The sequence below is a fragment of the Ciconia boyciana genome, chromosome 7 (assembly GCF_034638445.1).
Source record: "Ciconia boyciana chromosome 7, ASM3463844v1, whole genome shotgun sequence".
In the NCBI taxonomy this organism is placed as follows: domain Eukaryota; kingdom Metazoa; phylum Chordata; class Aves; order Ciconiiformes; family Ciconiidae; genus Ciconia; species Ciconia boyciana.
This window is the reverse complement of record NC_132940.1, coordinates 548,589-687,500: the sequence shown is the minus strand read 5'-3', so window position 1 is coordinate 687,500 and position 138,912 is coordinate 548,589. Positions and strand designations below refer to the sequence as shown.

The following is a 138,912-nucleotide window of genomic DNA, read 5'->3' as shown; positions in this document are numbered from 1 at the left end:
TTCATTGATACATCGGATAACTAGAAAAATTTGTGAGCAAGCATTATGTGTCTCCACTCATTACAAAGAAAGATGATTGAGATACATGACCACTGTAAAGCAAAAAAGGATGCTTATAGAAGCGCCAAAACCGCTCCTGGAACATTCATGCTACTTAATTTTAGAAACCTCACCAAGGGATCAGCAATGAGACGCCAGCCTCGCGGGGCTGGCGGGTTGTTGGTTTGGAGACGGAGAAGGCTCCTTCGCAAAGGAATTTCAGAGCCCTGGGCAAGGTGCCGGTTCATACATTTTATTCGGTTTTCATTCTAAAGCAAAATTACAACAAAGTCCAAAACCTTGAAAGTTTTAGCAGAACAAAACTGTTATTTCTTGCAGCTTCGTGCAATGCAGATGAATACATGTTGAAAGTGTCTTTCAGCTGCTGAAGTTTCCCGCTTTCAATCTCTTAACCTGAACAGCGTATTCATTTCAGGTTTCCATTCAGCACTAAAATCTGAAGATATTTTTTTTCCCCAGCCTTTCCTTGCGTGTTAATAAACTACCTCAAGGTCCCAGTTGCAATGAGAGAAAAAGATGACATTTGATGTCAAACCCAAAAGTCAAATTTTCTTATGTAATTTTAAATAAAAGGCGCCTGCACCCTGGTTGCATCTTCTGAATGCTGGGGAGGTCTGCCACGAAAGCAAACCTGTGCCGTGATGCCAGCACGTGGCGGTGCAGGATGCAAGCGGTGCTGCCGCGACGCTGCTCGGCACCGGGGCTGCCCTTCCATGCGGAGCGTGCAACAGCTGATTTCTGGGGTGGAATCCACGCCTTGGTGTCGTCACGGAAAACACAACCATCAGCTTCTGTTTCTTCAAAATGTGGAAACAGGAAAATACAATTTGGATGCCCTTCATCCTCCAATTTACACATGATGAGTGAAAAAAAAATGAAGGCTGGAGCCTTCTGGAGCGTTAGCCGTACTGTACTCATAGCAGATGTCTTGTTTATTTTATCACGTGTTACTTGGACAAACAATGAAAGCCGTAGTAGCAAAGTCCACTGACAGCAGTGAGACCATGGAGGCTGGGCAGGACAACACATCATAAAATTTATAATTCTATAAATGGGGCTGACATTTAAAAAAATAAATCAAGACATAAAGTATGGTTTTAGCCTGTAAATTCCCCAAAATAAGGATGAAGTCATACCGTAGCTCATACAATAGAGACCAATTTCTGCTTGGGACTTTTGAACTAGCAGCAGCAGAAATTGCAAATAAGAATAATTAGGAGCGCAATTAGTTGCATTAGTGCAGTTAAGATCAGAATTTTGCTCCAGACCCCTGTCTAAAATCATTTGGACTTGCAGACCGTCACAGCGCACTGCTGTGCGGGTCATTCAGCGCCAACGTTCATCGCTTCACCGAACACACGGTCTCACCAGGCTCACGACCAACCTGACATGAGTTAGATGTGGAACTGCAGGTGAGCATCGTGAGTGTGGGACGTAGGACAGATTCCCAGGGCGTATTGCTTGGAGCCCCAGAACCCCGCAGCGGGACCAGCCCCGGGGGCCGGTCGGACGGACGCAGCCAGCAGCAGCCTGGCACCTCACGCCCCGCACCAGCAGCAGAAGGCAGCAGGCTTTCCTGAAACCCTTGTAGGCTGCACAAGACCGTGGATGAGGAAACTCTTTATATTGACGATACATAAAAGCACAAGGGCGCTTTCCTATCAGACACTTCCCATATCGTCCCGGAAAACCGCTCAAGGTCTGACGAAGACCGGCAGCCGGCGCAGCTGATGCGGTGGCTGCCCAGGAGGTGCAGCCCAGGAGGGGAGCACTGAGGAGGTGCAGGAGCATCCTCCGAGCTGCGAGAGGGCAGCGAGAGCAGAAAGCAGCTTGCCCCAGACCAGAGAGGAGAGACCTGAGAAATGGGTGCAGGGACCTGGTCTGTGCGGATGGCCCCCACAGAATATAAACCGTACTGTGGCATTAATAAAAAAATATAAATTATATCAGGTATATGCAAATTCTATAAATCACATACATATGCACGTGGCTGCCTGAGAGTAAGGCCCCATTAATTGCTTAGATATCCTCAAAACATGTCTCAGATCCAGTATACACCTTTCATATACATCGCTTGCCTCTGCAGCAGTAAAAAAATACATAAAATAAAAACCAGAGCAAAATGTAAGGAGAAAGAACAAGCCAACATCTTCTCTGAGGAAGGGCATAGACCATCGTACCACCTGAAGTACTGGTCATAAAGATTATTTAAAGAAATCTTCCAGTTACCCAGCATATAATGGGGAAAACCTGATTTTTATGAGGCAATGGCCTCCAAGGTTGGCTGACTTCTCCAAAGCTTTTCTGAAAAATCAAAACACCCCCATGGTCAAATCTGTGCATTGCTGCCAAATTTTATTTGTTTCTCCCCCTGAAAGGATCCTTTAAACCGCAGCTAGGCGGGAAGTGAAGAGAAAGGCACCACACTGACATCTAAAGACATCAATATACATACAGCACAGTACATAAAATCCCCGAATGAAACGAATCTGTGCATCAGCCCGTGCATCTAAAGCCAGTCCCTTCCTGCTCCACCAGTGAGAGCAGCAGTGGGTTACCTCAGCAGTGGGTTACCGCAGCAGTGGGTTACCCCAGCAGTGGGTTACCCCAGCAGTGGGTTACCCCAGCAGTGGGTTATCCCAGCAGTGGGTTATCCCAGCAGTGGGTTACCCCAGCAGTGGGTTATCCCAGCAGTGGGTTACCGCAGCAGTGGGTTACCCCAGCAGTGGGTTACCGCAGCAGTGGGTTATCCCAGCAGTGGGTTACCCCAGCAGTGGGTTACCCCAGCAGTGGGTTACCGCAGCAGTGGGTTATCCCAGCAGTGGGTTACCCCAGCAGTGGGTTACCGCAGCAGTGGGTTACCCCAGCAGTGGGTTATCCCAGCAGTGGGTTACCCCAGCAGTGGGTTATCCCAGCAGTGGGTTACCGCAGCAGTGGGTTATCCCAGCAGTGGGTTACCCCAGCAGTGGGTTACCCCAGCAGTGGGTTATCCCAGCAGTGGGTTACCCCAGCAGTGGGTTATCCCAGCAGTGGGTTATCCCAGCAGTGGGTTACCCCAGCAGTGGGTTACCGCAGCAGTGGGTTATCCCAGCAGTGGGTTACCCCAGCAGTGGGTTACCGCAGCAGTGGGTTACCCCAGCAGTGGGTTATCCCAGCAGTGGGTTACCCCAGCAGTGGGTTACCGCAGCAGTGGGTTATCCCACCAGTGGGTTACCGCAGCAGTGGGTTACCCCAGCAGTGGGTTATCCCAGCAGTGGGTTACCCCAGCAGTGGGTTATCCCAGCAGTGGGTTATCCCAGCAGCCGCTGCACCCTGTGGCACCCCGAAGCGCACCCCAAGCTGCCGGCGTCGCTGCAGGGAGGGGAGCCCGCTCCCAGGGCCTCCCCAGGCAGGGGCTTTGGGTGCTGGGACAGGGATGGGCACAGCAAAGCCTGGCACAGCAAAGCCTGAACTTGGCTGCAGACCATACCCTGCAAGAGAGTCACCGCAGTGGTATGGCCGTGGTGCTGCTGGTGATCGATCCTGCAGTTATGTCCTTTATCTCACTTCTCCAGAGGTCAAAGGCTTCTAAAATGGCATTTTGGGCTTCAGTGTCTCACTGTGGTCGCAGCTCAACTTCTTTTTATCTCCAGTTTCAAAAAAGAAAATGAAACAAATATTGGTTTTTAATCCATCAGATTTTGCACATTGCTCATCCACACATCTTGGCCGTGACGATCCCTACGAGTGGCACCGGCAGCACCCAGCTGGCGCGAAGGCGGAGGGGACAGGGAAGGAGGGTTCCCCGCGTGTGCTCCGCTTTCTCTGGGGCCAGACACGCTCCCCCGGGTGCCAGAGGCTGGCGGTCCTGGGCCCTGCCACTGCGGTCCCCGTCCCTGAGGGCAGGCACTGCTGCGGGGGTCCCCGAGCTCCCCGAGGCAGGGACCCCCCAGGAGGCTGCAGGAGGGCAGGCTCGCGCCCAAAATTCTAACAGGGAAGGGGCTTCAGCTGGCAGATTTCACCTTGGTCTCCTCTGAAAGCGCAGACAGAACCTGGCCGGGAAAAAGTCCAAAATCAATGCAGCTCAGGTGCTACCCATGTCTGCCCAAACCTGACAGGCAAGCTCAAACCAGAAGCAAAAAATGACCCAAATTTGCAAGAGTTTCAGGGAAAGTGATTATAAACAACACTAAAACCCCAGATACTTTGAGTACGACATCCTGCGGGAACTGCTGAGGCAGCTGGATTCTGCATAAAGATTATTTTATGATAATGCCACGAGGTCAGGGAGCTTAGCACAATTCACAGCTCTGTCTGAGCACTGATAATTTCAAGAGCAAAGCTCACAATATCCTCACTTGTCCCGCTGTGAAGGCTGAGCACTGAAGAGGATATGTTAGGCATAAAACGGGCAGCAGCAGAGACAAGCACGATGCCGCGGGCTGCTACAAACCCGGGACTCCGGTTTTCCTCCCCTCTCCCATTTTCAGGGCAGAGGTCCAGGCTGCAGAGGGGCTATTTGTAAAACCAACCCCCGCTTCTGGAAATGTCAATATTACAACCAGACTTAAGACATTTATTTTTAACATTCTAGATTTAAAATTTTTGCATCTTACTTTGTTATACTCCAAATAGGCTGCGGGGTGTAAAACCAACAGTGCATCATGTTTTACAGTCTCACTGAGGAAAATATGACTATCTGGTAGGCGCCGGAGACCGAGGAAGACCCTTCTCCCGGCAGCGTACTTTGCACACAGATCTCAGCGGTTGCCCTGAGACCGCAGGGGGAGGAAGCAAAAAGCCCTCAGAGGCGCTTTGCGAAGCTCCGCTTTGTCGCAATCGCACCCACAGCCGTGAGCAGCAAACGCAGCCGTGCCACAGGAGGTATAAATTATAGTTATGCACTAATTACACCCTGGTGTTAAAGCCCCACAACAAATGGTCGCTGCGGCTCCTCTGCGAGGCAGAGCATCACCCTGCACTCACCACGACATGGGGAGGGAGCCAGCCCAAACTGTGTTTCCAAGCCAGCTATTATTTATTACCTACCAAATCCGAAATGTAAACACAGGCTTATTTTTATTGCACCTTGCAGCTCACCACGTGTCTTCTTCCTAGCAGTTCAGCACTCCTAAGTTTGAAGAGCCAATGTCAAAAGCCTTTTGAGCTGGTCTATATCTATGACAGGTGTTTGTGTATGAGTACAGAAATACATATAATGCTTTACAGTAGTATCTGCCACTGCCCTCTAGTTCGGGATCTGTGGAAAACTGTGTTACAAACCTGCGTTTTTTAAGGTTTATGGCTTAACTTCTACAATTTGCCTGGATGAGACCTGACAGTGTGTTATCAGCCTGGAACTGGTATTATACAGCCCCTCCCCATCCTCAAAACAAACAATGCAGACTGCGTGCACAGGGGTGTACAGAACGTGATGCAAACATCTCTTGTTATGCAAATTCAAACAGGTGGGTATCGCAGCACGGTGACACCATGGATCGCAACAGCCGCAAGGAGCCGGAGCGATCTGCCGTGCCAATACCCGCTGCTCCTATTGCTCGTTGGCAAACAGACCTTGGCAACGGGAACTGCACGTCAGTCAGCAGCGAGAGCGTGCACCGTTCGTCCTAGGAAGTCTGTGCATCACTGTAGCAGAGGCAGCAGCGAGTAGCTTTAGGGACGTGGTGTAGTGGTGGGCTTGGCAGTGTTAGGTTTACGGTTGGACTCGATGATCTTAAAGGTCTTTTCCAACCCATACGATTCTGTGATTCTGTGCTTTCCTGTTTAAGAAATTAAACAAAAAGGAGTTCAGATTTAAAAGAAGGAAAAGCAGGGTCTGGGTTGAGAAGGGAGGGACGTTACCTCCTGTGCCACTGAAAGAGAAACAGCCAGTTTTACTATAAACAAATACATAAAAGTGACCATTTTCTTCTGTGTCTTGGGCCCCAATTCTGGCATTAGATATGCGATCTCTTATCACCATCTTGCCCATAAAATCATTTTAATAATTACTTTCGCACTTGATCACACCCTCCTATCATTGATAACACTGGCCCTGTGCAAATATAGCAAATATTAAATGCTGGAGATTATTTAAGCACATTACTTTCAAGGTTGAACATATTACCTTCAAGCTGAACTGCCACTTACCTATTGGGGTGCATTTTCCTGAAAAAAAACCCCTATACCGTTTTGTTTACAGAACATAAACTGGAACGATAACATTGAGAAAGAAAAAATGAACCATAAAATGCTGTTCACTTTGCTAGCCCTTTATTTCCTTCCTAGGGTAACTAACACTTCTTGCTGTTTATTGTATGCATCATATCGTATTGGATTTGTCATAAAGGGGCTCTCTACACGTCCCCCTGCTCTGGAGCTCCTTCCCCTCCGGGGCTTGGCTGTGCAACAGGCGTGGAAGCCAGCTGTGAGTGCCCTGAGATTCTCCAGACACACACGGGATTTCACAATAGGGCTGTATTTATTTAAACAGGACTCCCATACACCTGCACCGAGTCATTTATGCCATGCTCATGTATTTGGCTTTGTGCACTTAGTACGAGCTGCAGTTTCAGGTTCCTGACAAAGAGTTTCTGGAAAAGTCTCTTTATCTTTACGTGGAGGTCCCAGCACAGCTCGTGTAAGACCCACTAAAAGCAAAATTGCACTGGAGGAGAAAGCCCTCCGCAGAAATAACGACAACATGTAAAAGTGAAGAATGAAGTGACAGAAGCAGCAAAAATTTTATCACACCCAGCCAGTATGGGCCCAGGGAAATTTATAGAATAAGGTTAATAAAAACAGGATGCAAAATAAATAGTGGAAGGAAAGAAAGGCACAAATCAGCATGCATTTATTTATTTATTTATGTTGAGTATCTCATTCACTGCTCACCTACTAAAGAGATATCCAAAGAAATGCCAAAACTGCGTGGTGCTTATCCAGTGAAAACCGTGCCGCGATACGGCACGTGCCAGATGCAAAGGCACAGCTGACGTAAGCGCATCGTCTGTCCGTATTTTAAAGTCAACTGGTGCAACTAACCTCATCTAAATGCTCACATTTTCCAAGTCCTCAGAAGAATCCCTTTGCAAATACTATTCTTATCAAAAATTATTCTTACATTAATGGCTTTTGCTTGGCAGTTTCAGATGACTAATGAGCTGGCTAACAATGTTCTTATGCCATCTTTTTGCTCAGAATATGTTTAAATGATGTGGTTGTAAAAACCATGGTAGTTAACATGAGTTCATGGTTATTGCTACGTTTTCTAAATGCATTGTCAAGGTTCCTGAGACTGTGTGCTTTCAAGTTTACCACAAATTAAAAGCTATTTTGGCTTGCTGTTCAAAAGTCACACTACAATCACACTATATGCAGTAAATCAACCCTCGAAACGTATTGACACAGCAGACAACATGTGGACAAATACTTCCCACCAGCACCACCGCCTGATGCACGTCCTCCCAGAAATGTCCGCCTTGGCCAGCAGCTGCCTTTCAAACCCCAGGTGGGTGCACTGTAGCAGGACTGGCTAAAGAGCAAGGGTGAAAGTAAGAGATTTCCTATCAGACTCTTCCAGAAACTCATTTTTGTTACTCAATAAGCAAAAGCTTTCAAGAACTGAAGGAAGAAATACATCCCACTCATGCCAAAATAAAAATAAAGATGACTCTCAAATGCTAGAATCTCAGGTCAAAAAAAAATTACCCTTCAGGCAAAGTATTGTACAAGCTTGCTATGGAGAAGGCATTAATCCAAACTCATTCTACATGCACTGGCTCCTGCCCTTTTTCCTTCTACCACCTCTCATCATCTCACGCACTCACTGTGCTCAGCCAGAGAGGTCTTTAAGGTGCGTTCATGCCCAGTCTGCATGAGTTAAAGAAGCAGTAACTGAAGGAAAATAGCGAATTAAAAGGGGTGAGGTTACTGTAAGTTACTTCTTCCTCTGACTCCTCAGTTGGCAATTTAACCATCGTGGATGTCAGCAGAGTTCAGGCAAGCTCTCCCTGGGAACCCAGCAGCAGCCAGTCCATGCATTACCTCCGAATGTAGCTCCCCGTGCACCAGCAGAAGCGGGTAACTTCGGGTAGGCTGCAGGAAGCTGCATTTCAGCGGACGAGGGATTCAGTTGCCTTCACAGAAGTATTTAGTGCTGGTTTGGTCACCCGAGGATCTTTCTCCAGGTCTCCAGGCACTGCTGGAGCATGGGTTTACCTGTCAGCCCCCCTCAATGTCTCAAGCACCCTAGGATGGGAGAAATGTCCCCAGATGCCTACGTTTAGGTAGGTGAGTCACACACCAGGTAGCACCAACAGTGACACCTCTTAGTCTTGCTAAGACTCATATCAGTATTTTGCCCTTTCTCTGTCATTACAGAAAACCAGAGTACTGCCCTTAGCAGGGCTTTAGGAAAGCAGTTTTCAGAAAGATAAGCTAGGGAACCATTTATGCAGCATATTTTAAAATGAAACAGTGTCTTCCACCATGAAAGAATCTCTTCTGCTCATTTTAAGTCTCATAACATGATTGATAGTCAAACAATTTTTTAGCTCCAGCTCTCATGTATGTGTTAACTTGCAATTATGCTCACAGGGTGTAGGGGCATAGTACGGTATTGACAAGAACTGAAATATCTTTCTAACTCTACTGAAATATTTGCCCCCTTCCTGCTTGTTTCCTCTTCTTAAACTTGCTGAAATATACGTTTCATCTTTAAAATGATGCAAATGTCGTTAAACAAAAATCTGTACAAGACAGTGAAAAGTTTTTCTTTAACAAGTTGACATAAAAAGCAACTAACCACATGCCAAAATTCCTGCTCCCATAAGGTAGTCTCCAAACCTCAGGACCTTCCAGCGTCTAAGTAATGAATCTGCAACATTAGACAACAGTATTTTCCTCAAATTCTCCTTTCTTTTCTGTTTTTATTTATTTCAGTGCTCTGCTGAGCAGCCTTGAGCATCCTGAAAAACCCAAGCAGAATCCACTGTGCTGCCCTATTTTTGAACTTTGGTTTGAAAATCGACTTTAATTATCCTTGCATTGGCTTCCAAGGCCGGATAGCCTACAGCTGTCCTGGCTGCAGTGGTCAGCATCACCAGGAGAGAAATCACCGGGCTGCAGGCAGAAAAAACACACTCAGACTCTCTCTTGGCTGCAGCACTGCATCATCATCTTGCTGAGCAGCTTCGGACTGTGTTAATGTGCTGGGCAAATTAGTCAGCTGATCCATTGGTGTCACCGAGGGTCTTTCCATTAGTTTTAATGGGCTTTGGGTCAGACCCTGGCATAGGAGTAGTTAGCAAATGACCCATCATAAAAACACCTTCTGGTGACATGTTAAATATTCTCAACTGTTTATGACAAATAGCAGTCATACCTCACAACACTGTGCTTGCACAAAGGCTCACGATACACAGATACAGCCACAAGATTTTCATATCGTTCTGGGAAGTGTTCTGTGTGGAGAGTGTACAGCAGTCATTTCAGAAGCTCACTCAGACGTACCGTTGGTGGAAACGGGTTTGCACTGAGAGGGAACCCTGGCATGCTTTCAGTAACAAACCCCCAAATATCCCCACATTAAAATGAACCAGTGGACAGCAGCTGAACAGCCAGGTAACAGCTTGGCTGCTGTCTCTCACGCAACGTCTGTGGCTTTAGACGAGGAAATTAGAGCTGTTGATGGATGAAGCGCCTCAAATGACAATACTGTCTATTGAGACAGGGTTAAGTCTGTGTGAGAGACTTTCTGCTCGCTGGGCTCAAGCTGCTGCGTGGAGAGCAGCCACGGCGGCTGCATCTCGCCGGGAGCAGTCAGGGACCCAAGACTGCATTATCCCCGCAAGGCAGATACCGCAAATGGTGCTACTGGAAGCGGGGCAGACAGGGACAGCGCATAAGGACAGTGATACCGTCTGGAAAAAGCCCCTGCCTGTTGGTACTAAAGCGAGTCCTTTGGGCTGCCCCAGCGCTACCTGGGGAGGGAGATTTCTGCAGACCAGAGGCAGCATCGCTGGCTAAGAGAGAAACGCTGGGTCTCCCTCTGCTGAGACCAGGAGATGTCAATCTGGAGCCGGAACCCCGAGACCAGAGATTTATTTCTCCTTTCTTGTCCTCCTCTTTGTGCATGTATGTAATTGACTTTAATTAAGCTCACATAGCTTCTAAACCGTGAAACCTAAATGTCTCTGGGATCAAATGACAGCATCAGGAGAGAAATTACTGCAGCATAACATATAAGTATTACTTCACAAATTAAAAAGTCTTATATTGTTTTTCTTTTCCCTAGATCATTTTCTTAAACTTTTTGCCTGCTCGCTCTTTTGCTTCTCCTTTGGTAAGACATCACCAGCAACAGATAAATAGTACCCAAGAGAGAGCTGAAGTCAAAGTTTTAGAGGAAGCCGGGCTGCAGACAATATAAATATTGTATTAGTCCATTTCAGTAAAAGGTCTTCCCAGCTGCTGAAACTGAGTCACACCACCAGGAATCCAGAAAGCGCCATGCCGTGCTGAATCAGTGCTGGGATTCCGCAAGCAAACAAACCATATTTAACACATTTAACCAACGAAAACCGGAGACCCTGGGATTTGCCTGGCTCTCCCAGCCTTGTACAGATCTGCACCTTGTTACTGACAGCAGCAGTGCTGCTTCTGAACGGTTCCTCTTCCTTGTCTCAGTTGGACACACAGCCTTTACCAGAGGCACTGTCTCATTTAAATCATCCAGGAGCTGTTCCTGGAGGAGCAAGGCAGACCCGTGTGCTGTTATTAAATGTATTTTCTGATGCAATAAGTAGTACTTTGAATCTTCTGGTTCAGAGTAAAGCCTCATCCCCTCCCCAGCCTGCTGTCCTTCCTCCTCTGCAGGAATTCTCTCCCCTGCCCGGCACGTCGTCACCCACACCAGACCCTGCTGCTGCCCTGCACTTCTGCAGCGTGGGGACAACCCGGATGTCAAAAGTCTGCACGGGGAAGCACACGGAGAAGAAATCCGTTCAGTGTTACCAGGTTCTGCCTCTCTGGCTGGTTCTGCCTCTCCATCCTTTTTTGCCTCCCCGGCTGGCAGCCACCGGGGCAGGGTGGCCAGAGCACCAGGGCAGCGGCCACCTCTCCTGCCCCGGCACCCGCCGGGTCTCGAGGCACCGCGCGTTGCTGACCCTGTGGCACGGGAGCAATGCAGACCTGGATCCTGGTGCATCCCAGGTGGATCGTTTTGAAGCCAAGACAAAGAAGCAAAAGAGGCAACAGCTTCCCACGGGACACATGCTTTGACTAAACGTTCTATACTCTGGCAAAAGCAAAAAACAACCCAATGCTTTGATAAATGAGGCTTTTTCCCAGAGTTACCGGCTACCTAGAATTGCACCAACCCCAAAACCAGTAGTCCACCTTACTGCGTGGCTGCTGCAGCAAGCAGACGCTAAACTTGTCACGTTTTCTTTCCTTAACTACAGAACCGCTGCTGCAATCACCAGCTTCGGAGTGGTCAGGACCAATACTCAGCTCCTCCCTCTTTAATCCCACACTCGTGATCCTCCTTCTCCCCCACGACGAGCTCCCCCTGTTATCAGAAACCTGATTAGCAAATGAGTATCAACTGTTCGTGGAAGAGGAGCCCTAACCATCAATTAGTGATTTAATTTCTTCCATTTTTTATCGATTCCTTACTGTAGCTCAGATCCCTCATTTCTAGCTCCGACCAGGCTCCCACCGACCTTGGGCTCGTGATCAGTAATTACCTGAAGTTCACAAATATTTCAGACAGCAAAAACTATGGAGTTCAATTCACATCTCTTTTATGTTACTGAAATACTAAGCAATTCCACCAATTTCAGCAGTTACCCTAGTTTACTTCCAGTGCAGCGGTGATCAGAAGTCAGCTGGTAATGAATTTAGTCTAACTGCATGCTCACTATGTGTGTGTGCACTTCTTTAAAGATCCAGATATTTATCTGTTTCTGCCAAAACCCTGAAAATATTTAGTACAAGGTAGACACTGAGAACATTTCAAACTGAATGGTTAAAATTTGTCATAACTACGACAAATTCAAAGAGAGGAGTTATAATTATTTGCTCGGTTCAGCTATGGGAGTCATTATATGCATGTACAGGAGAACTGGATGCCAAAGAAAATTACTATTTTGCTATATTTTGGCCTTACTCTGTGCAAAAAAGTCCTCAGAAGCTCTGGGTAGAGGATATTAACAAGGATCAGCACTTCATTTCACCATGAGGAATAATTTGCTGTGGAGCTAGTGCAGTAGAAACCCAGCGAGAAACTCAGGTTTCTTTTAGGTGGCTTTTTCCCCCCGGAAGATGACATCGATGCATGCAGCTGTAAGCCCGAGGAACGCAAACAACTGAAGTACTGGTGTGATAGCTTCACTTCGAGTCAATGTAAATAACTAAATAATTAATTGATTGAAATATTAATGTTGATGCCTGACGGTTTTTCATGTCTAGGTATTGCTGCTTGTAAGATCAGGGGGTATGTTTAAATTTAAAGGAAACATTATGTTTGGCATCAGCTTGTTGCTGGTTAGAAAGAAACGGTACCTGGAGGTAATTGCTTCAAGAAGTAGCACTAATTTTGTTTTCACATCCGGCTTACAGAATAAAGACTTATTCCAATCTGTATGTTTTACAAAGGCATAAGGTCTAATGCTGTAATCCTCATTGTATTTTGACATGGGCCATTAGGATAAACAGCAGAACTTACATGCTGCAAATGCAATAAACAACCCCAAATGCATCTTACTCGACTACGTCTTTTAAAATTATATTTAATTTTTGGAATATGAACAATAAAAAGGACAGAATAGAGGGGAAATGGAAAGGAATATGCATACCATGTGACATCTTTAGTATTCCAGGGTGAGAAAGCAGCAAACAGATAGTTTACCATGTGCCCTTTCATTCGAAAGGCCACCTGCCAACTCATTCCCATTTTCCCTTCACTGGGTTATCAGATGCATATAAATGAAAGTATTCCTGGGATACGCAGAAATGCTCATCTGTAGTAAGAGCGCACTGCCTTTTGTGAATGAGCCTGGCTGCGGTGGCTGTTCTTTGATACATGCTAAACAGAGCATCTTTCACAGCAAAACTTTTAACATATATTGTCTGCGTACTCTCAATCAAACAGCCCTTGAATTAAAAAAGTCTTTCCATTCTGACAGCAACTGCTGTCCAAATATCTCAGCGGCCTTTGATATAGTCCTGAGTTTAACTTCTGAATCGTCCTTTGGCAGTAAGCGTTGCTCTCGTTACTTTGCAGGCATGCAGAGTGAGTCACAGCAAGGAGAAAGGATTTTGCTTTACTCAAGGGAAAGCAAAAAAGGCTGCTGCAGTTTTGGCATGGGAGCCTTAACCTCTGGTGCCAGCCTGGGGCTTTTGCAGAGAGGGCAGCTTGCCACCCAGATTTTCACTGGCAAATTTGCAGAAAAGGCTTTCGCTTCCTGTCACACTACAACTAGCCAGAAATCAGATTATTAATCATTGGCAATTCAGTTCAAAACAGGCAATGATAGAGTTCATGGCACAGAAATATAGCAGGGCTCCGAGAAATCCCATAGAAGCCACTGAGTCGCCTGACACGCACTCGCACACACACGTGCACACACACGCACATGCGCACGCACACGTGCAAGCACCCGATGCACATCCCTTGATTCAGAAAGGCTCTGGAAGAGTCTCTGGGGTAAGAACAAACCACCCATCTGTCTTTGTCTTCCTGACCATTTTCTTTCTCTGGTTTTGTAAAGGAGACGCAATAGATGTGTTCCAGTTTTTGATGATGTTAAGTTACTGTTCTTGTTTCTGTTGAGAAAATATCCTTGTTACGCCTCGAGGGTATATCTTCTTAATCTACTTGCTTTATCCTGCAAGATAATCCTGAAAAACTTAAGGAGGTATTTGAGGAGGAGAAATTAGAGGTAAATGGTCATTAACTGTATAATGACTATTTTTATTTTGTGCGAATGTTCTTCCTCTTACTTTTGTTGTTTTCTCTTGCTCTTCAATCCCCTCACTTCCTCAGTAAATGAATGATTAATTGCATTAGGCAACTGCTGACCCTATCATAAGTGGTATTGAAATGTTGGCTTTATTAAACATGGTTTTAACGTTACTAGACTCACTTAGCAGCGTCTAGTGATGGATGATATCGCACAGAACAAGAAATGGATCATTTATAATTGTTGACGCAGCCACTCTCCATGCAAACTGCATGAAGCATCATCCCGGGAAGCAGCAGCCCCGGCTGGCCGGTACTGTTCTCGTGTACTGCCAGCTCGTGTAGCAAGGACAGGGTGCTGTGGGGAACTGCATGCTTACCAGCTGTGCTGACCCCCGCACGCGATGGCCATGCGGGCAGCTGAGCCCCCGGTGAAGCCGGAGTTGCTCCTCCGCATGCACATTGCATGAACCAGCCGCGGCCGCTCTGTGCGCCGCTCGCCGAAAGCTGAGCCAGGGTGCTCCTTTACCAAGTTGAAAATACCAACCACGGGATCCATTTTTGGTGGCCTCAGTTACTGTTGGTCTTTGTTTCAGTCTGCTGTCACTTCATTGCCGGCTGTCCTGAATCATGGGAGCACGGGGGCAATGCCCATCACCCGTGGCCGGCGGACGCACTCCCTTCCCATTGATCTCACTGGGATCCGAGAGCACTCAGAGACGTACTGTGAAGGTCCTCAAGTTCACGCCAGCTGAGAGGGGCTTCTCAGACTGAACACCAAATCCAGGGAAAGGACAATAGCATCTCTGACCGCCAGTCCCCTGAGAACCCCAGCAGTGTTTAAATAATCAGAAGGATTAAGCTCTATATTGACATCAGCCTCAGCAATGCCGACAGCAGCACACATCGCCGTATGGTCTGCAGCACGTCATCACAGCCACGAACGACACAACCAACTCGGGTTCCTAGAAGGGAAATGAAGTCAGAGGCACTGGTCATGCATAAAGCATCGCCAGACTGTGGTTTGTCACAACTTAGATGTGCAGCATGGGAAGAAAAGAAAGCCTACCTAAAATCAGACATCAGTTTCAAAATTGCATCATCAGAAAGACTGTCTTGGCTGGTTTTGAATTAAAATGTAAATGTAATGGCACTGGGGGCTGCCCTTTATCAAAAGTAGTCTGCTTGGGTTTCAGTGTGCTGTTCTTAGATGAAAATTTCTGTATGTTCTCAATGGACACCAAAATTAAGCCAGGGTTGAGCTACTCTGGAAAAACTAAAACAACTCCTAAAGGCAGATACAAGTTTCTCACAGGGTATTATAAAAATATCCATATATTAAGGGTGTACTACTGCAGAGTATCAGGCAGACAATTAATTGACAACAAAAGCCATCCAAAACGGACAAACACCGTGTAACCAAGTAACTATTAAAAAGAGCACTAGATATTTTTCATACAGAATTCCCCAAAACTCACCTAACTTCCCTGAAGTTTATTTACATTAAGTTCCATATACAAGAAAACAAGAAAGTTTGGTACTTTAACTCTTGACAAAATCACAACGTATCACCTGTGAAAGGAAGTATGACAGACATAGGAATGCTAAATGGATTCTTGTATCAGTGCTAACAGAGTGATTACCAAATAAATTTATAATTACGAGACACTTAAAGTATTATGAGAAATAAAAGATCAAACATACCTCATTATCAGGGAATATGAGCTGAAATGACAGACTATATCAACATGCCATGCTGAGAAGATAAAGATCGTGTTACCACTGAATTTTTCATATCCTCCAAAGGTCAAAATCACTTCACCATAAAATTTTCAGTGTCACAAAGCTTATAAGTTGTAAATGTGTTTTTGTTCTAGTCTAGTCATGCACACAAATTATTGGAACCCTTAAATTGCTAGAACATCAAATAAAAAAATCAGGACGTGATAGTTGTCATCATGACATTAGAGTGAATATTTCTGAAAATCTAATCCGTTGGAGATGGTCATAATTACTGTAAAATTGCTTCTGAAACTAATTTGTTCATGCACACGCAAATGAAAGAGAATTACATTTCCCTTTTCTCTTTCTCTTTTTTTGTACAAAGGAGAGAAAAGACACCAGCCTCCTTTAAATATTAGGGTTTTACTCAGGTTTTGACGCCTCTTTGAAATTTGCTAATGAAGGACCTTGTTAAGGAGGCAGACTTCATGCGTGAGATCCTACGGAGCTGTAGTCAAGACGTTCATTTTAACCATAGGTTCAGAGCAGCCCTGCTTTTCTGTGCCGATTCCAGTGACGTAGCCTGCCGACGTGCCCTGCGATCACACCTAAACAGGCAAGGCGCAGAGCAGAGGGGCATGCGGCGGTCTTGCAGTGGCTCTTTCCTGCTCAGTGATCGGATGCTGGAGGAGAGGTCATTGGCTTGGAATGATGAGCTGTTACAACTGCCTGCACCATACCTGGTCAGCCTCTTGTCAATGAAGGAGTTGACACATGTTGTTTTCTAAGAATAACCAGAGGCTTTGCATGTCCTGTTAGTGCCTGCGCTGGCTTTGTTGATCTGACGCTTTTGCACGCGGCAGCAGACCCTTGGGATAAGGCTCAGAGGAGCACTTCGGGGTATCAGCGAAGAAAGATTGATTATTGGCTTTCTTTGCTCTTCCCTTGCTTCATGCAGATAGCCTGGACTTACATATTTTTGCATTTTGTGCACCTTGCTTCTGCCAAGAACTGTCAGGAACGGCTTTTATTCAGTTTCAAAGTCATGGTGCAAAGTCAAGCCAATCAATTCCTCAGAAAGCCAATACAATATATTGAGAATGATCCCCTGGTAGCTCTTAATCCTGGCACTGTTTGGCTACAGCAGGGAGACTTCGCAAGCGAGTGAGCCTGCTGGCTTTCACGTCATGCGCTTCACGCTCACCCCCAGCCCACGCTGCAGGCAGCCGCAGCCGGGTGGGCAGCCCGGGTGCGGGGGGCCGGGGGCTCGGCTCTGCGGGGTGGTGGGCAGCCGCGGGCTGGGACGCAAATCTTCCAGACAGATTTCTGCAAGGCTGGTATTTCTGCCACCTTGGAATAGAAGATGAAACCACAGATCTCACCGTACGGAGAGATTTGTAGATTGCCCTCTCTTTTCGTAAGGTCTTCCTCACGAGCTAACCCTCAATTAGCAAGCCTCTCTGGTTATCTCATGTTGTTTAAGACTTTCTGGTTCCATTTTGTGGGCCACAGCTTCACCCCAGCTATTTGCAACAGAAAGAAAAACACATTCAGTGTCTAGGCCTGAGGTGCGATTTAAAAGCAATTCTGAGACATGTAACGAGTCACTATACTAAGGAAAATGGTTTTTTCTCTCAGAGGTATGGGTTTGTGCATGCATATCTTAAATATTTATCCCATGTTTATTTGATAAACTCCTGACTCCACAAGTTACAGATAAGGGAGTTGATTCTGTTGCAATTTGTTCTTTAATCATTACAAATTTTGCTTCTTTATTAATAATATTATCATTCCCTTGTCATTATTTCAATGTCTTCTTTCTCTGCTGCTGATAAATGAAACTTAATTGAATTTAATATTGTAAACCAAAGGAGCAAGCCCATTAGCTAGCCTGAGCTACTTGAATTGTACTCGTTGGTATAAATTAACTAAGCAGACAACAAGGGAGTTTACAACTTAGTTGCTGACTCAGTAGACAGAGACTAAGATCTCCTCCTCAGTTTTTTACCAGTCCCAGGACACAAAATCTTCAGCATTGGCATATTATTTATGAAATTAATGAAGCCTTGTCACTGTAAGACAAGACAGAAATTTTTGGTACCCACTGTTAATGAGATTTTGCTTCACGTTGTCGAGCACAAAGGTGCCACGAAGGTTACTGTGGACTAATTAATAGATATGGAGCAAAAGGGATGAGTTTGGATTTTCTGCAATTGCTGGGACTTAAAACTTCTGTTTCAGCTGCATGGTACCTTCACGTGGGAGACCAGGCTGTCACGAAGGGGAGAGGGAGGTGAGGGACCTACTTCCAAGATTTGCCCACAGTGCCTGTAGCCTGCAATATTTTCATTGCCTCCACTAAAAAGGTGCAGTGGTTTATGATACACAGAAAGACTGCTAAAATTTTTTTTAGACTGGGAGTATTTTTTGAAACATTATCTTGAATGGAATCAGCTCATGCTTGAAAACAAGGCTTTTGATATCTTCCCTTACCCGTGGGTTGGATAGTGGTTAGCACATGACGGGGTCCTTCACAGTAAAATCTGACAGAAAGAACACAGTTTCTTGAAAGTCATGCTCAGTCCCAAGGAGAACGACATTTGGGCAGGGTGTTTGGATTGGAAATTTTAAGGGTGAAAAAAGGACGTTAAAATACCGAGCTAAAGTGTGTTTAGTCTCCCAGCATAAATTACAGAGTTGCTTAATATTATTTAGTAGTGTAAAAAATGTGCTTATAATATACAGGCAAATATAGCAAACATCCAAACGCACATATTTGATAGATCTCTCAAAGAAAACAAGGTATGTACTGGTATCCATGACAACAAAGTCACTAAGATCCATGGGTATGTGAGCAAGATACTGTTTAGCATTATGTAAATTTTTAAAAACGGTACTGTTAAGGGCAGAGTTTTTCATGCATACGTATTAAGTTTACTACCTACCCCCAATTAGATGTCTTGATGGCCGGTGGCCACGATGCCGGGGTTTATCAAGAGGTAGGGGCACCTCGGCGGGGCATCCCCCGGCCCCGCAGCGGCGCGTGGCAGCCGGGCGGGAGCGGAGCGGGGCGGCACGCCGCGGGCATCGGGCTGTCCGCCGAGCCGGGGCCGCGGGAGGCCGTGCACGAGGCTGGCCACGCGTGAAGGCAGGCCCAGCCCCGAGCGACCTGCCAGTCCTGGCCGTCCCCGTGCTGCAGCCTTCCTCCCCGCGAGGCCGCACGCCGCTCCCGCAGCCTTCCTCCCCGCGGAGGCCGCACGCCGCTCCCGCAGCCTTCCTCCCCGCGGAGGCCGCACGCCGCTCCCGCGGCTGCCTCCCCCGCCGCCACCTGGCCCCGCACAGAGGCAGCGTTCGCCCCCAAGCACCGCCACGTGTTATGTGAAGGAAGCAGCAGGCAGACCCTGGGTGAACAGGTTATGGGGGGGTTCTAGGCACGGATCTAGGCCCGAGAGGTGACGTTCATGTCAGAAATTAAACCCTGTGATGTGCTAAGAAGGGAAGGGTGCCAGGGGAAAATCAAAGGCGCTCCTCTGTCCCATTCCCCTGCCTCGCTTCAGATGTCATCTTTTTGGTCTGTGGATACCTGCCGTATAAAGAAGCACCAGCTCAGAGCTACCTTAAACTGATGTTGAAGCAAAAATAAACTTGAAAATTCAGGGTAGCCCACCACAAGAGCCGCAGCTCTCAAAGACTGAGGAAAGGAATGAGGTTACCTGTGAAATCGGTGTCAGCCGGTCCCGTGAGCGAGGGGGCTGGTTGGTAAACCATCCTTAGATGGTTCTCACCAAACCCAGCTCCTTTCCGGCCCATCAGTGCTTGCCAACAAACAAAAGCAGTTAGTCACCGCTGGATTAACGCAGCCTCAGCAGTCCCTCAGCAATCCTTCAATTTTAGATCCCGTAAGCCTGAAAACTCACATGGAGCTCTATCTGCAAGAATCAGGGAAAAAGAACAAAGACGACTGAAACATTGGCCACATGTTGCTTCACTTGGGTTTCCATTGTGGTTCCGTTGCGCTTTTTTCCCTTCTAATGTGTTCGTATTCATGAGTGCTAAGGGACCTCTTCAGGCATAACAGTGACGATAAAAATCTTTACACACTGCTGGAAGTTATGGGTCTTCCCATTAAGTCTCCCCTCACAAACAGTGGCTCTCAAAAAAACCATCACGGGTGTTCTTTGCTTGCCACTCGATGGGAGGACGGCTGCTAGCCAGGCGAGCGGCAGCCAGGGGACAGCCGCTGTGCTCTGGTGCAGCAGGAAGGATTGACAGGAAAGGTGGCCTTGCCAGGGAGATACACATGGTGCCTGGCAGGCGGAGCCCTGTTCAGTGCCGGGGGGATAAAAAGATCTGATAGCCTGTTTAAGGCCTGGGCCTGGGCCCTGCAAGAAAAAAATGGGTCTAAGTTTGTCCCCTCTTCTACAGGTACAAGCCGGGTGGATTCGGAAGAGTCACATTTGGCATAAATCCAACCTCATTATGCCCGATCCTGTCCTACCGATCTGCCAGGCCAACACCTGATATAACTGCTTGAGGAAAAGTAAATTCAGATTTCCCTCAATGATTTCAAGAGACAGAATGCAAATGTGCGCGGATGTGGAGGACAGCAGTAACGCCAGGTCCTGCCCGTGGTGCCCGGAGAACGTCAGCACATCTCACCCGGCGTCCTGACGAGCTCCTGAACAGAGAGCAGTCACGGCAGTGTCTCCGACACCAAAGGGACCAAGCAGAGCTGTCGGCACAGCTCTGCGGCACTCAGGGCCACCTGCCCCACCATGGATGTTTTTTTTCTGGACGTGCTTTGAACCATGAAGTCACACACACCGCTGTCTTCAAAGTCTGGTCTTGACGATAGATTGAAGGTCAGCCTTAGCCAACAGCTTGGACATGCTCTATATCAGCGTGGAAACGACTCAACAAGCAGAATACATGCCGTCTGTTAGTCAAGCAAGAAACTTTAGATACTGCCGAAGCTATTTTTAGGGTAAATAGTTCATTCTATTGCCTCAGTTTCATAACTCTCTATTTCTGACATAGCAAATTCTCAAGAGCAAAAGTGAGTAGAAAATGGGTAACTTTGGGACAGAAATTATGATGTCCTTTGAAATGAGGGTCACTGGATAATGCACATGAGTCCAGTTTCTCTCTGAAAGGTTTTTTGGGTTTTGGTGGGGATTTTTTTCCACAAATAGCTTTTTTATTTCCCGAGAAAAAGGCCGTGTGAACCCAGAGTGCTCACTGAAAAATCTGTTGTTATGTTTATGAACTGTACAACGGGCCAGATTTTGTGACATGAGTAGCAATTTAGCAAAGGAACAAAAACAAAACAATTTATGCCTGGGTGAAAACCATGTATGCAAAATGTCAGCTCAGGGCAACTTTTTACAGTTAAAATATAGTAATTATAACTCCTGAGAGCAAGTTCATAATGGAATCGTTGGCATGACCTTAACTACAGTAATAGGAACAAGATGCCGTTAGGTGTTGACGAGGGTGAATTAAGGAACACAAGGCTCTGTGCGACACCACCAGCTCTCTGGCGTCCGAGAGATGAGGGCATTAACGCCAGCTGCCCAGCAATAGCCGGCAGAGTGGAAGAGCCGGCTCTCGGAGCGTGGGGACCGCGCTCCCCGTGGGCAGGGCTGGGCCGGGACCCCCAGACCCCCCCGGGGAGGGGAGCAGCTCCCCGGCACAGCCCCGCGGGGCGAGGGGAGGCAGAGATGCGGCTGTTTGCTCAGGCCGTAGGCGGGGAGCCGGTCGCTCGGTTATCCTCCTCCTCACCGCTGTTCTTGTGTCTTCACACTGCGGGACTGATACGGGGCCACTGGGGGATGCGGCCGTGAGTACCGTACCTCCGGGCCAAGCGGCAGCACCTTGGACTGTGGGCAGACCCATTAATACTTGTGTGCGTATGTCACCTCGCTTTTGTGCTGCTACAGGAAAAAAACGCTTAGGGAAATTGTGGGCTGATAGGGATGCCCTGGTTACCTGCCCACTCCCTTCTGCCACAGGATCAGCGGAGACTTACTGAATACCCAGAATCACAGAATCACAGAATGGTTTAGGTTGGAAAAGACCTTTAAGATCATCGAGTCCAACCGTAAACCTAACACTGCCAAGCCCACCACTACACCATGTCCATAAGCACCTCGTCCAAACGGCTTTTCAATACCTCCGGGGATGGTGATGCTACCCACAACCACCTTTTCGATCGAGCTGATTGCCTCCAGGATTTTTCTCCTGGCTCGCGCCCAGTGCCGTGATAAACACGAGCTCCAGCGCGGCCCCGCTCAAACACGCCCGTCTGCAGGACGGGATGCTTCGGGTCGCTCCCAGCCGCACCAGCGTGAGCCCCGGCCCCGGCCCCGCTCGTCCCTGGCATCGCCCTCCTCCCCACGCAGCAGCCTGCAGCTCTTCCGCACGCTTACTCCGTTCAGCCCTTATGCAGTGGGAAGGGACAGAACTGCTTCGCAGCCTGCTTCGCTGCCTGGACTGGCACACCCTGTCCTTTTGTATCCAGTGGGGCTGAAAATTTTCAGCCCAGCATAAATTAATTTAGCCTGCAGTAGTAAAGTGCATTATAGAGATGATTATATACCTGTACTAAAGTGTACGCACCTTAATAAAAGCCCAGCTAAACTACATATGGAAAAGGTAACACTGCAGATTTATCTTTTTTTTTCTGTATTCTTTTATAGCCTCCATTTGCTTTTGTTCTCTTTTTTTATCCTTTTTGCTTTTATGTTTGCAAGTGATAAATTTTTCCATGTTTTACATTTTATATGTAGTTTATCTCTTTATTTTGTACTCATTTTGCATTGAAAATGGAATGAGTCTTTAGAATAATACAGCTGATATTGAATTTTTTAAATTGCTATTGGGTATAGACGGCATAAGGTGGTTATCTGATCTCTAACTTAATCATGTGAAAATATTGCTATGGGGAAAGCTGGCTTGGTAACAATGAGACCCCTATGCTTTCATAAAATTTATTTAACTATAAACCCATTATAAAGCATTAATATAGATTTCTCTTACTTTCTGATGCATTCAGGTCAGATTTATTGTATACCATTACTGAATTCACACCAAAAATGAATTTGTAAATGTACAGCCTCTATGCAGGATGCTTATTTAAGCTTATCAAGATATACTACTGCACTCAGGATTTCCTAACTACCAAAGTCAGTAAAAATAAACAAAATGGTGGTTTTGTTGTAGTTCAGAAGTTGAGATTCAGGGGCGAGATAGAACATTATGTATTTGTTCTACTAGAAATAATGGTTGTCTAAAGCAGAAGGAAAGCCAGTAGATTAAAACCCTAAAGATTTCCAGTACCTTGGACAACCCTTCCCACAGCACTGGGATTTCAAACGCCACAGCCACAACTCACTCGTGTCTACTATAGCTGTAAAAATAAGCACAGCATTTTTTCACAATAATCATCTATTGCCAGTATACTATTAGTATTGTTTTAATGCTTTGTGTAAATATTTGTCTCGTGTTCTTTAATGGCAGTTCTGCAATGTTAACCGACACAGCACTATGCAGTGCACGGTCTTACTTGGCAAAACAAGCAGCAATCCTGTTGATGGAAATCCTCCACTCAGGGTCAGTCTGGATAGACCAGCCATTGCACAGCGGAAGTGCAACCATACATCTACTAAATGCTCGTCTGCCAACAGCCTTCATTACTGCCACAGCCCACCAAATTACTTCTCGGTGCTGGACTTGAAATCCAAGTGCATCACGGTGACTGTAACGAGGAAAATCCAGAGTCGCTCCGCTGGCAGTAACGCGTCCATCTCCACTCACACCAGGGAGACTGGGCACAAAACTCTGCCCTATGGGCTGGACTCGTGATCCCCGAAATTGTGCCGCCTCAAAGCAGAGGTGCCTCATCTGGCTGCAGGAAGAGCAGGTTGGACGAGCGGCTCCCGTGAGTTGATCCAGAGCCGAGGCTCTGCTCGGTCCCAGTCGTGTCGGAGCTGTGCTACGTAAACACCAACAGCAACTCGGGCACGAGGCATCACGCCTGTGCTGGCTTGGGCACCCATTACCCGTCGAGACAAGCTGCTGTTGAAGAGGGTTTCCTGCTGGACATGTTTCTGATTTTCGCTGGACTGGATTTACCTACACAGCATTCAGCCCGCAGGACGTTTTGGTACCGATGGCAAGTCATGACAAGGCACGTCGCCCTGGCTTAACGCCTGCAGGCGAGGGTGTTTCCCGGGAAGCTTGGAAGTGGCAGTCTTGTAAAGTTCCTTGTGTCACAACTGGTTCTTTATTACTACATTAATTCAGTCTGTTAAGGGGTTCTAAATGAAATAATTTCTTCCAGAATTTTTACTCAATGCAGCATTGATCACAATGCAGAACGATCGCAACGTTACATTGTGATCTCCGCCATAACCGACCCTCAGATCACACCATCTGCAGAGAACCCTGGCAAAACCAGGTGGCTTTGGCCCCGTCTGACTCCAGTGGAAGTGAAGGAGAGGCAACAGCTTCCACTGGTAAGCGCCCAGATGGACAAATCCAAACACATACGGACACGGGGGAAAGGAGAGAGCTTGAAAGTAAACTGTCCCTTTTGAGATATTTTTATGCTGATTTCTCTTCACATTGCTCAATGTGACATATTTTACCTTAAGGATGCTATATATGAAGTTAGAGAATTACATTTAAATAATGTGAATCTATAAAGTGCATTTTCCCATTCTTAACTCACCCTAAAATGAATTTTGGAGGCATTTATGTCAGGCTGTAGAGGGAAGCGGAGAATCTTTATTTTCCATGTAACCTGATCGCTCCATTTTTCATTCGTTGCCTCTATAGGACCATCAGAATTTCCCTGCTGTGTAGGCATATCCAATGCGCCTGCTCCAGAGCCCATTCCTCAAGTGTCCAGCGTCAGAGGTTTTACAGGGAAGGTGATAAACGCCCTCAGCTGATAGTTAACAAATACAGGATGCACAACAAAGCCGCTGTCATACAATGATAATTTATGCTCTCAAGCTTCTAGCTAATCATATTAAATATTATTAAATATTTTCTATATTTTCCACAGTTACAGTATGTGGAAATTCTTAGTATTTATTATGACTATTGGATGCTGATAACAACTCAGATGACAGCTTTCAGCAGCGAATTCAATAGATATTCATTCCTGACGTAAAGTAAGAGCGGTTTTAAGTTCGTTGCCACCTCTTTTATGAGACATAAACTTGTGCCTGACCCTCCCTGGATCTTTGCATTTACTACTCTACCAAGAGAAAAGATTAATACTTTTCTTCCTTTTGATTTTGGGGGTCATTCCAATTACCAGTGCAAGTTGTTAAACCTCTAAAACCAAAATCAACCACAGCATAAATCAATGGCTGGATCTGGTCCGCTAGCTTCTTTATGTATCAAGGGGAAGTAGATACCACGTTTGATTTTTCAGGCAGTTACCTGCCTTTGATTTCAAATGTGTTTCTCTGGTATAAAACCAAGAGAACAGAGCAGAGAACTAGTCTCCCTGAATATAACGTCACTTTCCAGGGGACGCAGGGGTACAGCTGTTTCAGCAGAGAGTGAAGGGTTAAAAAGGGAAGATGCTGAAGAAAGTGCAGTGAATAATTGCACAAATAAAAAGCAAGTATAGCAGAAGGCTTTGAATGTTAACTTTCCTTTGAGTGTAATTTTTCTTCCATTATGGAAATGGTTAATATAAAAGCATTTCATATTTGTTTTTCCAGAAATTTTTGCTCGAGTACATTGCACATTCCCAATAGAGAAAAGCAATATCATACAATTGATGAAAGCACTGCGCAGAGCCATGCTCATTCCAGTCTCTGCAGTTGTGGTATACACTAGGATCTTCTGCATCTCATTTCCCTGTGCGAGGTGAGATCTGCAGCTGAAGTTACCTCCCGAATTCCTAGTTGGAAATGTACTGATTTGAGTGAGTCGTACTGATTATAGCTGGTATAGCCAGCCCTACTTTGGAATGTATTAGATCTTAAGTCTTGCATATTCAGCTGTACCCAATGAAGCTGATTTCCCTCACCACCGTGAAGGGAGGATTTGGCCCTTCATATTAATTCTAATTTGGTTGTTCCCAGCTGAGTCCAAAGGATCACCGAGTCCTTCTGAGAGGGGTACAGTGATGTGAAATCCCAAACCTCGCGATCAGGAATCTCACCATCAGAGCTGTAGGAAAGCCTGCCCAACACCTTGCATACCTGACCTTTAAAGGAATACATATTTTGACTGATTCTCCAATTCAACTAATCTCCAGGGTTTATTGGGATTTCAAGCAGTGAGCAGAAGTAACCATCGAATCAAATTATAGGACATTCAGCACAGGGTACTTTTAATATCACCCATCAGAAAGAAACACAATTCCTCAAAATCCGAACTATCCTTTCGGGGTTGCTGAGAAAGGGTGCTGAGCAAAGTTTACAAGGAGCTCTGCAGCAATGGATGGGAGGTGAAGCGCTCTTCGCCACTGTCACTCTGATGACCTTCTCAGGACGTTGGGACCTCAGAAGGTTTAATGCAGATTTCCTTATTCCGTACCCGTTAAGGAATATCAGATAAGGCTACGGGTGTCTGTAGACTGACACACAGGCACCAGGAATCACTGCGGACGGGACATGCTTTCTGGCAACATTGGCAAATTCAGACTGCAGAGAGGCCCGATGGAGAGACGTGGTGTGTGTCCAACACACTGACCATGAGCCAGCTACATGACCTCATGGCAAAGGAGGCCACGGGCACTACCAGTACCTTTTATTCCAGGTGATCTTTCCAACAAGGCCTTTTTGGCCTTCTATATCTTGATTCTATTAATTGGAGTCTAACTACTCAGTTTAAGAAAAGCAGCTAAAATTGTAAATCAGTTTTTCTTGACATCCCAGACCTACAAGTCACTGGGCGTTGCCTGTACCTAGAGGCTAGGGATAAAATTAATAGAAATGTTCTGACAATGATTTAAGGGGGAAAAAAAATCACAAGTTAAAAACTTTAAAGGCAATGGAAGTTTTGCCGTTTTGTTTAGCAGGATGAGGAGTTTGCCCTTGGTATTTCTCAGCTCGTTCAGCTAGGACTGAGCAGAATCTTGCTGAAAACCTTTACCGCTAATGCCACATCAAAGACGGTTGCTGAGGAGCCTGCCCCGTCCAACCCCGTGTTTACCTTCCCCTCGATCGGGTTGCGATGGCTCTGGTACCCGTACGGTGGGCATCACTGCCCCGCTCGGACAGTCAGCCCCGACTGCCAAACAGGGACCCTCCCCAGGGCAGGGCCACTCTCCCCCGGGGAACGCCAGGCTCCGTGCGGGGAATGCGACAGCTCTGCTCTGCGCAGCAAAAACTGACATTTCAGTGGGTGCCTCGGACGGGGCTTTGGAAATCACGCTTATTCGCCTCCATAACAGCAGTCTGAATTTCAGATGCACCAACCATCAATAGCTCCCACTGACAGCTGAAATGCTGCCTGTCTGTACAGTTTCTTAAAAATCAAGAAGTTGTTTTTTTGTTTTGTTTTGGTTTTTTTTAAAATCAAACTGCTTGTTAACTGGGGGTGGGGTAGAAAGGAAAGAACTTTCCTAGCTTTCAATCAACTTAAAAGCTGGTGACGATACTGACCTAGATCCTCTGGCCCTGCTAAGCCCACCTTGGCATAGATGCAGAATTCACCAAGGGCTACTGATCCATGGACCAGTCTTAGTTAGAACAGTCTAAGTGTTACCTACCTTAAGATAAGAGACTGCTCCATCTCCTGCCTGCGCTCTCTGCCCTCGCTTGCCTTTGAGGGGCTGCCCCGAGAGCGGAGCTGGACACCAGACCAAAGCCCTTCCTGCATTTCCGTCCCTTCAGCTCCTGAACGCCCTTCAGGAAGTCTGGATATTTTCAGTCGCTTTTTGTTCAACATGTAGATTTTGCCAGGCTGTATGTAAATAAAGTCATTTCTAACACGCTGGTTTTGGTTGTGGGTAGAGACTGGAACTCCGTTTACCTGTGCAACCGTGCGGTGTGCCTGGCATTAATGGCAGTCACCTGTCTGCGCTGGGAAGGGGTATTCTCAAAGCCTACGATCAGATATTTCCCAAGTAAATCACACAAGACCAGAATTATGTATTGTATGTCAATGAATCAAGTGAGATGCAAATTGAAACATAAGATTTTTCTCTGTAATGTACAATAAAAATTCAATGGTTAGCAGTTGATACAAAGCATATAAATATGTTTTCAAATAAGTACAACAGCTATGAAATCAGGAATCAGTAAGTCATAATGCATTGCAGCACAACACTGATGAACTCATTTTTCTGGCACATATGAAATAACTAGCTCATTTTAATTCTTTATAAATAACAGATAACAGCTTGAGAGGCATGCTCCATGCAATTCATTTTTATGACTGTCTCCTCCACACTTGATGCTCCCATGACATTGGGGTCGGGAGGAGAGGGTGTATTATGCATTCTTTCTTGCTTTCCTCCTCTTTGCTGCTTTATAATGTGGCTATCACTTAAAAAAAAAAAAAAAAAAAGCAGCGATTTAGTGCATCAGAGCACCAGTTGACTGATGTGGCCAGAGATCATGTCATCAGTAACTTCCCTGCAATTTATTTCATTTATCCATGCTTCGTATCTCTGCTGCTGTTTTCTAATCATCACTCCCACTAGGCATTGTTTTCCTATTGAGGCAGCAACTAAATGAGCTGAGAATTAGAGCTATATTACAGCAGCAGTGGGCATTGCAGATATTACCAACACATTAAAAGAGAAATTCAAATGAAACAAACAAGAACATGTTCTTTCCTATTCCAGAAATTGGTCCTGATTCCACAGTTTAGTGGCTGAACAGTGTTCAGGAGAAAGAGATGAGTTTTGTCACAAACAAGCTATTATATGAGATCATTAACTGAAATAAGATTCCTGTTACTCTATAATTTCATTTTTCTTTGTTCTTAGAAGATTGACTAAGCTGGAAAAGGATGGATACTTCGTTGTGGCAACACCTTAAGGCTCTAAAATGTAGAAGTCGTGGTTGTCAAGGGATTGTACTTTTGCATATAAGGAAGGCCAGCAAAAATAAACACTGGCCCACTGCTGATGGAGGTAGTGCATGTTTCTCCTGGAGACACAGTGTCGTGCGTGCCCCCATCCATTCAAGAGGTAGCACCACTGTAACGTGGGAAGAAGCCATTCCTCCCTCTGCTCCCGAAAGGCACAAGACGAAGGAGATGTCAGAGCGGCCGCAGCCCCGGCAGCACCCACTGGTGCTTCTGCCCTTTCTGCAACGCAAGTGAAAAAGCACGTTCCGCACCTCCGGAATCGCGTGGCTGTTTCGGGGGGGGTCTGATCAGCGGTGCCTCCGAGCAGCCTAACGTGGGTCTGATGGGGGTCTAAAGGAAGGTGCTGAGCTGCACAGCTGAAAGCAGCAGCCAAGTTTCTTTTTTCCCACAAGGAAACTGGTATAGTAATGATTAAATCAGGTCTCCATTCAGAGAGAGCTGTCAGGTGTCTCATCTCACCTGAACGGGCATCTCCTTCACCAGCAGCGACCGCCCTGAGCGGCACGGCTGGGCAGCCCGCAGCCCCCGGCCGCAGCCCTCTCGCGGGCGGCACTGCCACATCCTCCTCCCGGCCAGCGGCCAGGCCGGCGGCAGCATCCTCCCGGGGGCCGGTCCTCCCGCCCGGCACGGCTGCGGCACAGCTCTCCCGGAGCACCTCCACGGGGCCCAGTGGGCTCTTCCCACGCTCACCGGTTGTCTCCGTCCTCCATCCCGTGCCCCTGCCAAAGCATCGTGCTCCTCAGTGTTTTTCTCTGCTGCTGCATCTCCTCTCACCCTTGGCATATATCATTCCTTTCCATCCACTCTGCGGTGTAATCGCATCTTTCAGAAAGGTCATATTCCTGCAAACACCTCTTCCCTCATCTCTCCATAACCCGAGGAGCAGAAATACACGGCTACACTTAAAACCCGGACTGCAGCGAGCAGCACGTGGGACAAACGCAAGCAAAGCTACAGCGGTAAGCCGTGCAGCGCCGTGCCCCTCACCCTGGTGCCACGGGGGCAGAGCCGGCTGCCCCCGAGGCTGCGGGGCTGGCACTGGCCCTGGACCCGTCCTGCAGCCACACGGCCGACACCACCGGCCCCAGACGGTGCCACGCAGCTGCAGGGATGGGATGAAGATGGGCTGGGCTGCTGGTGAGATGCAGGACAACGTAGGGACGAACAGCTCCTGTGAGGGCAGAAAGGCGGTCAGAGCATCAGTGCCGGCGGCCCGAGCCCTGCCTCTCCATCGCGTCTGTCTCACGGGCTTGGGGAGGTCTGGATCTGGTGTTTGCTGAGGCTCTGTATGCACCTGCTTATTAAGCTTGAAAACAATTAGCTTCCCCCTGTTTCTTAGAGTCTTTAGCATGAGGGGAACGCCTTGTCATTTGATACGTGCTGCAACAGCAAAATAAATGCAAAATGACAGCAACCCACTGAAAACAAGGTATGTGTACATTAAAAATCACAGTGTCATAGGAGATGTAAGTTTGTTGTGGGGTGGTTCTGTGTAGCGGCTGGACGGGTAATGAATGATGAGTGAATACATATTAAAAAATTGAGTGACATGGCAGAAGTAAGACACATAAGAGTCTCCTTTTTCACACTTGGGCATTGTTTGCTCTGTGACAAAGGCCACCTTGCAATGCTGAGACTGATCTCTTGTAATGCCAGGATTGATCCTCCAGCCTTATATCGCGGTAGAGAGATAAATGGTGTGCAGTACCGGGGCTTAACTTTCCTTAAGGCCTCTACCGCAGCAGTTACAGTTGTTCACCCTAATTTGGCAGAGCTGGTGCAAAAAAATGGACAATCGCACCAAAGTACCTCTGCACCACCAGGACTGCTCTTTGAACACGGAGAGAGACACAGCAAAACCAGGAGATCGTCAAATGGATTTTCACAGCCTCGGGTCGTGGCTGATCCTTCTGGAGAGAAGCAGAAAGAGGAGCCCCGAGCTGCGGTCCTGACGTGCAGATCCTCTGGAGAGCGGCCCGAGGGGGCCACTGCCCTGCTGGGCATCAGGCTCTGCTGGGTCTGCAAAGTGCCCGTTAAACCGGCATGCTTTGGATTTGCCTTGCTAACCAAACAGAATTTACGGTAAAATTTACAGACAGTAAAATAAAGAAGATTGCATTTGGCAAGTGTAAATAAAATTATTGAAAATATGATTAGAAGTTAAAAATTAAGAAAAAGTGCAAATGAAAGCCTGAACAGCTTTACCTGTTTCTGCAGTATTCAGGGAGGAAATGTTAACATCCAGGTGGTGCTGTAGCTATCCTCCCAACAGACTTGGGCCACTTACGTGTTTAAGAATCCTATTTAGAAAATTGTCAATGACTGTTCAACCAGACCTAACTCTAAAGCAGCAAATGATAAAGCTGAATGGTTGTTCAACTCCTGCAATGTCAGTTCCATCTAAAAATGCTTTCCAAGGTAAAGATAATTTATATCCATGACTTTCCTTTCGTACATTTACATACAAATATTGCACAATAACCTCTAGTAAGCAGTCAAAGAACAGCTTCCGATTTCCTTTGCACTTCACCAGTCAAGTGTTAACAACGGCTATTGGTAACCCTATCTGCAGCTTATTGCATGCTTTAAAGTTACTTTAATCAAATGTTAAAACAGTAGTAAATGCTTTACCTTACCACTTATAACTCATTAACTCAAGCTTCTCTCTGCTCACTGAAGGCTGGGTTTCGAGGTAACGCTAAAGATAGTGGAATATGACGGCCTTTGCCTTGTTGGTATTTTGGTCAATCATGGTATGATGCTTTTATTTCCCCATGTGCTACGTATTCAAAGATTTTGGGACAATCTGAATATTCCTGCAAATACTTTCAAATCCAACGGTTAGGAGCTGAGGGAAAACACAGCAAAACTGTTTGGGATAATGTTGGCCACCATTCTTCTGTTTCAGAAGTTTCAGTCCTTCCACCAGAGCAGAAACAATATCATCTGACCAGCTGCTGCCTGAAGTAATGGATGGCGGCTGACTACCAGTTGATCCAACACGTGAACGTTAGACAATTAAATTTATACATATCTGTGTACTTTTCAGCAGAGTTTTGTCCATGTCCACGTTTTCTCTTAACTTCTTTCCCTTTACCGTTCCACTTGCTCTCTCTTGGCTCTCCCCATCCACCGTCTCTCTCTGCCCCGGAGAGGAGAGGGGAGCCAGGACCACCTCCCACTCCGGAGCCTCAGCATGCCTTACCCTGCCCGTCAGAGCTGCTTCGTTTATTCCTGCACCAGACAGCTCATTGTTCCAAGCTTCAATATGTGAATTTCTGTGTTGTAAATTGCTCCTGGTCTACTCCAACGGACGGTCTCCCGTTTGCCGTGAACAAGAAGAGGAGGGCTAAGGAGCAGCGACACATCGCTAGAGGTCTGTCCCCGGGGAGGAGCAGGACAACCCGTCTGTAGTGGCCTGAGGAGCCACCGCCTGCCACCCTCCTCTGTCCCTTCGGCGCTCCTGCTGGTTTTCTTCGTCTTGCCATTGCCAGCTGAACACGTGCCCATGTTCCATTACTATAATTCTGGAAATGTGTAAAGGCTGCAAACCAAAATCCCTGCAAATATTTGCTTTAATGTTTAATGAATTTGCTTCAGCTGTGTTTACCCTGCTTTTGTGTTCACTTTCTCCAAACACTCATGCATGAAAGCCTCGCAAATACGATTCAAGGCTGAAGCAGTATTCAGAACAAGAATTTCCTCCCCAGTTTCACGCGCAGCACCGCCCCAGCAATGCCGACCCCTCCGGTCACAGCAGGACTCGTTATTCAGACTTCAGAGGAGTGCCCATTCCTGCTGGGGAGGGAAGGGGAAGGGATACAGCCCCCTCGCCCGTTGGCACAACAGGTGTAAATGCAAGGTACGTGACGTGGTGGCTCAGGGGGGCTGCCTGCACCCCAGCCAAAAACTTCCCGTCCTGGGTTTTTCAGTAGCTAGCCGAGGAGCGCTTTGCCGCGCACACTTCCCCAGAGTGAGGAGAAGCGGAGCTGCGTGCAGCTGGTGTTCACGGCATCGCGCATGGCACAGTGGGCACTGCCGGGACCCCGCGGAGGAGCGGGGGCTGCAGCGGTCGGTCGGTCCTCCGCACCGCAGCTAACCTGGGCAGGAGCCCCACCGTGTCTCATACTCGCGTCTTACTGAGGGGCTGCGGGAGTAATTAGTGTTTGCAGAGCACTTTGGAAAAGGTGAATTCCTCTGTATCGTTAGTATCTTCCACTGGAGGAAACCAGCGGTCATGGGAGACTTCACCTCCCCCTCGAGCTGGGCTCCTCTGCTCGTTTGTACTCGTCGCTAAGGGTCACAGCATCTTCCCAGCACGGACTAACCCACAAGGGCACTTAATTATATAGATAACATAGTTTGTGTCACAACTAATCAGACTTCATGTTACGAAAGAATCTCTTCTGAAGTGAGAGGTTAAACGCATCTTTTTTTGTGAATGACAATATGCGCAGCTACTGAGAGTAACATTGTCTGAAGTGGGTGTTACGCGCACTCCAGAAATCTTTTTTTAAAGGAGAGAATTAAATTGAACCACTGACATTCTCAACTCTAGAAATGCAAAAAATGTATTTTTGTGTGGATTTGTAAGTAAGGACAAAATAGAATTCATTGAACTTCAGTATATTTGAGAGTGATTAAAATCCATATCTCATCACAAAAAGGGAGTCCGCTATTTTTTCTAGCAAGAGGCAATTGTAATTCCATTGTTGTGTTACTGAGAGTGATGGTGGCACATTGTATATTACTTTTATTCACACTGACTTCCACCTCACCCCACTATAATCAATGTGAAAATTCAAATCAATAGGCCTATGTATATGCCTTAAGTTAAGTGCATGCGTGAAGGTCACCCATGAATCAGGGTCTAACAGTGTAATCATAAATCTTCAAAAAGAAAATAAATGTTAAAGCATAACCATTTGACCTAACGTGCTTTTTATAGCAAGCAATACCCATTCTCCATAAATACCATGAAACCAAAAATAAAGTCTCTCCACAATGGGGTATTTGTTACCCCAGGTGGTAACAAATTTGTTACCCCGGGCAGGTATTTATTGTGCAGCTGGATCAAGATAAAATAATTGTTGGTTTCTGCAGCCCAGAGGAACATGTGCATGGCACTCGCCTTTCCTTTAGTTACTTGTGCTTGGATTTCTTTGTGCTAGACGTGATACTAAAAAGTTCGATCCACACTTTCCCGTAGTGTTTATACATCATTTCCTTTAATAGAGGAAATAAAATGTGAGTGGGTAGTATGTCTTAAGACAGATTCATTGCCAAGTTAACATTAGAAGTTATTTTAAAAACTCATAAAATTGACAAGTGGCATAGCTTGATAAGTTGTAATAAAGAAATTTTGTTTGCTCTGAACACCAGTCAGAAATAATGGTTATGTCTTCAGACTTACAACAAGAAAATGGTTTTGATATATTTTATAATTTGTATAAAGAGAAAGAGAGAGAGCAGTAGTACACAGCAAGGCCAGATGCCTGGAGATTGAAGTCTGAACGAAGCCATTCAGATCAGGTCTGGCTGTTTCAGCGAGCGTTTCTTGAGAATGGGTAAGAGTGAAAACATACTGGGAAAAAAGGGTAAAACTCTCTTGCGAGACAGACTTGCTGATGCTGAATAAAAATAAAAAATACAATTACGAGCACAACGCTACATGGGAAAGCTCTCTGCTGTTGGGCTCAAAGCATGTTGGTATTTTATTTAACCCAGGAAAAAAAGCAAGCGGGATACAGAGTGGCAGCATTAAAAAGTCATGTTCCCTTTGACTGCATTCACCTGGACCACTCAGCTGAAATACAGTAGTTTCCAGAAACTGGCTTTCTTCCCCAGCTGCATCATAAGATCAGGGAATTTGCCTTATAGAGATTTGCCAGCCCTAGGCGGAGAAGTGAACAAAATAACCACGCACAGAAGGGCAAATCCCCCGGGGCCGGGGGCCGGGAGGGCGGCCGAGGTGCCGGGGCACCGACACGCTCCAGCTCCGCACCGCGAGGGAGAGGCAGAGCCCGGAGCCGCGGCAGCAGCTCCCGGTGCGGTGCTTAGGAAGGCTGCTTTGGGCATTTCGGCAAAACCAGTCGCTGCAGGACGTCGTACTTCCAAGGCTGTTGAAACCCGTGCCAATGCCCGGCCGGCGCAGGGCCGGCGCACGACGACGCGCAGCGGGAGGGGGACGTGCCTGCAGCCCCCGGTTTTGCATTGGCTGACGCAGACAAGGGCCCGGGCACACGCCGCGGTGGGGACAGCCGGGTCACTTCTGTTGTCGCTGCTGTTAAGCCAGAGCTCTGCCCTTCCAACAGCTACGGCTGTCGAGAGTCCTGCGGTTTCCACATTTACTCCGTGGCTGCTCTGCGAGCAGTGTTTTGGGAGCTTCCAACCACGGGATGCTAAAGGAGATGCTGCTTGCGAGGATGCTGCTGCTCTGCTAGTCCTTGTGCCTTCCCAGGCGTGTCTGAGAGCCTCTCCCCTCAGTGCCGGGCGGTGCGCAGGCAGAACTGAAACAAAGATGAAGTTTCACTGCTAACACTCAGAAAAATTTTCTCTGTTTCATAAAGGTGAAGAAATAATACTAACACAACAACCATTAAGGCTGTGACAAGAAATATTCATCTCCAAATATTTTTATTTCATTTAAAGTTAGGACAACACACAATGGATATTACCTGGTACTTCACGATGGACAAGTTTCTCGGATCTCTGTGCTCCTACTGACGAGGTCAGAGACAGGCAAGTGTGGCAGAATAAGTTTTCGTCAGACATTATGCTTCCTGGAGTCTGCAGGATGGAAATACATTGCACATGAATCTTCTTCAGGGTTGAAATAAACAATGCGTTTGTTTTCTTTAGAGAAAGAAAATATCCTTTAAGTGCATTATAATAAGGGAAATCAGTTCAATCTTTGGAGGTCTCTAAAGACCACAGTAATAGATGCCTGCGTTCCCCCGTGGGGACAAGGCAGGGGCAGAGCCCGTGGAGCAGGGATCCTCCCGGGCACCCTGCCCCGTCCCTGGCACCAGGGGACCACAACCTGCACTTTCTTCTTACAATAACATCACCACCCACACCGTTCTTCTGCTCATGAGAGCTGTAGCCTGATGAAAGACAGAATAGCAATCTTGGTTTATCATAAAATACTGTATTTTTAAATTGGTAGATGCTGAGCCTCTTACTTCCAGCTCTCCCTGCAAACCAGGGCTTTCACGCTGCTGAACACATATGTAAATATTTGCATATGTGTGTGTATAGGTAGATATATGCAACTTTGAGTGTGACTGGCATGATGAAACTATAGAATAAAATGGAAATGCAGTGGGGAAAACCATGGCTGAGCCCTGGATCGTGGCATGTACGTCCCAGCTACAGCAGAAAGAATAAATTGGAAGGCATGTGAAGCTGAAAGCTGCTTTTGTAGCTCCTGTGCTGTATTTCAAGTGAAGTGCAGGGAGCCCGCACGCCAGCACTTGAAGAAAAAATAATTCCTGCTTGTGAGAGGAGGGAAGGCAGCATTTACATTGGCAAGGGACATTTTTAGCATGGAACAAGCCGGTTGTTGAAGCAGCAGTCTTGCAATGAGCTCTCAGCCGTCAGTCTCCCTCGGTCACACAGGTGAAAGCGATGGGTGACACGGAGGGAACTCCTGTGGCACCTGGAGAGCCCTGCCACACAAGGACAGCAGCAGCTTCTGGGCTGTGAAGCAGGGGAGCCTTAGCTGGTACCTGGCGGTGTACGGCACGCACCGAACAAGGGGCTTGAGGAGGGTCCTGCCCTTTCCAGGAGCTCAGCGTGCTGAAGAGGACCGATTTTTCAGCCAGTTTACCTTCTACGTGAGCATTGAACAGCCAGATCTCATGGGGATCACCCAATGTGCTGACCGCTTTTAAAAATCTGTTACTCCGTTTGGGTGCCCAAATGGAGAAGGAGCGCACGTGGAAGTCTAGACCTTGCGCAGACAGAGGGCTGCGCCTGCGTCGATATGCAGGGTGGGAGAAGAGGCTTCCAGGGGAAACGTTCACAGTGCGCAGCTCTAATGGTTAAATAAAATAGATTCAGAGAAACGCTGACACATTTTATAAAGTGTGTATTTCTGTGCCAGACATGACAGAGTATTCAGGAGCATGCTATAGATATTTAAATATATTCTCCCCTTCACATGGGTAATGTTTACAATATTCAAGGCTTAAAAAATTGTGATTTAGGGGGAAAGGGAGGGCTGCAAAAATGTCTTCGTTGCCACCTGTGTCTTCGTGGCATCGCAGCTCAGGGGTCTTGCCGGGTGCAAACAACCCCGCCAGCGGCACGGCTCGTTTGGTGCTGTGCTCACCCCACACGTGGCCAGGACTCTGCAGGTGCCGCACGCCGGTCCTGCACAGCCACTGGCTGACTTTCCTGCCGACTTTTGGGAAAAAAAGGACTTTTTTTCTGAGTTATCAGCCCCAGTAAAAGCCTCAGTCCTGTTATAAACTATGTCTCCAAACAGGTGAATAATCTGCTGGGGAAGTATCTCCAGGCTTGGGTCAGAGGCTTCTGGCTGAACACAGCCCCCTGACTGCAGTTTGGCCTGTTCCCATCCAAGGAGCTATTTTTTTTTCAAAATATACATTAAATTTGTACCTCGGTACTTGTAAAAACAGGAATGGTAAGAAATGTACCGCTTAGCTTGCTTGTGGAGTAGTAACTTTACAACGCTGAGTTGAGAGGGCATTGCTCACAGAGGGCGATGGCAGGCAAGCGCGTGGGGCACGATGGCGGATCTCAGTTCTCCGACCGAGATGGCGCTGCCAGCCCCGGGTCAGCGCGCCCGCGGCAGGGAGCCCTCGCAGCCCCCACGGCCGGCGGAGGGGACCGCCCTGGCCTCTCCTCCGTGCTTTTGGGGAAGGGCGCGCCGTGCCCGAGGCAGCTGGTGAGGTCCCCACACCAGGGTCCCGCAGGAGCCCACGCCGCAGACCGGGCTCGGTGCCCACCAAGTCTGCTTTCCAGCCGAACGCGTTCCAGTCCTCCTCTTAATTTTATCTCCAACCAACTACAACTGTGCAAAACCACGCTGCTAATCTCATATTTTTCAGATTAATTTCAGCAGCATCGGCATATTGGCAATTCAATTAACTAATTATTTAATGTGTTTGGTTTTTTTTAAAGTATCTCCAGTAATAATTGTTGGCTCTGTTGTTATAAAAGATGCCAGAATCTATTTCAATTATTATTACTTTTAAAGCACAAATGACATTTTTAATATCCTCCTGGATGCTTATTACCAGAGGAAATTGCCACAGGAGTCCAGTAACATCTCTTTCTATAACTGATATTTATATTCTTCTCAGTACTTCCTTGGCCTCACCGAGCGCTTATCCAGCAGCAATCACATATGATCAGGGACGTTGTCCTGTACCCGTTTACTACGTTACAAGAGCAAGATTTTTCTGCAAGACTAAATTTGGGACAAACTGTGAAAAAAACATCAAAAATAATTTATGAAGGCAGACAACAATCCAGTTGTACAATAATGTCAGATGGGCATCTGGAGCTGATCCCTGCCTTCCCTGGGCTAAGAGACAAAGCGGTTTGGCTGTGAGCTACCCCTGTGACCCTGCTTCCCGTGTCACCTGGCAGGACACAAGCTGGGTGAGCTTGCCTAGGTATGCATCAGCAGGAACCGCTATAAAGGGTATCAGGCGATCGTGAAGTCCAGGAACTGGCATTCACAAACATCTGAGAACATGCTGCAGAGGCAGAAATTATTTTACACGTGCAGAAGCACAGGGCTTGCAAGACGAGGGCCTTCAGCATCATGGGGTTTGAACCACTGCACGGGGCCAAGGATGTGTAGGACTTCTGACCCCTCCGCATGAGGGGAGAGACCTGCAAAGCAGCAGTGCAACGGGACCGCTGGGTCCAAGTACACGTCTGCAGAGCAGCACCCAGCGCAGCCTCGACCCTTCCTATGCCCCAGAGCAATGGGTGTGACCCTGGGACACCAAGGCCAGCAGAGAAAGGCTGCTCCCTCTGAAAGACTCCGGCTCCAGCTCCTAGGTTTGTAGGACCGTGTGCCTCACCCCCACCCTCAGAGAGGCAGAGAAGTTGGGGTTGTCCATCCTGAGCATCCTTCTGTTGGATGGAAAGAAATAGAAAAATGCGCCTTCAGACACCAATTGAAACTACCTTCTTGAAATTTCTTCCTTTCTTCCTTTCTTAGGACAGAGAGACTGTGAGGGGCTTGGTCTCTGGAAAGTTGGTGGTATGAATCCCTGTCTAATTGCCTGTTTATTTACCTAAATCCAGACATGGTCCTTCACAGTGCACTGAACGAGCAGCAGAGAGAAGCATCCCCCCTCTCTTTGCTCTTTCAGGGCTAATGCTGAATGCACGTTTTGGTGCTTTTGCCCAAAATCCCATTTTACCCAATTGACATTTCGTAGGCAAACCATGCCAACATGTGAGGCGTGAAGATATTGATGTCACCAGTAAGACATGTGCCTCCGCCTCAAATAAGCACTGTTGCTCAAAATGTGCTGCTGTTTATGTGGATGGGCTCAGAATGAAGATGCTTGGCTTCAGCCAATGCCTCTGCCCGCGCCCTCCCCATCCCGCCATGCGGCAGCACAGCCGCGAGACACGGGTTTGCCGTGCCGGCAGAAGGAGGCTCATCGGTGGTGCCCATCAGGAAGGGGCACTGCTGCTGTAAAAAGTCATCGCCATCCAGTGTTTTCTCCATGGATGCTGAGCTTGAGAAATAAATATTGCAAGGAGAAAAGGAACTTGGATTGTATGGAAACAGGAGCCTTTCCTAAAGTTACTGGGACAAATCCGCGTTGCTCCACTGGCTTCTCCCAGCAAACACAAGATTGGGTCAGTGGAGTAGAAAGTGCCCACCCTCCTCTCATCTAAACCACATTAAAATTTGAGTCTAACAGGTGTTGGTACAGTCAGATCATCACCTTAGGACAGTAACTAAAACCAGAATCCGTGACCAAATTAAGAATAAATGTACAAAAATAACACACTAGAGATATGCATTAAAAAGACCCATTTACAAATGTACCTTTTAGTATCTGCATCTGCCTTGGCAACATGTGGAAGATGGGCTGCTTAGCATTTGGATTGGAATTTATTCTGTGAACTGAAGTGAAGAGTGGAGCTCAATGTTCGTGTTATTGATATGCTGGTCATCCCAAATTTCTCACCTCACTACCCAAATTGCTTTCTAAGGACCTGATCCAAAGCCTACTGAAATAGATAGGAGTTTTTCCATTAACTGCAGTGGGCTTTGGATGGAGCCCTGTCTCTTGCAAGGACTGTTGCTGAAAGCCATCGCGGTGTAGGAGCTGGGTCATGTGTTTAGGAACTGGTTCAATAACATTCTCAGGCTGAGCCCTCAAAGTGCAATGCATGAAAGAGATTGTTTTTATACAGTTTTAATCATAAACCCTAGTATCTATAAACAGAGAAATATATTCTCCTTCCCCCATATCTGAAAGGTCAGATATTCATCACGTACCCATCGCTGCAGCACAAGCTCATATAAGCCTCGGTTTCCTGGGCTCACTCCTGATTTATCGCTCCTCCAGCTGCCCGGGTTACGTTTACAGTATGCTGTCCACACAGGCTATGATATAGATCCAGAAGGACAAATATTGAGGTTCCCATATGGCTGCTCCGTATCCGGGACTTCTGAAGCAGTGAATGATGTTCCCATCACTCCCGAATCGCTCCAGCCGACTGTGCAACACAAACTCATGCACGGCGCATTGCAGCAGCGTACTCAATCACGGATGACACTCCATACACAGCAGTTCTGTTATTGTCTACGGGAAATAACTGATGTTTTATCCATTTTCCACCAGCATTTTCCTTAGCCTGATTTTCAAATACAGTCCTGCTCGCAGAGTCCACGACCAGCTGCTGCACATCAAAAAGAGTCAAACCATTGTAGAGTTGAGCTCAATAACTAAACAAGTGAGACAGCATAAAAAAAAAGAAAGAACTTTAAGCGAAGCTGGCCTAGATTCAGCATCAGAATATCAATTTGAAAGCACAAGGCCAAAACCTGCATCCGACAAGGCCTTACAGCTATCAAGATGCATCTCTGAATTCCTGCGGAGGGGATCAGCTTTCTACTTAAACTTTGTCACATCCTCCTCACAGGAGATCCGCTTTTAACTTGGAGATGTCTCTGACTTCCACTGTAAATTACTGCAACTGCATAGCGTAAGAGTCGTAATCGCAATGCCAGACTTTGGCGCTTTAAAAGAGCTGCGTCAAATGCTAACAAATAGCTCACTCTTATTCCTGCATAAGCTAAGGGTGTTCAGTAGTCGAAATTAATTGTGCAGATAAAAAGACACCAGGACTCCTGTCTGTCCATGGGATATATTGGCAGACTTGTATCCTGTAATCAGTTTCACAGACTGCAGTCTGACCTCCTCTTCCTCCCTTGCCCTCCCCTACAAAGCAAGGCTTGCACAGCACTTGTTGGCAGTAACAGGCATCTCTCTGAGCTCCAAAGTTACGCATACACAAAATCGAATCTACTGATCCCAGGCCAATCGGCTTTAATAACTCTCTTCGTCGACATCACTAGATATAAGATTGCACCTGCCCCAAGTAGTACTTCAGCTGCTTCCAAAAGAGAAAGTGATGGTGCAGGGAGCCCAGAGATGTGTTTGTCAGGACATTGGTTCCTCGGAAGGAAACGCCCAAATTTACCAGTTCCAGGTTTGGGGAATTTTCCCCCGTCTGTGAGGAACACAGGTGACACACAGCTGGGAGAAAGGCCATGGAGGAGAGAAAAATCAAAGACTGATGAATCCTACGGGGAATCACTGAAATCCACAGCACAACTGTCAAGGGCCTGAAGTTACTCGCCAAGACCTGAACACCTGCTTCATCTCCAGGGAAATTAGTATTTCAACCAAGCCTTCGCAACTTACGCTAATAGCAATCCCCAATTTCCTCTCGTGAACGTGTTGCAGTATGTGCTTCCCGGGGTGCCCAAAATGGTCTGATAGCATCAGGTTTTCAGCATGAGACATTTTAGCAGCAATGGGAAAAGGCTACCTCTCCTGGTAACCCCTCATGACTGGCTGGTTTGTCGTTCAGGCTTCACTTCTTCTTCTCTTTTTTTTGAGTCGTCCCCTCCTCTTCCCCCAGAGAGCACTCGTGGAGGTTTGTCTGCTGCATTCTCTGTTCCCGTAATTATTCCCATCCACAGGACAGAAGAGATTGCACTGTACATCGGTTCCTAACTTTGCAGTTAGGAGCAGGTGCTGTTGTAAATGGCCTAATATCCAGCACGACGTAGTACTTGCCGAGCATCCCTGGGTCACACACGTGTCTGCAGTCCCCTCAGCAAACCCGAGCACTGTCAGCCAACGGCACACAGCTCTTCCCTTCTGTGCCATCCTCGTATATAAAATGCCTCAGTCTCACCTCTTTTCATCCCTCCATTACACTTGCGATATTTCCTTGTGGGAGAGTTACTGTGATTCCCCTCGGCTCACCCCATAACTGCTTCAGACCTGATTTCATGTCTGCTGCCCCTCAAAGAGAGAGCGGGGAAGAGTGCAAACAAACTGGCTGCAGCGGGGTGTTTCTAGTGCCTTTATTCTGTTAATAACTGCTCTATTTTATGCCTCATGAATCCTCTTGTTCTGCATCACCTCCTCGGAAGACAACTCCGGGCACTGGGCAGCAGAAGAGCCACAAATGAAAACAACCACCGCTGCCGACGCTCTGCCCCGACGGACGACGGATGACCACCGCCCAGCCCCCTCGACCCTCCCTCACGTGCCTGTTCCATGGTCTTTTCCCCAGGCAAATTTTCTGGTGCTTTGAAATCTCCCAAAGAGCACGCTACTTCATCTTTCCCCTAAAACTATAATCGAATGATAAATGATACCTTTTCTGAAAGGGTCTGCTTAACCTACTCTGTCACAGCCTTCTCTCGTGAGAAGATGCCTGTGACTGAGCAGTGCCGTGGGGATAAAGTGATTGGAAGACCTCGGCTTTATCAACCCAGCCTGCCAGGCACCTTTCCCGGGTCTCCTGCAAGAGCCGCAGGGCTGGGCACAGGCAGCCGGACCCCCAGCCTCTCCCGGGTGGGACGCGTGCCCGCCGCTGCTCACCGAGCTGCAGCTCTGTCGGGGCAGCCTTGCCTTCCTCTTACAGAGGAGTTTCTTTTTATTCTTATACATGACGCTACCTGAAGTAATCTGGTACACTAATGTTCGTGATGAAAGATGTTTCTAAGTCAAACAACTTCCCCAGCACAGGATCTGCCAGCCTTTAAAAATGTGATCGTTCTCATTTGTAACCATGTCTGCATAAGAGGTGGCAAAAAATTTAAGTGGGGAAATGATAAACGTATTAACATCCTCTCTCAAGGATTTTCTGTGTCTAATTTAATAGTTTTTAGCTTTTTAAAGCATTTGCCAGCACAGTTTTCTCACTTCAGCTGGGCACAGCTTGTGACCTCCATCTGAGTAATGTCAAATCATAATGTGATACACTCATGAGTGTACAAATAAAAGCCTGTTTTCTCTTTCCCAGCTTTCTGGACACCATTTGCAAATGCAGTCTTGGCATGAGAACGAGCCTGGTGGGAGATGTCGCTGACCCGGACCCTGCAGCTGCAGCTGACCCAGCATTTCCCACCTCATTTCCGTCTGGGGTGAAACAGCAGCTTGGGAGCATCTGCCCAACCCAGGGGAGAGCCCGTCCTGGCCGGGGCAGGCGCCCGCCGCCGCAGGGGCCGCAAGCGCAGGCAGCCGCGGGCCCCGTGCCGGGGCTCCCCGCGAGTCCCCCGCGGCAGCAGGGAGCGTGCGGGCAGCAGGGAGCTTCGCAAACGATCTTGCAGTTATCCCGGCGTCTAGGAACAACCTAGGCATGATATATGCCAGGTCGATATAACCCGGGATGGCATGGACACATGGAAAAACTTCCTGTCATGTAAAAATGACAAGGTGGGAGCAAGAGAGGAAGAAGAGAAATATCACCCCCCCCCAAATTAAGTAAATTACAAGAGAGACAATAAATCCCAGATTATCCATATTTAAACAGGAGCTAGACACCTAACTGAAGAGTAATTTCACTTGCTGAGATTAGATACACAGACAAGTAGACAGAAAACGGCTTTTTACATTTTATCTTTATTAGGCCAGAAAATTAGCCCCAAATTTAGCTATCCGTACAAGGGACTGCTGTGCTGAACTGTGAAACTCTTCTCATATTGTTATGCCTTGACTCAGTATTTTGAATAATTCAAGTATTTTACCACCATGCATGTATCTGCTGCGAGAGGTACCAGCATTTCCCCACCACGCCTGGGAAATACCTTACATGTGTCATGTGGATGCAGGGGGGGTTTCCCTGCAAGGGTTAAAGAAGAGGGAACTGTTGAGATATCTGGTTTTTATTTCCATCACTTTGACAGGTTTGCATCATCAGCGTCCCGTTTCCAGAGTTAAGTGTAAGCGCTGCGGGTCGAGTCAATCCGCAGCATGAGCCGCATCGGAAGCTGAGAGCTGTCCTGTGAAATCGGGGAACGGGTTTTCAGCATCCTTTGTGCTGACAGTGTCTCTAATTCTGCATTGGCCTAGCAGAGAGATTAAAACAACCAAAAACCATTACAAGCCCTGAATTGTCACTTTCTCCAGAAAACAGATGTTTGTACACGAGTCATAATAGTCACCATTCATTACGGTGGTGTTCTTGTGCTACTAACTTTAAATAAACAGCAATGTTTTGATAAAGTTTGCGAAAGCATCATTCGTCCTATAGGCATAATATTTTCAGATTTCAAATGCTTGTTCTCCAGCTGTACTTTATAGATTTATAATTTCAAAAGCAGCTGATCGCAGTCTCCACTGAAGCTCAAGATCTGGGGGGGGCTGCGGGTTTCATGGCATTGAAAACCTTATTAAAACATACGCACACGGAGAGATGCAGTACACGTTTCTCTATTTTCTTTGTTATATGCATCTGTCACAATCTAAAGAAGTGAGAAAGAAAGAAAAATCTAATGTAAACACAGACTTTAACATTAATTCTGTTGGGACTCCATGGCATGTAATCTTTTTTTCATGCAGTTCTTTATTTCTTTAACGGACCAAAACACACTGAGGTAAGAGAGTCACTCTTTCGGAGCAGCTGAAAAGGAAATATTGCAGTAAAGGACGACAAGGCGAGACGAGAGGAGAAAACCACAATAGGGGTGTCTTGCTAAACAGGTCCCGTCTGCAAGGGGGACAGGAGAGATTTCACGCAGTGCTGGCGGGACGTGGGGCCACAAGGGCCGACGCAGTTCAGTGCTACGAGGATTGCAAACTCCTTGAAAGCGGAGCTTTTGTGGCTGTAAGGCTCCGTGATGTCAGTTATAATCAACCTCCTCTTGGAGAAATAGACTGCTACAGCGTGCTTGTTTTCAAACAAATTCAATATTTTGCAGGTTAGCTTGACTTTTAGCTTTATTTCCCAATTGACTAACTCGTAAGAGCTTTCCCTGTATACGGTGACTGCTATTCTTAGGCTTTAGGAGCAGTGCAGGTTCTGCTCGGGCTATAGTGAAACAGTGAGTAATTTTTTATTTATTTTACTCTCTTAAAATGTCAGGATTTAATACTGCTTCAACCTTAGCTCAGCTGCTTCAGTGCAAGAGCTCCGTAGCTGTTTGTCAAAGGTGGACTTCTGACAGCCCCAGCATAAATCTAACCACAGGGAGACGAGGTCTTTCCCCAGCCGGGAAAAATTCCCACGGCACCAGTACGGGCGTTCAGTGAAGCTATTTGTCCCCTTAGGGTCCAAACTAAACTTATTTCAGAGCTGAAAAACAGCATTTTTCCAAGGGTGGTGGGATGGCACCTTTCAAGAGGCACAACTGCCTTTCTTTGCCACTCTGCTCAATCCGGTTTTGGAACAAGGCACAATCTTTGCATTCCAAGAGACAAAACAACAGAGTAAACGAAGTAAATTTAACCATAACTGTCTGCATTTTTTAAACTGCTGCTGGAATTGCAGGTGCAGTTTCCTCCCGCAGGGCTGGCACAGCAGCTCAGGCTCTCGCATCTGCTGCCTGTGCCTGCGGGAGCTGCGGAGCCCACCCGCCCCGGCGCCTGGTGCAGCCCAATGAGCTGGGCAGGAGCCGAGCGTGGCCCAGCCGGGGCCCAGCAAGTGTTTCCTTCCCCAGAGGCGACTCAGGAGAATTGGCTCTGGCTTTATCGCGGTCTCAGTGGCATTGCTTTTATGGCCTTTCTCGCCCTGCAGAGCATCAGGGCGGTACTCCTCACTGTTCCAGAACACCATTCTGACACCTGGTGATACCAGAGCAGCAACATCTGCAGTGTCCGTATTCTGCATCGGCGGTTATGTTCTGTCTGCAAAAGGAGCCGCTGCCTCTGCTGAGACGCGCAGGCTGTGGCCACAGCAGGTTACACGGAGGGTTTGCGCGTGCCCCCGGACAGGGCAGAGATTCCTGCGGTTTAAAGTCCTCCCTGAGAAAACACATTTTCTGTTGGGCTTCTGCACTTTAAATGGCAGCATCCTGCAACGCCTTGCCTGCAGCACCTGGCACTGAACGTCCAGTACGTCGATGGCAGTCCAATTCCTAACGTGCCGCACTGGAAGCTCCCTTAGTTTTGATTTAACATCAGTTTTAGAGTTTGTTATCTCAATTGAATCTGAACAGACATTTCTGTATACATTCACCAGCTTATTTCTTTCTACAAAATTATAGCAGTTTGGGTTATAGTCATTTACTGTGTTTCATATTGGGAATTCTCTGTATCTTTCAGACAGCAAGCTCTGGGTTTATCTATGCCTATGGTTTTTGCTTTTTTAATTCAACCAGTGACCATTAACCCTAGCTGGTCCTTAGTTCATGCAAGCTGCATCTTCCAGAGCAAATAACAGAATGTGTTCTTTAGTGTTTGACCAGATTTATTTCCTGCGCTAGCTAAAGTAAATAGCAATTACCATTGAAAACCACATATTTGCTTGTATTTACATTCGTATTTGAAACCTATGGCTATTTTCTTTGTACCTGCCCCAGGACAGTTCTCCTGGAAGGGCAGTGCTCTTGGGAAGGCTGAGCTCCAGTTTTCAGGCAGCCCAGGGCCTCCGTGCTGCTTCTGGGGCTTAGCGCAGGTTGGGCTGCAAAGCTGCACGGAAGACTAACAGAAAAAGCGTGCGCGTAGCGAAGGTGCGAACAGCATCAGCGTGGAGGTGCATTCAAACCAACAAAAGCTTGGAGAAAGCAGAGACCTCAAGAGATGTTACCCTAAACCAGAAGTGTAACATCTTCCAGCTCGCATAACCCATGCTTTCTCTCCTCTCGCTTTGATCCATCTTTAACCTAAAAAATAAAATGAAATAAAACATTGAAATTGCTCCACAATTGCATTAATGTACTAATGTGCTAGCGAGGATGACAAAGAAGATTTACTCATCATTGCTTTAAGGTTTTGTAGATCATACCTAGCTTCTATCACCATTTCTATACTATAAATTCCAATAATTTGAGAGCAGTTTAGCAAGCTGCAGCAGAAACGGAGAAAATGAGTGCCTCGGAACAAAAGAGCCTTAACAAACCACACAGATTTTCAAAGCAGGCTGTGTTAGAGGTTAGTTATGCTCCTTCATTTGCTATAGCAACGGACACTTTAGCTGGAATGTGTACGATGTCACACCATTTTCTGCCTTTTTTTTTTTCTGTAACCTCTCAGATGGCCTGGAAGTCTGTAAGCATCTCTTAATAGACTCTTGTTATGAAAATTCCTTCCTGGGAAGCATCTAGAGATAAAGATCTTCCACTCAGGGAAAAAAAAATGGAATGGGCTTTCTCTGGTGCAATTGTAAAGCAATTTGGTATGCAATTAGTCAGAAAGAGAGAAAATGTTCTGTTCTTATTTATTTTTTAAACTAACAAAGGAGAATCTGGTGCATGCTTTTTGTAGTCCAAGCACTTCAAACAGCAAAAATATCCAAATATTTTAGCAGACATGACAGAAAAAGCAAAGGTCACCAAAAAGACTTTTTTGTTTCCATAGCAGAGAGTTGTCCTCAAAAATGAGACTCGTTTATTTTCGGTTTCTTTTCTTATTCAGACCGTTTTGTTGGGGTTTTCTGACCCTCTCAGTCAGGGCAGCTGCGTTTGCAATGAAGGCAGTGAATGTGTGCCGTCGGTCTCCGTGTGTGCCGGGCCGAGGCGCTCCCTGCGCACCGAGGCGCGGCAGCACCGAGGCTCCATCAGGAGGTGCCTCTTGGACCTTTCCTGGACCTTTCGGGTTGCAGGTTTCATAGCGAGGAACTCACGCTTTCTGGCGCTGATCCGTGATGTTGCTGAGAAGTAAAATCATGACCGGCTCTCCAACAGCCCGGCGCAGAGCTTTTCAATTCGTAACACTGAAAATGACAGGGAGAGGGAGGTTAATAAAAACTGCAGCGCCTACGGCAGAGGGGCCGGGTTCTCAGCTGCCGTAAACACGCTGTGCCCCAAAGTTTGTAACTGCAGAGATCTGGCCGTTATTTTTTATGAAAATTACTTTCTAAATGGCGGCTTATTGAGATATTTATTGGCAGTAATTATTCAAATGAAGAAATAAAGCAAGTAAATTTGGTTCTTCAGAAAATTTGTACTGCTTTGCAACATTAATAAATACAAAAACCAAATAGTTACTCAAGTGCAATCTGAAACCCCTTTATTCCATTTTTCATTGTTCATAGGTTTGCCAGACTTCAAAAACCTAATCTGCAATATTGTGGTAAATCACTTTTTCACTTACGTCTGCCTGATATCCATTTTATAAAAACATACATGGTTTAGACATAAAGGCTTGTCATCATCTCCCAAACCAAGGGAAAGGAAGATAAAAAATACAGTTCTTAAAAACTGATTTTCAGAAGATCAAATGAGCTGGCTGAATTGAAAAATAACTTCAAAAATGGTTAAGGTTGGCTTGGAACAAAGTATTCGCTATTGCCACCAAAGTAAAAATAACAGGGGATACGCTTTCTGTAACATAAACATGGCAAATGTCTAAAGACAACATGTTTGAAAAAAGAAAGAATCACCTGAAGAAAAGTTCTGAGATTGTCTTGATTTGTGAACAGCACACTTGATAGACAATTTGACAAAGCACACATTAATTTGGTTTTAACTTTTTATTCTTTTAACGCAGAAAAAATACAGGTTGAAAAACTTTATCCACCTCCACTGTGAGATTTGCAGTGAAATACTGAACCTTGTGCTGTCATCAGCACATCAAAATTGTGCTGAAACTTTAGAAGCAGCACAGAAAAGACTTAGAAGAACAATTTGCATCTGGAAGCCTCCTTGCAGTAACAGATTTGAGAAGATCAACGATTCGTTTTAGTCTGAAGTGTTCAGAAGGTGACTTAAGCTGATAGTAGAGGACTCCATCTTAGCACACCGTCTTCACATTATGCAGAAATAAAACAATTGTGAATAAATCAAAATGGTTTGGTTTTTTTCTAAAGAAGAAAAAGGAAAAGGGCTTCAGGAAGGATTTGCAGGTTTAATTTTAAAGTGTCTGCTATTGAAGAGGTCACACGAGGTGACTATAACAGACATTTTGGCCACATACACATCCACACATCCAAATATCTCATGCCAAGAGAGAGATATTTAACCTGTTGCCTACCATTCATATTTAAAAACATTATATGTTATTAAAATCAATGTTTTAACTGGACAAAGTTTAAGGTGTTCTTAAATTCAAAACTGGCAATAAACACCAAGAAGTACTGCGATAAATCATTCAGCCTCAAGGAGGGTATTTAGCAACTGTTACTGCATATTGCTGAGGAATCAGCCACCTCCGGCGTTACCAGCAAAGATCCACCCCGAGCAATGCTTTGGTAGTCGTCCAGCACCAAAATTCAGAGTTCTGCACTGCAGCCAACGTGCACTAAAACAGAAAAATCTTCCAGGAATCAATCGGAAAAGACTGTGATCTGAATTACACTGCGTAAATCCCATGCATTTCACCAGCTTTGGGCAAATTAACACAGGTCTGTGACAGGCTCAGTGACCCGAAGCTGGTCCTTGATATCAAGTGAGGCGGCAAACGCTGTGAGCTGATGCTTACAGCGAGCCACGCTGGTCATGGCCACACTGGTACCGGTTGTGGATGGGGATTGGAGACACGTACGGGGGCACGGCGGCAGCAGCGCACACCCTGCCGGAGGGTAATGGGAGCTGCCCGACGCCCTGAGATGCTCGGAGACGGAGCCGCCTGGAGCAGGAGAAGTCCTTGCTCCGCCATGGCCGGGAGCAGGGGCTGGTCATAGCGGGGCCTCCCAAGGGGACCTCCCAGCCGTAACGTCCCTTCAGCTCCCGCTCCGACAGCGGGGGACGAGCCCGGCACCCTCCCAAACTGCTGCTCGGCGTGCTGCGGGCGGGCAGCGGGAACCACAGCACGATGCCAGCCCCTCCTCGGCATCGGTGCCACCATCCGTCGCAGGGACGTCGCTAACGGTCGGTACCACGCCACGGGGGAAGGCAGAGGACGGCAGAAACCACCGGTTTCACAGCTCTGTGTTTACTCAGTAAAATTGCCCAGCCCTGAAAGCCTTGGTTTCCTCGCTCGCTTTTTGCAAGCAGAGATTCGCAAATGCATATGTGATGCAAAGGTACAGCAAACACTTATTCTATGTTAATGAACATATAATAAAAGTTATCGAATGATATTTTTTTCTGTAAATATGTGATTGTAATACTTACCTTAAGCTCACATGCAAAAGGGGAACTAGTAAATAACAGTATCTATCATCTCATGCCTTTTCTCACAACCGGCAGGGACACTCAGCTCCTTTCAGAAATAATCCTTGCCACACCGAACGCTCTGGCCCCGCCACCAGCGTGGCTGCTCGGAAAGGGACCGCAAGGGCCCATACGGATCGTTAATGGGAGCACCACACATTTCACACCTCAGTAATAAAACAGTGTAGAAAGGACCTGAACTCTTCAGTTTCACAGGCACTTAAGGAGCTTAGAGGAAATTAAAGGATATTATAGAAATATGAATTATAAAGAAGGAAACACTAAAGGATTTTTCCTCCATTATGTCCCACAATTACTTTAATTCCTCTCCAAAGGCAAGAGGCTTAGCGTGATCCCAGTAAATCACCGAGGAGTGTTTGCAGGGAGCACCAAAGCAGGGCCTGGTCCAAGCCCTCAGAAACCAGACCCCAGCCGGCGTCGGCTCCCGCTGCCCTCGGACGGGCGGCTGTGCCGTCAGAGGGTGGTTCACCGGCACCGGCTCAGCACCTGCGTGCCTGAGGCACCAGCGCCAGAAACGCAAACTCACACTGGTAAGAAGCTCTCTTCTCAATCCACGTAACACCGTCGTGGGACAAAAGCCCAAAACTAAAGGCGTCCCTCCTCCATTTCACGGCCTCTCGTTTCCTACACGTTTCAGACCGTCTTTTAATTACGTACACAAGAGAAATGCAGCATCTAAAAGGACAGGGTTGAAGAGAAACAGATGCAAAAGGGAAGGTCTTGAATCTATTAACTAAAATATCAATATGGTCTACATCTATAAATATCTTCTTTTAAAAAGAACAGTTACCAGGGCTTCTAAGCAGGAGTGATACTCAGAGAATATACGTTATGGGAGTGCCATACTCTTACCAAATAGCTTGCTCGTATCAATGATAAAAATGCAAGGCACTGGCCCCGGTGGGATCTGGGATGGTTCCCCGAGTCCCTGCCGGACCCAGGATGCTCCCAGCCTCGGCGGCACCGAGCAGCCCTGGCTGCCCGGGCAGGGCACAGGCACGTGCCGCACTCGGCGTAAAACAAAGTATTGCCTCCAGTGACTAACAGCAGAAATAAGCCCATCATGTAGACTTCCAGCTGGAAATTTATTCCTGAGTAAATGGTAAGTAAAAATTTTGACTTTGGACTCATCAGTATGTGATGATCTAGCAGCCTTAATAATGAAGATACATTTCTGAGCACGTCAAAACATTTATGGAGAAGAGTCAAAGAATTAAAAAATGCACAGTGATTCCTTAGACACTCAGACTGAAGTTCAAGCTAGTATCCCATCTGTAAGATTTAGTTTCATTTCAGTTTCAATTATAAGATTTTATTCTTGCCATTAATTTCCACTGTCATCTGAAATCTAAGGATGTGATGTAGTCAGACTCAATTGTGGTGGGAAATAGAAGCTTCTCTACCATTTGCTGTGTTCAGTCAAGAAGGGCATATTTTTAGTACTAAAACAATTTTAAAATTAGCATATATTATGCAAAGATTACTAGAAATTGTAAAAATACTTCTTTATATAAATAATGCAATGAGTTTGCTTTAGATGAACTAGTGTTCGCCATCGATGATTATTTTCTAGCTTTAAATTCCTTTTCCACTGCTGATGTTGATTTGCCCTTGCTGAGACACTGGATTTCTGCCCAGCCCCACCGTGCTGTTCATCTCCACTTCCCTGGGCCTGTTTTGGGAAGGGCACGGAGCGGCTGCCGCCTCTGCTCCCGGGACTTTCCGGTCACTTGCGGGCATCTGTTTCTTCGTGCTCCCTTCCCTGAAAAATTGTAAATCTTCTACCGTGCATGGGAATTTCGTGCCAACTGTGGCCTATTGGGCCAATCGGAGAGTAAGGACTGCACAGATCAAAAGGCGCCTGAAGAGAGCTGCTTAATGATCTGCCTGCACTCGCTCTCATCCTCCTCTCTAGGCTCCTGAAGTCGTTGCCGATGCGGAGCTAAATGAAACCAAACTCCTCAGAAGCTAAAAAATAAGAGAAGAAATCAGAAAGCGGAGCTCTTTTCAAGTGCAGACGTCAATGAAAGATAACTCCAAACTCAGCTCTCTGCAGGAAACTTTGAGTTAAGATCCATCTTTCCCTCTACTCCCCGACCAGCACCAAAATATACATTTCATTTTTCATGTCACCTCCAACAAGCATGCAGAATCAGCTGCTGGATAATGCTTTACAAAGATAAATTCATGCAAGAGAGAGACGAGCGCCAGGCTGCAAATGTTTTATCGGGACGGAAGCATCAAAGCAGGGGCAGATCCTTGCGCCAAGCTGGGCTCGTGCCCTCCATCGATCGTCCGTCAGTAGCTTTGTTGGAAAGCCCCCTTGCTCGCCGTCGCAGCAGGCTGTCGGTGTGCGGTACACGGTGGTCCACTATGGAGAAGTCAGCAGAAAGCAACAGCCCCCCACGGTGTTTCTAGGGGACACCTGAGCTGCCCGGCCCCGAAGGGGACCGGAGAGGATGGGGGGGGACCGCAGCGGGGCTGGTGGTGACGAATTCACGGGGCTCACGGCAGCTGGCGGTTCCCAGCCTCTTGCTGCCCAGCGTCAGGGCCCTGGCAGAGGGGGGATAGCCCCCCGGGACGGTCACCCCGCCTGGGGTTGCTCGGGGACAGGAGCGGCGCGGGGAAGCCCCGGGAGAGGGGAGGTTGGGGCGTTCCCACAGCACTCGAGGCTGAGGATCTGCACCCTGCCCACCGTCTGCAGCCGGCAGGTCTGCCTGCTGAACGCAGGGAGGAATAAACACATACCGGCGACTGGAGAAACACAACATCTGAAGCTGAGGTTCTACTATTTATTAGAGTAATTATTTTCTGAAGGCAGATGGAAAATCTAGACAACCAATATCAAATGCACTTCTGCATTTTGACAGTTTTCCCATTATGCCACAAGGTCATCTCTAACTGACTTTAAAATCCATCTTAAAGGAGGCTTTGCAAAGAGCCAAGAGCCCGTCCCACCGGTGCTGAAGGTGCTTGTGCCTCCTGTGGCCCCGTCTCGCTGCCGCCCCATGGGGACACCCGCCTGGTGGCAGGGACCCCCGGAGCCAGTGCCTCTTCCCGGTGCGGAAGGGGCCCCCGTTTCGTCAGCCCGGGAGGACACCAGAGCTGGAGGGAAAGCAGAGCAACGTCGCGTGTCGTGGGGCCGCGATGGGGTTTTAGCATTTCCCAGACATGACTCCAGGCGTGGCCGGTCGGAGGCAGAGGTCTCCAGCTTGGATGTGCAGGTTACACAACTAACAGGGGCATACGGCTATATGTCTTTGACATTGCCAAGTGAATTTGAGAATCTCTGTTTTTTCACCTTCTGCCGACGAACACTGAATTTCTTCCATTGTTGTGTGATTACCTTTGGGGTTATTATCACTTAACTGCACTGCGGTCGCATTTAGGAATCCCTTCTATCAACCAGGACCTTCTTTGCACAAACTTAACAAAAAAAGACATTCCTCCCTGAATTCACAATCTGAACCTATTGTATTAATTCCTGTGAGGGCTCAGGGAGTTTTAGTGGTGTCTTTTACGAGGTTAATCTGCAGCTGAGAATGGATTTCCACCTGGGCACAGTAAGAGCTGACACTACCTATTTTCAGCGGCCAGAGTCAACGCTCTGGGGACGGACAGGCTGTGCGTTCAGAAGTGCTCGTGGCTGTACCCCCACGGCTGTAAGGACCGTACCGCATCCGTACCAGCATCTCGCCAAAACCTCTCCTGGCTGAGGCTCGCCACGTCATGAACGGCACGAGCGACTGACCGCAGCCGGTGTCCCCCGGCTTGCTTCCCCTGGAGAAGGGCCTGTTTCCCAGTGACGGAACGGGACCTGCCCTTGGCTGCTCTGCCTCACATCCTCGCTGCAAGTCCTGTCCCGCAGAACGAGACCGGCTGTCAGACTACTTTCACACAGGAAACTTGGGCAATTACGTCAATAGTTTTAATCCAACAAAGATCAAATGCAGGCATACACAGAGCCAGGTTTTCCTGCTCAGCTCTGCAGCTGTTGAAGCGCATCTCTTCCCTTTCCGGGGAAGACGCCACCACCTCGAGGTGCCTCCTGCCAGGAAGGCGTTGGGTGCCCGTGCCGGCAGGGCTGGGGCTGGACGCCGTCTCCCCGGCAGTGAAGCAACATCTCACTCCCAGGGCAGACACCTCCGCCTCTCCCCGGCTCGCAGTGGAAGAGGTTTCCTCTGCGTGCCCATACTCTGCCTTCGTGACCCCTTCGCTGCACACCGCCGGTGAAGAAACCGACCCAGGGTGATGCTCCCATACCCAAAGATCTCCGTGGACCCAGAGCTGTAACTCTCACACACGCGGAAACAGCCCCACGTGCTGCCACATCAAAAAACCCTGCTATTAAACTTGTGGACTCAAACGCTAAGTCTTAAACTTTTGAAGTATTTTCAGCACGATAGAGCTCTTCTGCAAATGTAAGACTTCATGCATTTTTTTCCCGTTGTATTGGGGATTCTGTTTCACCAGAAAAAAATTAATCCAGCAGAATGCACCCCATTTAGTCACTAGTGGCAAAGTAAAATCTAGGGGTTTTTTTCAGTTTATGCCACAGGGCATTCATTTTTAAAAAGCAATTTCAGGTTTTAAAACACTTGCCAGTTTGCTTTCTGTACTGTCACACCAACCCAGTTTCGCCGCTGTCCCCTGGGGCATCCCACGCCCTGTGGGGACCCTGTGTGAGCATCCCCTCCTCTTCCCTGTGAGCATCCCCTCCGCTCCCTGTGTGAGCATCCCCTCCGCTCTCCCGTGAGCATCCCCTCCGCTCTCCTGTGAGCATCCCCTCCGCTCTCCCGTGAGCATCCCCTCCGCTCCCTGTGTGAGCATCCCCTCCGCTCCCCTGTGAGCATCCCCCTCGCTCCCTGTGTGAGCATCCCCTCTGCTCCCCTGTGAGCATCCCCCTCGCTCCCTGCCTGCCTCCCGCTCGCTGAGCTGGGCTCCCTGCTGGCGCGACGGCTCAGACGGGAAAGCTGGCTGCAACCCTGCAACGTTCAGCTGCACGAACCCTTCCCGCTTACGCCACTCACCATGAATGAATCACATTCACCGTGAGCACGGAAATTATTTTTTATACCCTGGAAGGGAGCGTGACTAGACGGGTCCTATTTCATTTTTAGGTGGCAGTTCCCATACAACGCTGGAACGCCGTGGCACATCTCCAGGGCCTGGGCCACTGAGCACAGCCCACACGAGTGGGGTGCGGGGGGAGGCAGGGCAGAGGGGCAGCCTGACAGCAGAGACTGTCTCTAATGGGGATTTTAACAAAGTTATCAGTTTTGTGTTTAAGCCACTAAAGACGTGATACTGACAACAGCACAAATAAATTGGAAGTCTGTTACACAAACACTCCTGAAAATTTTATATTTACATGGCAACCAGCTTATTATATTTACATGAACATCTGCTGCAGGTTCACTAAAATCTTTAAAACAGATGGACACGAAGAAAAAGCTAGTAATTAACAAAGCTATATGTTGATTAAATCAGCGTGTGGTTAATTTTAATGATTACTGATCTTTATTAGGGTCCATAAGACTTCTCAAAATCAAATCCACTTTAGCTGACGTGTTGATTAGCTGCAGAGCCACACCAGTGCTGCTCACCAGCGCGCCACAGCACGGCGACAGCCATCGCCCGGGCGGCACTCTGCGCTCCTCCACGGGGTGCGGGTCTGATCCCGCTTCCCGTGAAATTAACTGGAGCAAGTAATTGTGGGTCTGTAGCCAGGAAGGGCTGTTGAGAGCATCCATTGTGGCTTGGACATAAAACTTCCCAGGATTAATTCCTTTCCAAGTGGAGCACCCTTTCAGAAAATCACAAACCAATCTCCATTAAGACATTCTGGCAATGAGGAGTTGGCCATCAGCTCTGGTAGAATGCTCCAGTTACCAAATTACGCCCACCGTACGCAAGATGTGCTTTTATCTCCGCTTCCAGCTTTAGACCTCCTTATATCCCTCTCCACTAAATTGAAAAGCTGTCTGTTATCAAACTTCTGCTCCCTGTGCTCATACTCACAGGCTGAGATCAGATCATGCTTTGCCCACCTCATTCCTGAATTCAGCAGACTGACCCCTTCGAGCCGCTCGCTGCCCGGCTTCTGCTGGCCCTCACCGCTCCGCTGCCCGTGCCCTCGCCGGCTCCCGCTGCGTGGTCCCTCGCTCCCCCGCGCACACCCGTGCAGCCCAGCAGAGGTTTCCGCAGCAGCCGGACCCTCGCCGGGTACGGCCACCCGCACCCTCGCCGAGCCCCATCCCTGCGGGCGCGGAGGGAGCCGGCCGAGCCCCGCGCAGAGGCGACCCTCAGCTGCCGCCGCGCTGCAGGGCTGCCCGGCGGCACCCCAGCCCCTCCCAGACGTCACGCCGGTGTCGAAGCAAATGCCATGCAGACGGCTGGCGTATTAATACTCTCCTCATCTGCCACATTTGTCACCTCATTAAAAAAAAAAAGTCAATCTTATCTACTGGTCTTATTTTCCATACCCGCAAGTTGATTGACACTAATTAGAATACATCCGAATTAATTATTCATTAATCCAGTCTCATATCAGCTATTCTGTTATTGTGCCTGGGACCAGTGATGTGCTAGCAGGCCTGGACTTACCCGCCTCGTACCGATCGCTCCTGCAGCACCGGCACGAGGCGGGCAGAGCCCGCCCGTGCTGCCCAGGCCGCCGGCGCTCGGAGCCCGCGCTGCAGCTCGGGCTGGCAGGGACGCAGGCTGCAGCCTCACCCACGGCTCTTCCACCTTTTCCTGGCCAGTTCTACTAGCGAGGAGAAGACCACAAGAAGATGTTACTTTTAGAAGAGCTTTGAATTCGTATCATTCAAAACTAACATGCAGGCAACAAGTACCAATACAACTTCACGGCACCCACCAGGGAAGAAGTGGCCACAGTTTAATGGTCTGAGGCAAAGCGCTACCCAGTTATTTAGGGCGCCGCTTAAACACCTCTGTAACCAAGAAAACCGACTGCGTTAGCGCCAGCTGCTTATGGCACAGGAGAGAATATGACTACCTGGGTGGACTTATCCCAGACAAAAGAGATGGCTCAGCCACCCTGAATTATCTTACCTGCAAAAATTAAGGTAACTAATGAACACAAATAACTCGGTTTCTGGTGATATCCAGAAAAATATGGCAATTCAGCAGTACAAATCCCCTGGCCAGTACCAGGTGCCAACACTGACTCGGAGCTACCAGTCAAGCCACCCTACTTCTCTAAAAATACATGTAGGGGACAGGACAGTTTCATCTATCTTCTTATCACTATTTTCGGTGAACTAGGGCAAAAATTACTTCTGGAGGGAAAAAAAAGGATAATTTTAACAGGGAACTTAGACCAGGATTGCAAAAAAAAAAAATCTCTTCATGCTATCTGACCATGATTTCAAATGAACAAACTGCAAAAAAGGAAAGCCAGTGTCATAGGGTTAATTCATATCGAGGCAATTACAATTTTTCCGTGGAAAACAAAACAAAATGCCACTCCCACACTGTCTGGATCTTCTTCAGGGCAGCGATCTGCTTTACCCCAGCAAATCTGCCGGTAGGTCTGTTCATCACGTCACATTCACAGGACGCCACACGAGCACAAGCTTCTTTTAATAATTGGTGGAAGAGTGCTGAACAGCCACATAAGCATTTTGGGATAAAGCATAAAAGAAAACTCTCTTGAGGCAATTTCTGCCACACAATGTCTCCAGATAGCATTGTAGGGCTTTCTGCACGTCCCAGAGAAGAGATGTAGACTAAAACTGGCCATTCCGTGGGGAAAAAAAATTGTATTAAAAATACGCGGACTGATTCTCTGTTTCGCAAGTGAAAAATAAATCAACTGGGAGTAAATTTTTGACGGGTTCTTTTGTCACTAACATAAACAACTACCCCAGGCTCAGGATAACGGGAAGGCAAAGCCACTAGTCTGCAGTTACAGCAGGACATACTGCAACGGCGACAATGCAGATTTCCATTACAGTGTGAGAAGCACAGTATATTGCACTACTGGCTGCTGGGGCTCAGTGGACAATTGCTACCATCCCTTCGTATCAGCAGGGCCAGGGAAGTCATCGATTCGGAGGCAAAGGGGTCCGTCCCGGGCTCCGCGCGGGACGCAGCCCGGCCCTTGGTCCACAGGTCTAAGGAAGGACCGGGACCTGTGTCAACCAACCGCTGAGTTACTCACCGTTACCTCAGCAGAGCTGGAAGAACACATGAAATGATCCAAACAAAATCAATGTTTGTATTGTAGATGTTTTAAAGTTTGATACACTTGAAGTTATCAAACTTGATACTTCTGTTTAAGCCAAAGAATGGCTTAAACAGACTTGCAAATCCAGCCTGGTGTTACACTAATTACTCCAAACGAATTCACCAAACTGTGCAAACTGCTGAGTCTGTACCATAAAAACCTTCCATAAATACCAGGCACTGGGATCCAAAATGCTTCAGTGCATCCTTGGAAGACAGGGTTATCATCGCAACTCTCAACTCAGTGGCAGTTTATAAGTAAAGAAACATTACCCATATAAAATTACTGTTGGTATAACCACTGAGGGCCTGAAACTGTAACATTGCCATTACTGGGAGTAGTCCTGGATTAATCTAGCCATGTACTTATTTAAAAAACATTGTTCTTTCTGCAAACATTTAAAAATAAATGACAAATTTTAATACTTAAAAAAAAAGCCTGTGCACCACACCACTTCCGTGCATTTCACTGTAGCAATGCCCTGTGCTTTCGTGTACGAAGTTTGCTCCTGCAAAAGTCTGTGGGAACACAATAGGATTTTACAGAACACTAAAAAGCATAGTTTTATCAATGAGGAAGCACACAAAAATGGCCTGATCTCTAAGCAAACAGACAACTCTGATTAAAAGAAAAAGGATTAAAAAACTCTAAAATGCTGAACTTAGCTATCGCAGATAAGAAATACTGCCATATGCTGCCACATAGCTTCACTCTCATTCAGCAATCACAGGGATCAACAAAACATTGTCAGGAATTATTTCAGTTAGCATGGATGATACTGCGGAGATTAGATTAATTAAACCGATAAATCCCAAGCACGGATCAAAAGCATCCAATACGGAGAAAGCAAGCTGAGTGAAAGGCGGGAAGTGCTGCCAAGAAGATTTGCAAAGGTCCCACCAGTCCGGCGCGGCTGGCAAGCCTTGAGCGCTAAAATAAAGAAATAAATCGAGGGAAACAGAGCAAGTGCCAGGTAACTACGGGCGTGGGGTCTGACTCGGCCGCGAGGCTGGCGCTGAACCACCAGCGCCGTCGGCCCAAAGCGGGGCTCACGCAGCTCGTCTGGCCCGGGTCTCCCATCCCTCGCCGCCGCGGGGACTGGCCGCCTGCGGCACTCAACAGCGCCCGTGCCGGGGCGAAGGGGCCGGCGGTGCGGGGGACCTCGCCCCCCATCATGCCCACCCCAGCAAGGAGCCACCTGAGCTCTGCCTCCTCCTCCCTCACCTGCAATGTGGTATTGTCAGTCTGCCATTTTCAGAAAAATGGTGCAATCGTCAGGAAGAGTGAATTAAAGAAATGTCATCAGGAGTATTCAGAGGTAATGGAAAAATGAAAGAGAAACATGCAGAGAGATTTCTTATGCGGATATTTTCCCTTTGCGAGGCAGCTACTTACCAAAAGATGGCAATGCAAAAGAGCTGCCAGAAAGAAAGAGGTCGGTAATTCCAGCCACAGACTTCAGAGAAAAGCCTTTACAATATACTTTAAAATATACTTTATACAAATGTACTTTAAAAATTAGAGGGAGAATGTGTATTGTAACTCATTTTATATAGCACCCTCCTTGCCACTCGAAAGGAGGTGACATTTAGCATATCAATGACAATCCCAAGTGACACTACTTTGGAAAATTAGCAAACCAGCAAAAAAGATAAATAATACCAGTGTCATCAGAGGAAACACAAATGTAGGCAGAAACAACCAATAAACCTCAGAAGAAACCTGTGGAACTCATTGCCGATGGATATTACTGAGAGTGAACAGCTAATAGAATTCAGAAAAATATAGCTATGTATATGGGTGTTGAGATGAAACACTTATTTCAGCTGGGTATTATGGAAGAGGATATAAACCCTCTATGTTAGCACAGACATACACTATGGATTTTTCCTATGGACAAAGGTTTCCATAATGATCCATTTCTGTGTTTTTTCTATGCCTTCTGAAGTATCTGAACCTGCTAAATTATAGAAGAAAGAATAACAAAATGGATGGATTGTCGGTTTCATCTCAGATATCAGCCCCTACATTTTTGAGTAATAAGATGAGACTTAACTGGGAAAAAATGAAGACTATTAAGCAAGGGGGAAAAGCACATATTGAATAGGAAATGGAAACCTAGAAAGTAGTAAAAGCTAGAGACCTTGGGGCTGGATTGGACAGTAAATTAGAAATGAAAATGTAATAGAATTTGGCAGCAAAAAAGGTCAGTGCAATTTGGAACTGTATGTGCCAAGACTTTCCGTCACAGAGCAGGGAGGGTAGAGCCTATTACCAGATTTAAGCAGCTTGAACAAGTTACAAACAAATATCCAAACATTTGGATGCTTAACCAAATCAAGCCTCAAAACCCTTTTGGATTTTCACTTTGATTTCTAACATCTTTATGTTTGGCTCCTTTTCTGAGAATTCAATCTGTTGTAGAAATGAATCTTTCAAGATAAGCATCTGCAGTTGCCAAGAGACTATTGTGTTAAGCCCGAGGATGATTTAGCATCCTCGCAAACTGGGATTTTGGAATTAGAAAAAATTGCTTTCCTTTTAGTAGCACATACATTTCAGATGCCTGAGAACACGGCCGTTGCTTCTCGGAACTTCCGATTTAGTTATTCTCCCCCAAACCACAGCTATTTGACTTAAACAACACTTTCTTCTGAGGCCCATTACCCCAGCCACTGGATAACACACACCAATAAATAAAGAGAAGTCTCTAAAGGAGACACAAAATAGGCCTTTCATTTCCAAAGGCCCTGCAGCGACCTTCCCATTGCCAGAGCTCCATTTACTGCCATTTACTGATCTGTAACGCAATAAAAAGCGTGACTGAAGAACTAGATTTCCTGCATAGTTTTTCCTCTGAAACTCAAGAATCTGACAGACTGAGTGGGGACTAAGCTCCAGAGCCATCAGCTGCCTCTAAAAATAAGTCTCACTAGTATTTAATGCCATAAGTATTTAAATATTATGGTGCAGTGAATAGTAAGAATTATTTTGTCTTTGAATGTGTAGTTGCTGCACTCTTTTTATAACCAAAATTACATCTTTCAGCTGTTCATTATTGTTCGATGTAACTAAATCTTCAATGTCAGGGAAGTTAAAATCACTTCAGCCTCAACATTCACTAGTAATTCTCTTTGAAGAAGATAGAAATTTATTTGGCTTGACCTAATGATTGAACTAAGGAGGTTTTCTTCAAGCGTTCTGCCAAGCTAGACACATTTACTTTGTGTGCTCTAAAGTTGCATTACAAACGTTCCTTGTAAGTACAAACAGCTCCGGAAGCTTTTCAACGACCGTGCATTGTCGAGATAAATCCAGTGCTAAAACCTGGGTGGTTTTTTGAGAGCGGTCTTGAACCGGGAGGGAGGGACTTCCCATTATTTCCCTTGAAGGCTACAGAAACACATTTTTCCAGGCATTTCACTTAAAGGCTAAGAAGCAAACGCAGTCATTTAGAAAACGTAATCACCTGTAAACAGCATATTTCCTAACAGCATGGAGAAAACATTAAAAGTAAAATCTACTGAAGAGACCATTTATCAAATTTCAACTTAGACAGGGCCAGAAAATGCCATTTTCACCTCACAGGTAATATGCACTTTGAAATACGTAGCAGTGAGAAAGCCCGGGCAGGTCAGGGGAGCGAAGGCGTGCGATTCCGGGGCTCGTGCCCTGCACCTCCCTCCTCGCCGCGTGGCAGCAGAGGCCGGCGGTGCCCGCTGCCAGCGTCGCCCAGCGGCAGGGTCTCGCCCAGCGCCTCCCACAGCCCTTCCGCACTGCTGGGTTTCACCGCTTCGTGCTGACTCCGAGCTGGGGTTTGCGGGCGCCTGGCTCTGAGGCGAGGTCTCTGTCCTGCCCAGCGCCGTCCGAGAGCAGGGTCCGCACCGCCGCCCAGCTACCTCACTGCTGCTCTGAAATAAACCAGCATTGCGCTGCGCAAACTTGCACAAGGGAGTTCAAGACAGGAATGGGTTTGTCAGGAGAGGTCTGAGCACGACGGAGAGCTGGGACTGCCCTAAACATAGGTGGGACGGGCACTACAGCTCCTCGTGTGTGGCAAGCCCGTGAAAGCTGCAGGAGTAACGTGGGGTTCCCTTGGCGACCCAGCAGGCTTTGAATGTGTGAGGTTCACAGTCTCCAGAGTCCTTCAGAGCCTCCACAGTCTGACTCCACAGCTGCAGTCCTTGCTCTCTTTCATCCACTTTGTAAGAAACTCACAATAATTTCTTGCTGGTCAAACTCTTTTAATTTTCCTGTTGTTCCTTTCGACCTAAAGCGCGCGTTAACTGAGACCCAAATTATGTCTGTTGGATACAGCAAAGCACGTAGCAAGTAACCTTAAAAATGGGAGACTTTTTAAAGATCAAAAAGGCTTGACGTTGCTAGTTATCCTCAGTCTTTAATTCTCGGTCATTACACCAACAAATTATAGGTTCAGATAAATGTACTCTTTTCTGGGTTCTTGGAAGATAGCAACAAAAATCTGAGAAATGCATTATCCTGCTCAGTACAATAATAAAGGGAAATTCGTATTTGGCATCAAACTACTGGAAAAGAAAATGATGCTGAAGGAACTCTTGCTCAGAATTGCCCCAAAGTGTTCACCTTCACTCCACGCCAGCTGCGGAGACAGCTAATGATGATGCTAGAATGGTTTGCTGACTGTTACAGAACAGTCTGAAGTACCTTAAATTGTCCCAAATGGCAACGGTTGCGCTATGATGCGGACAGAAAGGTCAGAAACAATGGAACGCTGCCGCTAAGCCGCTCGCAAAAACGCTTAGCAAACTCGGGGGCAGCTCCCTCTGTTTCACTGGGAACACAAAGCTTTGCTTCATTCCCTGACTCCGCACCTCTGGCGACTACAGAGGTTCCTGCTCCCTGCATCGCACGCGGGCGAGTCTAATTACCGGTAGCTGCAAAATTTGTGTTAGAGGTCTGCCCATTAAAAACTCCACAGGAGTCACAATACTGAGCATTCAGTGGAAATCAAAATGAAGATGCATTACGAGGACGTCAATCTAAAAGCCAAAAATTAAATTTAAAAAAGTTATCTTTCGGTAGGAAGTTAATTTTTAAAACAACTACAGTGAAATAATGCCGGTTGCTATACAGATCGGAGTGAGACAGGCAGGAAATTAGAAACTAAGGTTTGTACCTGAACTCATCTCATACCCATGAAATGTCTATTCATTACAGTGTTAAACAAATGGGAACTTGTCAGGCCTTCAGGGGGTGTAAATTAACAGTCCCTCCATTTGTTTCAGTGTAATGATACCTGTTTACGCCAACAGAGAAAACGTGGCTCGAAGTCCTCCTCCTTGTGTTTAATCTTCTGGCTTTTGCTAAGCTATCAAAAGACATTTTTACAAAAAATTACTCCTGCTAATTTTATCAGGCTGCCTTCAGAGGCTAGAAGCACTGAGTCCGATTTTTATCTTGGCTAAGTTGGTATAAAATCGGAGGCGCACGCTGCTCTGGTGGCAATACCCTGAACTTCTGCAGAGCAGCGGAGATAATCCTCTGCCAGCCCTCCAGGGCTTCTTTTCTAGTTGAGAGCCCACATTCAAATACCGATGAAGGGCAAGTGCTGCCTGGCTTCCTTCGTGCTGAAAATCCACCTAGTTCTGGTGGATCTAGCCCCCCTCACTATTCCCAGACCCTAAAATAATAGCTTTTTCCCTGCAAAACTTCACACTAGGGATCAATCTGTAAATTGCAGACATAACCAAATATATACCCTTTAGATAAACCTTCAAATAAGACTTTCTAAATCCCACATTTATGACAGAGGGAACTTGGTTCTTTTTTTGCATTTAAAGCTCAAATCCACCAGTCATCCATTTATTCATTCCATTATTTCTCCTATGTAAGCCCCTGCGCAGACGTGTAGCTCTTTAAAAATAATTTGAATCACCCTATTTTAATGCTTGAGCACAATTATTTCAGAATCAAATAAACCAGGAAATGACAGGGTGAAAGAAAATGGTCTGCACGTACCTGGGTGTAAGCGGTGATGGAAACACTGGCCGGGAGGAGGAGCAGCAAAACCAGGAGCGTGGGGCTGGGGCAGGGCAGGGGAGGGGAAGGGAGGGCAGGGCAGGGCAGGGCAGGCGAGGGCAGGGGAGGTGATGGCAGGGCAGGGGAGGTGATGGCAGGGCAGGGCAGGGCAGGGCAGAGCAGGGCAGGGGAGGGGAGGGCAGGGCAGGGCAGGGCAGGGCAGGGCAGGGCAGGGGAGGGCCGGGCAGGGCAGGGCAGGGCAGGGCAGGGCAGGGGAGGTGAGGGCCGGGCAGAGCAGGGCAGGGCAGGGCAGGGCAGGGGAGGGCAGGGGGAGCTGGCTGCAGGCAGCAGAACTGAGAGCTCAGCGCCGCAATGCTTCTTCTCGCAGGGTCGTAGGTACTTCACTTACAATGGCATTTCGACGCCCTGCCGCAGCTCGCGGGCTTGTCCCACGGTCTCGGTGCCACCTCCCCGGGCAGGAGCCGTGTTCAGTTCTCCCACGAAAGGCAGAGCAGCCTTGCCAAGCCTTCAGCGAGGGAGCGGGGCCCTGGGCAGCGAGGGCCAGCTCACAGGCCTCAGGGATTAACTCCTGTTTATTGTAATGAGAAATGCGATATCTGTGTAATTCCAAATGACTTGCCCAACATTATGCAGGCAGTCTATAGCAGAGCAGGACGTTGAACCGACAGGATACGAAGTAGGCTGGTGACTGGCTCGCCTGTGACTGCTGTGCTGCTGCTTCGTTTAGCTGATGATCAAGCACACAATGGACGGTTTGTAGAACGTCTGTCTAGACTGGGCTGGAAGACCTCCGTAATGCAGCAGCAGTGACACAGCCAATGATGGCACCACTGGGAGCAAAAAGAGTGACAATATGAAACTGGAGAGCCAGTGAGCGGTGGGCACGCAACTGGGATTTGAGAAGAGCGATTAATTGGAATTTATATTAGTTAGGGGAATCACAAACCTATTTAAAACATGCTTATCATACCCAAACGTGAAGCGCCATCTACTCCATGGTTACACACCGGCATTCGTAGTGGTGCCACAGAGACAGTTCTGCCATGCTGGAGCGTGCCCATCTGCTCTGGTAGGGAAATCTCATTGAAACACATGCTATGGAAATACAGCATATGGTTACCTTCAGTCAAAAAACAGCAATGCTATAAAGCAAGCAGGGGCTCCATCCGTAGCCAATATAATATATTCAGAGACAAATCCACTACAGTCCCACCCTTCTTTCATTCAGTCAGAGGCTTCTGGAAGACAAAAGCTGCAAGGTGTCTGCAGCGTGCGGTGGAGCACCCACCAACACGTGCACAACGAACAAGCCACGTTGCGTTTGCTGAAGATGACCCCGGAGTTTGTCCAAAGGCTGTGAAGGGGCAGCAATCCTTACGATGCTGATGTCTGCCTTGGGCAACGCAGGAGGAGAGCAAGTTGAAAACTGCCTTCAGACCCAGTTCTGGCTGGTTTGAGCACTTGCTCCACCTGAGACACGTGTTTCAGGTTCACAGGCGTCACCGTCATCAGAAGTTTGAGACATATTTTTGTTTACAAGGTGTGCTGAGCCCTGTTCAGTGCTGGGGCTCTTGCTTTTGCCCAGCTGGGGATTTGGTCTGGGACGATGCTGCTTCTGGAACAGCTTCACAGCATTTATCCCTGCGGCAGCCCTGACGGGCCCCATCCATGCTAGCCGGTGCAGGGCAGGTCCAGCTGCGGGGCACGGGGTGCTGTGCCCCGCGTCGTCCCCACCTCCGCACGCTGCTGCGGGGGAGCGGGGACAGGGACCTGCGAGGGGGCTGCAAGCCACTGACACTGATGGAGAGCAAGAGCATCTGGGGAAAATTATTTAAAAGAAATTCACCGCCTGTATGTGAATACACTTTTACCCCAGGATATACCATTCTCTGCTTCTGTTAAGGCTCAGCTGCTTCAAAAGCTGGCTTCGGCTTCAGAGCCTTTCCCCTTTTGCTGCCTGAGTAAGAAGGGTTTTTTAAGGGAGTGGCAGCAATTTTTTCACAGTCGCTTTCCATGCCAGGGTTGCTTTGCTAAATATCAACTATGCGTTGCTACAGTCGTGACTGCTCTTAGCTTCTGTTCTTCTGCAGTTTTATTCTCCAGCCATGCCCATCACATCCTTGGGATCACATTCAAGCAGTTCTTGAGATACACTACACATATCATTTTCTCTCCAAGAGTCCTGATGGCTTTGCAACTTAATTAAAATAGAACTTCAAAGGCTTGTTGTAATAGATTATAATATCTTTGGTTTCATGACATCTGTTAAAATTTACAACTAAGGATGTCACTTTTGGTGAAAAACATGTTCTTTTACACCCAGCCCATTTATTTGTGTATTTATTTAGTGACAGAGCATCTCATTTATAAGAAACATGCAAAAGCAATCATTAATCATACTTTTGTCATAAAGCAGCTTCCCCAGCAGTTAACTAAAAATCCACAGACAAGCTGCTCGAATGTGGGTGTTCTGAAGACAGTCAAGGAAACCTCGCAAATAAAGCTGATAGAGTCACCTCTTTTTTTCAAAGTCTAGCAGAGATTTGCTAGAGGAAAACAAAGAATTGGTGAATTAGACACTGGAGTTAGCTGGAAAGTATACGGCACTACGGATGAGAAAGAAAAGTGACTCAAAAGCAGTCAGTGCGATCAGTATTTTCAGTGTATCAGAACCATTTCAGGATAAATTAAAAAGTGGTTTTATATCACTTACACAGCTCACAGGCTGTATCACAGCAGCAGTTTGATCCATTCCTACTCCAGTGGGAAACAAGCGATACCAGCGCAGACAGCCCCGTTTGACAACGTTACCATGCTCAAGGCCATGCTTACTTCACTACACAGGTATTGCTCCCAAGGCTGGTCCAGCCCTCCTGCCTGCCGGCGCCTCTGCCCAGAGCCCCGCGTGCCCAGGGTACAGGGCTCCGGCAGCACCCTCGGTGGCAGCCATGCCACAGAAACCCACCTCTTTGCCGGGGACGCGGCCATGACGGTGCCACAGAAACCCACCTCTTTGCCGGGGACGCGGCCATGACGGTGCCACAGAAACCCACCTCTTTGCCGGGGACGCGGCCATGACGGTGCCACAGAAACCCACCTCTTTGCCGGGGACGCGGCCATGACGGTGCCCTTCGGGCACGGTGGAAAGTCAGCACTTTGTGACGTTTCCCCTCGTGTCTCCCTGCCATGCCTAGCTCACCTCCCGAGACCCCCACCAACCACATCGGCCCTTGACAGGCGGTAACGAATCTTGTGTTCGCTTGGGGATTTGCATTTGTAACGCACCTCCCACCCCTGCCAAAACACCACGACAGGGCAAAAGAGAAGGAAAACTCCTGAAAAAAAGGAGGAAAGGCAGAAGGTTGTGCTGAACTTTAAGGTCTGATCTCAATCCAAGAGCCACAAAGACCCAGCTGATCTCTGCGGTAGGGGATTTGACTGAATACACACACACTGCAAGCGCTAAGGACCCACCTGGGAAGCTGGGTCAGACCCACATCCCCTGTCAGCTACCCTAAGTGCTGTTTCTGTAACTTCACAGAGCATCCTCAAAACCGTCCCTCTGTCCGGCGCATGCTTTGGCTCTGGCTCCCCGCTGAGCACCCGTCCTGCGTCCCTGCCTGGTGCACGTGCTCCCCGAGGCCAGGCAGGGACGTCCGCCCGCAGCTCTCCGCCACAGCTCCAGCCGGAGCGCTCTCCCCCGTGCCAGGGATGAGGAGGCAGCGCACGAAGGACGCACAGACCCTCCTTCAGAAGGGCCCAGGAACGCGCTGGGGCAGGCCGGCTGCCCGGCGGCTCCAGGCTGGGCAGCGAGGGGGCCGCTCGCCGCCCCTGCCTGCCCCCTGCCCGGCCGGCGGCCGCAGGGCTGCCTCCTGCGACAGTCCCGCAGAAACACAAGCCAAGTATCGCCGCACGAAAGCTCTGATGTAGGGGATCAAATCGCTCTCCAACATCAAGGGGTGAGTCCCTGAAGTTGTACGGATGCTGGCTTTGGCAGCTACCAGGGCCACAGTCTCTTCTCCACGAGGTCCCACCGCTTTTGAAGCAGCCCACTGCTGCAGCAGAGGAGGACAAGGCACCAGCACAAACAGAAAGTTCACTCAAGCTGAACATCTTCTTGTGGCTGTTTGTCTTGTTTTTGCAGCCAGTCTTTGCATGCTGTTATCAGAACAGTTGCAGAAAAGGTTTCATGCTTTTGTACATAATTCCTTTTAAAGAAATATGTTCTGCCTTGTTCTATGCTGTAATCAGTTTCAAAATGTTGGCATAATCATTTAAAGCACAACATGTCCGTTTGATTTCCAATTTGCCTTAACGATCATTCTTAGCCTCTGAAAAGGACTCTGGACATGAAACAGTCTATGCAAATAAGTTGTGAGCAATCTGTACAGGGGTTAATTTCGGTACGTCAAAATGCTAGACTGTCTCTCTGTGGATCCCAGCATTTTAAAGAACATCACCTTCTGTTGGTGAAGACCTCTCCGCGCCGCGTTACCCCCGCGGGCACCCGCAGCTCCCGCAGCGAGGGCTGGGTCCGGCACGGGCGCGGATGGTCGGGGCTGCCCTCTCCCCAGCGCCCGCCCTGCGGGGGTCTGCTGGGACTGACCGCGCTCCCGCGGCTGTTTGCTTTTGGCCGTACGCTCTGCGTTCGGGGATGATCTCCTTGCACGCTCCCCTGTTCCTCGCAGGACTCCCTTCCTCCTGTGGCCGCCTTCAGAGAGTGCGCTGTCCTCGCCCGGGCTGAGAATTAACGTGCTTTGGTGTTGCCACTCGGGCTGACATGGCTGTCCACTTTGAGATATAGGCATGAAGGTCACTGTATGTGCAAATGATTAATGGACTAATATCTTTCCTGAGTTCTTCTCTACGCTTTAATGAATATACTCGGTATTCAGCAGGAACCTAGAGGGTATGCAGCTCAGCTGATAAAACCCATCTTGCAAAAATCAATGAAAGATGAAAAGACCAGTGTCCATTACCAGAAGGGTTAGATGCAGTGCATCATCTTCACAACAACGTAGCAGTACTCGCCTGTAAAGTACCATCTTACGTCTGCAGGTTGCTGTTTATTAAACATTAATAAACAACAAAAAACAATTTTGTGTCTGCACTGTGCTGCAGCAAACTAGAAATTGTCCTTGTCAGTCATTGATTTAAAGGTAAAAGAACTCAACTAATCCAAAATCCTCCATTATTGTGATTTTTTTCTTAAACATTACCTCTGCATTTTGGAGAATATAGACTTTGAAACACAAAACCCAACTGACTTACAGAGACATGCAGAGAGCTGGGTGCCTGGGAAGCAGAACAAAGACCGGGTGGCAGTTCCGCAAGATCGTTCTTCTCAAATGTGTGGTCAGCAGCAGTGACTGCTCTCAACGCCCTTAGGTTTTTGAGTGAATGCCCCGAAGTGAGGGGCGGAGAGCAAACCAAGCCTTAGCTGGGGACGGTTGTCTCAGGTGACCAGCCTTTATCACTAGGTACGGACTTCTTCTTGGTAAGTGCAGAGGAAGAATCCAGAGCAGGTTGAAAAAACCCATTATTCCCTGGTGGGTTTTCTGGCAAACTCTGCAGCAGGATTACCAAAGTAGCTGGTGTGAAAGGACAACAGCAAAGTCACCTGCGAGAGCCCTGGGCTGTGGCAAGGCCCTGATGGGGTAAGTCAGACCTTAACCAAGGCCGTCCAGGGCATGGGTGGAGGGAGAGGAGCTCCAGCCTTCTTCCTGCCCCAGGTCTAACGCTGCCTTCAGCCACAGAATACAGTTCATATTGTGTGCAGCCACAATGGTCATTCTTTTTCATAAAAAGCTAAAAATATTAGCTGTGTTACAACTGAACCTCTGAAAAGTAGTAAAGATTCATGCTACTGCTGTAAAAATGTTTTATACCTCCCATTCTAAAAGGCTGTCTTCAACCTCTCACACTTTGCTTTCCGAACTTTTGTGCTTTTTAATTATGTAGCAGTGAGAAAACAGCAAAGGCCATCTTAAAAAAAAAAAAGGTTTAAAACTGACAATAGGTTAGATCATTGATATTCTGAAGTACAAATAGACAGTACCATATTGCCTAGGCTACCTACACCACCTCCATGCATCACAAAGCTCAGATGGCTTCAAACTAGCCAGATCTAGCTGAAAAACATTATAAAAGCATAATTTTACTTTAGCTATTTTTTGCTAAACTGGCTGGGATATCCACAGCCTGAAATACTTTGAGCTCATTGTAGATAAAGGAGTTTTTGCATTATGACATGGGGTGATTTGATACATAACTTTTCTTGACTATCTTTCCACATTCTGCACAACGCTGCAAATGCAAGATATGCCAAGTAGCACACAGCTATAGCAATTTTTTTGAATCTCTCTTGTATACTACTGTGAAGTGAATTGCGACACCTTTTGAAGTAAAACCCTCTTGCAGAAATAAAGCGGACTCCTAAAGAAGAAGGACGGTGGTATGACATTAGTTCAGCATGGTACAATATTCTTTCCTAGAAAATGGCATTTAGCAAACCTTGTATTTGCTTTATCATATTAGAGAACACAGAAACCCAATAACGTTCACACATTTTCATAATCTGTTGCGAAGTGCATATATCTATGTGATATCAGCATGGGTTAGAAACAAATATCTCAACATCTGGAAGTGTGTTGGAAATGAACACTGCTGAATGTGAAAGAGGACTGCTGTCAAACTACAACAATACCAGAGGTCTTGATGCATCCTGATCTCAAACTTCTCAATATCTTCATGTAAATGAGTGAGTACCCCAAGTCTATATTGTCTCCATTAATCATCAGTACGAGGATGACCAAACAACACATCTGTTGTGTAATTCTTACAGAACTGACTCCTGCTTGACACTTCCACGTGACCAACTAGATACAAAGGCCAGAGATACAACCACGGTCATTGCTCAATCCGTCCACCATCAGTGACCTGGTTCAGTCTCATGTACATTGTAGTCTTCATAAAATACATAACTTAAAACATTCTGGGACCTTCACTTCTTGCATATAACCAGAGTAAGGAATTAAGAAGTGGGGCTCCATCTTTTGAGAAGGTCTTTGCTACTTCCTCCCTCATCTGCAACGCTCAGAACCAGCGACCTTCCCTATGGGACTGCTTACACGCTTTCTCAAAGCATCCCTTCAATGATCAAACATACTATTAGAAGAGTGGTAAGCTCCTAATGTAACTTGACGGGGCAAAGAGCCCTTCTTAGGTAGTGCTCCGCGAGTGCCAAAAATCACAATAGCCTCTGCAGCGTCACCCAAATGTAGGTTATTCTGTTTTTCAGTTTGTCCCTAATACATTCAACCCAAAGTAAAATTGTTGTGCATTAAGGGCTTTCATTCAGTCTTCTTTTAAAATTAGCTTTTACCACACCTACCAGAGATGGTTCATGCGTTCATAAATGCGGAAATGTGTCATCAGGATGAGACGCCTTGGTGAAGAGTCAGTCGTTAAATACAGGTAGTAGATGTACTGAACCACAAATGCCGTGGTGCAAGGCTTGCCAGGACATTCTTACCTTCACCTTCTTCCTTCAGCAAAGTGCCTCTGGGGGCGGCGGGAGCCATCCATGCCACAATGTTTTGTAGAATCAAATCACCACTTCTGCAGTCTAGGGCAACATCTATATATGAATCAAAGGGCATCTGTAGCAATAATATCAAATATGACAAAGCAAGTATGAACCGGCTCTAATAGCTAAAGACTTTTTGACTTTTTAAGATGTTCAATTGAACATTTAAAAGGTTTAGTCTCATATCAGGTCTAGAAAGCACCCTGGGGGCAGGCTTAAGTAACTACGCCATTAGGCAGTGAGCTGCAAATTGCTTATTAAGTCTGACTGAAACTGTAAAATTGCTTTTCACAATGCAAATTAATGTAAATAAGAACAATTGGTTACACATATCACAGACTATAAAATTGACGACAGATGATGCATACTGTTTTTTCCCCCTGAATTAACATTGCTTTAAAGTTAAATTTAGCGCGTGTTTAAGAGGTCTGGATGTTCCTATGATAAATTCCACCAATGCATTATAAACAGCAGGCACATCAGGATGTATATCCTCTATTACGTGAAATATAAACCTCTTCTTAGGCAAGTCAGCGATACTTTCTTTCAAGCCTAATAGAAATACCACAAAGCAAGCCATATACTCAGCAACATATTCAGCCATATCTTGACTCATTTAGAAGAGTGAGATTATGAATCAGTTATAAAGCCATTAGGACGGAAGGAGAAAAGCTGTGCATTTCAAAAGCATCGACAATTGATCAAAGCCCCCATGTCGAGCCTTTGGGCTCCAGTCAGCCACGAGCGGGAGCAGCTGTGTGCAGCGGCTAACGCTGTCATTGCCAGGAGCTTTGACTGGGCACCGTATTTTTAAAATATTTTTCCAAAGATGCAACACAATGTAAATCAGAAAGGTCCCCTTCTTTGCCTCATCTTAGGTTAAACAGAATCACCAGACAGGCACAACCAACTTACCTGCTTGGGAAGAACAAGGTGTACGTCAAGTGACGGACGCCTTCAGTCTTGGTCGTCTGCCTCTATTCCACAAAGTCATCTTTCGGGAAGGTTCCTCGCTGACAGCAAGGGGCAGAGGCACTACAGCAGTCAGAGCAGTTTTCCTATGTAGTGGTGGGGGTTGTTCTTATCAGAGATTTTGCTTATCAGTATTAACATATGTTATCTGAATTTTTACATTCCCATTAGCTACAGAAATAACTGTCGTAAGTTTATTACAGGCTTTTGCATAAATCAGATATCCTGATAGCTCCCTGAGGATCACAGCTTACCTCGGTGAGGGATGTAAAGGCTGTAAATGAGGCACGGGTAACCGCAGCACTTGATAACGGCCGCCGTACTCCCCACGTGCAAGGGGCGGTGTGCCGGCTGCGGTGCCGCGACCCCCCGTGCCGCGTGCCTGGCACAGCCCCGTGTCGAGGCCGATGCCACGCCACGCGTGCGGGCGCGAGGGGCCAGCCGAGCCCAGGGGATGGGCAAGGGGAGCAGACGGCTGCCTGCAGACCAGCCTGGGGTCCCCTGGCCATGCCTTGCTCCCTCAGAAAATGGGGCAGAGACACCTCGTAAAGCAAAGCTGAGACATCCTTTAGCAACACGCTTCCAGGCTTAGGTTCTCAGGAAGGAGACAGCAGATGCCATGAGACCCGTGAGGAAAATCAGCAGGGCTGGAAACTCAGCCCACGTCTTGCACGGCCACGGACAAGGGTGATGAACATCTTGGTGCAGCAACTGCTGTAACTTCAAGCCGTGTTCATCCCCCTCCTTCATTGCTGCGCTGCTGTGTTTTCAGCAGCATTTTCTTCTCTGTTTCTATCATTTTAATCGCTGTTTTAAAGAACAGTATTTGGAAAAAGAGTCTGCTACAAGGTGCACGGGTCAAATGAACACCACGTTTGCTTATCTTCCAGAGTAATAAATTTTAAGGAAAAAAAACAATTAGCCACAAGCTGGGACTGTTTTCTTTCAGCCTTGGGGACCTTTCAGTGGCAGTCAGCTTTCTGTGTCTCCCTCTCATTAACATATTGGTAGATACAGATTAGTTAGACAAAAAGAACTTACACCAAATTTGAAAACATTGACCTATATTTTAGGTTGGTTGTCTTGCTGTCCTCTGGGGTTTGTTCAGGTCTTGCTGTGTTTGGCTTTGCTGAATGCATTAGAATCTTTTTATATCACATTACTCACTATCTGGGACATCATGTTAAAAGATTTTAATCCCTGTATCAGCCAAGCCACCCTTCTTTTCCTATAACATTATGGCTTTAACTGACATGTTACAGATAAAGGCTTCATTTAAATAAACTACAGCTCGCAAGCATTCAACAAGAAGATAAAATGGCATCGACTACGTTGTATTGAGGGCCAGTCCCCTGGAAACGACTGGAAGCTGGGTGGCAATGAGCAGCAGGAACCCGCGCAACGGGGTACGAGGGGACCAGAGTCGCTCGGCCGGGAAACCTCCCCATGGCCTGTCAGCAGCTTCCAAATGCCAGCATGTCTGCGACCTGTCTCCACCTTGCCTCCAGCAAGTCTTTCTCCTCTCCTGTATCCTCAGCGGTTTGATGGTTACGGAGCTACACCTCCAGTGGCCACCCCATCAGGCGCTGCTCCTGAAGCTCAGGGGAGCTCCACTGCAGGTGAGGAAGGAGGTTTGAACATCACCTGCTTCCCCCACGACCTCCAGCCCTGTTGCCGGCAGGGACTCGGCCGGCGCCTGGTCCCACGGCCCTGCCTGACCGGCGTTGGCTGGTGGCATCAGGCTTTTCAGGTTCCCCCAGCTATCGCGTGACTCGTGCTGGTACGAACAACCCCCAGATCAGCTTCTGCAGAGGATGGAAAATGGTATTCTCTCCTTGCAGGGTCGTCCCGTCCTCCCCCATGGAAAAATCAATAGCCCAGAAACTCAAAAACATCTGGATCCGTAGCATTTCCATTGCCCCAGGTCTCAGCTGTGATCTTCTTTACAGTCAAGCAATAATCCGATGGAAGCTGTTGTTGTACTCTGTATCTGAACATATTTCTTTGATAATAGTGTTCAGCACATGCACCTGGTCTGAAAACCTGTATTACCCGACAACAAAGTATAAAATGAATTCTGAAAACCACCAAATTTGAATGTTAAAAGGCTGTTTTCTAAGCATCATGGCATTCCCTGTAAATTGCTAATGGTAAAATACAAGACTTTACAATACTGTTACTAACAGACACAGTTATTTATTAGGATTTTTGAAATGCTGGAAACAGGATCCCTATGCACATAAAATCATAGTGATTTATTTTAATGCATTTTGTAAGTAAATTCTTAACAGATGGATGGAGCACCAGAAGGGTAACACTAGGGAGTCAGCAGGTGGACAGAGAAGCCAAGAATGGACTGGCACTGATCAGATTATCAAATCCAAATACCTTGAGACAAGCACAAGCTGCCCACAAAATAGGCTGGCGCTGACCAGATAAACAAGCACAAATAGCATGGAACTGCAGACCTTTCACAGCATCCTTTTCCAGACCCAGGGCTCCTTCCTGGGGGCTAAGGCACTGCCACAGAGGCTTCCGACAGCCGTTCCCCATGCGCCCAAAGCCAAAGAGGCCGCTCAACGGGAGACAGAGCGCTGCTGATTCCCAGGACTCACGGCAGGAATTCGCTGCCTCGCACGTAGCCATGAACACGTGCCCAGTCTCTCTGGCGCTATCCTATACACACACGTATACACGTGTTTTGAGAGCTCCCCATTGCTAATGTGTCCTTATAAATGCTCTTGCCAGAGCAAATCAAATTTGAATTATCAGGCTGTCATTCAGTTGTTACAAATAATCCTTGTAATTTCGCCCAAATAAAAGATGTTCTTTAGAACAACTATAAAGCCAATGACCAGATATGCCTTTGTCTTCTCCTGCTTTCTGACATCACCTGTCCTGTTTCACCCTGCACTGACTTCTCCGGCTGCCCATGCAGCTCTTACCTAGGTCCAGCTCCCACTCCCGAGGTGGGGCTTCAGCAAAGTCGTACCAGCATCACCACGGGAAGGTCCTTTCACTTCGGTCTGAAGGGCTGGCCAGGGCTCAGGTCTTTACTCCTGGACAGCTGAACGATTTGCATTGTATTCCCGACCTTCAGCCTCCCCTCAGAACAACCAACTCTGGCATGTTTAGATAAGGTTATTCCATGTATATGTTATGCCACGATTCGTAACAGGTCTCTTCACCACTTTTATTGCCTTATCATCCCATTTCCCTACTGAAAAAAATAACTTTCAACTTCCCTGTAACATTACCTTTAAAAAATGAGGGAATACCAACTCTGGCTCCAGACCCGCAGAGCTCTCGCCCGCACACTTAGCTCTTGTCATGGCTGCTGGCCCGTTGGACTCAGGGAGGGATTCAACGTGCACAAGGCACAGCAACGGCCTTACTGAGAAACAGAGAGACAGAAAATTCACAGTGTTAAGTGCTCAAAATAAGAATACTCAAAACCTGCAGAAGAAATCAATCCTTCTGGGTCTCTTTTCCGCTATAATGATTGTAGGTGTTGATGTAACAATTACAACAAAACCCTCTCCAAAAAAACTTGTAACATGTACGTCAGCAGTACCTTTTAACAAGATCAGCCTGAGGGACAGTCAATGTGTGCCATGCCACTTGTTGCTTCACATCTTTAGATACGTGTCTTGACAGGCTCTTCTGCAGCTGAAAAGATTGGTTATGATGTTTCAGAGGAAGAGGAGCTCTGACTGGCGAAACCAAAATCCTAACCACAACTGAAGGTGTGGTTTCCTTCTCTTATCCTTGAAATAATCATTTACTCAAAACGCATTTCCAGAGATTATTATACCCATGTTACACATCTGCAAAAACTCAAGGAGTTATGCTTGTCAAAAGAGAGGTAAGAGCCTCACATCTTAAAATGTGACTGAAACAACCTTTTGCTATCTTATAAACATTTCCTGGATTAAATCTTGCCCGGTCCCTTGCTGTTCTGAAAGCAGTTGCACGGTTTAATGACATCTATTTGGGATTACTGTAATTCCTTGTTTGCAGTTCTGCCAGCTTCGCCGTTGCAGAAGCTGCATTTTGTGCCCAACGCCGCAGCTCGAACCACCTAAGAGCGGGTCTGTCGCGAGGCTTGGCCAGCAGCTCCTCCCCTCACCGCAGCGCAGCGTTCCTCCCAAGCTTTCCAGACAGAAAGAGGCTCGAGAATAGATTACTGAAGTGAATTTTTAGCTACACACTAAGATCATTAAGGTTTCATCTCGTAGTCCGATGAGAGTCATTAAATACAAGGGAAGTCAGCTAAAGACTGAGTGCCTTGTTTCATTAGTGCTTAACTATTGTTCACCATAAATCTCGAACAAGGTATTTTGGACAGTGTGCTTTACCCTTCTGTTTTGCAGATTTACTGCTCCTGTGGCTCCTTCTTCCAGAGCTTCTTTCCTGTCATTGCCTTATTTTAATTTTTTTAACAGAAAAACTTCCCTCAGCTGCCTAAAATGTAATTTTCAGCCACAATCTATTTAGTACATTAAATGTGATTGTGACAATGTTATCTGAGTGACAATACAAGCAAATAAATCAACACCTTTTTACAGTTGCTGTAAGGACTGATTTTTCCCCTTGGCTGAGTTTTCTACACATTCATGTATTGACTTAATTCTCAGTGATCAAAGCACATATTGGCTTCTGGATACAGCACTGACACGTGTAAAGTGAGATGTGCCTCACAAGCCAAAGTATTGCTGGTCAAAATTTCCAAAAATGACTGACTGCTTCGTGTGGTCAGCTTGCAACGTTTTCAGCATGTCATTTCTCAGTATATTATTTTATTTTTTATTTTTTGGGAAACGGAGGCCCTCAAAATAACTATTCCTTTCAAAACATTTTGGCTGCACTCTTTGTGCAAGCAGTGTTCCCACTAAATATGAAACGCGAAACACGAGCAAGTGTTACCGCCAGCCTTAACATAAAACAAACAGCAGCCCCAGATACGGTGAGGCTGTAAGCACCAACAGGTCCTTCAGCATCCAGGCCAGAACAAGAGTCCAGTGCACCTGCACATTCATTGCAAACAACCTCGGCACTGCTGTTGTGGCAATGCTGGCGAAAGGGTGCAAAAGGAGGCAAGACTTGCAGGGAGGAATAACGCATTTTAGTAAGTCAATGAATAGTTGACTTCTGGTATAGTTGGAAAAAATGCACACAACTCCTGCCCGAGAACTGAAACGGAAGCTGTAAATGTCATTCGTTTATGGGAGAAATGGAAGTTCTCATGAAGACTTGAAGTCAGTCTCACTCTGCCATTAATATCTATAGGCTAAAGAATGCCTCATGTTACTTTACTGCTGTTTAAGTGTTTTAATAGCACCCAGCTGAAACATTCAATACCTAGTTAATATCCAAACACCAGGTATTTTGCCGCCTGAAGTTCTACCAGTGAACTGTGAAACCAAGGCTTAATCTACCGGAAAGCCCGAGGTAAAGCAGCGCTTTGCTGTCCTTATCCTCAGGGTCCTAACAGGAACAGATCCTGGGTGCGTGGGCTTGCCGCTGTGGCCGTGCTACAGCTACCGCACTAAATGATACTAACCAAGCCTGAGTTTATCAATACCAGCTTAACTTCACGCTGAGGGTTTGTTCCTGGACTATACTCAGCTAAATAATTAAGATTACGGTCTGGCCAGAGAACTGGGATGAGCATGGTGAGGGAAAAATAACTCCTCAGACAATGCGGCCACACTTCTAATCTCTTGGCCAATAACTCCAATTTCCTTTCACGTCTGGTGGAAGTAAGCACAAGGTACAATGTAATTCTGCTAGTGTAAATACATCTGTCATATCATGTTAAGTAGCACCTTCCTTTTCAAACTTAGTTTATATTTCTTTGAAAATCCCCAAAAAGTGAGATTCCTGGCAGCTGTTGTGGCTCTGCTGGAGCACAGAGAACCCCTCCAGCCCGTGCCCGGCTGAGCTCCCGTTAATAAGCCTTCGATGAGTGAGAGTCAGCAGCATCCGTGCTGCGCCCGCCCCGGGCGCTGAGCTGCTGCGCCGGCTCCGGCGGGTCCGGCTGGCCAGGGCTCTGCCGCCGCTGCCAAACCGTGCCCAGAGCGGCGCGTGGCCGCGGCGGAGGGAGAGAGGGCCAAGCGCTGGGGCTGCCTGGCACCTTTCTAATCACACAGCGAGCTTACATCTGGGTCAGATAGGCTGGCATATGAAAACTGAAGCTGAAACAAGAATCGTATGAAGCACAAATGACTGCTCGGAGACAGAAAGAAGAGAGAATTGCTGCTTTGCCTCCTGCGGAAGAGGAGGGAGCCTGACGGTGCGGCATCGCCTGGGACCAGGGTTGCCAGCCAAGGGCCCGCGCTGCCGGTTCAAGGTGGATCTCTGCGGTGAGTCCTTGAGCGAGAAGGCTACAGAGTCAGCGTCTCTTAGTCCCAGTTAATAATTCATTTTTTATAGACGATGGGAGTTGTGTAACTCTGTGAACAGGTAATTAGAGTCTTGGTCTGGAATAAAGTTCAGAATCAGGATACAAAATTGTTCCAAAATAAAGAACTGAGCCTAGGTTTTCTCCATCCCCAAAGACACTCTAGCAGAAAGCCTGCTCCAGTTTTCTTCCCTCCTCCTTCCCCTTTGTAAGGTGCCCAGGGTCTCACTACTCCAGGGCTGAACAGAGACGAATCTCACAATCCCAAGCAATGTGAAAGTTCTGGCTCTATTCTCAATTTTTCCTTTTAAGCCCTGGCTTTAATTTGCCAGCCTGGCATTTCACAGGTGATGGAGTGGATTGCTGTGTTCGAGTCTGCAGGCGCCATGTTCACAACGCTTGTGTCCCAAGGACAGCGGGAGCAGGGTGACTGTTCGAAAACCCACGCTGGAGATCCCGGGGAAAAGCTGTGGCCAAAGACTACAGGCAGCAGCCAGGACAACGTGAGCTCTTGCATGTGGTTGAATCAAAATCCTTCCCCAGCAGCTTGTGGCCTAGGCAAAACAAGGCACGGATCCAGTGTTTGACCTTACTCCTTTTTACACACCAGAGTAGTTACATTAGCGCACACTGAAGTGTCTTGCTGGACCAGCCCTTCCCAGCCTGATCTCTCTGTGGCTGCAGGCACGCGGTCAGGTAATACGCAGGTAAAACAGCTCCCTCAGCCAGGGCTCAGGAACGGTGACAGAAAACAGCATTCAGCTGGTGTGCCAGCACAACACGGGGGAAGCTAGATGGCATAAAGTAAAAAGTTAATCAGCTGTGCTAGATAAGATGCCAGGAGAAAAGTTCATCCAAGCCCATGTGCTGGACTTGCAGTGAAGCAGGGAACACTTGCAGGAGGGCTGGAACATGCACCTTTCAGATGACAAGCCTGTCACTCCTTCCAGCCTTAGAGATGTATCTGCTGGGAATACAGCCAGGGATGCCATTAATGGATTAGAGTTAAACATGTTAATAATGGACACCCTAGGGAACCACCCCCTACCAAAGAAAGAAAGAAAAAAATAAAGTAAAAGAAACCCCTGTAACCATTGTAACGGGCCAAAGTACACCAAAAATCAGCATGAAAGTAATTTCCACATAGATGCTGTCACTGCACTTCCTGTGCATTTTGCAACAGAACATTTAAAAGGTCAAATGAAAAGACTTTGTTTGCAATGTAAAAGTCAATGGCTTGAAAACATGTTACACAGTAATCTGCCGGCGCGGAGTGGTGCCTCTTTCGAGCTGCCTTGCCATGCTGACTGCAATGCAATTTACACAGCTGGGCAGGCCCACAGGTGGCCAAAGCGTGGCAGGAAGGTGGCTGCCTGTTAGAGAGTGAAGGATTATGCAAAAGAGAGGACATTTCCCAGGGAATGAGATTTCATCGGCTATTAACACCAGTGACCACCTAAAGCAGGTGGCCGTAAGTACAGGGGGGCCATAAATACAGGTTTCACTGTAATGCAGGACACTCACCGTAACCATCTAGCCATGGCAAACAATGACCTGGCAACTGCCTTCTGCATAAAGAGAGCCAGAAGCCCCCCTTTCATCCCAGAACTTTAAAAAGCCCTCCAGCTGGTGAAAGTGGAGCATCTTTAAAAAGGTCGTTGCTGGCAGATGCTGAATGCAACCTGCAGAGAGAGAAGTGCACAGTCGGGTTTTACTGCTGCTAAACCAGCCCCCCAGCAGTATCGGGGGGGAACATCTGGACTAGAAGGCAACCCAGAGTCTTGACTGTTAGCGTCATTTGAACCTCTCTTCCTTATTTCTCTACGTGCCTACCGAGATAGCTGTCAGGCTAGCTGCCGCGGCATTTTACAGATACCACGGAAATACTATCCCCACTTCGTTCAGGCTTGCAGCATGCCTGTTATTAGGTAGAACAAGAACAGACTGAAGAGAGAAGCTAAACTAGTTGGCTAAGTTTATATGCAAGCCATCGGTGGCAGATTGCCACTCTCTGGCCTCACGGTTGCTCTCCTTTCTCATGTCCTATCACTCCTATCTGATATGGAGCATTTAAACACTACACCAAAATCTAGGCTAGATAAATATAGCTGCTTGCTTAGTCACCATCAACAAAGATTCCTCAGGTTCCTCAGATAGCAATATCAGACAATGTCTTAGCATAATTCACAAAGTTATGACAAAGATTTAACATTATATGTGTACAAATGAGTCTAGTAAAATAAAATAAAGGCTAACAAGCCACCTGCTTCATGACACAAACTTCCATAAATGTCATGAAATTTTATGCTCTCATAAAATAGTGCAATGGAAAAAAACTTCCATTATTTCACTGCAAGGGGCAAAAGCTTTCATGCTACTTGCCAGGATTTGTACAGAGAAACACAAAAATAAGCACACAAAAACATGTCGAGAAGGACAAGACAGTCAAATTCCCCAGAAAGCAGGCCGATAATTGAGGCTTACCAGCATGTCTTTGCATGATGGTGCTCTCACATCACAGGTTTTGATTGCAAGGTTTCTGGGAAACAGACTGTGTCATCCTCCCTCCTAATAATGATTTGCGGTTTTTACCACCAAATTTATCCTAGCCTGAGCAAGAGTCGCGAATCACACCTGTGAGGAGGAAGAAAACAACCGCAACGCATTTCTTTTGCAGACAGAGAAACTGAAGCCAAGCTGGGGCACAGTGAGGAGGGAAATCCAGTCAACGGCCCACTTCATCCCAGCAATAATTTGGACACAAATACTGGCACAACCACAGTCCAGGTTCCTTGCCTTCTTTTCCATCCACCAGACTGCGCATTGCTGTGCACATGGTCAGTTCCTCAAAAAAACGACAAGAGAATAGCACTGCAAGAGACCAACATCTTAGTGCTTTGTCCCCATGTTCTGCATTGTCAGGAAATTTTCTGCTGAAACTTTTCTGCTCACAACATCATTTATATGAACAATGGGAAATATGCAAACTTTGAAAAAATTAGGCTGCAGAAAAAAAAAATAAAAAAACAATTCAGTAACATCAAAGTACCCTGTTTTGACTATATACATTCAAGAAAGCACATTAATCTTTCATTTCAACATTATTCTTTAACTTCATTTCACATCTGTTTCAACTACTTCATTCTCATTTGAGAGAAAAAAATAAAGGTAAAAAGGTTTGCATCTCAGAATTCCTTGCAGAGCAGAAAATAGAGATAAAAATGGGTTTTTTTCCTGAAGGAAAAGGAAAACCATTCCCTTGCTGCGCTCCAGCAGTGCCGGCTGCCCTGGCACCGTTGCTGGTCCCGGCCAGCACAGCTGCGCCAGCGCACACGGCTGCTGGCACCTCCAAGCTCTCTTTGGCTCGTCGGTGGTCTGCTGACCCCGAGACGTTTCAGACAAGTATCTCCAGTAACATTCTTCAGTGGACTTCCCTTTCACCACCACCACAAAACCAAAAATGACACCCGCTCTGTTAGAACTAGCTCCATCTTCTGAACCTCCCTGCATGGCAGAAGAAGAAAAGCCGTCCTGCGGGCTGGTCACTCGGGTGTCTGCGACGGGTAAGTGCTGCCCAGCAATCGTGGAAGCTTGTGGAAGCTCCCAAGTTGTCTGCAAACATGAAGGACAGTCCCAGACAGGACTGATTGATAGGGGTGATGCAGGCAAAAATGTTAGGGGATGCAGAATAAATGCGGCAGCCAGGGAGCTTTGCCGATTACCCTGCTAATGTAAGTAGTATGTATTTTATGCATAAGGTATCGGTATTTAAAAAAGAGTGTAAACATACCAGCTATCTGAAAGGCTGTCTGTAATACATCCTTTGAAGCACACTCGCTAACATGAGGTTTTACTGCCTTGTGTTTGACTATTGCAAACTTCTTGACTAGAGGTGCTTCAAGAAACAAACCATCAGAAAAACCCCAGCTTGTCAGTCTTAAGGTTTTACTTAATTCCTGTTCAGGGATCTGCTGCCGTTGATTCCCTGAGGTTCATCGAAACCAGTTCCCCGAGTGAATTACTGAAGGAGGGCCAAGGGAACATCCTGCCCTACCCAATAGGTAAGCGGGTGGCATCACACATTTCAACATCATTTTGCATACTTCAGAATTTAAGATCACGTGCAGCAAATATCTGGCAGCTGTCCTCATAGCCAAGAAGGGAAACAGACAAGTAGCAAATTCACTGTACACAAGTAACTGTGATGCGGTTTGGATGTTACGTAATATTTAAATCCCAGATCCCAGGATTCAGCGTCCTGTATCAGCAATAATGACTAAAACTATTGAAAGTCATTAAAGAACTTACTAATCAGTCTCTTAATTGAGGCTATCTGCTTCCCATTACACAGAGACAAATTAAGCAGGTTAAAACAGTTCCCAGCAAACATCTGCTGAAGCAAGTCAAAATTAATGATAAATAAAATTGAGCTCCCTTTGTGGTTGATTTTTCTCCCATCTGTACCTATAAACATGCTATCATTACTTGTCAATCCAAAACAACTTTGAAGTACATTCCCATCCTCTCACAACATCTTCCCAACAGCCTTTTAATCAAAGGCGAACATAAACTGAAACACTCTTTTCCCCACTTGAACATGTTCGCTTGTCCGCTTGCAGACAGCGAAACACCTCCTACGCCTGGCAGCGCAGCATGCCGCGCTGTGCCGGCACCGGCCGTCCGCCTGCTCCCGCCTGGGTGCGCTCTGCCGGGCAGCACACCGCTGTCGTCCGCCCGGGTCAGAGCTGCAGAGAGACGCCAGGGTGCGGCACCAGAACCGCAGGGGGTAGGGAACGGCATCCGCGTGCCACCGTCGCTATGCTCCTTGTCTCCAGGCGGCCCTTCCCTCTCCACCCCAGCGGAGCAAGCGACGTGACACGCTGCAGATGGCCCGGCAGTCACCCGTGCTGCTCGCTGCTCAGGCAGTATCTAGCAACACAGGTGCTGGATCTTGCACTTGCCAGCTAGCTAGTAGCAGCCAATAATTTTTTTAAAGGAAAGTAGCAAAATCCCAATAGTAGACCCACTGAGAAAGTGCTAGTAACCATCCACGTTGCCTGCTCAAATGCTAATTGGTACATTGGAGAAATGGATGTAGTACACCATCTGGGCAGATCTCCGGAGTCGTTTTCGAGAAAGGTACGTTCAGCACCACATGCACCGGGCAAGGCCCTTCCTCCGTCTCAGCGCTACCAGCACCGTTCAATACAGCGCACAGCATGCTCTGCTTACTGGCTGGTGCCCGAGTAGATAACCATGATCTTCCTTCCCCCAGAGGCAGCTATCTCCAGACGTCAGTAAATTAGAGAGTCTCCTTGACACTGATAGACAAGTTGTCATGGATCTATTTTTCTCTTTAACAGGGCTGCAGAGAGCTCTGCCTGCATAGCTGCCTCATGATAAATGGCCCGAGGTATTCATTTGCTCGCTCGCTTATTACATTGTCCACTAATATCTTTGCTCCAAGTGCTCGCACTGCTATTGCTGTATGGTGCCCGGTTCCCACACTCCCCATGGGCAGCAGCTATTTTGACAGTAAGAAAGGTAAAAGGGTGCCAAGATCAAAGACCTGCTACAGCAGCTTCTCGGTCTAGCCGGTAGCGACACAAGTGACGTTCCCCGGCCCAGGAGGAACTCCTCCAGACCTCACCGAGCGTCGGGCGCCCGACAGCCCTCATTCCCCTGCCGCTGCCGCGCTGCCCGGTTTCCCAGCGCCGAGCGCGGTGTGCAGAGCTGGCCCGGGCAGCCGGCCGAGGCTGAGCAGCCACTAGGAGATAAGCGATCCACTCGGGAACTTACCGCCGCCATCGCCATGGCAATATTTAGGGGCCTGACTTCTGAGGGGTTTGGGGTATAAATACATGTTCACAACCACTCAGACAGACTTTCAAACTACCGAGATGCCCAGCTTAAATTGAAGTTGATGAAAATACTGATATTAATAAGAATTAAGCCTATTTCCAGAAAAAGTAAGCTCTGAGAAAATGCAAGTGGGCCCCTAGCTGCGTCTTTAGGAGCCTATCATCTTTTAAATGATGCCGCTCAGTAACAAGAAAGGTCTGCCTTTGTTTAACAAACCCATATCAAAGCTCGGATAAAATTCCACAGAAGATGGCCAGGGAAAAGCTGCATTCAAAATTGAGTTGCATTAGTGAATAGAAGCAAAGGAACCTGGAAGGTCACTGACACCTCTTGGCTGCCAGCCCGCAGTCTGGTTTTGGAGCACTGGATGCGAGTAGCCCAGGCACTGTGCACAGGGTGGCCCGCCAATGTCGGCCAGAGCTCCCCTCTGCTGAATGAGATGTATTTATTGTACACATAGACCGATAAATTGGGAATCTTATGGTTGGTTATTGCTGAAACAAGGTCATTTGAATCTCCCATCTATTACAGAATTTTGGCATTTACATTTTAATAACAGTTTTCACCTCCCTTTCATGTTTTACATATGCAGATGGATTTGACACATGCTACCAAATGCTTTTTTGTGAATGTAGGTTTTGGGTTGTTTTTTTTCTTTTCAAACAAGAAAGCTGTTCTACAAAATCTAATGCATGAGTTGTCTGTCCTCCAACTTCATCAGTGCCAAGTTTCCAAGCAAGAGCCATCAGGAAGCTTTCAACCATATACATTCAAGACAGAGCTTTTACATATGAAATGAAAGAAAAATCCCACCGATGCCCCAAACCAGCAGGGAGAGGCGAGTCTGCAGGCACGGCTGACAGCGCTGGCATCGGCAGTACCTTGCTGATTAGCGCAGATGTGAGAAAGAGCAGGAGCCTGAAGTCTGAACTGCAGCTGTGCAGCAGGACTGAGGCGAGGCGGGGGAGAGCAGTCCTGGTGAGAGCACTCAGAGCTTCCTTTAATTGTATATCCTTGAGCAACTCAGCAGCAGAGGCGCTAGCTACACTGGCTAGGCACAGACCCATCCCAGCGGTCCTTCTCAGACAATGGATTCCACATCAGAGACCTCCCAAGAAAAGGAACACGCTTCTAGCACCTTGGCATCTGAACCCAGAAATTACCGTTTACAATTATTGTCTTACCTCAACAAATATGGCAATTCGCAGAGGACGAGAGGATTTGCAAAACCAACCTCAGCTCTTACAAACCGAACTCAGCAGTCCACATGAGAAAAATCCTCGGCAACCTTGCATAAACGCGCCTTCGGGCTGGCGCTCAAATTGCATTGAGCTGAGCTCCTGCTTTTTGATCCTGAGAGAACAGAGAGAGGAAAGTGCATGGGAAATATGGGGTTTTTTACAGTTATATCACTGCTCTGGAGAGCTTACTCAGAATCCATTATTAATGTTCAGATGATGGTTTGGACAGTTCACAGCGTTGAGCCAAGGATGCAGACATGTGGCTTTCTGCAGAGAAAAGCAGACCAAACCCTGGAGGTCTGCTGCAGAATTGCTCTGAGCACCCAAAGTCTCAGGCTTAAAATATGTAAGGAACGGTATTTTGGAGGCATTGCATGACCCCACTTCACAAAGAGAAGCCAAGAAAATAAAGAGGGAAATACATTTTTCTTTTCTTTTGATCTACTGCTAGCAGACCACTGGACTGAACTCATGACGCTGGTTGTGTCATATCCTCATTCTCCTCTTCCTACACCTTTCATGTGCAAGCAGGCATATTAGCTCACCTCAGACATATCTCAGAGACGTCCCAGCTTTTTCTGCACAGCTGAGACACAAAATTTCCTAAAGTAAGAAGCTTCTAGGGCATATAAAACAGGTCAAAACAGTAAGACAAAAATACTTCAGTGGCAGAAATTCCCTAGTTAGAGTCGCTGCTGGGTCGTATTATAGCCTCCATGTCTTGAGAGTTTTGTATTATCATATTTTATAGAATATTGGATGAAAGGTGCCATCAGGAGAAACAGTGAGGAAAATGAGAATAACATCAGAAAAAAAGAAAAGCAGATAAGTTATCAGAAAACTTAGCAAGTTACAGATTTAAAACATAAGCTTGGTTTAATTTCTCCTGTTCTCCAGACTCACAGGTCCCAAACAGAGTCTCTAGTAACCAGCCAGTGAATGTACACCTTTGGAGGGCTGTGCAGAGCTGGCAATTCTCGTAATAGTGCACTTCTAAACCAAAATTTTTAAAGTTTTCTACTCTTAATTGCCCATATCACCACCCGCTATAACAGGAGCACCATGCAAATGTTTTTCAGAAGGAAGCTGCTTCATAGCCCTCTGGCTGGAGACAGTCTGTACTGAACATGGACATCTTCAGATGTGATGCACTCCTGTACTAGCAAAAAGCTTACTGTTTCTTCTGATTCTGCTCTATCTTGCACCAAATGCAGCTACGAGCACTTGATCAGACCGAGTATCTGACGTGAGCTCACAAAGAGCAGGAAAAGATTTGCACAAATATTTGATCGCCACGTTTTCCAGAAAAAGATGAAAAAATGTTTGAAAAAAACTTAGCTCCAAATTTACCCAAGACATATTTTTTCAGCCTTCACAGTGAAAATGCATGAGATGGAAATAGTCTGATTCAGCTCCAGCACAACACAGACATCGTCCCGCTTACTGCAGAACAGTAAAAGGGGTTTTTGGCTCCTCGCAGCCATCCCATTGGAATGAAATGGGCGGCCATGATCTATCTGTATCCACTACTTTTGATGGTTAAAAAAAGTTAATTAGAACTTCTGAAACAATGAGACATCCAATTTTTCAAATATGATTCATCCTGTGTCTGAACTAGTCTCCAGAGGGTCATTTTCATAGTAAATTAATCTTTCTAATGTCAGACTTAAATTATCAGCAGTGACACCATGACCACGGTGTCAGCAGCAGCGATGGCCTTGCTGCAGATAGGCGTGGTAGCGACACTGATGATATTGAGTCTGACAATATAAAAAATTAGCTTAAAATTAAAATAACTCCGATGACATCAAACGCAACAGAGGTTCATTCAGACCCTGACCATGTCTGCCTCTAGCCGCCAGCTCTGTTGCTTCATTTTTCCCATCTGGAAATGACGGGGCGAACACCACTAGCCTCCTCTGCACAGTGCTTGAGAGGTGCTGTTGAACAGTGCTGGGCACCTCGACAAAAGCCACCCATTCCTGCTGCTCCCAGCCCGTGGAGAGACCAGCGTTGCAACGACTGTGGGTAGGGCCCTTTAGGGAGGGAGGAGACGTATGGGTAACCAGCTAGCTGATGCATCCCCCTCGGACACGCATTGATCACGTCGCCTTTCGGTCACTCAGCCATGGAGGAGATGGGCCTTAACGCTGCTATAATTAAACAAGATTTTCTTTTAGCTTGACTTTAAGCACTGAGTATTACAGCAGAAGCTCCGGAGCTACGTTCAGCTGTGAAATTCTACGAGGTCACAATGCGCACTGGGAGTTAGCTAAATAAAATACAGCAAGTAACTGTTCTAAGTATTCGACAGCCTTTGCCTCGGAGACCGCATTCTCTTTTATGGAGTTTTAAGCCATTCACTGAATACATCCTGGAAGTAATTTTGTCTGCTGCCTGTTTGCAAGAAAGTCAGATCATATTTCATATTTTTCTTGGCAAGAGGAACTTCGTAACTGGGTTCTAGCAAATATACTCTGGGATCTAAACCCTCATTTTATATGCCATCAAAATTCTATAACATTTGACCAAAATGTTCTTTTTTGGCAAGCACTTTTGCCAGGAAATTCATGAGCCAGGATTTGCAAAAAGTGAAGGAAAAAAATCAATATTAGCACAGGCAGAGCAAATTCATTTGTTGATTAATGCAGGTATTGCTTGTATTTTCTTTTACGGTCTCAGTTATCATTGGCAATATACAGGATGCGGCAACTGTTTAACCACATAACCTTTAGCGTCACTTACAAACCAGGCTTAAATCATGGCCAGGCTGCAAATTTCATTAAGCCTGGAGAGGCATTTTGCTGAAGAATCCAATAATTAATAATTAAATATATTAAATAATTAAATAATTAAAAAAATATGACAATTAAAAGTAAGACATGTGCCTTTTTTCCTTATGCATTTCCCATTTGACTGGCCGGCTGGATTCCCCTTTAGCCCCGGTACCCGCCGATCCCCACGCGCGCCGACACAGGCTCCCTTCAGCTCTCACGCGATGTGCCTTGGCCAGGGAGGTGGGACCTGCCCAGGGCAGCTCAGCGTGCCCCTGAGCTCCCGTTTGACGTGCTCGGAGTCACCCGTCCTCCCAGCACGGGCACGGAGTCTGCAGCCCCGCTTTCGGCACCACGTCCCAGGGAGGGGCGATGCTCCTCTCAGTCTGTAAGCACGGCGTTACAAACCCGGCAAGTCGGTGAGTAGACAAGGGTGTTGGGGGCTTGGAGGGTGCGACCGGTTCCCCCGAGCAGGGTGTTTGTTTAACAGGCGCCTGCTGGCGAGGCCGGCAATACCACATTGAGATGCCCTCCTCCAGCACAGCAGCCACCTGGTCTGAAGAGGCAATGCCACGAAGAGAGGGGAACACGAGCACCACAGTCACACATGCAGAAATATTTCCGATAGCCACGTGGAGCTTGTTAAGCAGTGGACACTTCTTCCTGGCAGCAAATGCCCTACGGACAAAACGAGAGCAAACTCAACACCTCCCTGCACCAACGTGCTCATCTTCCAGAAGGTGCTTGGCAAAAGCTAATCTAAATTAACAAGAGTTGTGAATCTAGAGCAGAATACTTAAACCTCCTTGTATCTTTGCGTGGATGCTCTTATTCAGAAGCAAAATTCCCCTGATTGCCTTAAACTTAATTCTCTTACAAATTATATTACAGTAAACTGGCAGCGTTCAGCCTTCTTTGGACTTGTGGACACCCAGGCCTGTCCGCGGGGGATGCTGCACACCACCGTGGAGCAGCGTAGGGCTGCGGACAACAGGCTTCTCTTGGATTTGGTTTTCAAGCAAACCCCACGGCTCCCTGAAACAGAGACTGATAAACGGCTGACTAAGTGGAAGAAAAGCCACATTAGTTCTGCCTAGGAAAGTATGTGCAATCCACGTTAACTGTTAATTTGGACGTTTTCCCTCAGGACCCCACCCAGACGGATGATCAGTACCACAAGGCTGGCTGGCTTTTGGTAGGAAACTGATAGACCTATAGATAAGTATTTTGTAAACTTCAGAAAAGCTTGGCAATTTACATTTTGTTATTTTAAAAAACCCTCCCAGACGTGCAATTTAACACTGCATTCATAAATCTTACACACAATTAAGAGGCATACTTAAATCCTGTAGATTAAAAGTCAGTGCACAAAGTACGGCTCTGATAAGTCACGCTGCCTCGGTAGCACTGAGCGCCATTTTGGTAGGAAAAAACGTACACCATCTACGCTGCTACGATTGTCCCAGTTGTACTGACAATTTAAAAAGCATTTTAAGTCCTTGAAGCCGAGTGAGCCACGCGCAGAGCAGGCGGTGGGCGATGGCACAGAGGCCAGGCGAGAGGCCATGCCCGCCCCGAGGGCTGGCGCTGGTGAGGCACGGCCCCAGGAGCTGGTGAAAGCAGGGTGTCACGCAGAGCCCCAGAGAGAAACGGGAACCATCCGCCATGAAGACGCCGGTTGTTACGGCAAAGCTGTTTCGGTAGGCAGCGACCGGAGCTGTGCCGTGCGCCCTGCGGCACACGCGGTGGTGTTACCGGTGCTGCCTTCTCCTTCCCCTCGGCCGCCCCGGCTGCAGCACTGCCGCGGGCTGAGGGACCAGCCAAGGGCGCCGGGCAGCGCCCCGCCGCGTCCCAGGCCGCTCCGTGCCGCCCGGGGAGGGATGGAGGGAGGGCGCCGGCTCCTCCACAGCCCCGAGGCGTTGCTGGAGCGCTGGGGCCGGGGCGGCCATCGCCGCTGGAGGCCGGCGGCTGCAGGGGCCAGGCCCCTGGGGCCACTGGAGCTGCCCAGCCCTGCAGAGCCACCGCTCTGGCCAGAGCCACCCGGGGCCCGCAGGCCCTTCGGTAGCAGCTTCATGATCGAGGGGTCACCCAAAGCACCCCCCACACACCCAAAGCAACACAAAACGAAACAGCACGGCCGGCCCTCCTTCGAACTGGAGACATCCAAACGGCTTTGACGGCCTTCCTCCATGGGTGACTGAACACCCAGCGTCACATCGGAAGCATTCACCGCTCCTGAGACAGACACACACCCCACGGAGCCCAAGAGCCAGCCCTGCCATTCAGCAACCACCATCATTCGATAATTACAAAACAAACTTTGCAACAAAATAAATGAGGTTGGTAATTTGTTATCGTTTTACTGCTTCGTTAAGTGTGCTGAAGATTGTAAATTGGGTGCTGTATTAAAAATGACAGAAACACATTGGATCCTGCACTAAGAGAGTGATTTTACTAAGTTGTTTGTGCCTTTCAGCATCTGCAGACAGTAACAGGGAGGGTGGAAACGGCAACGCAGAGATGCTGAGAGGTAGCTGCACTGCTAGGTAACGCAGAGAAACATAAATCAGATGGGGAAATGATTACGCGGTCCTGACGGTGGCGGCACGGCCGGAGGACGAGGCGGGGCGGTGCCGGCCCCCCGGGCAGCCAGCAGCGGGCAGCCAGCAGCGGGCAGCCTGCCGAGGCCGCGTCCCAGCGGGGATCCATCCCGAGCTGCACTGCTGCTCCTGCGGGAGCAACTCTGAGCCACCCTCGAACGACGAGTCACCTCTCTGCATGCACCGTGGTACCCCGGCCCGAGGGGCACAAGGAGCGCGCAAACGGGCAGACGTAGTTAGAGAGCCGCCGCCCGCGCGGGCCCACGGGGGCCAGGGAGCAGATCGCCCAGCGCCGGCAACAGGAGCGCAGCACAAGGGACCGTAGGAACAAAACCTTGGCACGCCGGGAGGACGCTGGGCCTGAAGAGACCGATGCACGCCGTAAGGATCAAATGAGCCTGGAAAGTGGTAACAGAGGAGCTGTCTGTCTGAAACAGAAAGATGAGTGGCTCCAGACACTTTCTGTTTATTAAGGTTTGTTCTTCCTAAAGGGCTTTACTTCGGGGTGCTCTTGCTTTATAAGGCAGGATTACCCTCGCTTCCTCAATTCTGCCAAGTGCAAAGCACTGTTTATGAATTACTGAACTCTTCATTTGCTGTGCGCACTCTGGGTAATGGCAAGCCCGTGTGTTAAGAGGACGACCTGCCGATTATTCAATTTTCATGTGCTTTATTAACATGGCACGTCAAGTATACACACATCAACAGCACACTGAACGAAACCTGTTTGCTTTAAACTCAAATATTATGCAAAGCAAAGAAATTATTACAAAAAGAGCTTCCCCCCATTTGTTAGCATGTTCAATTATTGTGCCACTTAACCTGACTATTTTAATGTTCATCTCCTTCTTACTCCACATGAAAGCTTTATTACCAGCACTATAATCATTTAAAAATAAGCTAAAGCCTTAGACTGCTGAAGAGTTTTGGTTTTAGAGCTTAAGTAGAGGTGCACAGCAAGAATTACTGAATCGGAAGAAAGTTGGCATGTACTGTGCCTGCAGTTGGATACATCTCCAATACCATTGCAGGGAACAAATTAAACAACCCCCGGGTTTAATTAAGGCAAAATTATGGACATAGCTCCTCTGATGCCAGCATGAAACAGAAAGGCTCAGCGGTTACCCGTGTCCCTTAGCACTGGGCAGACAACTTGATAAGATACAAACAAAAAAATACAGTATCTGCCTCTATCAGTCATGCACATCTGAATGGGTAGCAGAAAATGTGGCCAAATCTAATTTCATTCTAGGTATCAAACCGAAATTTTCAAGCACTCTTTGCGTTATTTCCTCAGCAAGAAGCTAGACTGCATTGAAGGCAGCTCCTGCAACCACGCTGCAGCGAGAACGTGCGGCCTGTGAGCACACCAAGCAACAGGCTTCACTGCGTGCACTCCACTAGCCGCTTCCAGGTGTCCGTACAGACTGATCTATCAGGGGCTATGTTTTCATTATCAGATATAGCTTGGTAATTAAACAAAGCAGATAGCAGCAGCTCTTTGATAACACTCGTTTGGAATGGCCGCTACAGCTCGGTTCTACGTAAAACAACTGCATGCAAGAACTTCATGAAACTCATTAAAGTAGCATCAAAATTTCAGTATGACTTTGTGACTTTCTCGCTGTCCTTTCATTCTCGTATAGACCTGATTCTTCCAAACATTTAAACAGGCGTTTAACAAAGTGCATTCAAGGAAAACGGTCAGGAGGGTACTGAAGGACACGACTAATTTTCGACATGTAGAAACACTGTCGACATAGACGGGATTGCTCATGTACGTAATGTTAATCGTGCGTGTAGGAATCCTGCTGGATCAGAGTCAACACACTGTGAATCCCAGCTGTACGAATTAGGTCTAAGAATGCTTCTGAAACAGGATGTGCTTTAGGAACTGCCTAAGTCTAATGAGGTACTGCAGGCTTTGTTGAAATAAGGCCTACATAAAATGGATGAAAACTTTTTTCTAAATTGAAAGCAAAATGTATTTAACATATATAAAGGTGCCATCAAGAGTTAGTAAAACTATTCATATAAAATAAAATTATTCAGTATACTTATTCAATCATATTCTTTGCCATTTGTCTTCACATGTAGAAGGGACAGATCTTCTATTTGTTAGATGCTTAGCTTTTTGAAAGAGTAACATCATAAGTGAATTGATCAGTAATGAAAGCATTAACTGTCATGTAAAGATTACGACTCTGGTGCTCGGTACTGCAATTAAATTTAATGTTTGTTTTTCTGTCTCTTTGAATAACGATAAGATTTCTCTTGTGAATATCTAAGCAGCTGACTGATAACGTTAGGACAACTGCTCTGGGTAGCCAATGCAATTCATTACTAACCATGGCATTAAAACTAAGTTTTGCAATTACCTTAAGTGACCTTAAGTGCTAAGCAAGAAGATAGCATTTAGGTGTGATTACCTGCACAATAAACATGCAGAAAACTATGCCCAAACCAGGTCACCCATAAAAAAAGGAAAATAAGAACTCATCTGAATAATACTGAGATGTACAGATGTATTCTTTTTGTTTTGTTTTCTGTGATAGGCCTGTAATACAGGTATGATTACATTCAGAGATACGAATTTATAGTTCTCATTTCTGGATAAAACAGCCAGGAAGACATTAATAACAACTGAAGATCAATCAAAATCAGAAATGCTTTCTGAAAAAAGGGTAACTGAGAAACAGAAAACTTGACACCTACAACAAATGGTTCTTGAGGGAGAGACATTATTTCTGAAATATGTTGACTGTTATCTAATTAAATAGAGGAAAACATTCCGGTGGCTAGACTCCCAGAACCCTACCAGCACAGTTGTTCTTCAGGAGTGCTTATCAGCAACAACAGCGGTATTGTTTGAGAGTAATGTGCATGCTCTTACAGAAGAGCTCAGCATTATTCAGTAAAATTCATCCTTTCAGAGACAGTGAGCATCTCACAGGAGCGCAGAATTTGAAGACTTCAGGACAGCATAACTGGCCAAATCATTTAATGCGGATCGTTTATCTCGCTCACACTGGAATTTCTGTGGAATACCTTACTCACTGTTTTCTCCTATTAGTTGGCCAACCTCAGTGATGTCTCAGATGTCTGGATAAAACGACCGGTCTTCAGTAATGACAGTAGCGATCACCCTATCCTCTGCTCATACAAACCAAGTTTCGCCATCTCACACAATAATGCCGTGACAACCCTGGCTGCAGCTGGTGCTAATGAGAAATTAGTGATGCCCTAACAATAGGAAGAAGCTGAACAGATTTAAGTCGGGTCAGCTATAATTGCACTGGGCTAATCACCAGGATCCTCCTCCCAGCAAAGCTGGGCTTTGTGTCGTGCCCCCCGCACGCCCATTCCTCTGCCCCGCGCCAGCAGACACCAGGTCCTGGCGCGCTGGGTGGCTCTGGAAGCCAGACGGCCGTAACGCTATCCCTGTCTGGTCTTCCAAGTCCAAGCTTCTCGTTTTCCCTTCCGTTCATTTCCACCATTATGTGCATCCCTGTTTGTCCAGCCCTTACAGCAGCAAACTGCCCTGCTGTTCAAAACAGTTCAGCGCCACAACGCCTATCGCATTTACCGAACGCTTCCTCGATCACCGGAATTCTTGGCGATCTGAACTTATTTAATGTCCCCGGGAGATTCAGTTAGTCAAGGTGGTACGATACGTGACATACAGGATGTGACTGATGTTAAATTGACTACAAGATAATTAGATGCTAATGTCACCTTTGTGTCAGGATGACATGAATGTCACTATCTAACACATCTGTGTAATTTCTGAGTGACTGCGGTGCCACCTTGAAGCTTGTTTAAGGCACTCTGATGGTGGCAGTGATGACATGATTGCAAGGTTGCCCCACGTGTAGGGTGTGCCCTTTGGGTGGAGGCAGACACTACAGTCGCTGCAGTGGCATAACACCGTTTCACCTACAGTCGTCAAAAAGCCTACAACCAAAGCAACGCTAACAACAAAAACGCACCGAAATAACTTTCTTCACTCTCAGCTTAGCTCCCACCTGAACTCCTCCCTCATGTGCACTCGCACACTTGGAAACACTTTTTTCTCCGTTCTCTGAGGCTAGATCCGGTAATCCTGAGCTAATGACCACAGTCCGCGTGATACACAAAAGCAAGATGAAGAGTAGGCAGATTTTGGTGGCTTTTCTCTTCGTTTCTCTCTCCTCAGCCCTGGAGGAGCACGCTGTCCCGTGCCAGCTAGGACATGCGAATACAGCCCTCAAGGGGTGACCTTGGATGACGCCCCGCGTTCCTCCGGGCGCACGTCCCCGTCCTAAGTGCTGGGTCAGTCGCGAGCTCGCCCCAAAGCGCTCGGGGGCAGACACGGGGCTCGCTGCTCCATGCCAGCTCATGGCTCTGCAGACCCGGCCACTCGCTAACACCGGTGTGCCAGCAACACGCGAGTCACCAGCGGAGGAGTTGGGGGGAAAGAATTAGGAAACAAATCCTCCGAATGTACTACTTCGGAAGAATGAGTTAAGAGAAGTTGTGGAAATCCTTATTTTGGGGGAATTTGAAGAAGAACATTTTTGATCAAGAAATTGAAGGATTTGGGGGGGTGGGGAGGAGAAAGAAGCTGCTCGAGGACCACCAACAAAACAAGTGGTACACGTCACGTTGGATGTTTTGATGGATTAACAAACAGAGCTGCATTTCACAAAACTGCATATAGCTCTTCTCTCCTGTCCCCTCCCGCTGCCCACCTCCTCCTGCACGGCCCAGCCACCCTCCTCCCCCTTGTCCAGCTCCTTCTCCCCAGCCTTGCAGGAGAAGGAACGTCCTCGGACGGACGTATTTTAATCCCCTGACAGGTGAGGACATAAAGCCTGGCATTGAACATATTAATTAATGTGTAACTGAAGAACGACGGCACAATCTGGGATGTTTTCCCACAACGCCTATTTAAAAGCCAAACAAGCACAGAAACAGAGCATGCCATACCCATTTAAAAAAAAAAAAAAAAGAAGATCGCAATGCTTTATGTTGAAATACTAAGAAAGAAATAAGAAACTGTACTGCTTGATGCAGCCAGGTCTGTGCAACTCTGCCTCCGAGGTTTGTTTTCTGACAAGACCATCCGCTCACGCCCGCGGGCGTCTCTCCATCGGCTGCAGCCACGCCGCGGGAGCTCAAATACTGGCCCCGGCTGGGAGGGAACCGGGGAAAGCCCAGAGAGCAAAACAAACTTGGTGGGACAGAGGGGAGGTTGTTCACAAGGAATTCCGCAATGTCGGGAAGAACTTACGTGGATAATTACATCTCTGACTCCTCAGCGTCGGGGAAGTGTTTGTGACAAAAGAAAGGGCTCTGTGTTTAAAAGCGGTAATAAAAGCCTTCCAATGCCCGCTGCAGCATCAGGACCGAGCCCTGGCTTCCATTCCAGGCGCTATAATGAGAGGGTAGATGAGAGTCCAGCACACACCACACGTACATCTCTTCTGCTCTTATGAGATCTGATATGTAAAAACTGCTCTCTTCTGTACCACAAAACAGAATTTATTTTAATCTCAGTTGGATCTCATCAGACATGCTGTACCTATCAGCTCTTTGACACAAAAATCAAAGAAAACACTCAAAATAAAAGGAAAAGGACATAAAATGAAAAAGGAAGAGGTTATCTATAAAAATATTATGAACTTTAAATGTACAAATATATTTCAGAACCCCCAATTTTTTTAAAAAAGTTGTTGCAGCCAGATGTCCAATTCAGAACAAAGACGACCAGGAGAAGCCCCATTGCCTACAATAAAACCATTCCTACCTATCCTGGCCTTGAATTTCATTGAGAAGTCAATACTGGCCTTTGCATTTTAATTATACTCTGAAAACTTTCTTAGTTAGGGGGCATTTAGAAATGCAGACAATCTAGGTCCTAATAAATACATTTGCCTGTGGTTTGTGAGATCCAGGCACGTACACGTGAAGCTTAAATGCCTTGTACTGGGAGCTCTATGGAACACTCGATATGGAAAGTTAAGCTTACGAGGCACCAAATCGTTGAACACTAACTAGCAAGAAAATGAACTCTCTTGGTTTTTTGGCAGCTGTGCCACGCAGGTAGCCAGGTTGCGGCTGGGCGTTACGGAGCCCGGCCAGGGGAGCCCGGAGCTGCGGTGCCCCGAGCAGGCAGCGTCCGCTGGCACGGAGGCAGGGCAGGGCGGCCAGCCCGGCCGCAGGGCGGCGAGGGGACCTGGCAGGGGTGAGCGCCCGGGACCACAGCAGGGCCGGCGGAGCCGGGCTGCCAGCCGCCCCCACCGAGGTCCTGGGAGACAAAAAATGGCCAGATCGTCCACATCTGCCAGCTTCTGTTTAAACACCCACAAGTCCGAGGGACGCGTCCTGTGCCGGTAAAGGGCATTTGTATATGCAAGTGACCAGGTAGGTGTGTCACTGCCCCTCTATATTCATTCGCAGTTGGAGCTTTGGAGTGCTGGGCATGTTCAGAGGCTTGACACTAAAACATGCAGAGCAGTGCATTAAGGCACCAAAAAGGGTAACTTAAAAGTCATTGCCATGGCTACATGACAACTTATTTTGCAGTATAATATGTTATATGAAATATGTATGATCCTATTTAATATATACCATTTGTTTTTAGCATTTCATTTCTGATAATAGCCTTTTAATGATAATCGTGGTCTTTTAATGATTGTAATAATTAGACTCTTATAAATCAATGTGTTTTATGTTAAATATGCTGAAATTCTTTAAAAATATTTATTTTTCCCTGCACTTGAGAAACTGCTTTGCTCTTTTGCAGTGTCTGGAATCTGTTTAGAGTCGCATTCAAAAGTCTTCCCAGAGCCTCATTTCCTTCCCCGGCTGTGAAGGGCTCCTCATACCTATTTCTTCTTCCCTTAAGGATGTGATAAAGAGGGCAAAATCAAGCACCCATTGTTTGTATCTAAAATGCCATCGATCACATTCTTATTCTTTTTATTAACCAGAAACCGTTACAGGTCTCAATCTTGGCAATGGACTTGCAAACAACGGGCTCAGAACACCCCCCCACCACCACACTTCAGATATACTGTATCCACTCAGCTAAAGACATCGCCTGGTCCCACGTGTCAATACAACCAATAATATTTCATTCTAGACTTCACTATTTTTCTTTCAGAGCTAATATTGGACAGCTAAGTCGCTTACAACTTTCCTATTCTTTGAAAAACCCACATCCTTTCAGTCTTTCTTGTTAAAAAATATTGACAGCTTTCGGTAAGGTAATATATCCAGAAGGGAAATCTCATAATTCATTTGATCTTGCAGTGCCCCATATTACACAGGAAGGTTTAATTATACATCTAACAGTTACTCACCCATTTTGACATAGTTTCATTAGACTTTTATTAAAGACGGGGCTAGGAAAAGAGAGAATTATTTGTAATTCTTTTTATTTTTTTCTTTCTTTAAAGGGAAAAGTAGCTGCCATGAAAGTGTTTCCATATGTCTTCCCAGTGGCCACCAATATAGACCAGAGAGATCTCCTCTGTTGGTCATGCAAGAGTAAGATGAATTTTGTTTCAAATAAATAGGAGATTCACCAAAAAGTTTGAAATGGGCTTGACTGAGACTGCATGGATTTGGGTCACATTCAGGGTCTAATTTCATCAGAAGATAAACATATCAGCATTTGGCTGAGCTGAGGTCATTTCCCACCCACCCAGCTTCCTACCGGTTTTTGAAAGCAGGTGCTTAATTATCTTAAAGATTTCCATCCTCCTTTCAAGGTTACTTCGGCTTAGCCAAGAGCTTCCAAAGACCTTTGGGAAAAACCTAGACAAATAGAGCATATCACTGTTTAAATCTCACTTTCTCTGGAATCCAGCTTACAGAAATGAACGCATAGAGTCACACACCTAAACCCCGGGTGCTTAAAGAAGTGCCTTCACACCCCACGAGGGCTGCTGAGCGCAACTCAGACTGCGCCTCAGCGAGTCCCATATCAACAGGTTCAACGCCTGTCTGGATTTGTGGGAAAAGCACAGGACCTTCTGGTGTGGGCTTCAACTGCGACTGGGGCACGCTGGAAACCGGTTAAAAGGGGAAAAGATAAGCCACATTATCTCGTTAGTTGGCTGGGTGACCACCTAACACCCCAGGTAGTGAATAACCAGGAGCTTGTGCTGCAGACACAGAGCAGCCGACATGCTGAGCCCATGGCAACGCGCAGACCACGCGCTAAAGCCGAGGCCCTGCAGCAGCATCTCCTGGAGACGCACAGAAAACCTGCGTTGCCTCCCGCTCTGAAGCTGTTGCTGCCTATGCTGAGGCAGCAAAGGCGAGGGCAGCACTGCTCCACAGCCATCTGGGGGGCAATTAATGGGTCGCGCTTCAGTTTCCAAGGAGAGGTCTCTTAACGTTTTCTGTAGAAAGAAACAAAGGGACTCTGAAGGGAGAAAAATGGATTTTCAAGGTCCTAGCAAGAATCCCACAATAAATGAATGCCATCAAATGACAGTTTGGCCCATGGCTTTTGTGCCTCTCTTTGCTCAAGTTTTGCTTCTGCAGCCTCGTCAAAGCAGCAACTTGCTGACTTACCAGCATCAGCTCCTCCTCTCTGCCGCTGCCGCCCGCTTTCAGCAGTCTTCCCTGCTCACACCTGTAAGTGTTTATGGCGCTGCAAGCTGCCATGGAAGCTGACCTAAGCCCTGCCCAGGCTGGCAGCGAGCTAGCCAAGCTTTAAGGACAGTTGTATTTGAAACAGACAATACTAAACCACATTTGAAAGCTGACAGCACTCCCAATACCATAATGTCAGGCCGGGTCTGAGATGAACACCCTCGCGTACATCAGAGCTCAGCTGTAGCCCTGTAAAACGTTGCCGGACAACTGTCCAGGGACGCAGCCTGACTGTAAGCACCCAGCGCAGCTGTAAATCCCATTACACCAAGTAGCCCAAGCACTGGGACAGCTTTATCCGGGTGAGGGCTCAGCCACCAAGCAGACAGACAGCGCTGCTGGAGCAGTGCTTTCTCACATGTTTTTTGGCAGTGTAGACGCAGTGCTTCTGGAAGGGTGCGGAAGAAGAGGAAAGCTACCTGCCGCTGGCTAATGACTACGCCTGAGAAATCAGACTGTCTCTCAAGAGGACAATGAGCCCCGCAGCTCCTTGTGTGTGCACGGAGGATGCAGCACTTCACGTGCGGCTCTGGCTGGTGCAGCAGCCCCTGCCTGCGCTCTGCCTTCGTGCCTCCTCTCCTGCCTGCACCCCCAGCGCGGCCGCATCCCGTCCTGCACACCCACAACAGCAGGATGGCCGAGAGACGGAAGGAGCGTCTCTGCCTGGCCTGCAAGTGGCATATTTGGTAGATGTATGAATCCATTATCATGCATCCACAGATATTTTAACATTTTCAATGAAGAAAAACTCAATTTAAGCAATAATTATAGCAGATCCCCTCTCTATAGTAACAATGGGAAGAGAACATTATCACCACTGCTTGTGGCAACAACTTGAACAAAAACGGGTTAGAGGGGAAAAAAATAATTAGAATGAGACATGCATGCCTGACTCTGAAAGAAAGATTGTTTATCCCTAATACATTAGAGAAATTGCTCAAGAAGAGTTCAGCGAGAACCTGGCTTATCTGTCACGTACAGTACGCTGCATGCTGGCTCCGTGGGCTGAAGAAGCCCAGCGGCTACGAACCGACTCCTGCAGCCAGCGGGAGTCCTGACAGCACGAGGGCGACATCCCCTACAGACAGGCATGTAAAATATACCCCACAGCTTTACCTTTAAGAGAATCTTGGGGAAAATAGAGGTGGAGAAGAGCCAGAGCATCACCCAGCACTCCACCTGCCTCAGGACCGCTCCATGCCGCTCCCTGTTGTAAACGGCACTGAAAGGCAGCGTGGCTTAGCAGGAGCCAGGCCACGGGTCCCGCACAGTCGCACTGCTTGTGGGCACACCAGAGCACCCAACACAGACTTTTTAGCACCGTAATGGACCCCTCCTTTCCTTCTGTTCATACGGAGGTAAGTAGGCAGGACACGCCGTAACGCCTGGGGCTCCTTCCAAGTACAGAGACATCTGGACCCCATCAGGAGGGCCTCAAACGAGGGGGGAAGGCAGCTAGTGTGCGTGTGTGCATAGGTATGCGTACTTATATACGTGGATGTATATATGATATATTATGTATTTGTTTAGGTGTGCATTCATATGTTTCATATACACATGAGATTTCTCAAAGCACCTCCAGTCAGCAGGGAACCCTCCTGCCCTGAGCCATACCTGAGGATGGATGAAGATGAAAAAAGCTTAACTTCATTACTTCATTGGCTGGTCTCTGGTAGCATCTCTGGTACCCACACTCCATCCGTGCCTGAAGCCAGCATGGAAGCAACGGGCGACTCAATGGCACAGGTCACTGCCACCCTCCTTCAAGTCTCTCGGTCTGAAGGTCCTGCTTTAGTAGTCTTGAATTCAATCACTGGATTTAAAAAAAAAAAAAGGAAAACCAGAATTCTCTGCTTAATATACAAAAGAGTCAAAAGCCTCTAGAACCACAGCTGGGATAAACACCTTGACTCTTTTTATAAAAAAACCCAACAATGTAGACATTTACTGGTCTAAGTGCTAGTGAAACCTTGTAACTCTTTGAGAAATGTCGTGAAAATGTTGAGATTTATCTGGGCTGTGCCGCTCACAGAATTCCAGTATTTTAGGGAGGAATGTGCGTTCATGGCAACTGAATACAGAAATGCCAGTGATATCACCTAAAACCACTCACCCTTGTGCAGAGTTCATCATTTGTGTCTGCCAGGTGTTCTCCAATTCAACAGCAAAGACACAGAGGAAATGGCTGTGGATAACAAACCAGACCCAAACGCGGGGCATCGACCCCTGGTTCTGCTGGAGACTTGGGAAGTTACTCCGACTCCTGCACTGCAGGCACAGCCCCGTCATCTCTAAGGGGAAACCATTTATTGCTTGCAGAAGAGCTCGGATGCCCTGGGGTTTCGCTCCCCGCTCGTCAGCAGGGGATGACGATAGCTCCCTGGTTCACACAAGAAGTACATCGCATTCCTGCAGAAACAGAGCAGCACTGCTTTGTGTCAGAGGCTATTTTTTATGTTTATATACTCAGTGGTGCATAGCATAGGGCTGTTGGTTTTTTTTTTTGCAACAGGAGAAAACAAAAAAGGGACTCATCTAGTTCTCTGGGTATCTGCCAAAAGCTATAAAATAAAAACAAACAATAAAGACACAAGCTGCTTCTAACTCCCCAGGCCAGGTATTAACCAGCTACAGTATATCAACCCTAACCATTGCATCCTGCCAACACAAACATTTGTCCCTGTCTTGTTTCTCCATCCTCTCAAAATCTGAGCAATCTGATACGTCCTGCAAGCGTGTCTGCCGGGTCGAGGAAGGCAAAGTATTTTGGAGCAACGAGGGCAGGCAGGCCTCTAAAGCGCAGGAGAACACGGTGGTTTCTCTATGAACAGATCACATCTGACTTCATGTAAAAGCACTGCTTGAGAAGAGGGGCGATGCACCCGGTTGGCTCCCATTGCCCTGGCAAGACAAGCTCAGGCTGGACCTGTGTTGGGACCGCTGGGAAGGACAGGGCTGAACTCACACACATGGGAGTCTGACAGATGAAGCAAGTGACCCTGCTCCAGGAGCTGTGCCATGGCCTGTAAGCGCGGCAGCAGCTCCCCATCAGCAACAGGCCGGACGACCAGGAGGTGCAGCATCAGTTTGGACCCCCACGCTCCATCCAGTGGAAGTGACCTCCACTATCAGCCCGGACTTACATAAAATCAAGTACGCACCTTGGTATCTAGGTAGCCTTCCTGTAGCCTCAAAAGTCAGAGTCACTGACGGGGAGCAGTATGAAGCGTGGTTTTTTGAAGGAGCCTCTCATAAAAGAAGCTGCCAATCTGCCTGTTCTGTGGGCAGCACTGCCCAGCCCCAAAAGCAGAAGAAAAACTCTTTTCTTTCCCTCTTTCCTTCCCTATCTTTGAAGGAAAAAGTCCCCAAAGGACATCAGTGCAACCAGTAGCAGAATAATGTATTTATAATAAATAAGTGTAACAGAAACAAAAGCCATGTATTAAAGAAAAAAAGTAAAGTATTGAAAATGGAAACGGAAAGTGCTGGTAATAAACAGAAAATAAGAATATTGAGACTACTGCCAAGAGCAGTACAAAATAATCATTCATGTCTTCCTGCATTAGCATCACTTTCCAGGGAGCACACCTAGAGAATGCAAAGCACACAAGATTCTGTTAGAAAACCCCTCCTTTCCCTAGAGGTACGAAGGCACAAGGCTAGGCCCCCGCGGGTCAGAGTGCCCCAGCGACGCCGAGAGCCAGCCTGGCTCAGGGTCCCTCCGGGTCCCTGAGGGGAGCCCCTGGCTGAGCCGCCGCCCGCCACGGCGCCTCCCGCAGCAGGCGATCCGCCGCGCGGTGCAGCAACCCAAGAGGCGGGATCCTCGGGCGCTTTTAAATAGCACTGCAGCACGGGCTATATAAAAGTAATAATTAAAAAAAAACCCACAAACATTTCTCAAGGTGCATTTGATCTTGGGGAACTCGAACCAAATCCTTACTGTAGCATTACTTTTAGATTAAAGCATGGGTCATAGGCCTTCATTTTCCCGCAGGAAAAAACAGCCCCACACCCCTGCCTTTCTCATTTGTGTTTCAGGCCCAAAAAATACCCTACAGTCAGAAACAGTGACTTTCTTCCACTTACTGCACACTTCACTGCATTTTCTCTATTGAGCTCCTACAGTGTGCTTCTCAACAGCAATTTCTAAAAGGATTTATTAACATTAAGACCAATAGTTATCAAATATTCCGTGATTATATACAAAATAGATACTTGTAAACAACATTGTAGAGATTATATTTTGGACTTCTGTAAGGATTTCCTTCATACTTTCTAAAGATTTTACTTTTTTTTTTTTTTTTTTAAATAAAGACTGAATATATGCTGCCATCTACTGGGAAGTATAACTTAATCAAGCAAAATTTAAGTGGTTTTCCCCAAAAACCTGGAGACTGGATCAACCGTCCTACAGTTGCTCTACTTAATTCAAAAGGACTAACTGTTGCTTAACATTAAGCATATAGAAACACTAGATTTAAAACAGTGAAAAATAAGCTAAAACGGTAAACAAAAATTTACCTAATACGCCTCAATGGTTTGTTTGCCCCATACTAGTAGCAAAACTCACCGCAGAAGCTCTTACTCACTGCACCTTCTGCAAGTTTTTACTTGTTGCCATTGAGGACAAACAGGCAAATTACAATTTTTCCTGAGCTTTTAGTAAGTAAGGGATTAGATGGGACTCATGCGTTACAGTCTGAGCACACTCCTTACAGCCTGCTAACTCTGAGAAAGAAAATGGAGACAGCTTCACAGCACGGCTAGATGCCGAGTATTAACGTTAACGGCATCTGTTCCCCGCTCAGCCCGATGCTTCTCACCCTGCTCTTCAAGCCAGCAGAGGATCAGTCCTTGCCCTTCGGCATCCAACGCGTCTTCCTCTGCGGTGGGTGTTGGCGTGCTTGGCCGTGCCGGCGCTCCCCACCAGGCACGGGGAGGGCTGCAGCAAAAGCCCCGCGGCCCGGGAGCAGGCAGGGTGCCCGCACCGAGGGGAGAGAGCCCCGCTGCTCCCCGGGAGCGGGAGCGAGCCCGCGGGGTCGGAGCGCTCCTCGGGCACAGCTCCGTACCCAGCCGGGCACGTTCCCTTCACGACACGGCAGTTCGGCTGCAGAAAACACACGGTATTGGGGCAGCACGTGTCAGGTCTATTGCTTACAGTACAGGGGAAAATAAACAGTGACTCTTTCTGCAGGTTTTGGTAGGGCACGTCCCAAACGTTCTTCGTCCTTTTAAAGTGAAACCTCCAACGCTCTTAACTTGCACTCCTGAATTGGTCTCTAAAGCCCTTACTGGTGCTCAGGAGACTCACACTATTCTTCTTATTATTATTACTGTATTAGTGAACCACTGAAAACCAGTTGTTTCTTCATTTTTTGTTTGTGGTTTGTTTTGGTTGGGTTTTTTTTGTCCAGGTTAGAAGAGGCTGTAGCTGCCAACACAACAGGATGCCAAGCAAAAGCGGTGACACGAGTGAGAGCTGATGCACAGGAGACTCCTCACTCAGACGCAATTGCAGTAGCCTGGTAACTCCCGTTCCTCTTGAGACAACGGGTGCGACATCTCAGGTGTACCCTCGGGAGAGCCCGCCGCACCTCGGCTGCCCTACAGCGCTAGAAGGGTGCCCAGACCTGGAGCACCCGCCCCGGCCTTTCCTAGTACGACAATGCAGCTGGCCTGGCGCTGGATAAAGGACAGGCAAAATACTTACCTAGAACTAGAGAGCGTATGGAGGACAGGAAAGACATGGCAATAAGGTCTAGAAGCGAACATTAAAAAAAGCACGAGGTATGTTAGTAAAAGTGTTTACAGAAATAAGCGCTGTCTACAGATTCATCTGCGAATTCAATATACCTGTTAAAGGATAGCACTGGGGAAGAAACAGAACAACCTCTGTCAAATGAGTTTGGGAAGGAAACCATAGCAGATGAGGTACAAAGATAGAGAAGTACAAAGGGAAGTAAAAGAAGTCCTTCGCTTGAATATTCATTACTGAGTAACCACAGCTAGATGATCACCGAGGTTATTCAGGTTAAAGTATCAGTGAAAAATTTGTTTTGCAGGAATCTGTGAATGTTAAGAATACAGCCCAAAATGAAGGGGCACCAGGAGACCAGTAAACAGCAAAGTAATCGCGATGCCCAGCGGGAGAAACGCCAAGAGGGTCTCAGCTGTGGGGTGCGCAGTGGGAGAGCACTGACCAGTTTAACGCAACACACAGAGAGATTAGGACCAGTAGCAAGGGAATTTCCAAGCAAGCATTTAGGAACAAATCCTCTTACGCTGAAGAGCAGCAAGAGGCAGAGAAAGAATATGGACTAATGAAAGCAGGGTCTTGGCAAACATTTGGCCTAACACTCTTTCAAAAGAGTGCAGCGTTGGACAGCTCAAACAAACTAGGCATGATTTAGCTTTAGAATATCATTACCAAGTAACTCGATTTACGGAGAAGATGAAAACAAACTGTTGTCTGAACAATTCAAGGAAAAGGACGACCAAGAAAACTGCCACAAGCAAGTAGCTATTAACTAGCAAAGTACAGCGATTCATTTTCTCCAAATACGGAGGGTTCTGTAGAGCTCAGTCCTTAGCAAGCTGTACCTTCCCGTCCCTTTGCTAGTAACATGAAAGACAATGCAAATCTCACATAAATCCCGCATGAGAGTGCTGTACTGGGGGAGACGGCGGGTCCGACCCCGAGGAGAAGGCAGCCCCCCCGGCCTCCTCCCCGACTGCACCGACCCGACCGGGTCCTCCCCTCCCCACCAGACCACTGCGCTCAGTGCCCTTTTCCTCTTAAAAAGCACAGGCGGCACCGGTGTCACCAAACAGCGCTTCTCAGCCAGATAAACTGAGAGAACGTCCTGCCCTTCCTTCAGGGGAGCACTTCACTGCCAGCTGAAGAGCAGCAAACCCGACCCGGTGTCCTGTGGACGTGTCCGTGGGCATTCACATCGCTGCTCAAACCTCCTCTCCCCAGGGCAGCAAACTCTCCCACGCCGCAGGCGGCAGCTCACGAGCTGCTCCCGGCCCGGCTGCCGGCGGGAACTGCCGCAGCCACCATCTCTCACCCACCGAGGCACCGGCACCCGACAGTCTGTCAGCACCAGGAGACCAGAGCGAACGGCAAGACCTGAAACACCAAGGTGGCCAGATGCACGATGCCCAGGGGAAAGGTTTTAGTGGCTTACACTATCAAACTGTAGGATTAAAAAAACTGACTTATGAATATTTATTTTTCACTGAAAATTAACTTTGCCTGTCCTTCATGAAGTTGTAAGCAACTTCATATTCCCAGATAAAGCTACTCAGTGGGGTTTCATTTCATTTCCAAGTTCGCATGGGTAGGAGGTCGGCCTGTGAAGTTAGAAATAAGGAGGTAACAGAGATGCTCGCCCAGCTGCATCCCTGCCCCTCCAAAAGCCACAGCTTCTCCTGAGAGCTAGGTGCATTTGCTGCAGCTACCGTCACTGTTTCAGATGCAGCTGAAACCTTGGGGAGACCTCCTGGCCCTCCCACAGCACGAGGTGGGTGAGATCAGGCAAAACGGCCCGTTTCGGGTGAGCCCACCCGCTTCCTTTCTGTCGGCAAGCTGCAACGCCGGCACCTGCAGCGGGGCAGGCATCAGCACCGGCACCGTGTGAGCAGCACGGTGAGGGGAAGCGATCACTGCGGAAGACAAGAGGCGGCACCGAACCCTTCATTTCCAGAAAACACGTTACAGAAAGTCCTCGTATAAACCTGCACTGCTCTCACCAGCTGACTGACCCGTGCTGCTCCAAGGCCCCCGCCGGCCGAGCTGCTGCTTGGGCAAAGTCTCACGGGCTAAAAATTCTCCCACGGCCAGCCGGCGAAGGACGCTCCTGTCTGAAGAGGAGACGTGCGCGCTGACGGGCACTCACGCCTCGCTGCCAGCAAACCCTGCTCGCAGCCCACCACCGAGGCAGAGGGCTCGCAGGACGAAAACAGCACGTCCAGAGCAAAACAACGCTCGCGGTCAGACACGTGGGGAGAGGGGCACTCGCGGCATCTTCGTGGTGCTACCGTTGCATCCCAGGGAGGGCAGGAGCTCCCGGCAGAGCCGTGCCGGGGCTGGGCAGGCACCGGTGAGGCCGCAGCGACCGTGCCGCACTGCGGGGCCGACTGCGCGGCCAGCCTGCGGCTGGGCGTGCCTTCGTGGCACTGGCACGCAAAACCCCTGCGTGAGCGCCCGAAGCCGCTGGACCTGCACGTCCCTGGCTGAGCCCGGCCCCCTGAGCCCCACCGGCCCGACCCGCCTCGCCTCCCGGCCAGCTCACCCACGCCGAAGGGACGGGGAGGGCAGCCCTGCTCCTCATCTATTATTTAACAGTATAGCTTAGCTTTATTTATATATATATATATATATATAGTGAGACTTTTGGGGTTTTTATTATTATTATTATTATTTATAACGGGTATTAATAGATGTTTAATTTAAACATATTGCCCCGTGGGACTCATTAGCAGTTTAACAAAATGCCTGGGTAAAAATACTCAGCAGATAAAAAGACAGAATTTTAAAATATTGTATGCCTACAAAAATAATCTAGATGAATGATGAAGGGTGTCAGAGAACTGCTCGACCACATCAAACAATGAAAACACTCTTGGAGATGGGCTATTTAAATATTAAATAAATACCCAGGATTTCTGTAAATGCTGAACAGGAGATATGATGGAATGTTATTTTTCCTAATCTGTTCATACTGTAATTATGGACTCTATACTCCAGCTAAAAAGATCATTTATCTTATGCTGAGTATTTCAATTGCTTTTTCTCCAATAAATTACAGATATTACCTTCAACTGGTAACTAAGCACAGCAAAGAAGTTTCAGGCACAGCTGATATACTTGTAAAATATTTAATATTTGTCTAACATATGACTTTTGTAAAATATTTTATCTCTATTTTTGTGAAAGCTTTTTCTAACCAAATTATGTATTGCTAAAAAATTAATTGATTCTACCCAGAAAGACTAATTTTAGGAGGAGAAAGGCTATTTACAGGCAAATATTCTGAGCTGCATTCCTTTTTTTTATAATACCACCACTGGTGTTAATACTAATAACAATACATATAAGTTATTTTTCTGTGATTTGATCTGTCGCCGAGAGGAGGATTTCTGTAGCGTGGCCACCAACACGCATCAGGTGTACTTCCACAGTGACACAGATACACAAATAATTTATGCAAAATAAACCTGAAGCGTAAGTAACTTTACGTACGAAAACAGGAAACTAATCAAAGTAGAAAATGCATTAATGACAGCTAGCAGCTAGGAAAAAATTATTGTGTCAGAAGTGGGCAGAGGGAAGGTGAAAATGCATCCCTGGGAAAGGAGCGGCACCGGGCACTGCACATCCCCAGGCACGGGGACACAGCCCTGGCGTGGGGACACAGCCCCAGGCAGGGGGACACAGCCCTGGCACGGGGACACAGCCCCAGGCACGGGGACACAGCCCCAGGCAGGGGGACACAGCCCCAGGCACGGCACCCCAAGGAGCTCTAGTCAAGCGTTTGATTTGTATTTTGCCACCTTAACAATGTAGGCATTTCCTCCCATTATTACACGGTATTAAAAATCTAGTTCTAAGAAAAAGGACAGGTAACTGCCCAGATTTGCAGTACTTATTTTATCAACATAAATATTTAATGCCACACCATTCAATCTGAAATACCAGATATTTACTGTTCTGGGTGGGATTACAGAAAATCTACACACTACAGTGTAGTAGCTAATTTTGTTTTGTTTTAGCCAGGCAAATATGAACAGTGGGTTTAGTATTACAATTTCTACGAAGGAGTGCTTTTTCGTTGTGTCTATATGACAGCTCAGTTCAAATTACGGAAGTGACATGAAATTTCAGCATTTCCATAAGCATTCAGAGTTCGAACGTGTTTCAGCTGAGGCATCAGAGTGCCTATGTGTCCTCCACTGGAAGCACAGGTTACTGCTGCTCATACTGCAAATGTAGGAAAGCTATTCCTGGGAGAGAAACACAGCTTGATAGCATTTGGGTTTAGCCTGATTGTGTGGAATAATCACGCTCAGAAATAAATGCCTGTGCTTGTTTTAATTATTATATTATACTCTAGCACAACAGTTAGTGAAGTAATAATACAGCTGTTTAGGGACAAATCTAGCAGTGGGAGAAGCCTGACCAGAAGAAAGGGGTTTCTCCTCAGAGCTGCAGCCCCTGTGCATTCAGAGTCATACCCACCGACGCTTGTGACAAAAATAAGCATTTACCGGTTTGCTGATTTTACAGCTAGAAAGAGACTATTACAATTACCTAGCCTGACCTTCTAGATAACAACCGATTTTCATTCTGCGATTCCCATATGAAGCCCATAATTTCTGGCTGACTAATGCAGAGACATCCATCCAATTTGATTCAGTGACTTCAAGTGATCGACCACATCTCTAAGCGAGCTGTTCCTATGGCAAATTGCACTGGCTGTTAAATAACTGCAACTTACTTATTCTCCAAATTTGCCTATAGTATCAGCTTCCAGTCACAGAAGGAATTCTCCACAAAGGTTCTCACAGACCAGGATCTCATCACCTCCTCACCATCTCCTGGACAAACACGACAAACCCAGCTTCTCCCGTCAATGCACATGTCTCTCTGTAATTGATTTACCTTTTGCAACACCATTATCATTTCTTATTCCACTTAGCCTGAAGACTAAACAGCTTAAGGGGCGTGAGCAGCACTCAATTACGTTTTGTGCATCATTTATTAATTTGCTATTCATCACAAGTGTAAATCAAAAGAGCACAGCTGATGGGCTTTGGTGACACGGAGGTCATACACTGAGGAGTCAGAGGCACAGCTGTAACTTACTTCATCCTGCAGAACTTCTACAAACACCAGTGAAACACAGAATGGAAATGGATTATCTCATCTCTCAGATCCAACCAACACAGAACTTCACATTTATGTTTGAGTCAATTTTCAGAGCAAATGGCAACTTGTAAAGTGCCTTTGAAAAGAATACTTATAAATAAAATTATAAAAGAGCAATTTCTGGGTATAGAGAAAAACTGTATTAGGCAATTTACTTTTACCATTCATTTCAAAAAATTAACCTTTCTGGTTCAAGATCTTATCCTAACTGAACCACGATATATTCCAAAATACACAGTGACATGCTTGATTCATTTTTTTGCACCCAAAACGGCTTAAGTTAGGAAACACTTAAAGTTTTGCATCACTAATTTCAATTCATCATTCAAATACAACACATAAATAGATTAAAGTGCTTGTGTCTAAGCTAAGCAAGATATTACTAAGCAAACATTTTCAGCAACAGCTGAAACATTCTAATATCTCAGAGTATAAATTTTCATTATTATTTTCTGTTATTCAAAGAGGCAAAGGAAAGAGCGAGCCACCTGCTCTGTTTTTAAGCGAAGCTCCAACCCTGCCGCCTTCTCTTGCAGTAAGGGCAAAGTGCGAAGGCTGCCTTCCCCCCGCAGGGCTGGGGAGCGGGAGCTTCCGTACCGCCGCGTGAAGCGGGACCCGCCAGCACTCCTGGGGCCGCCCCTCGCTGCACGCACTGGTATTTCACCACAGAAGCAAGTATGTAACTACACAAGCTGCTCGAGTCCCAAGATCATCTCACTCTTCCAATTTACAAGAGGAGTAGAAAACAGTACGTTTCTTTTGGGTTTGTATTTCTTATTTTAGAAGAGCTTTTTCTTTACAATACTATAATCAAAATTTTGGTCTGTTTGTGAAGCTGAATATGATTTATCTGTGATTTGGTTTATTCAACAAACAAGTACTTAATGAAAATATCCACCAAGCACACAGATGTATTTAAATATATCAAAATAACCTCCTTTTATGCCTAACATTCACATTTATAGTATGGAGTGTTAAGAGACATACCTCTCATCCTTAAAATTTTTGATCAACTGCTAATACAACCCTAATATTTCTTCATTTGTTCTCTATTGTCCTCAACAGTTCTTGGTCTTTTCTTTACGGTATCTTCACGTTTCCTCCATCTGTCAAGTCTTAACCAAGCCTGTGTCAAAGCAACACGTCAAGCATTGAAGTCTTGACCTAATGAACACTCAAATGGTTTTTGTTTCTTGCTTCCAAAGAACCGAGTATGCCTGTGCCTCACATTTTCAATAATCTTCATCTTCTCATTTGATGCTATTGTAAATCTCTTTCAGTTCCCAAGACTTCTTCTTCATATGTTTATGGAATTCAGCAGTTTCTCTTCAAGAAACTCTTGAAAATACTGGCTGCCTTCCTCTGTGTCGACTCACGTTTGTGTAACCCTGTGCAGCATTTGAGTGTAGCTGTCATGTTGTTCATTCTTTGAATAGCATTATTAGCAAAATAAAATGTGCCAAATCTTCTAGATCCACGCACTCTAGCAAAATCACTCTTTTCTAAGTTAACCGGGTGGTGTCCGGCATCGTCCTGCGGAGCAGAATGACTGCGAAAATGAGACTTGTAGAGTACTGCAGGTGCCGTTCACCCTGCAGGGATGCCAGCTCACCCCTCGCTGCTGGAAAGGCTTTATACAGCTGGAAAGGCCAAGCGTCATTCTGTTTGTTTCTCTACATCAGTGTTTTCCATTTTCAGGAGACCTATGAAGAAAACAATACAGTATTAAATCCAGTCTTTGGAATATAAAAATGTACAATTACAAAAATTCTCATTTTTATCAGAATTTAGCATTTGCTGACAACAGATTTATTCTGTAAGACAAGTTACTGTCTTGCTGTGTCGAATTAAATATCATAGTTCTTTGAAATATGACAGCTTGTCCTCTACACACTCTGTCGCCATCTCCCAGAACCTGCAGGTTCAAACACGCTGATGAGACTATGCCCCGGCTCAAAGTAAAGAACCAGTAAGGAACTTCCCTTGAGACAGCACAAGTGCTTTCTGTGACTGCCAAGATAAAGTCCAGCACTATTCCCACTGAAGTCAAACCAAGCCTTTCCATAAACAATTTCTAGACCCTAAACTCTACAAACGAAGGACGTAAAAATGAATAACGTCCTGAAAGTTTCACAACTTCCTACAGTAGCTGCTTTTTAAATAGATTTTAAAAAATCTTCTGACAATGCAAAACTCACTGTATAAAATTGTATACAAGTAGAAGATAATAATACAAATGATGTTTCTGCATGCCCATATTTGAAATGTGTTCCTTCTCTACTGGTACAATAGTTCTTACAGTATTTCCCTTGAAATTATGCATGACATTTATGTGAAAGCATATATTCCATCTACTACGTTCATAGTTAAAATCCAATTCCTATTTTTATCATCCCAATATAAACCAGACTAAAATAGCGTCTATTTTACTTTACTCACGAGGAAAATTTTCACAGCATGACCATATACAAGACTGAATTATTTTTGCATGGGATTTTGTTTGCAAAACAAGTGTTCTGTTTCTAGGACTGTTACAAAGCCTTGGTTCTTCTCCTTGCGTGCCATAATAAAAAGCAATACAAACAAACTACGGCACTCCAAAAGTTACAACACATCCTTCTTCTGCCTGATTTTTTGTACTTTCCACCGATAGTACTTTGGAGGTAGTGTGAATAATTAATCAAGGCTAGATTAAAAAGGATTCGCCTTTCCACTCTTGGTACGACCATCCCCGCTGGGCTGTTCTCTTCAGGGAGGGAAGCTGGAATTCAGACTGCTCTTCCCAAGGTCACGCTGCTCACTGCCGAGAGAGAACCCCAGCCTCCCCGTATTTAGTCTAACCTTCATTTACTCCTTCAACACCATGTGGATCGGAGAGGTCGAATATCTGTGACGAGTTCAGATTTGGCCCGGTGACAGGACGCTATTTTCTGGAGTCGCCAAGCCGCCGCGGTTTCCCAAGCCTTCGCTGGAAGGTGCCCGCCTGCCTGCACGCAGCCGGTCAAGGAGCAGCCCTGGTGAGGAACAGGCTTTGCGCGCTGTCCCTTAACGGCGGACACGGGGCAAAACCATTGGGCTCCCACGAACGCAGAGGCAATGCTGCAGACAGGGAGACCGTAACTCGAACACCTCGTCCCTCTGGGGCCACCAGCGACAGGGGAAGGGAGAGGTGAGGAGCCCCTGGGCCTTGGAGAGGGGGCTGTCAGAGACGGGGCTGCAGAAAGGGTGAAGTTCAGGAAGATCGTCAAGGGAAGGGCTAGCTAACGTTAATACTTCAGAACTGATGTATTAACTCCTAACTGCTTCACACACATCCTCATTAGCATAGTTTTACTGACTGGTATTTGCAGGATATACCCAAGCGCCTCCCTAATATCTAATGACAGTTTTATATTATCCTGGAACATGATGCATGCTATGACACACATCAGGCATGAATATGAGGATGGGTATTAAGAAGAACTAAACACAATTAGAAAGTCATCTTTTTGCAACCGAAAGGATAATCGTTATCATCTTTTCAACATTTGTGTAACTACAGCTGTATGTTTTATAAGCATCAGCACAATTGTCATATTTGTATCCAATTGTTTTCCTTTTCATTAACAGAGCATAAAAGAATATCGAAGGCCATAATACTCAGAAGCAATCCGTACAATTGGCTTCAAAATAAACTTTCTTCCTAGTCCACAGTATAAAACCTCCCCAAGGCGTGACCCGATCCGCCGCAGGAGCACGAGGCCGTGCCGCAGCCGGAGGAGCCGGGCAGGCGTTGCCGGCGGAGGACACAGGGACGCCCCAACGCCACCCTCTGCCCCGGCGCGGCAGGAGCTGGGGCTGCAGCAGCACCGAGCAGAGCTCACCCCTCCGGCCGCCTCACGTGGACACAGCAGCCATGACAGCAGTGGCACAGGGACGAGCCCCGCGTCAGAGCAAGTGCGGTGCAGGCATTGGGGGTACGGCACAAGGCAGGACACGCCAGGCGTGGGGAGGTTTCTGGGGATGGCTCCTCTTGGGCCGGGCACAGCATGGCAAACGCAAGGACTGCCTCGGCAAAGCCAGGACATTTTGCAGCCGTGACGCCAGCAGCGCTGCCGCTCACCTCGCTGCGCGTGGAGACACGGGGCATGGCCCGAGCCGCCTGCGCTGCGTTCCCTGAGCCCGCGTGCCACCGGGAAGGCAGACAGCCCGTGTCGTGCCACGTCACGCCCGAGACAAGGAGCCAAGGGACCCTCTCCCAGCCCCTCAGCCACGCCGCAGCCCTCTCCTCCATCAGCCCCACCAACAAACCCCTCCTCTCACTACACTTCTGCTGCTTCCCCGAGGCCTCACGTTTTCTTTAAAGTCCAACAGCAATTTCTTCATCCCAGGAGAAGCAGAGGTTGAGAGCACAGGAGAGACCAAGCGGACCCCGCGGCCCTCGTGCCAGCCCCTGGCCCGGGGCGGTGGCGGCAGCGCCCAGCCTCGGCCCGGCACCGCTCTGGGCGACCGCCGCAGCGTGGAGATGGCGCCAGCACTCCCAGCCCGGCCAGACCTTCACCAGAACAGAACACAATAACCCCCACCACAGTCAATCCTCACTAAGCTTTGCAGCTACTGTACGCAAAGCCAAACACAAGAGGAAGAGTAATTTCGTCTTATTTTTTCTAACATGGACAAAAAGCAGTGTTTTCACCACATTTTATGTTGGAAATAGCTAACCTTCTACTAGAATTAGACCCGCAAATGTCTGCTCAAATGTCGAAGCTTGTGTTTGCCAAAGCTTAGCCCACCTGTAGGTGGATTTCCATCAGCTGGGGAACAAGGGGTAGGACCTCGCCCGCCGTTTCAAGGCCGGCCATTCCCACGCGCAGGCAGAGACATTAAGAGAAAACCTGATGTAACCGATGAAAATGTGAAGTATCTCGCTGCTGGATCATGACTGTCTGGTTTGAAAGCATTTCAAATCCTGTATCAAGAGCAATTGCCCTTTATAAAATACTCCCCTAGCAAAATCCTGTGCTTTCTCCTATGATAAAACTAAACCAGTACACACCTGTTTTAAGACACTGTACCCGTCTGATACACCAACTACCTTTCCACACATTTAACCAAAACTTCTCGAAGGGCTATTTCATTCATATTCATAAATCCTCAAGACCGTTATTGCTACAGGATTTAATATAAACGAATACCTCAGTGTACTTAGCAGAGCCAGTTCCACCCCTCTGCTCAGCTGCTCCTGTCACAGCTGCAAGCTGTCAGGACGTTTCTCCATGTCTTACTCAAAACCAGTACCAAGTTACTCCTTTCCAGAGTTCAGACTTCATTTAGTTCCAGTTTATGTTATTCAAGGAAACTCACTACACTGATTCTAGACCTGTGCCAAAATGCATGGCTGCACTGAAGAATAGTGACAGTTTTAAACTCGAATGATTCACAACAGATAGACAGAAATTAACCCTGTGCGACACAGAGAAGTTCTGCTGTCCGTCTGCTCCTCTCTACCCTTTACTCCAACGCCAGCTATAGCACGTATGCCATGAAGAGCAGGTTAAGAGCAAGGCAACATGTATGCGAAACCTTTAAGTCACTTGACCGAATGGCAGAGCCTGACCTACTGAAGCCAGTGGCCAAACTCACAGGAATAATGCACAAACCTACTCCTCTCACACTTCATCATATACTTGTTAAAATACATGAAATGAATCTAGGGAAAGAAAGAGCAAAGTCCTAATAAAACCTGTCCTATATTAAGGTCAGATATTTCATAATTATCAAAGATTTGGAAGAAATGCTCTGTGGACTTTTCTGCTCTCCTTGAAGCGGTGGAAGGCAATGTAACACACTTTCTCTGGAAAGACACCTGACAAGAAAAAACCCAGACTGTAAAGACTACATAAGTGGTTACTTTATTGTGTCTATCACTGAATACTTGGTTCCCAGAAACGATGGCTGAATCCACCTCTTCAGAAAAGTTTGCTTTTCAGGTTCAAATAAGCAGCGTTGCTAGTTCAAAATTAATCATAATCTCACTCCCCATCACGGCAGGAGTTTTCTTTATGAAAGTCATTATGAAATTAAAATTGTAGAATATAAGCCCATTTAAAGAAGGAACAGAGTGATGCAGGTAAATCACCCACAGAAAAGAGAAAGGACCAAATCCAACCATTCTACCAATCCCCTTGCTCTGAACTTCCCTTCATCTTTCTCACCTCCTTCTTCTGCCACATGGCCTACATGGTGTAATTCTGTTATTTTTAAACTTAAAAAGAAAAAAATCCTAGTTCTGTTCTCTGAGGTGAAAATTACCATTAACTGAGAAGAGTAGGACAATTCCATCCTACCTTGAAACTGCAAAGGGCAAAAAGGTGTTGGAAAGGCAGAAAAGCAGAAAAGTTATATCTAAAAAGGAAGCAAACTTTTTCTTCTATTCATAAAAGGGGATTTTCTAATGCTCTTTATACTTGATACCACTAAGAAGGTACAGCAGTTCTTATTTAGGCATTGTAAAAGATGGCACATCTAAATACGCGCCTTGTGCTCAGTGGCAGGGAGCTCACGCAGTAACAACTAATACATGATGCGCTATACGTGCACAGACGTAACCTAGAGATGACTGCAATAGGTCAATACGCGAAATACCTGTGTTTCAGCTGCAGCAGCAACGGCATCACACCGTAACGGTGCAACAGAAACTGCCCCGAAGCCACCCCCTGCAGTAACCCCCTCCCTCTCAGCTCCCCTGTGCCTCCAGTCCCCGTCGGTACTTCAGGAAGTTACTTTCACACGCCACGACGTTCAAAGGCCAGTTAACTTAGCAAGGCTTCAGATTTCACATACATAAATATAGTATTTAAACCTAGAGATCTACCTCTATCTTGTATTTGTGTCATATGTCCACATTACTGTAAGAAAGCCAACAGTGTCCTGGGATGTATGAGGAGGAGCATTGCCAGCAGGTCGAGGCACATGGTCCTTGCCCTCCACCCAGCACTGGCGGGGCCACCCCTGGAGCGCTGGGTCCAGTTCCCCAGTGCAGGAGAGACGTGGACATACTGGAGAGAGCCCAGCGAGGGGCCACCAAGATGAAGGGACTGGAGCATCTCTGCTGTGAGGAGAGGCTGGGAGAGCTGGGACGGCTCAGCCTGGAGCAGAGCAGGCTCAGGGATCTCGCCCCTGTGCACAAACACCTGCAGGGAGGGTGCAGAGAGGACGGAGCCAGGCTCTTCCCAGCGGTGCCCAGGGACAGGAGCAGAGGCCCTGGGCACACGCTGACCCGCAGGAGGGTCCCTCTGGACATCAGGAAACGCTTTGTCACTGTGAGGGTGACCGAGTCCCGCCAGGGAGGTGGTGGAGTCTCCATCCTTGGAGATATTCAGAACCTGTCTGGGCATGGCTCTGGGTGTCCCAGCTTGAGCAGGGCGGTCGGACCAGATGACGTCCAGAGGTCCCCTCCAACCTCAACCGGTCTGTGATTCTGTGACAATTTCCTATATGTAGTCTCTGTTTTTATCAGACTTTCCCAGAATTCTTAGAATGGTTCTTTCCTTTGTTTGCAGAGCTCATTTTTCTTAGAAAAAAATGTTTTGAATAGCACACTTACTCGTTTCCCAGATGAATGCTTTTCACCGTTAGTGTTCCGTTCTGGTTTAATGATGTGGTACATAAAGTTTTTCCTGTCACACACTGAAGGTGTGCTTTGACTGTTAACTCGTTTATCTTCATCTCTGACGTAATGTCACCGCAGTGGAAGTTCAGGCAAAGGAATTCTACTGTAAAAACAACCTTTGTGACTATTTCACAGTATATAAAGAAGTAGGTAGTACTCAAAATTGGAATAAAGCAGAGTTAATTCTTTTGTTGCAGCTGAAATTAAGTGAACCGCCATACTGAAATGTTTATTTAATGTTAATGAAATATCTAGTCTGAAATTTTAGAAAATTTAAGAAAATCCGTATTTAAACTCCTCAAAGCTTATTTAATGTATCTCAGCAAGGTGGATGAATAATGAAGGATTTTTTCGTATACAATATGCAGTGATATATGCAGAGCCAATACAAACACAAGCATCTTTTCAGATCCTTTGGGCAAGAACTCTGCCAGGCTGGGGTGGACCAACTGGCTGCCATCAATAACAAAGAAAACAGGCTATAGGAAGGTCTACTTATATCAGCCAAAGTTAGACCCGTCCAAACTAGGAATTGCACAGCCCGCTCATAAGCTGAACCTGTCTACTGAAAAGGGGAATCTGCCCCAGGGTTACCACTTGACTTGTCTTATAGCTTAATGGATGTTAACATGAAAAATACAGTATTCTGGTAAGCGTGATTGAGTCTTCCCTCTCTTTACCTATTTACAGTCAACAATCCCGCTTAGGTATAACGAGTTATGTATCTCTTCTCACTTGAACAGCATTAGACATAAGCAGTCTCACACAGGTACAGCCCAAGAACCGATGGTAGTGTAACAAGAACTGAATCCATGATGTACCATGAACAGGAGCAATTTTTCCCACAGCACTGTAGGACCATCGTCAGGCAGTGAGAGGAAATCTGCCTGCTCTCTGGTCCCACATTTACTCAATCTCGCTGTCACAAAAACCCAAAGCTCTATTTATGCCCCTTCCACCCTTGTCCAGGGTTCACCGCACGCACAGAGTGGATTCTCCCACCGACATCAATTACAGGACCTCACCCCACGTAACCTAGTGCAGAACTGCAGTATTAACTTGGGGTTTCTTTGAAGGATGTTTAAGGCCAAAGGTGAGATGCTAACAGAAAATAATCTTTCTTGTTTAAAATCAGTGGCTACATAGGAGCACTGGTGTATGGTAAAAGCCACACGTCTTTTTAAGGTGCCAGCAGTAACCCTGCAAATTAAGGACCACTAGTGAGCCCTGTTTCAGTGACAAATAAAATGACTGAAACTAAAACAGAAATAAAAGCTCCCATACATTCTGGACAAAGCAGCGAAGTTTCTGAGCAGAAAGAAAAATGCCTCCTTGCTCTCTGCTGGCACTTTAACAGGGCAGCACACTAGCAAACAGATCGGTGTAACTCAGGGCACACTCTCCAAACCTCTAAGGAGGATCTATTACCCATCTTTAACAGCTATCATTTTGTGAAATGGCAAAAAGCGCATCTCATGAAACTAATGAGATAATACAGTCTGGAGGATCTTCAGAGGAACCTAACAGAGGTGAGCAAATGCACAAATAGCAGCTGGAGAAATTCAGTGCTGATAAATGCAAAGTAATGCACATTTAAAGGAATATTCTGATAATATTGATATGTTCTGATAATATGATCTGTTATTGACAGACTTCATTGATTTCTAAAATACCCATAAAATCGTGAGAAGAAACAGTGTACCATCAATGAAAAAAAGTAACAATAATGTGTAATAAATGAGTGCCAAAGAAATTACATTTGACACAGTAACACTTTTAAGGTCAATTGTGTGTTCTCACCAAGAATACTGTCCAGTTCTGGTTACACCAACTAGAAAAGCTGTGGTGGCCGAAAAGTTGACTTATGGAAACTGGAAATTATATAAGGCGTAGATAAGCATTCAAATGAAGATCATGAATACTGATAAGGAATAAAATAAATACAAATGCACATTGAAACAATATTCAAATAAATCCTGTAAGGATCAGAAAGGAGACTGGAGCTTCCCACTCTGTTTCCCATAGCACAAAACAGGCAAACACAACTCCATTTAAAAATGCCAAATCCAAACGTGGTCAAAGGAACGGTCTTTCAGGAATGCGTAATTCTGCCTGCGGAAGGGCGGGAAGGCAGCACGCGTGCGACGGGAGAGGAGCACTCGGCCCAGGGAAAGGAAAGCCCAGCCTCTCCTCCCCCAGGCCCACCACTGCTGGAGCTGGAGCGTGGGCGCTCTAGAGCAGCATTCCCCTTATATTACTGGCATATTGCCTAAAGACAGGTTTTTAACACATAAAATGTTAAACACGGATTTCCACATATTTCATGTTGGTCTGTTTCCATATGTTTAGCATATGGAAATAAGTTAAATTATAGAATTACAATTTTCATGAATTTTCTTACTCTTCTCATGCAGCTGGCGCTCAAAACTGAAAAAGACATGGTACCAGGTTCATCTTTCGTTTAATTTAAATCTGGGTTTGTTACTAAAGAAGCATCAGTCATTCTAAATTAATTTTACACAAGTCTTCCTTGCTTAAATGTAGAGACTGATTTTAATGTATCAGAAATGAGAAAAAATAGCATTTTTTTATAAAGGGATATTTTTTGTCCTGAAAGTTTTGACTCTGGTCTGTTACAAAAAGAAGAGTTTAATAAAATGAAACGTTGTCTGGAAGAGATCTTCAAATTTCAAGGAAACCCTTGCTAGTCACAGTTAATATCCAGTAAGTATAAAGAATAAGTATGTTATTTTTAGAATGTAATATACAGTACTTCAAAAAGATTGACAAAACATTATCTGCAAAGGACTTCATATTAACATAATAATGAAACAGTTTTCAAGCCATTATGGAGGCACCGAGGTTTTTATGGTAATATGTAATATGGCAATAAAAACCCGTAAAATGCATAAGCATGAAGAACAAAACCCTTAAAGGTCCCTGCTTTGAACAGCTATTCGTTTCAGAGCACAGCTGTGTTTAGGAACTACAGCTACTTGTCTGTCTGAAAATGACCAGGGCACGGGCACCGTTTCCCTTCTCTCCAGAACGACCACGAGACTTGGACAGAAACCTCTGCAGGTCCTGTTGCTTTGTAACAAACACAGCTCGGCCGCTACACTGGGATAAATAAGACAACGTGCCTGGTGTCCAGTTTGCACAAAAATGTGCAAGCTTTGTCACCGCGGCAATGATGGCACTTAATCCTGCTATCCATTTTAAGAACCCAAAATTACCAGCGTACAGTAATGCTCCTGGTACCTATTGGGAGTACTTGGTATCGGGCACCAGATAGAGCTGGCAAGAATTAAGCCCACGTCCTCCTTGGGATCACGTCAGCGCACGCATAATCTCCCAGCAAAACACAAAAGCAAGGTATCATTTTTCTCCTTTCATAACCCCACACCTTACAGGTGTTTGATAAATCACCCTCTCAGTGTGCTTTGCACCCGGCTGACTCGGGGTCGGAGCCACTACTCCACCCTGGCGAGCTGCGTCTCCTGCTGCTGGTTTCACTACTTTTGCTGCCGTGCCGTGCTCTCCGCTTTCTCCCTGCTGCCTCTCCCCCAGTACGGCTCCTGCTCTCCCTCCTCCCACCTCCCACCATTTTTCTGCTCCTCCTCTGACTCGCTGCTGTGTCCTCCAGGGCCCCCCCAGAGCCTCCCACCCACTCCGCGCAGCTGCCAGGCGGGATGAAGGGACGCTGTGCTGTTCCCGGGGCGCCCGGCTCGCTCTGCCCCCTCTGCAGCAAGGTACTCGTCCCACAGCCGGCAGCGAGCGGACGCTCGGCTGTGCTGCCAAGGGCTAGTCCAGCTGAGCTCACCCCAAGCGTGCTGCCAACGGGGTCAAGCTCGCCCCGGAGCACGCAGCCAAGGGGGCACCGCCAGCAGCCCCCGCCTTACAGGACCACTCTGATGGCCCAGTGCCATTGGAAGTCACCACTAACCTTGCGCAGCGCTTATCATGCAGCCATGTGGCAGTGCTGGTTTATCCTCCACGTTACCAATCATGAGCTAATAAAAATCACAGACTGTTTTTTTCTGGATCGCTTGGGTACGAAGTTACCATAACTCGAGAATTACGCAAAATCAGGCAGCCCACTATGGTGGAACAGAAAATTCTGGAGATATTATTTCTCCATGTTAAGGCTTTTTCCCCTCAGTCACCCAGAAGACATTTTTAAGAGCTGCAGCTGGTTAGTGAACTAGTGAGGTGTCCCACCTCTGCTAACAAAGACTACAGCTCTTCAGATACTGTGCAACAAACAGCATGAGCAAAACCCCTTCCCATCATTGCAAACGCAGCTTCTGAGACACCAGAGGAACCTCGCAAGGTTCTCCAGGTACCCACGCCGACGTCCCGGTCACAGCACGGTGGTTAATAACCAGCTCAATCAGCTCTCCCCAAAGGCAGCACACTACTCTGCATACCCACGGCATTAGTGTTCCGAGATTGGTTTTAATTATGTAGCTGGAGTGAGAAAGTGTGACTGTCCCAGAGGCAAAACTTGATCTTTCAAAATAATACAGATGCTGTCACTCTTCACAAGCTTAGTAGTTCAAGAAAACTATCACTGGGGCACAGGTTTTATCATCTTTTTGATTTATCCACTAAGTAAAAACAGACTAAAATATCGCTGAAACAAACTGGAATAAGAAGGATCAATAGGCAGAAAAATAATGCCATGATCCTCTCTCTGTCTTGATTAAAATTCTGACAGACATAATACAAATAAAAAATGATCCTCAGGAAAGGAATGTGAGTTGAGGAAATAGAAAAAATACCAAAAAAGATCCAATTATAGCACCAATTGCGAACAGGGAATTTTTTACAAGATCACCCAAAAGGCAAGTCTTCCTCTGGAAAAAATAACCCAAGAGCTTTTAAGCAGATATAAAGCAAACACAGCATCATTTAAAGACAGGAACAACCATCTATGCAGGATCAATTCCATGAGCCTTAGCTGTCACTACGGAAAGGTCAAGGCCAAAACTGACTTTACTATACTTGAAACTACCCTTCTGCAAAAAACTGGTAACCAAAGCTAAGGCTGCACTTAAACTACCACCTATTTTGGGGAGGGAAGGAGTAATCTACCCTCAAAACCAATCTTTTATTGTCTATGTTGAACGATGTTGAGTAACTGTGTACTTCTCCTCCTCCACAGGCATTCCTCTGCATCGCTGCCTCGCTTGCTCACGAGAACACGCTTTCATTCCAAAGAAAAGTGCATAAATATACTACAGCATACCAAAGCTTGTGAGAATCAAAAGAAGTAAATTCTGTCAAATGCACTTAGCCCCCCTCCTCCCCCTTCTGAAGAATAATACTACTTTGATGTTCCATTAATACATTCTCATACTAGACAGTAGAGACGGTAAAGAAAAAGCGTGAGGTACAACCTTGTTCTGGAAAGCTGCAAGAGAATAGCCTACTTAATGAAAATAATAAGACAACAACTATACATTAAAATGTCAACAAACTGCAGAAAGCCTCCAGGCCCAGGAAAATGACTCCTATCCAAGTACACGAGTAACGGTGGGGAATAGCACAAATTGTTGTAACCGGTAAAAGCACAGCTAAACATACAAGCTAGAGAGAAAAGCACACAAAATAAACCATGTCACCTACAGAGATGGGTGCACTACACTGACTTATCAAAAAAGATGTGAATGAAGAAATGTTTTGACCAGCAGAACTGCATCTGTTAACATCTATTAACTTCACCAAACAGTAAAAATGCACGAAGCCTGGATAACTTCCGTAGATAGTTCCAGCACTGGGACCTGACAAAACACTAAAATCCTGACACACAAACTTTTCGATGAAGTCATCCAACCGAATAAATATAGATATCAAATACTTTCTGGTTTTTAATACTATTACTGGAGTGATTGCTCTTGTAGTTATGAAGTATGGGCAGTTTTATATGCAAATGAAGTTATTTTACGTCTTCACGATGAGATACAATCAAGTTCTTAACAATGTAAGAGATAAAATGAAAATGCAGTAATGGTTTTATCTGCCGTAGAGATGCTATTTACAGTACTTGTTTTCTGCCATTCACCTGACTTTAACAAATTAAACTAAATATGTTAGTAAACAAGTGCTGAGACTCCAAAAGTTCGTCCTCAATGACAAAAGAAATATCTTGTTGAATGCAGCGTGCATATAATTCTAATACATATAGCTCTAATATAACGTCCTTGAAAGCGCATGGTATGAAAGATACCAAGTTCCGAGTTGTGCAGATCCAGTGTTCTGGCTCAGAGTACAGTCATCGTGTATTTTTATTTTGAGGTAGTCTCTCACGTTACCATACTTTGGGAAAAGCAAATAACATAGAAATTTTTATATCTCATAACTTGAGTGGATTTACATAGCCTATAAAATCAAATTATGCTATGTCAAGTAAAAGCATGGTCTGTTCTATGCACAGGATTTCTCATACTTTTTTTACTTCTGAAAGTATTATTTTTTAAATCACTAGCATATTTAAAACTGTGTAGATCAAATAATGATTGACTATTAACAGGTCCTTGAAATGATTTCCATAAGCACTAGTTTTCTTACATCAAAAGGGACCTGAGTAAAATTGAGTGGTCATTTACAAAAACATGGTCAGAAATTTTAAAAGAGAGTTTAAATGCTTTTGGTGGTGTCTTTGCTATCCCTAGTCACCAAGGCAACAACCAATTTACAAATAGCATATGAAAAAATATTGTCCTATGCGCAAACAGTAATGTGAGAGCCCGTCTGTATCTAAGTCATGGATTTTGATGAACATTTGTAATAAAAACATAGCTTTTTCATGAAACGTCTCCAGGTAGCCAGTTTTGATGAAAGATTTATCATATGCCCACTGGCCTAGAAAATGGAAAATATTTTACAATAACTGCTAGGCTTAGAGAATGGTTAGAGGCAGGAGAATGAGTTTTTCCCTATCTGCTTTCAGGCAAAGGGCTTGGGTTCCCCAAAGACAAAGCAACAGAAATGATAATGAAAATGTTTAGAAAGGACTCACACAAAGAATAAATGGGGAAGTTTTAAAAAGCCCAATGGAAAGCCTTGAATATAGAGGAAAATAAATTAGTATGATTTTGTAGTAAACAAGAAATACTTCGTTTAGCTGTAAATCTAGCCAAGATGAGAAGAGGCGTGCTGAAAAGACGTCTAGAGAAAACAGACAAGGAAATGTACAGGAAGACGGGACAGTATGGTCCAGAGTCAGAAGGAAACCCCAGAAAGCAATAAAACACGGGCTTCCTGTATACATCGGTGTATTTCTTGTCCTATTAAGTAAGCGGAGATGAAGTATTAAATAAGATTTCTAAAAGATCTCTGCACGTGCCATTTGGCCCCAGGGCCAGAGCAATGTCCCCAGCCTGTTTAATTTACCCGTCGGAAGGCATCGCCAAGAGACAGCAGCGGAGCAGCCTACGGGACTGAGCCCCGCTCAGAGCAGAGGTCCCCGGCTGCTGCCACGGGGGGACCCGTCAGCCCCCGGCTGCTGCCTCGGCTGCCGCGTGGGCTGGCTGCTCTGACCGCACACAGCAAGGCAAGGGCCATTCCTTGCACCTAGAAAGAGGACCCCAGGACTGGAACCCCGTGCAAGTTCGGCAAAAAGCTCAAATTGGGAAGTTCAACTGGTTTAACACGTACAAAGAGGGCATAGCTGATCTCCTCTCTGTTCAACCACAGGATGCACCGGCAGGTGCTAACAAACACGAAGGACAAAAGAATTAGGAACTTAGTGTGAGCTAAGTGGACTACATATATTCAGTTAAGCATTGTTCTTAATGCATAAATGTTTTGTTCTGAAGCAAGATACCATACAGTTCCACTACATCACCTGAAAAACATTATGCAGCCACGTTAAATAAACAATTTCAGTTACGGATCCCTAATCCTGTTAGATTGAACACAGTTCAATAAAATTTTGTGTTAATGAAGCTCTAATCAAACAAGAGCCATGCAATTAGAAAAAACATTGTCACAACTGAACCTTTAGAGAGCAGCGTGCTACGAGCTGGCTTACCTCTCTAGCAACAGGAGAAACGTCAAGGAGAAGATAATGGCAAAAACATTTCTATTTGTCACGAGGTTTCCATCTCCCAACAATTTCCTCATCAGAAATTACACAGTAACCCAGTGCTTTGAGGGAGAAAATGCTGTTAACAACAATATGCCTACAGGCTATTTTCAGGCTCAGTGGAGTATCAAACAACGTGAGGCCTGTCAGATTAGGACTGAAAGATAATGAATGCACATTAGCCATTTTTCCAGTTTCATTATCATGAAGATACAGTAGACTTAATTCCTTCAAGCCTTCCCAAAACACTGGACCTGGAAGATGCCGTATCTGAAATAATGATGAAAATTCATCCTTCAGAAAAATGTAATTTATTAACACCTAAGATTATAACAGTCATATGCAGGCCAGCTCAATACTGGAATAAATAGAAGTAAATTTACCGACTAGACAAGGGCTGAACCTGGCCTTCGTGACTGCAGGATGATCACGCTAAACTCAGAGGTCACTGCAGCAGCTATGAAACACCAGGCACTCTTTGAGCCATTCAGTACAGCGCCATCATTTTACATATCTAAAAAACTGGACTTACTGCAAAGCAGACTGGAATTTTGGATTACGTTGTTCTAAGCAGCGTTGCAGAATTTTCCTGTTTCTGGCTTGTTCTGTCTCATTTTATCTCCAGCACGTGTAGAGCTCAGAAGGCCAAATGTGAAACTGCAGATTAAAGTTCAACTTTTGATCCATGAACTGAAAGATTAAATAGTAGATTAACAGTAGATTAAAACCAAAAACTGGAGAACATATACCAAATATCTACAGAAAAACCTTCCGAGTAAGTTTGGGGACAGGGGAAGCAGCAGGTGCCTTCCTGGTTTAACCACTTACAGAGAGACAGATGAAGCAGTTCAACGCACAGTAGGAACAATAAATCATTACCAGCTTACAATACGTAAACTGTCATATAGCCTTTTCCTATTGTTTATTTATGTCATTTAAAATGTACAAAATACTCACAAGAAGTTTTATCATTTTCTCTGTACAGCAAAGATTTTTTTTTCAAACTACAGCCCTTAAACCAAATCCATTTCAATACCAAAAATCCTGAATTCACGTGTAACCAACCACGTTACCATCATCATCCTTTCCACTCCTTTCTAAAGGAAGGGAGACCTCAAACACTGAAACTCCTGGTATCACGCCTTCTCACCAAACAGCAGGGTAGGCATGGGAAAAACACTCGCCTTTTTATCACATACGGCAAAAATTCTGTCAGCCCAAGATGTAACCGCCTGTCCCTAGTAAAAAAATGAATATACTCAGTCAGAAGAGCTTCCTCTGTGAAGAAATCATACTTTATTCAATATATATTGCTTCTAAGGAACACAACTACACAAATCTAAAAACAAATCAACTTCGTTTTTGCATCTTCACAACATATTATTATTTACCTGATGTGCATGGAGCTCCAGCACAACACCAAGTGAATCAATATTGATAACGTAATTATTTGAGAGGATGCATATTTTAAGTGAAAAAAAGAATATTGCAAATGCCCCACACTCTCTAGATACAGCCCATTTCACTGAACTATGACCAGGCCTTCTAACTTTTTTACAACAGACTCTGATCAATAGTTTGCTGACATTCAAGTATCAGATTTTTTGAAGTAGAAACAAGATATTCTGTATTCAGTTAACTTCTTCACGATAAGCTCTCTCCTTTTATTCATCCCTCAGAGGTCCAGGAAAAGAAGAATACAAAGACTACGTAAAAGGCTGTGTTCAGCTTTAAAAGGAGAATTTCAGATAAGCAAAGAAAATATCCAGCTATTTGTTATAATACTACTTATGAAATACCATACACCCACAGGGCAGAGAAAACTCCAGTGGCACTAATTGTTTAAGTAAGAAATACTGTTGTGCTAACGGCATTGTATACGACATATTGCATTCCCGCGGGTCACAGAAGGTACTTTGCTAACTACTGGCATGATTCCACAACACTGACATTTTATTTACTTAACCAAATGTTCATACACAAATGCAATGAGTTGCACATTAATCCGTCTTCTCTACTTGACACAAGGATTGCAGAGCTGGGCTGTACCTAAGGCCGTTACACCAAAGACTGAGGGACACAGGAGACCAGCACGATCAGACGGGAGGTGAGGTGGCGTTCAGCAACACACAACAACATATGTGTTTTCTGCTATTTTGTAACCACAATTTCCATAGAAAAAAGCAATTTGGGGATTTACACTTCAGTTAAATGCCAGTGTAAATAGTTTTGCTCTCACAAAAGCTCTCCCGGGACGCTACTAAGCACAAACGGTGAACACCTCCGCTTTCATCACTCAGACAAAATGTATTTCCTGGAGCGGTTCACTGGCTCTGCCACTGAATCTAACGAATCACCTACATTACTTTATGTATTATTTGAAATTTTGGGGGACAGAGCAATGCAGTATTGATGACAAACTATCATTTCCTGGAATCAACTATCAGGTTAAGTGATTATAAAATATTACTATTAAAAGTATGAATAACCATCCAACAGAAATAATTTTAAAAGAAATTATTACCATGAATAGTTGGATTCAATAATTATTCTAGACTTGGATTATCTTAGAGACTGCAAACAGAAATGTATGCGTTAGGAAGTCTGACTAATGACGAAAAGTTCAAAACAAAAATTCTGTTGAATTGCAGCAGTATTTCACTGCAAGCATTAGGGTCCCAATTATAGCTTCAAAGGCTTGCTGCAGCTAAAAAGGAATTAGTATTATTGTCAGTAAACCATTAATTACTTTGTATCGCCAGTAGTTTCCTAAATGACTTGTAAATTAGCATGTATTTTTAATCGCACTGTGAAAACTGCGTCACTATTGAGCACTATTGACAACTACCTGAAAGGAGGTCGCAGCGAGGTGGGGTCGGTCTCTTCTCCCAAGTAACAAGCGACAGGCCAAGAGGAAATGGCCCCAAGTTGCATCAGGAGAGATTTAGATTGGATATTAGGAAAAATTTCTTTACTGAAAGGGTGGTCAAGCATTGGAACAGGCTGCCCAGAGAGGTGGTGGAGTCACCATCCCTGGAGGAGTTCAAAAAATGCGTAGATGTGGCACTTTGGGACATGGTTTAGTAGGCATGGAGGTGTGGGGTTGACGGTTGGACTGGATGATCCTAGAGGTCTTTTCCAACCTTAATGATTCTATGAAATACATGAGCTATAAAAGACACCTCTCCCAAACTGTGTTTATTATATACCACGTCTTAAGACCCATGAGTCAGGGATAGATTAAGAAGAGCACAATCAATAAAGGGGACTCTACCATAACACCATAAAAAGACTTCCCAACTCCAATTCCTTTTTTCCAATTCAGAAAGCTAGGAATTCTCCCTCGGCAAATAAACTACTCATAAGGAATGGGACACAGGAAGACTTTCTGGTTAATATGTGAGGGTTCCCAGCTTTGCCAAGAATCACTCATCCTTCTGACTTAAAACAGAAAATGTTTGCTTAATGTCTAGAGCACTTTTCAATGTAATTGGGGTGATGCAGTTTTTAATTGGGTTCATGAAACACAGTCAATTGACAGGATTCATCACTAACGCTACATTAGCCAGGAGGTAAGAAAGGGGAAAACAGTATTAAAAAAAAAAACTGTAAAAAGCAGTGAATCTTCACCTGTTGTAACTAAACCTTAAATCTTTAAAGCTGGACTTAGGATCCAGGAACTTTTTCTCACTGAGGTCAATAGAGTTGTTGGCAACAACAAAAACTCAATGCAAAAGAGCAAAAGTATAGTTTCAACAAAACAGGCTGTGTCCCTTACTGGAGTAAGTTGAGAACACAAGGAAGGATCAAACAGATCTTTGTGGGGTACATCACTGATTAAGGCTGTTATCACATGCATCACAGAAAAGTCTCAAACTGATAAAGCTGCAGTGGAGTATTCATCTCTTTTTCTTTAATCTTCTCTGTCAGCGGTTTACAATCATGAAAAACTATAGATTTTTTCTAACCTTTTTTTTAACTTCCTAAATTATTTTTTTCAGTAGCTCCTATCGTGCTTTTACAGCTACTTTTTATTGTAAGATTTATGCATAATGAGATCTTATCAAGACAAACCCTCCTTTCATTTTCATCTATTTGTATTTGGTATCTGTAGTCTCAGCAGACTCTAAATCAGGAAGACAGATGAAGTCCACAGATCAAAAATCACAATATCCAGGGCAAAGAACTGCAGCGGGAAAAACTTTCAGCTGTGTGAATACCGCCAGAAGATATCAGATAATCACACACAATACAAGAGCCTGCAGCAAGTCCTTGTAGGATCTGTTCATCTACTCCAAACCCCGCTCAGCTCAGGGCTCAGCAAGCGTACCCCAGGAACGGCCGGGGAGTGCCACAGCATATGCAAGCAGGTCAGACATGGGCAAGGAAGGCTGAAGCGGACGAGTTCACGTGCAATTAGGATTCCGTTCCTAATTAGACTACCAAACCAGCAACCTAACTCACCCTACTTCCTCCTGTGACCACCACGGAGACGTATCCTAAACCTCCAAACGATGATCTGCTTCTACAAACGCAGCCTGAAGGCGTCAGGCCTGGGGAAACCCAGCCCTTCAGATCCTGAGCTCAACCTGGGCCCTGCGTTTTGAGGCAGCAAAGCATTTCCAAAGCCGAGCCCCGACGTATGAATGTCTTTTCTACCAGTTGTGTAACTAAAAAGAATGGGAAATAAATTTCTTTCCTTAAAAATCCCCGTTTGCGTTAAAAAACCCAAGGGCCACGGCAGACGAAGCGCACCTGACGGTTCACCGTTTAGCCGGCGCGGGCACCGGCGGCAGGCACAGAGCTCCGGCAAGGACAGCCGGCGGAAGCGGTGCCTCTTCCTTCTGAACGCAACGCCACTTGCAATAGCTTTAGACCCAAGAACTTAGTGATCAGGTACTATTAAAAAAAAAAAGGAAAAAAAAAAAAACCGGAGCGCAGGCGAGGGCGGCGGCAGCGCAGAAAAGGCCTCCGTCCAGCCCGTCCCGCCGTGGCCCCTTCCCCGACAGCGGCCCGGGTAGGGCCCCACTTCACGGGGAGGCCGAAGCCGCGGAGAGGCGAGCAGCGGCCCCTCTCCGTACGCCGACGGGCAGGCCCAGCCCCGAGAGCGGCCCGGCGCCGGCGCCCGGCCGCTGCCGCCCGCTCGGGCCCGCTGCCCGGGCTCGCACTCGCCCCCCCCGGCGGCCCGAGGCGAGTCTCCCGTCCGCTCCGCACCGCGGCAGGCGGCAAGCCCTGCTCCCAGCCCCGCCCCGGGCGCGACCCGAGCGCTGAGCTCGGCTGCGGCGCCGCGGGGCCGACCCGGGCACCGGCCGGCCCGCCCGCCCCGCCGGGCCCCGCCCCGGGCCCCAGCCCGGCTCTTCCGGGTCGGGCGCTCCGGCGGCGGCGGCGGCGGTAGCAGCACTGGGGCGCGGCCCCGGGACGGCGGCGCGGCCATGCCGGCGGCGGGCGAGCGGAGCGCGGCGCGGCGGGAGGCCACGGGGCGGCGGCTGGCGCGGTTCGCGGCGCTCAGAGGTGGGGCGGCCCCGGGCGGGGCGGGCGGGGAGGCGGCGGGGGCCCGGCCCCGGCCCAGCTCTGGAGCGCTCGGCCTGCGGCCGGCCCGCGGGCGTCCTGTGGGTCGGGTGCGCCCTGCCTGACCTCGGGACGCCTCGGGCTTCGGCGCGGCGCTCCGGCGGGGTCGGTGGCTCCCGCCCGCCGGCGCGCCTGACGCGGTGCCGCTCTGCCGGCAGGGAAGGCCGCCCGCCCCGGCGAGTTCTGGGACGTCGTGGCGGTGACGGCCGCCGACGCGGAGCAGGCGCTGGCCTACCGACAGCAGCTGGCGGAGAAGCTGAGCAGAAGGGAGCTGCCGCTGGGGGTCCGGTACCATGTTTTTGTGGATCCACCTGGACCGAAAATCGGTGGGCACCCGTCGCCGGCTCTCCCCTTGCTCTCGCGGGGGGCAGCGGCTGGGCAGGACGAGCCCGTGTCCGCGCTGCAGGCAGCTGCTTTTGCCTTCGGAGGGGCGGAAGGGGCTGTGTGACGCTGGCCAGGCCTCTCCTGCCCTGCCTGCCCTGCCTTCGGTTCCTGCGAGCTCCGGCAGGGTTTGGTGTAGATCTGAAAAGAAGGAAGAGCCGCGGCGTGCGGTGCGAGCACGCGGGCTCGCGTGCTGGGCGTGGACGTGGAGCGGGTCGCACCGCGCCCTGCCTGCGCGGCGAGTGCTGGCCTAGCTGCCGCAGGGTACGGGCACGCCGCACGGGGAGCAGGCGCAGCACCTCGCGGTGGTATTGTACGAGTTATACTCGCTTGATGTACTATATATTCAATAGAGTTATACTCATATAGTACGCTTACATAACGATACTCCTTTTCGGTCAGGTGGAAGCAGGCTTTGTGCTTGTGTGCTGCCTGCTGCAATGAAAGGGCTCCAAAATGCTGCTAAAGTCTGAAGTATTAATTAAACCACAAGTGTCAGTTCTAATGCCATTAAACAGCGTGTCGTTTTGATTCAGTTGTGCAACTGCGAGCATCGCAGGTTGGCTGCTTTTTCGGACTTAACGTAAGTTAATATTTGGCCGTTAGACTTCCCGCTGTACTCTCTGGGACTCCATCGTCGTGGTGGTTTTGAGTGAGTGCATGTCGATGATGCTGTATGACTCTTCTGAGTGTGTCGTATGGAATACAGAGCAACACTAACTCATGTTTTTTATAAATTCATACTTCTTACCTTAACCTGATTGTTTAAATTTAAACAATGTGAATATGTTTTAATATATTACCCAATGCGCGGCAAAAACCTAGAAGAAAGTAGTCTGTCCATAATATCATCCTATAACTCTTAATACCTGTTCACTTTGATGTAGAAAGTAACTAATCTCAGTAGCCTGTCCGCAGTGTAGAATAACAGGCAGAGATTTATTCTCAGAAATCTAGCAATTATGTGTTGTAGGAGCACATAGAAAATATCCCAAACCATTTCCTCATATCCCAAACATTTTTCCTCATTTCCGTACTGTAAATGTCAAAAGTACTTTTGAATGCTTGCTTCAAGTCAGTAGTGAACTTCAGTATGACTTGTTTCCTACGGGAGCTAGTTTTTATGGTTAAGTTATGGCCTGTTGAAACGATGAAATGCTTCACGTGCTGGGGCCGCTCAGAGAATGGCTGGGAGGGGAGAACACGGTATTTTCCCACGAGCCGTCTACTCAAGATGCCCTCCCCTCTGAGTGCACAAGGCTTCCAGAGTGGCTGTCCGTCATCTTCGTTGCATGATGTTGTCAACTGCGATGCAGCAGAAAGACTGTTCGGTCAGAACTGGTTTAGGAAATTTCGGGCATCTGTGCATCCATTGACACTCGGTTTGCTTAAAAGATTGTCTCTGCAGTCATAGGACCTTTTTAAAAATAAATGACACGTTTTCCACAGCAAAAGGCAGCATTTAAAACATGCTTCCTGATCACCCTGCCACAGCACCAGATCCCAGTATGCTTCATGTGTCAACGCAGATGTTACTGGTGCTCTTTTCAGCAGATACTAAAATATTTTTTCTTTAGGAAATGGTGGATCAACATTTCATGTTCTTCGATGCTTGGAAGATCTGTATGGTGATAAATGGACTTCTTTTATTGTGCTGCTCATTCATTCTGGTAAATTCTGTTTTACATTTCACACTCTAAAGTTGTACCCCTTTTTTCTTTTATTTTTTTCTAAAATTAATGTGATGGCAGAGTCAGAGTTCTGAAATGCAGTTCCCTCAGAAAAGTAACTCCAAATGTATCTGATCTGATCACTTGAATTTAGATCGATGCTTAGGAGATACTACTGTCACTTAAGCATTTCTTCTCATCACTTAAGTTGTTCTCTCAAACAGTGGAGAAGGAAGTGTAATTCAGAGTATCTGAATTAAGCTCCTGCCTTGAAATACCCGTTGAAGGAGATGGCCCTCTCTGTAGGGGACCCAGGGGTCCTCATAACTACAGGCAGACTGAATACTTGCCGCCTTGTCCAGTTAGTCAGAACACTTCCAAAAGGTGCATCAGTCTTGCAGAGGAGAAAGAAACCAGGTAATAACAAGTCACCTGACCAGACCACTGCTTATTTGACTTACCTCTGACTTAAAATTCCCAGCAGAGGTGCAAGGCTCCTCCTTTTTTTTCAAGCAAAAAGCAGGCGTCATTTGCTTTCTTCACTTAAGTTATAGACAAGTGGTCCATATTCCAGCTCTGAAGCAAAGTAAAGGTAATGAAATCTGCCACAATTTTAATACAAGCTAGTTAAGGCATGGTAAATTTTGGACATAAGGTCAGATCTGATTTGAGAAACATTTGAAGAAGAATGATTTGATTTTTTTTTTTGCATCTGTCATTTTTTGAGGAATACTTAGTATATGACCAAGCCGGGGGCGGGGTGGGGGGGGTGTTATACCTTTGTGTATATGTAAAAAAGCTATATAGGTTTAGGTTTTGCTTATTTATATACAGTCTCTCTGTATAATTAAAAATGTCTTTTTCTTCAAGGTGGTTACAGTCAACGTTTACCAAATGCAAGTGCACTGGGAAAGATTTTCACAGCTTTGCCTTTTGGCGATCCCATTTATCAGATGTTGGAACTGAAGCTTGCCATGTACATTGATTTCCCCAGCCACATGAAACCAGGAATTCTCATTACGTGTTCGGATGACATAGAACTTTACAGCACTGGAGTTACAGAAACCGTCACATTTGATAAACCTGGATTTACCGCATTAGCTCACCCTTCAGATTTGACAGTTGGGACCACTCACGGAGTGTTTGTTTTAGATCCATCCAGTTTTTCAGGAAAAGGAGGACTTGAATACACATCTTGCCATCATTTCCTGCACAAGCCTGATATTGAGACGATGCGCCAGTGTGGTGCAGTATGTGTAAGAGGGAATTGTTCTCGGCTAAGTTCCTCTGGACGCCACAGTGACTCAGAAATGGGCTCAGAGTGTGTGTATACAGACAGTATATTTTACATGGATCATAGCATTGCAAAACGATTACTGACGTTTTATAAGCAGATGGGCACTCTCTGCTGTGAAATAGATGCCTATGGTGACTTCCTCCAGGCCCTGGGACCTGGAGCCACTCAAGATTACACAAAAAGTACCAGTAATGTCACAAAAGAGGAATCGCAGTTAGTAGAAGTACGGCAGAAGCTATACTCCCTTCTGAAAGGAACTACGCTTAATGTTATAGTCTTAAACAACTCCAAGTTCTATCACATTGGAACGACTCAAGAGTATTTGTTTCATTTTACATCTGATAGCAAACTGAAGTTTGAGCTCGACTTACTGTCTGTGGCTTTTAGCATCTTTCCTGACAAAGCTGAGACCTTGGATCGATCAGCCAGTATCATTCAAAGCATACTTGAGCCTGGGTGTTTTATAGGACCCGGATCCGTTATTGAATACTCTAGAATTGGACCTGAAGTCTCAGTAGGGAAGAACAGCATTATTAGTGGATCGTACATAAATTTGAAAGTAGACATACCTTCAAACTGTTTTCTGAGTTCATTAAGTATAAAAGCTAACGATCAAGTGAAGTATGTAAGTATGGTGTTTAGTGTAGAAGACGACTTGAAAAAGAATGTGAAATTGTTGTCAGATATACATTCACTCCAGTTTTTTGGGGTCAGCTTACCAGAATGCTTGGACCTCTGGGGCATAAAGGTTTCAGACCAGCTCTTCTCCAGCGGCAGCACAGATTTGGGGTTGTGGACTGCTAGGATTTTTCCTGTTTGTTCTACTTTAAGTGAATCAGTTAGAATGTCGTTAAAAATGTTAAATTCTGTGCAGCACATGTCAGCTTTTAAACTGAATGGCTTTAAGCTCTTGTCTGTTGAAGAAATGCTCACCTGCAAAGATGTAGAAGTCATGTTGAAGTTTAGGAAGCAAATTCATGACGAAATCCATCTACAAAGACAAAAAGAGAAGTCTGATTTGTAGAAGGAACAGTACTTGAACAAATTTCCTCTTTTCATTTGTGGATGATAAATTACTTTCCAGCTTGTAAAAATCATAAGAAAAAAGTACACAGATCTTTTCTCTGATTTCATTGAAGTAGAAATAATGAAATTGCATTAACAGCGTTGTTGTAGGATAACATTAATAATGCAGCAAATGCAGATAAACTACTCTTTTGATGAAAGAAGTAATGAAATATTTCAATCTCTGAAAAACACTAATTGGTGACTTTTCTTGGGGTGCACATTATTATGTTTTGTGGTCAGTAAGAATATGATACAGAACAAATTAATTAGAAATTTGACTGAAAACTGCTTTAAAAGTTTTTTAAAGTAGAACGTTAGCTCCAGCAACATGGAATGATATAGCAATAACTTATGTTTCTCTCTTTTCATGCTGCCTTTTTACAGTAGTGTTTCAAATGGGTAAAGATAAATTTATTAAACGTACTTTTTAAATCAAGACATCTTGTCTTAAGAATTAATTGTTTTCTTTCTTTTTTTTTTCATTTTGTAATTTTTTTATACTTTCTTGTTTTTCATCAGAGGACAAAGATTTGCATGAGAGATCATTCTTTCCCTTGTGACTAATAATATTGGGGTCAAAACCTGGCATCAAGACATACTGATTTTTTTTTTTTTTTACTGTTAGTCGTTTGGAAGCTGGTAGTTTGATTGGGCAGCTACCAACTTTTTGTTATCCACAGATTTACTGATATGTGCCACAGGAAAACCTACATTTTGTATTTCTCTAAACTGAACTGTCGGAGTCCTTGGAGTGATGCTTAATCCTCGTGCAGACCAGCGGAGTAAGGGACAACAGAGAGGTGAACTATTGTGAGTGGTACCACGATGCACCTCTTAGGAGAAACACAATGTCTATTCTCTCTTCCCCTTCTCCACTCTGTACTAATAAAGGTGTCCTTTTCTTTCTGGTTTAGAGGCCAAAGATCCAGCTCCAAATAGATAAGTTACATTTTATACTTTCTGTTCTGGCCTGATCAAAAAGGAAAGTGCCTTTTTTATGTGTACAACTTTAAATGTACTTTTCTCTGTTCCCTCTTGCCCGTGCCCCCCCCCCCCCCCCCTTTTTTTTTTTTAAATATAGGAGGTGTCATGCTAGGTCATGCCAGTGCTCCGTCTAGCCCTGTATTACATCTTAGGCTGTGGCACCACAAGATGCTGTGCAGGGGGAGCATCCAAGCCTATCCAATTCTGTGATCCTCTTTGTTTTTAGCAGCTCATTACATGAACAATCAGTATATACCTTAGCACTGCAAGGTGGAAAAAAGCTTGTTCACACTAAGCTTCTATT

The 138,912-nt window shown here is 46.5% G+C and overlaps 1 protein-coding gene and 1 long non-coding RNA gene across 6 annotated transcripts; one reads left to right on the top strand and one right to left on the bottom strand.

The window, feature by feature from the left end:
* Positions 1–46,748: 46,748 nt before the first annotated feature.
* Positions 46,749–132,943, bottom strand: LOC140654229 (uncharacterized). 4 transcript variants are annotated; one of them, XR_012043367.1, is made up of 12 exons: positions 132,396–132,943; positions 130,489–132,310; positions 128,825–128,878; positions 128,173–128,330; positions 112,885–113,600; positions 102,579–102,777; positions 77,010–77,104; positions 76,693–76,829; positions 73,379–73,521; positions 72,410–72,536; positions 48,110–48,199; positions 46,749–47,150 (listed from the first exon to the last, which is right to left on the bottom strand). It is a non-coding gene; the product is annotated as an uncharacterized lncRNA (long non-coding RNA). The 4 variants fall into 4 exon arrangements; XR_012043365.1 differs by having other exon boundaries at positions 130,489–132,943; XR_012043366.1 differs by lacking the exons at positions 46,749–47,150; positions 48,110–48,199 and adding exons at positions 65,184–65,705; positions 65,846–65,970 and having other exon boundaries at positions 130,489–132,943.
* A 27-nt stretch (positions 132,944–132,970) lies between these two features.
* On the top strand, positions 132,971–138,054 carry FPGT (fucose-1-phosphate guanylyltransferase). Of its 2 annotated transcripts, XM_072867334.1 has the most exons (4): positions 132,971–133,151; positions 133,367–133,534; positions 135,167–135,259; positions 136,130–138,054. In XM_072867334.1, exons 1-4 carry the CDS (start codon positions 133,073–133,075, stop codon positions 137,578–137,580), a joined length of 1,791 nt encoding a protein of 596 aa, XP_072723435.1. In that variant the 5' UTR covers positions 132,971–133,072; the 3' UTR covers positions 137,581–138,054. The 2 variants fall into 2 exon arrangements, with proteins under 2 accessions (XP_072723435.1, XP_072723436.1); XM_072867335.1 differs by lacking the exon at positions 133,367–133,534.
* Positions 138,055–138,912: the final 858 nt, after the last annotated feature.

Excerpts from the sequence above, each read along its gene's own strand:
- FPGT (XM_072867334.1), top strand. The coding sequence starts at position 133,073 with ATGCCGGCGGCGGGCGAGCGGAGCGCGGCGCGGCGGGAGGCCACGGGG. Across the intron at positions 133,152-133,366 it reads GCGGTTCGCGGCGCTCAGAG|GGAAGGCCGCCCGCCCCGGC; the intron begins GTGGGGCGGCCC and ends CTCTGCCGGCAG. Across the intron at positions 133,535-135,166 it reads TCCACCTGGACCGAAAATCG|GAAATGGTGGATCAACATTT; the intron begins GTGGGCACCCGT and ends TTTTTTCTTTAG.